Source organism: Aythya fuligula, chromosome 26 (genome assembly GCF_009819795.1).
Source record: "Aythya fuligula isolate bAytFul2 chromosome 26, bAytFul2.pri, whole genome shotgun sequence".
NCBI lineage: Eukaryota > Metazoa > Chordata > Aves > Anseriformes > Anatidae > Aythya > Aythya fuligula.
This window is the reverse complement of record NC_045584.1, coordinates 5,511,812-5,653,759: the sequence shown is the minus strand read 5'-3', so window position 1 is coordinate 5,653,759 and position 141,948 is coordinate 5,511,812. Positions and strand designations below refer to the sequence as shown.

General features: G+C 44.9%; 5 protein-coding genes across 9 annotated transcripts; 2 read left to right on the top strand and 3 right to left on the bottom strand.

The window, feature by feature from the left end:
* The first annotated feature begins 518 nt into the window (after positions 1–518).
* Positions 519–7,660, top strand: DUS3L (dihydrouridine synthase 3 like). 3 transcript variants are annotated; one of them, XM_032203884.1, is made up of 13 exons: positions 519–560; positions 762–1,059; positions 1,490–2,074; positions 2,715–2,756; positions 2,833–2,985; positions 3,082–3,198; positions 3,551–3,616; positions 3,704–3,814; positions 4,436–4,532; positions 5,091–5,166; positions 5,466–5,654; positions 5,750–5,878; positions 7,482–7,660. In XM_032203884.1, exons 1-13 carry the CDS (start codon positions 523–525, stop codon positions 7,552–7,554), a joined length of 1,974 nt encoding a protein of 657 aa, XP_032059775.1. In that variant the 5' UTR covers positions 519–522; the 3' UTR covers positions 7,555–7,660. The 3 variants fall into 3 exon arrangements, with proteins under 3 accessions (XP_032059775.1, XP_032059774.1, XP_032059776.1); XM_032203883.1 differs by lacking the exon at positions 519–560 and having other exon boundaries at positions 685–1,059; XM_032203885.1 differs by lacking the exons at positions 519–560; positions 7,482–7,660 and having other exon boundaries at positions 685–1,059; positions 5,731–5,794.
* A 4,980-nt stretch (positions 7,661–12,640) lies between these two features.
* On the bottom strand, positions 12,641–14,494 carry LOC116498981 (la-related protein 6-like). Its single transcript, XM_032203498.1, has 3 exons — positions 14,328–14,494; positions 13,892–14,102; positions 12,641–13,645 (listed from the first exon to the last, which is right to left on the bottom strand). Exons 1-3 carry the CDS (start codon positions 14,492–14,494, stop codon positions 12,641–12,643), a joined length of 1,383 nt encoding a protein of 460 aa, XP_032059389.1.
* Positions 14,495–17,303: 2,809 nt separating this feature from the next.
* On the bottom strand, positions 17,304–45,133 carry RFX2 (regulatory factor X2). The gene is made up of 16 exons (XM_032203957.1): positions 45,122–45,133; positions 42,209–42,288; positions 41,234–41,498; positions 36,342–36,416; positions 30,927–31,108; positions 28,125–28,244; positions 26,923–27,038; positions 25,902–26,020; positions 25,467–25,579; positions 23,310–23,461; positions 22,339–22,436; positions 21,538–21,687; positions 19,855–20,063; positions 19,357–19,510; positions 17,682–17,724; positions 17,304–17,528 (listed from the first exon to the last, which is right to left on the bottom strand). Exons 1-16 carry the CDS (start codon positions 45,131–45,133, stop codon positions 17,419–17,421), a joined length of 1,998 nt encoding a protein of 665 aa, XP_032059848.1. The 3' UTR covers positions 17,304–17,418.
* A 45,270-nt stretch (positions 45,134–90,403) lies between these two features.
* On the top strand, positions 90,404–108,371 carry ACSBG2 (acyl-CoA synthetase bubblegum family member 2). Of its 3 annotated transcripts, none has more exons than XM_032203765.1 (15): positions 90,404–90,438; positions 94,327–94,456; positions 96,782–96,861; positions 97,332–97,573; positions 99,122–99,210; positions 99,736–99,856; positions 100,309–100,389; positions 100,887–101,036; positions 101,237–101,413; positions 102,087–102,268; positions 102,536–102,769; positions 103,839–104,056; positions 104,996–105,135; positions 106,144–106,390; positions 106,763–108,371. In XM_032203765.1, the coding sequence occupies exons 2-15, from the start codon at positions 94,332–94,334 to the stop codon at positions 106,870–106,872; spliced, it is 2,196 nt and encodes a 731-aa protein (XP_032059656.1). In that variant the 5' UTR covers positions 90,404–90,438; positions 94,327–94,331; the 3' UTR covers positions 106,873–108,371. The 3 variants fall into 3 exon arrangements, with proteins under 3 accessions (XP_032059656.1, XP_032059655.1, XP_032059654.1); XM_032203764.1 differs by lacking the exon at positions 90,404–90,438 and adding an exon at positions 93,862–93,958; XM_032203763.1 differs by lacking the exon at positions 90,404–90,438 and adding an exon at positions 93,862–93,982.
* A 3,043-nt stretch (positions 108,372–111,414) lies between these two features.
* MLLT1 (MLLT1 super elongation complex subunit) lies at positions 111,415–141,573 on the bottom strand. The gene is made up of 12 exons (XM_032203522.1): positions 141,449–141,573; positions 138,094–138,274; positions 134,948–135,030; positions 126,297–126,440; positions 124,571–124,696; positions 122,113–122,658; positions 118,375–118,462; positions 117,450–117,561; positions 116,000–116,099; positions 115,703–115,774; positions 113,859–113,930; positions 111,415–113,372 (listed from the first exon to the last, which is right to left on the bottom strand). Exons 1-12 carry the CDS (start codon positions 141,458–141,460, stop codon positions 113,244–113,246), a joined length of 1,665 nt encoding a protein of 554 aa, XP_032059413.1. The 5' UTR covers positions 141,461–141,573; the 3' UTR covers positions 111,415–113,243.
* Positions 141,574–141,948: the final 375 nt, after the last annotated feature.

Below are 141,948 nucleotides of genomic sequence, written 5' to 3'. Positions count from 1 at the left end.
TCCCCAGGGACAAAGTGGCCTTGTCTCACATTCCACTGTCATTTGCACAGCCCAACTGGTGCAGTATTTTTCACCTCTTCCCTCTGACAGCCACCCACAGGCAGCACACCCAGCACCTCCCCTGTGCCAGCCCCAAGACACGACGAGACCAGGGGCACCTCCTGCTCCTGCTCCGTTGCCATCACCAGCCCCATCCCTCAGGCCACAGCAGGGAGGTCTTACTCGGGGGCTGGGATGCAGAACAGAGAAATCCACAGCAGAGCTGGGAGAGACAGAGCGAGTGCAGAGGCCCTCTCAACACCCAAGGGGCCAGCACAGCGCCAACCTACAAGGCAGGCACAGAAGCCCCAGCAAGCCCAGAGCCTCCCACCAGCCCAAACCTAGCCCCTCGCAGAGAGCCGCAGCGTGCCACCCCGCAGCAACCCGCCCAGCCCACCACAATAAAGGCATCCGGCCCCAGCCCGGCCTTTTATACCGACACCCGGTCACGTGACGTACGTCATCGCCGCGTGCGGCAACAAGATGGCGGCGGCGGCAGGGGTGGCTGCGGTGCAGGCGCGGTGGGTGCAGGGCTGGGGGCAGCGGCCCCGGGACTCCGCGAGGGCCCGGCTCGGGCCCTGGGGTCCTCTCGGTGGGGCGGGTTGGGAGCGGGCTGCGGCCCGAGGGTTCGTCAGGGCTTCCCACCTCTGGTGCTGTTTTATGGAGTGTGGGAGCGGGACCGGGGACGGTTCGGGCTCCTCACGGGCTGTCTGGGGCTGCAGGTTCGTTGCCTCCAGGGAGCGGTTCCACGCCTACCTGAGGGCCAGCGGCGAGCACAGAGACGACGGAGAGGCTGAGGAGGAGGAGGAAGAGGAAGAGGCTGGCAGTGAGCAGAGTGAACCCCCTGCGAAACGAGGGAGGCTGAGCGAGCATGGCCTGGGTGCAGAGAGCCAAGAGGGTGTTGGGGAAGGGGAGAATGTGCCTGCGGAGAGGAAGCGAGCCCGGGGGCAGAACAAGAGCAGGCCGTGCATGAAGCCGAACCACTACGAGAAGAGCAGGCTGTGCCCATCAGTAACACAGGTACGAAGTGGGGTCCTGCTCAGCTTTGCCCATGGGGGTTTGTTTATTTTTGGGTCTTGGAGAATGCATTCTGGAGGATTGAAGGCAGAGATTGAAGCAAACTCCCAGCAGGAAGGCGCTGAGGCAGAACTGCTTCAGTTGACTTGTTGGGAGAACGTGTAACAGGGTGAGGCTGAACAGGACAAGGCAGCTTTTCCAAGGCCATAAAGCTAAAACATCTCCTCAAGTACTCAGTATGCCCCAGCATGTTCTGGAGAGCAGTTCATGGCATTCCCAACATCATCCACGGCCTGACAGATGTTCACTGCAGTTTTGTCCCCTCTCCAGCCTGGGGTGGACCCAGGCTCACGTCAGTGGTGGTAGAAGGTACAGGCATGCATGTGTGCAGGTGGAGGGCAGAGGTTTTAATCTCCCCTTTTACTATTTTCAGGGCTGTGCAGATAAGTGCTACTTTGGTCCACGGTGTCGCTTCCTTCATGACATCAGTGAATACATGGCCACGAAGCCGGCTGACCTAGGGCACAGCTGCGTGCTCTTTGAAACCTTTGGCAAGTGCATTTATGGCATCACCTGCCGCTTTGCCAAGGCCCACCTCGGGGATGGCTACCAAAACATCATCAACACAGACCTGACCAAGCAGTGGGAGGGGAAATCACTGGTGAGAAACAACCTCTCCAAGGACCTCCAGCACCAGCTGCGCAAGAAGAAATTTAGCTTCAAGAAGGCTGATGAGTACCTCCGCAGTCTGGCCAAGCCCCACAAAAACGGTGGGAAGGGAGGCAAAGCCCTGGGGTGCTCTGCAGAGCATCTGGAGGCGTCCAACTGCACAATGCCCCAGGAAGGCCTGGGAGACACCCCAGAATGTCTGGTGCTACCAGAGGAGGGAGGAGATCCCAAACAAGCTGCCTTGCAGAGTCCCATCCCCATAGAGGGTGAGGGGGAATGTCCCATCAAAACAGCTGGCTTGGTGACAGATGAAGATATTGTAAAGCTGCGGCCATGTGAGAAGAAGAAGGTGAGCAGTGAGAGTTTGGTCAAGGGCTGCTGTCTCTCATATCCCTGTCTAGTGGTTGAGATTGTCCTTAGGAAGACAGAAGAGACAGCTGGGTGAGAGGCAGGCAGAGGACAGAGCTGCTGTCCCCATGTTAATGTCATGAGAGGGGAAAGGAGTGGGCAGGTGAGCTGTTGGGACCATGGCAATGTTATTGGAAGGGTGAGAACTGAGATGAGATTCAGCCCCTTGAACGTGAAGGAGAGTAGGAGCTGAGCTCAGTGAGGGTGGAAATGATCTGCAGGGAAAGCTGGGGCTGGTAGATCTGCGTGTACTTCATGGTGCTCTCCAGCCCAGTATCACCTCCTTCCCCTCACCTCTGTCATGGTGTCTGTTAGCCAGTCTAGCATCCTGCTAAATCTCGAACTGCTTTGAGTTTTCTCCAAGCTGAGCAGTGAAAACAATTGAGCAGTTAAAGTTTCTGGTTCTTCTACTGAAATGTCAGGGAACAGTTGAGGTTCTTGAACAAAAACAGTGATTTTCTGGGTTTCCACTGAGTTTTTTTCAAGGCAGGTGATAAAATCACTGATTGGAATCTCCTCTGGTTTAACCACTGCTGGTTCAGCTCTGTTAACATGCTCCTCCATCCCTGGTTATTTTCCAGTTGGAAATCCAAGGCAAGCTCTACTTGGCTCCATTGACTACGGTAGGTAACTAAGTCAAAATTCGACTTCACCACATTTGGAACAGAGCAAATCTCCTGATTAACCTGTCTCTTTCAGTGTGGTAACCTCCCTTTCCGAAGGATATGCAAACGCTTTGGGGCAGACATCACCTGTGGAGAGATGGCTGTGTGCACAAACCTGCTTCAGGGCCAGTCCTCTGAGTGGGCTCTCCTGAAACGGCACCACACTGAAGACGTTTTTGGGGTGCAGGTAACTGCTGTCATCTTGATAGCCTGACAGATGATATTTCAGTTCTGAGGAGAAAAGTTGCTGCTTGAACTCATACAAACTGTCCCCCTTTGGTAGCTGGAGGGAGCGTTTCCAGACACAATGACCAAATGTGCAGAGCTCCTCAACCAGACAATTGATGTGGACTTTGTGGACATCAATGTTGGGTGTCCCATTGACCTGGTCTACAAGAAGGTAAGATGTTCTGCAGCACGTCCTGTTTCTGTCAATAGATACTTGTCTTTTGCCTCATCACCTGCTACCTTATCTGCTCCTGCCAGTTTGATCCAGACCTTCCAATTCACTTATGGACTCCAGTGAGGAGGCCCATAAGCTGTTCAAAGAGCAGAGGAGGATTGGCTGTCTCTTCTGTCTGGCAGCAGGCAGAAGCCAGGAGGGAAAAAGGTATCTTTGTTGTTGAAGCATCCCCTTCATCTGAGTCTGGAGAAGTTACAAGTTTTAGTTACATTTCCTAAGTGGAGGGCTGCTTCTTTGTGCAAGGAGACTCTGGTGCAAAGTCTTCACAGTGCCACCTTTCTTTCTCCAGGGAGGAGGCTGTGCTCTGATGACTCGGACCAACAAGTTTGAACAGATTGTCCGAGGGATGAACTTGGTGAGTCAGAGCACCTGCTATCAGCAGGAGAAAAGCTGGTAAAGCAACCTCCTGCCCCAGCCTGGCCTCACTCTGCCCTCTCTGCAGGTGCTGGATGTCCCACTGACCGTGAAGATACGGACAGGGGTACAAGAAAAGATTAATGTGGCTCATAAAATAATCCCCAAGCTCCGGGAGTGGGGAGCATCCATGGTGACGGTATGGGGTTACTTGCTGTGACATAAAGATTGTTGGCTGGTGTCTGGGAAGCTCTGCTTGCATATCAGCCTAGAGCACAATGTGGGGGTGACCTTACCTCTTCCCCACAGCTGACTAGCTCTTCCAAATACCTTTGATCATCTGTGTACTACCTTTTAGTGATTTCTTCTAGTAAGACAAATTCAAATGCTCATATATCTAGGACATTGTCCTCGATTGTCTTGAACCTTGTATCTATTACAAACGGAGATGGCTGCTGCAGTGCTTTGAAACAGAAACTTCATTCAACTAAGCTACATTGTGGCAGGGCTGGGGACTCGCTTGCATGGGGATGAGTAGTTCCTACCCACAGTGAATATTCCGTTTCACTGCAAATTGTCACTTCTTGCTCTGGCTTGCAAATAGCCCAGTCACTACTCAGAAAGCTTCCAGCGCTTTCTCAGCCCTGCTAACCACTTCTGTAGCCCAGTCTGTTAGCAGCTGGCTGGACTGTACACCTAGAAGAATCCTTTACCCCATCCTGTTGGTGTTGCTTTTGTTGAAGCATATTCCTCCAGTGTTCGCGTCCTACTATACTTCCTTTGTGGCTTTTGGTGAGGTCTCTATAACTTCTTTCCCCAGCTTCATGGCCGGTCCAGGGAACAGCGGTACACAAGGGTTGCTGACTGGGACTACATAGCAGAATGTGCTAAAATAGCAAGCCCCATGCCTCTTTTTGGTAAGTGTTGCTGGTTTATTGGGTCTGAGATGTGCTGCAATATCTGGTTTGAAACATATTATTTTAAAAACACGCACAACAAAACACAGGCCCCCAAGGACATTCAGCCAGGGGGAAAGGTTGGAGTGTCCCTACCACTGCCCATGACTCCACAGAGGGAATGAAGTGTGTGAGTCTTGTGCGTTTCAGTTTTGCGGATGTGCTTGGGGCCAGAAGTGGTGAGGACTGAGCAAAGCAGGAGTGGAAGGGACAGGCAGGACACAAAACAACTTTTTAGCAGGTGCTTTCTCCTGTGGGCACCGTGGCACAGAGAGTCCTGGAGGGTAGGAGTCAGGAAGGAAGAAGAAGAGAGGAGAAGGCTCTGTTCCTCCTTGTAATGGGAACATTAATCAGAAACATTCCTGCAAGTCTCTAAACATGAGTCCTGGAGCCTCTTTGGACAGTGTGGCTCCTGGACACAGTGTCCGTTCTGAATTTTATCCCATGTCTGGATTATCTCATCTTGACTTGCCCTGGTGCATCGCTTTGACCTCTGGCTTCTCTCTCCCTTCTGCACAGGAAACGGTGATATTTTGTCTTTTGAAGATGCTAATCAAGCCATGCAGATGGGTGTTTCAGGAATTATGATTGCAAGGCAAGTGGCTGTACTTCTTCCCCTTTGCTTCTGGGCTCTGTTGATGCAGGAGTAAGAAATCAATTAAAAAATATCTAAACTAACACAAAACACGAGAAAAGTTTCCTCTTTGTGTAATTACTCTTTGAAACTTGGTACAGTCAGTGTATCTGTGGGAACTCATAGCAGCTTCCTGTTGAAATTGAAAGCTTTAAAGTAGCACTGGCTGGCAAATAAGAGCTGGAAAATCTTTTAAGTTGGTTGGCGTCTTCAGAAGCATCAGTCACAGGAATAACGATGCACATTTAATTTTGCTACAGAGGAGCGCTCATCAAACCATGGCTTTTTACTGAAATTAAGGAACAGAGACACTGGGATATTTCCTCCAGTGAGAGATTTGATATCCTTAAAGACTTCACCAACTATGGCCTTGAGCACTGGGGATCAGATACTCAGGGTGTTGAAAAGACCAGGAAGTTCCTGCTGGAATGGCTCTCATTTCTGTGCAGGTAATTGTGCCCAGCTGGGAGAATCTTTTCCACAGCAAGGCCACACCCTTTGAACAGCAGCACACAGTGTCATTAGCATTTATATTTCATTGTAGGTATATTCCAGTTGGATTATTAGAACACCTACCTCAGAAAATCAATGAGCGGCCACCTTACTACATTGGGAGAGACTATCTGGAGACGCTGATGGCAAGCCAAAATGTGGATGATTGGATTAAGATCAGGTAACAAAGCAATGCATTTCACTTAAATTGCTAGGTTGTGACATAGCAGAGCTCCACAAAGTCCCTGTGTCTGCATGCATCTGCCAAAGAGCAGTGATGACTCCTTCCCACAAGCTCAGGAGGCTATAAGAAATCAGCAAGGGTTAACTGGTGCTTTAATTGGAGGTTTTAAGCAAGCTTGGAGTTGCCATAAAGAGTTTTCAATCCCTGTGTCTGCCTCAGCAGCATTCAGTACCTGCTGCAAATCTAGAACAGCTGACCTCTCTCATGACACACTGTTCATCCTGGGACAATCGTAGGAACCAACAAAGGAGAGTGCAGTGATGGGATGGTCAGGCTTTCAGCTCTGTCTCTCTGCACTTTGTGCAGACAGTCCCGCTCGGCCAGGCTGCACAGATGCCAAACAGGAAAGCAGCCCCAATCCCCAGTTCAGAAGAACAGAGCATATCCCCCATTTTTCAGCATCTAATTTCTGAGTTTATGCAACAGAATGCAGGCAACTGCTTTTCCCCACATCTATGAGACCTCAGGTACTGGCTGGGAAGTGACTTAATAAGCTCACAGCCAGCTAAAATGAGAGCTCAGGCAGCACAGCCAGCTGCTATTTCCCATGTCATGGAAACAGATTAACAAAAATAGAGCATGGCTACAAGCTTCTCTATTTTTTGCTAATCCTCATCCATTTTGTTAGTATTGGGAACAGCTGCCTAAATGCAAATTACATTGAGTTTTAATCAGAATTTTAAAATGCCATTTTTCAAGCAGAACCTGCCCACACTAGGCTGTGCAAAACTTTGTAACCTGTGCTCTTTGCAGGGCCATGTAATAAACACAGCCATAAGAACTCACAATTTTGGATCAGATTAGGTTTATTTGTTAAAGCTCGCTTAGGAGCTGCTAAGGAGATTCTAACCCAAATCAGGAGTTCTCCAAGTCCTCTTTTGAGCTGTAGACTCACAGCTTCTCTCTATGCAATTATATGCCATGCTGGGATACTCTCTGCCGACATGTCTTATGGAAAGTTTTAGTGATGCTATGTTGAATGAGCATCCAGGAAATGCATTAAGCCTCCTTGACTATACAGAAAATTACTCTGCACTGAAAACATAATGTGGGTTCCAAAGTGTGAAATAGTTGAAGTCTTAAGCTAGGATAACTCACAATAGCACTGGCTTACATCATTTTAGGATCCAACCTTAATGCTTTTTGGCACTAACAGAGTTTTGGCTCTGCACAAGCACAGCAAGAGGTGGGGAGGAGCTTTCAGAGGCTTGTGTTGATTCTAGGCATGTGGTTGCCAGCAGTGAGGCTGGCATTTGGATCACCAAACTTAGAAACCCATTTTGGCATTGACTCTCAGTGACTCCCCAGCAGCAAGGGCATTGCCAATACATGGAGCTTGCATCCTTCCCGTGCTGTGGTTCAGGTTAAAGCTCAGTGCTAGGGCAGTTGCATACAGCAACACTTCACATTTTCAGGAAGGTAAAAGCTTGATTTGGATACGTGTGGCTGTAGTAACCATTGCTGTAGAGCCAGGGGGCCATGCAGGTGGGTAGCAGTGGCTCTGCTGTACTAACATTACTTTTTTTTTTTTTTCCTTCAGTGAGCTGCTTCTGGGACCTGTTCCTACCAACTTTACCTTCCTGCCTAAACACAAGGCAAATTCCTACAGATAGGACTGATGAGGCTGTTTCCTATGGCATCAAGTCAAGGGAAAGCATTAATACGGTGGGTGCTCAGCTACGCAAAGAAATGAAATAAAGTTTTATGTTTTTAGAAGTGTGGTGGCTTTCTTGCCCTGAGCATCATTGCCTGCCACAAGTTGCACAGCAGATGGCCTTGCACTTGTGTAGTCTTGCAGCCAGAGGTGCCTCACTGACAGAGCAATCTGTTTAATTAACAGGATACAGGCCAGAAGAGATCTTCAGCCTCCAGTTCACAGTGGGAGTTGTCCCAATCACCCCACTCCACATGCTCTTCACATTGTGGGAGCAAGAGGCCTCTGTTCCTACCAGGATATCCTTGGTAGTGCCAAATCCTTGTAGGGGGAAGGGTTGTACTGACACAATCCCTAGGGGTCCTGTAGATAACAAACAGACCCAGTGTCCCAGCATCTGATATTGTGCAGAGTTCTGTCCCTTCCTGGGAGCAGGCACAGGCACTTGCCATTTCTTGGATGTCAAGTGCCATGGGGAAGCATGGCGCCTCCAAGGGCTTTGCTGGGGGAGGGGGATGCAGAGCTGCTGTTTTTTCGTCAAAAACATTTCATCCTTTTTGTACAAAGGATGAATGAAAGCAGGGTGAGTGACACCGCATACATGACCTTCCCTAGCTCCCTCAAGGTCTTTCTCTAGGTTTGGATCACTTGAACGAACACAGCATGTGAAGGCTGCCAAGTAACAGAAAACAGCCACAAATGTACTCACTCTGTGGCATGAGGACTCACTCCATGGATGCAGCGTGTCAATGAGGGGCAGCCACAAGCCAGACAGCTCATGTCCATGACAGCTCAGCTGAAGCAGCTTGTTCCTTTTCCTCCTAAAAAGCCTGCAGCTCATGCAAGGTAGAGCCATGCACCACAACAGTGGGTATTTCTTTCATGCTCAAAGAACATAGCTGTTTGAATGAGCTTCCTGAGCAAGCAGTGCTGAGTGGTTTTCCTGGTGGTGATGAGCAATGTTCACATGCTGCCTGGCATCGTTCTGCCACCAAGGAGCTCTGGCAGAGCTGAGGTTCAGGGCTCACAGGGCAGCGGAGCAGGTGGGAAGGAGCATACAGACCCCATTAGCTTCCCCATGGGTGGGTACAGCCTCACTGGACAGAAGGAAACAGAATGGGACCTCCAAAAAATGTCTTTTGAAAAGCCACAGCTGCAAAATTTAAGCCAGGCAATCCTCACAAGGTGCCTTGAGCTGGGAGCACATGGGGAGCAGACACATTTAGGGGCAGTGGGTTCAAGGGCAGAGACAGGGTGGGAGGACAGGTGGCCTGTGGCAGAGCCCAGTGCTCCTGGGCAGCTTTCCAAGGCAACTCTTGCTCAGCTGACACTCACACACTGATGCCAAGGCTCGCACCAAAAGTCATTAAATTAATGACATCCCTGTCCCAGCCTACATGGGAAACCTGTGCACCCATGTGCCTGGTGGAGGCTCTGGGCACACTGGAGGGTGGAGGCTGGGCAAAGTGGCAACAACAGACTTCTTAACCCAATGTCGCTCTGTGCCAGGCAGCAAACATCCCCACCAGCTCCACAACATCCTGGAACCCTAGATGGGGCTCCACACACAGCCCCAGACACGCACAGCCCTGCAGTGGGTGCAGCACCTGCGGGACCCTCTCGGACGTGTCCCCAGCGCTGCCTGGCTCACCCTCAGCAGCCCACAGCCCCTGGCACAAAGGCTGTGACAACACCTTCGTTTGTCTTAGTTCTGCAGCAAAACTTTTGCAACTCGATAGGGGCTTCATCTGGGGCACACGGGTTCACAAGCACATTGAAAAGAAAAAAAGTGAGGAAAAAAAAAAAAAAAAGGCAGCACACGAAGAGGGAATAAACAGCATCTTCAGAAATATCTTCCAAAAGAAAGAGAGTGGTTTCCATTTCACAGCCAGTTTACCAACAATCTTGAGCACCCGTGGGTTCGCACAGGCAACAACCCCCTCCAGCACACCCAGGCAGGGGAGGACCAAAGCTCTCGGCACCGCAGCCGGGCCGCCGCTGCACAAAAATCAGCAGCAAATGGCAAATGCAGGGAGAGGACACAGCGGCTGCAGGGCGCTGCTGCTGGGGACTTCACCAGCATTCCAGCAGCTGCAGACAGTGCGAGCGCTCCATCTCCCGGCCGCGCCGCGCCTGCACCCGCTGGGGGTGTCCCCAGGTTGAGCTCTGCCGGGCCATGGGTGCCCTCTCCCCCGCTCCGTCCCCACGCCCCGGACCTTACCAGGCTGTTCCTGTCCCCAGCAGCCCCGCGCTGTCCCCACGCATCCCGCTGCAGACCCCAAAGGAGACTCACAGGTTGCTCCGGGCTGTATTTCATGAGGGCAACAAGCCCCAGGCTCTGCCCTATTAGCACCCTACAACTGCCTGCAGGTGTGGGGGCACCACGGCCCCGATTAACCCTTTCTCTCCTTGGGGAAGTTGGGGGGTGGGGTTGGAACACGGCAAGCCCTCACAGTCCTTCCTAGGAGACCCACAAACAGAAGCAGCCAGACCCTGAGTCGTAACCAGCCATGGCGCTGCCAGCCCCATGGCACCCACCCCGCGGCCACCAGCGCCCCCAGGCACCCTGGCCCCTTCAGCCATTCATCCTCACCCAAAACTTCTACCCTGCAGGTAGGGTCCGGCCCTGCAGCCCACAGATGCCCGATGGCAAACTTTGCATCCCTTCCTCCATCGCATCCTGCCCTCCTCCTCTTGCCCCCACCCTGGTTTGGGAGGTGACTGATGGTGGTTCCTTGTCTCTCTCTCTTCCAGGCTTGCCTAACCCCAGACTGGAGCACCCCTTCCAGGCACCCCCAGCTATGGTGGCACCCAGCATGCCCCGGGCCCCCCCTCCAGGTTTGGTGTCCCCGTGTCTCCAACAGTGTATGGGCTCAGCAAGCCCAGGGCAGCCTGGGGAGGGAGGAGAGGGGGATGTCCAAGGAGCATCCCCCCCCCCATTCCCCAAGCTCCTACAGCTCCCACCTGACCCCGCAGGTCTCCAGATGGCTCCATGCGGCTGCTTCTTCGACCCCCGCGTCTTCCACATAGAGTGGACCACCACCAACCTCCCCTCACCAGCAACCTTCACGCTCGTTGGCTCCGCTTCGCTGCCCAGCACTGCCCCACAGGGTCCCCAGAGCTGCGAGGCATCCCCAGCCTGGGTTCCCCCCCTGCAGCTCTTCATGCCCTATGACCCTCAGGGAAAGGTGGCGGTCCCTGCTCCCCCAGTGATGCCACCATCCTTCCCCAGCTTCCAGCACCTGGAGGGTCAGCTCCAGCAGATGAAACTCTCCAGCACAGCTGTCCCCATGGAGGCATCCATGGGTGGGGGCACCCCCCTGGGTAGCAATGACCCTGAGGACAGCAGCATCCCCCTGAATGGTGACAACCCTGCTGATGGTGACGCAGCCCTGGGCAACTCCATCATTCCTCATACCCAAGCAATGGGACATGCCCCAGAGAGCCCCATGTCGCTGCCTGAAGAGGTGCTGCTGGAGGAGGCCATGAGGCTCTTTGACTGTTCTCTGGGGGCAGGGGAGTGCAGCCAGGACAGTCCCAGCAGTGTCCCCATACCTGAGGACCCCAGTGACACCAACAGCTCCAACCCCTGCTATGATATCAGCTCACTCTGGCTGCCCGAGGAGATGCTCTCCTCTGACTACAGCATCCCCGAGGCCTCCAATGCCATCCTGAGCATGGAGCACCTTGAGGAGATCAGGCTGAACCTGGAAGAGCCACAGTGGGACCTGCCACTACTGCTGTCACCACAGGACAACGCATTTCGTCCCAACACCAAGCTGGAAAAGCGAGGGAAAAAGCGGCGGAACAGATCATTGCCAAAAAAAGGCAGCAAGCCCAAAGCCTCCACAGCCAGTGCTGGGGTGGGAGGGCAGCACTAAAGCCATTGTAGGGGTGGGAGGGACTGGGATAAGGAGGAAGGGGATAAGGATGTAGTAGGGTAGCTTTTGTCTCTCCCCCCCCAAAAAAAAAGTTAATTATTCAGAACTTCATAGGACTCCATGCCTGTGGGGGTGGAGGAAATGCAGAGACAGCAGGAAATGGCAGAGGTACAAAATCAACACTGAGCCCCAAATGAGAGCCACCAAACCATCCCCAGGATGAAGCCATAACCACCAAGGCAGACAAATGTAGAAGGTGGACCTCCCAGTCCCTTTGGGAGGGGGGAGCTCTTTGGTGGGACAAGCCAGGACAGACAGGTACATGCAGGACTCACAAACACAGCCCCACATTGGAAGTAGCATCCCCAGTGCTGCACTGAGCCCCTGCAATGAGAACAGGGGGAAAAAATAAATAAATAAATGCTGTACTGCCTTCACATTGAGCACAGCCAGTATCCTCTCTTGTAGGGGCAAGGGTCAATACAAAGCCCTTATAGACCTCAAGGTAATTCCCATTCTTGGGTCCCACCAGACTCAGCTCCAGAGCCTGGCTCATCCTCACTGCTGCAGGAAAATAACCCCAAATGACCCAAAGAATGGCAAGGGATGGAGTTGCTGGCAGGCAACTCCCTTCTTCCCTTGTCTGGCTGCACCTTGGACAGCCACAACACCAGGAAAGTAAGGAAAAAGACATCAAGGAAAAAACATCCTAAATAAATCACTGCCACAACCAGAAATTGCCTGGAAACTTCATCTCACTTTATTGAACATTTCACATCCGAGCTCCACAACCTTACACCAATGCATGCAACAGCACCTTCAGGAGGCAGCACTGTCCTGCCATGCTCATGCAGGAGCTCTCAGTGTCCCCATTGTCACTGGCCCCAGGGACATGGGGGGACCCAACATGACAGAATCCCGGCAGCACCACCCAGAGCTGGCCTGGGCCCTGGCAGGAGTGGTGGCTGCTGGCCTGAGCATGGCACTGGGTTCTTCTGGTGCTCAGTGTCTCAGCTCACACCCTGCTCTGCCCTGAGCATCCTCAGCCCCAAAACAGCTGCACTGCCACCGCCCACGGCTCTCTGGGCCACAAAGTTATTCTTCTTGACACAATAAGGAAAAACAAAACCAAAAATAATCCCCAAACCATAACACAAAGGAGTCTTAGTGCTTGAGGACAAGTTTTCCTCTCCCAATGCTTTTGTAGAAGCCCTTGGTGCCATCAGGCCCATGTGGCAGGCGAAGCACACCAGCACAGAGGCCGAGGGACTCTGATACCTGCTTCACAGCCAGGGGATTGCCAGGAGGTGATTTGGCATCCAGAGAGGGGCCAGGGGTTGTGCTGCCACCCCAGGGTGTCCACGCACCTACCCCGCTCCCCCAGCCAAAATCGAGGCCCTGGGAGCTCTCAGGGCTGGAGCCAAGGCCAAAGCAGCCACCAGTGCTCAGCTCTGTGGTTAGTGGAGGAAAGACCTTGCTGGCGAGGAGCGATCTGGCAAAGGTGTTGCCAAAGGAGCCAGGCTTGAAGCCACTGTGGCCATCAGGCCTGGAGGGCGTTGAGAGGAGAGGCAACGAGGCCTGGGCCGTGTCTGACTCCAGGGAGCTGCATAGCAAGGAGTCCTCAAGGCTGTAAGGGAACATCTCAGCCGCCGCTGCCTGTGCCTTCCATCCCAGCGTCTCCTCCACTGCCACTGCCTCCCTCTCAGTCACACTTTTCTTTGAGCCCTTCCCTGAGAGCCGTACCACCCGTATGCTTGCGGAGCCAGGGCGGCTCAGGTCCTCAAAGGCCCTGCGGGCACTCTCCAAGCTCTCGTACTCCACCAGTGCACAGCAGCGACTCAGCAGCTCGGGGAAGCGCACTGTGTATTTCCGTACATCTGAGGGCAGCTTCCTGCCCGGCCGCAGGATGCGGATGGAGGCGATTGCACCAAAGGGGCTGAACATCCTCGTGATGGTCTCGATGAAGTTCTTCTGGAGTGGCAGCAGCATACCCAGCTCCTGAGGCAGCGGGTCCCAAGCCAGAAGCAATTTGCTGGGGGGGATGCTCAGCAGGGACTCTGGGAGGGGGACCCGCCGCCTCACTTTGGTGCCCTCCTCATTCACTTCCAGCAGCTCCGAGAACTGTAGGGCGTAAAGTGTGAGCCGCCAGTCGCGTGTCAGGTACTTCACCTGTGGTGAAAAGGAGGCTGCTGCATTCCCTGGCAGTCCAGGCAGGCTGCAGCCCCCTCACCCCAAAGTCACAGCAGGGCAATGTCGCCCTTCACCCAACTACTGCTGGGGATTAGAGAAGATTCCCAAGGACCCCAGTAATAAGCCACAGCTCCCCTGTACTCCATGCCACCAGTGCTTCCTCACAGTGCTCTCATCCAACTAAGGCCTCCACGTGGAGGCTGCCTCCTGCCATAACCAGCCTACCTTCTTGAAGGACGTGAGCAACTTGATGCTGACAAAGCCCATCTTGTTCTTCTGGACGTGCTTCAGGAGGAAAGCATCCTTGGCGAGGTTCTCGTCAGAGAGGTAGAACTCTACCTGGGACACAATTCTCCGGACCAGCTGTGGGTCAGGGACAGAGTAGCTGCAGTCGAACAGGTCAGCACCCAAAGCATTGCTCACATCACAGAAGCTCCTGGGGGGGCAACAGGGACACGGGTGTGAATTGGTGGCCTTCAGGATGCACAGCACCGCCCTGTCCCAGCAGCAACAGCACAGGTGGCAAAGGTGCCAGGAAGGCCTAGGCCCATCGGCCTGGGAGCCACAAACCTAAACCCATCCCAGATAAGGGTCTTGGGATAAGCACAAAGCAAGACTAGGGCTCACCCCCCCACACACACACATCCCCATGGCCACACACCCACTGAAGCTCTTGAAGAAGTCATCCTGGCCGAGCAGGGCGAGTGAGCGGCTCCGAGACGGAAGGAGATGCAGCTCAGGGAAGGAATTTCTTTGCGCTGGCAGAGTGGTGCTGCAGCCAGGCTGGGAACCGAGCCCCAGGGCCACCACAGAACTACGCGATGACATGGTCCTTCATCTGGGACACCACACAGAAGGGTGGTGCTGGGGTGGTTTCTGGTCACAGGCAGCCCCAGGGCAGAGCACAGCCCCTGGGCGGCAGACCCAGCCAAGGGATGGGGGAGAGGGGGCAGCCCTGTGCCGTGCCCTTACCCGCTTTACACAGTAGAGGGAAAGAGTGGGAAGTCCTGGCACTACATCCTAGAGAGCTGCAGGCAGCAGACCCCCAGCCCTCCCACCTCCAAACTAAGGCTCCTAAAAGACAGAGGAGGAGGAGGGAGAAGAAAAGAAAAAAGAGAAAGAAAAACCCCTGGGGGGTTCTCAGGCTGCTGGTTTATAAAAGCAACTGACCAGAAGGGGCCCAGCAGTCAGGACCATGACTGGCTGAGCCCCACGAAGTGCCAGCTGAAGCATATCTGAGGGTTAAGCAGCTCCAGCTGAGCCCCATGAGCTCTGCAGGTGCTGGGATGGGGAGGCAGAAGAGGGGCAGGCAGGACCCCACTGCAAGAGGCATCTCAGCTCCAGCCTCAGTTTCCCTGTCTTGTGCAGGGACAGTAACAAACACGCACAAGGAGGGTTCAGCCCTGGGCAGTGCTCAAGCTCCTAGTGCTGCCAGGGTGACAGACAAAGGTCTTCTGCCTTTTACCCCATGCCAATGAGAGGAAGCAGAAAATCCCCTAAAAAGGGTTGAAGCCTGGGCCATGCAATCCCCAGGAGGAGTGACACCTTGGGGCAGGATGGCCCACGGCTTCAGTAAGAGGTGGGGAAGGAGGCTGGGGATGAAACTCATCCCTGTGGCTTAAGCCTTTGATAAGGGCTGCCCACCTCTTGATGGGGCCTGATCCAGCTGCACCTTAGCCCATCTGTCCAGAGGGAGAGGGAAGGGAGCGAGAAGAATGCAGGGAGCCTTCCCCTTCCTGAGGCATTAGAGCAGGAATGATCCCGTCCTTAATCACATCCCTGTTCCCCACCTCCTTTCAGTGATTAAAGAAGAAATGGGACCACCACAACTATTGTACAGGCCTGAGCATTTCATATATGTTTATTGCTATTCAGGTTTAGTTGGGAATTTTGTGCACGTGGAGTTTAGGTGGTTATCCAGACTCCTTGCACGGTGCGGCACTGTTCCAGAGCATCTTGCTTGCATGTCCGTGGTGAGCAGGAGGTGGCTGGCTTCAGTCGGTAGGGGCTGCAAAGAAGAGCCAATGCACCAGCTGGAGTTTTCACACTCTGTGGGAGCAGGGGAGTATAAGACTTGGTTGCTCAGTTGTTTTTTTTGACCATTTGATCTCATCGGCAGGATCTGAAGTGCAGACACTGACCCAGGGAGTATTCATTGTCATTATTTACAAATATATCCAGCTTTCTCATTTGTCTCCTGCTACTTTGATATGAGACATTTACAGACAGACATCACCCTGACAGACAACAGCACAGGACAGTAAGAGGGAAAGATGTGCCACTGTACACACTTTCTTTTTACTTTCCAATAGCATTTTTTTTAAAGTGTCACAAGTACCTTAGTACCACTTTGAATGAGTAAATATTATATTTGGATAGAATATACTCTGATATGCAAATGTACACGAGGCCCCTGGAAAAGCTTACATCAAATGCTGTATAAAACATCATTACAAATAATTATAATAAAAGCTATTTATGACACAGCCTTTATTCAGACAGGTTTGCCCTGGGGCTTTGTTTTTGCAGTTTGGCTTGATGACAGCCCCCCCACCAGCCCCACCATTAGCGACCACATGGACCTCATGGAATCAGAGCCCTGCCTCAGCCCTGCAGGAGCCAGTGCAGCAACAGCGTGGGAGCAGGAGAAGCGAAGCAGCAAGGGAAACGCCACTGTGGTGCTGAGCGTGGTGCTGAGCATGATGCTGGCCAGGGCCCACAGAGAGCCCCTTGCTGCTGCAGGGCCAGGGCTGAGCACTGCAGGAAGCAGGCACACTGCCTGCCCTAAGGCACTGCGGTCGCACACCCCTCGCCCACTCCCTGGACACAGGCCCACTATTTTTGCAAGACTTCAAGCAAGAATTGTACAGAACCTGCTGGGAGCTCAGGGTGTGGGATCATCCCTTCTGCATGGGTACCCTGGTGAGGATGGGGATACCCCCATCTCATGGTCATGGGCATCAGAACCAGCTTTGTGGCCAGCTGCTGCGTCCTCAGAGTTCTTTGGTATCTTGAGTTGGCCTGACAGTGTCCCAGGATCATTCACAGATGGAACACACAGCTGGCAAGACACAGGTGCAGTGGGGAGTGCTCGTCCCATAGTCCCATAGTCCAGAGCATGTCGTGCACTGCTCAGCAGGGACCAGGTCACGGCACAGCCTGGAGTCCCACGGGTGGGTTCATGAGATGCACAGTATGTGTGTGCCCAGCACAAACGATTTGGCAAAGTCAGAGCCAGGACAGCATGTCTTGAAAGTCTGTAGGAGAAGGGTTAGGCATTTTTCCTTCGTCTTGGGCACTGATTGGTTCAATTTTGTATCACAGTGAAGTCTGAGAAGTGGGGAAGGAACCCAAACCACCTTCCCTGAAAGAGAAAGCCTCATGTGCCCCTCCATCATCCCCCCGTTTGGCTGGGCACAGCCTCTCCTCACCAGGCACATCCAATTCATCATGAACCATGTAGGCTTTCCACTCTCTTTAGCAGACTTTTACCTTCACTCTCCACTCAGCAGCCATGCTACTGCTGCTGCTGGCAGAGAGCAGGGGGCAGGCAGGCGTCCATCCCACGCACTCTTCGCACACGGATGAAGCACAGCCCCCTCCCACCGCCCACCCCGGCTCACCACCCACAGCCCTTCCTCAAACAGCAGTAAACATATAGAGAAACTAAGAGGCACTAGTAGCACAGACCCGGGGAGACTCAGGCTTGCAGATCAAACCTCGTCCAGCCAGAGAAAAGCCAAGTCCCCGTGTTAGATCTCCTGTAGCGAGTGGCCAGTGTCGCTGCGTTCTCGCTTCACAAGTGGTTCCCCCATGCTCCGGGAATCCGTGTCCACCTCACTGCCCAGATCACTGATGTCATCTGCAAAGGACAGGGCTCAGATTCAGAGCGGTCCCTAGGGACAAGAGGTCCTTTTTCCCAATGGAGTGGGGTGGAAGAGCAAGCACAAGGTTCCCCCTCCCACAGTGACTCAACCCCGGCCCCACAGGACTTCCCTCAAGGGAGAGGAGGTACCTTTGTCCAGCAGTGTTGGGGACATGGATGTGAGGTCACTGAACTGAAAGAGAAAGGTGTTACAAGTTAAGTGAGGATTATGGACACCCAAGGCACCTGCTGGCATCTGTTTCCAAGCAATTCTAACAAACAATTTAAGCACTCAGGAGAAACCACAAGCAGTGCCAGTGGCAAAAAGCAGAAACAAAAACAACCACTTATTTTGGGGATAAGTCTGCCGCTCTCATTTAAACCTCTGGGCAAATATACAACACAAAAATCCAGGACAGGGTCAAGTTCTTGGAAAAGGGCATAAGGAGAAAGTGTTCTGTCTCCCACGTCATGATCAAGTGCTGCCACAAACCCCTGGCCAGGGCACTGCACAAGGATGTTGCCACTTCTCCAGCTCTCTGCACATCAGGCAGCTGCTCATATGTGCCAGTTTTCACCCGTCCTGGATTCTACCAGCACTCCAACTCCACACAGCTCTATGCAAAGTCCTTTCATTCATTCCAGGAAAGTGCTTTGGCTTGCAAGGCCACGGTACCAACTGATACCAGAGAGCTGGTGACATATTTGGTTCTGGAGATGTGTTGTCTCCCTCTGTGGTAAGGTCTGAAACTAAAGTACTGTAACAATAATGCTGGAAAGTCATGCAGCGTTGAGCAGCAGAAGGAACTGAAGACAGCAGGAATTTCGTGAGTCATGGAAATGGAAGAATGCAATTCAGTGTCTTTTGCTAGGAAGAATCAGCCTCCTCCTGGAGAACAGAAATACTGCAAATGTTTAATGAAGGAGAAGCAAAACCTAAGGGATGAAAGCCTCCCACAGCTAGGTCTTGCTGGAAGCTACTCTCTTGTTTTCATGTTTCTTTAATATCAATGAAGACAGAGGTTTTGCAGGGAATAGTGGGAACAGCAGGGATAGTGGGAATTCACATTCACATTCATTTCTTCTTTCCATGGAAAGAGGAAAACAGGATGAGCTTCAAGGAGCAAATGAGATCAGTTTTAATCTAACAGTAGTTTCTTTATTGCTTTCACGGGTTGACCTTTTAAATCTGGGCATTTCAGAATGAAAAGTTGAAAGCAGCTAGGCAGGACAGGACCTGTTTGCAAACCAGACACCATGCTTACTGTCTGACTTGTAACGAAAAAAATAGAAATAAAAATAAAAAACTGAAAAGCCAAACACCTATCATTTATTCCTCTTCTTCACATCAAAAATTGAGAGAGTGGCTGACTGTGCATGTAGCTCTGGGGTTTGCAGAGAGGTCTGAAGAAGTTACATGCACAGAGCCAATGAAAATTGTAGGGAAGGCAAATTTTGGACATTTTGCTTTTGGTTAGGTTTTGTGTTTGATGCGACTTAGCTATGGCAGGACCCCTAAAATCAGGGTTGGTACCCAAAGATTACAGAGAGAAGTGGGTAGGTCAATTTCCTCCCTCCTCCAGGCCTCTGAATCCCAGCTGATGCTCATCTGCCCCAAAAAGCATCAGCTCAGGTTTTACCAATCCATGAGAAAAGATGCTCAGGTAGCTGGATCCTTCTGCCAAGCACTCAAAATACCTCAGTAAATCCTTCAGCAAAGATGGTTATAAAACATGTTCAGGGCACAGTGCTGTTTGTGAACCAGTTATGCCCCTTTATGCACTGCTTAGTTTGGGTTTGTTACTAGGGAATAAACAATTCTCACCTCTCCCATTACGGCAATTGGCGTCTCCCCTGTTGCCTGGGCAACACGATGCTCTACCAGATAAAACATGTATTCATCATAGAGCAGGCGAATCAGGTGGAAGGAACCAAAGCTGGCAGCACTGCGCAAGGTGAGGTCACGGATCACCATGGAGCTGGAGAATGGACGGGAAACAAAATATTTGGGATGTGCTTTACACTTGCATCATGGCTGATGTGAAGTTTTTGACCCTGAGGGTACTATGGGACATGGTGCTCTATTTCTAAAGAGTATCAAAAGCACTTTAAGAAATAAGTTGATGGAGCATCCTATCCCCATCCCAAAAGGATACAGGTGACAACACTCCTGTCTGCACCAGGGCAGAGCAACAGTCAACCAGAGTTTCATGGGTGTAAAGAACTTGGCTTTGGCTTTTCAAGAAACATATTTACATGTTCTAGGCATGTAAATATGCCCTAGTGCCACAGAAATATCCCCAAAATGAGAAAGAAAATGTACCTATAGAAAGACCATTTCAACAGGAACTGCCTGGCTGCCTTTGGGAAGCTGGGACTGCCCTCATGATGCTTCAGGACTTGAGTAACGACATTATCCAACCAACTAGCCCACTGGTCCAGGGAGCTCTGCTGCTGCAGAGTGAGCTTGAAATCCTGCTCCAGCTTCTGTACCATGCCTTCCTCGCACTGGCATACCCATGAGGCTTGCTCCTGCTCGGGAAGAAGGGCTGACAGTCACTCATGCAAAGACTTCTATTCTACAGTTTTTGGTACTTCCCAGCCCAGGAATTTAACTTCATTTCTAGTAGGCAAGGACTCCAAACCAGCTCTAAAACGCATCTCCTCCAACCTGTCCTGATGTAGTGGGTTTACGTGGCAAGATTTTGGTAGCAGGGGGCCATAGGGGTGGCTGCTGTGAGAAGAATCCAGAAGCTGCCCCATGTTAGATAAGGGCCCTGCTGCTGACCAGAGTCAGGCCAATAAGTGATGTTGTTTGCACCTCTGTGAGAGCATATTTAAGAAAAGGAGGGAAAAAAAAAAACCAACTGCTGGGGAACAGCAGCTGGGAGAGAGAGAGGAGTGATGAACAGCCTTGCAGGCACCAAGGTCAGTGAGGAAGGAAGGAGAGAGGTGTTCCAGGTACCAGAGCAGAAGTCCCTTGCATCCTGTGGTGAGGACCACGGTGAAGCAGGTTGTCCCCCTGCAGCCCATGGAGTACCACAGTGAAGCGGGGTTCCACGCTGTAACCCATGGAGGAGACCATAGTGGAGCAGGTGACCCTGCACAGACAGAGGCTGCAGCCTGTGGAGGACCCCTGGCAGGAACAGATTCCAGGCCAGAACTGCAGCCTGTGGAGAGGAGCCCACGCAAGAGCAGGGGTTTGGGGTGAGCTGCTGCCCGTGGGGGACCCAGGTTGGAGCAGTTTTCTCCTGACGGATGGACCCCGTGGTATGGACCCATATCTAGACCAGTTCTTGAAGAGCTGCAGCCTGTGGGAAGCCCCTGCAGGATCAGTTCGAGAAAGACAGCATTCTGTGGGAGGGACCCCACAGTGCAGGGGAAGAGTGACCAAGAAGGAGCAGTGGAGACGAAGTGCTGTAGACTGACCACAGCTCCCATTCCCCCCCATTCCCCCATGTTGCTCAAGGGGAGAAGGTGAAAAAGGGCGGAGGGGGACAAGGTGTTTTTGTTTTCTTTCCGTTGTTTCTCACTTCTCTAGCTTGTTAGTAATAGACAATAAATCTTACTATCTCCCTACTCTGAGTCTGTTTTGCCCATCACGATAATTGTTGTGTGATCTCCCCATCCTTATCTCAACGCTTGAACCCTTTGTGTGGTATTTAATTCCCTTTCCCTTTGAGGAGGGGGAGTGAGAGAATGGCCATGGTGGAACTCGGCTGCCCACCCAACTAAAACCTCCACACCTGACCACAGTACAATATTATTATTAGAACTATATTATTGTTGGTAGTAACACTTATTACAGAAGTTTCTTAGTACTTTCTGCACTGTCTGCAGTGAGATGGCAGACTTACCTGGACAAGTAACAGCAAAACCTTATGTTAAATTGTTTACCTAATTGCTTTTTTCATATTGGAAATAAGATGCTGTTTAGTAGCAAATGGCCTCATTAGAGAGTCCCAGTTCTTGGAAGCATGGCCTGGGAAAAGATACTGTAAGTTACCTGCACATTGGCAAAGTCAACCCGATTGAGATCACTGAGCATCTGGTTTATCTGGGAAGTGTTCTGCAGCACCGCACGAGCAGCCTGAGCCAGGTGGTTCAGGGATGTGTATCTCCGTAACGTCTGTGCAAAGGCACTAACTACCCCAACCTGCAGCAGAGCAGAGCACACAGGACACCATGACCAGGATGCTGTGGTTCTCAGGGACAAACTTTTCTCAACGCTGAGCTCAAGCATGCAGCACACATCAGCTGGCATAACCTGCACAGTCTCACCCACCCTGCTGTCTAACATGCAGACACGCACTCCCCAACAGCACTTTTGCAGTGTCTACTGCATCTTGAAAAACAGCCTCTGCATTTCTTTTTCTTTAAAACTAGAAGATTTCACATTCTGCGTCCCATATTGGTAAGCTAGGGACAGGCTACCAGAATCCATGGTGTTATGAGAGAGGGAGTAGGAGCCTTATATTCAATCTCTGCAATGCCATTCAGTCTGTGAGGTGTCCTGCACTTTCTAGTAGGAGATTATCATTCCAGTGCAAAGATTTTCTTCCAGAAAGCCTTGTCTGCAATTTCAGGGCATGGGGATGGCTCAATAGACAGAGCATCATTGGCCTCTGTTACAAAAGAATTGCCCCACCTCTCTCCCGCTCCTGGTTCAGAATTATTCATTACACTGTGTTAGTTTGGAGTACACGTAGCCAAACCCCAGTAGTGATTTCCAATCACTGTGGGAAAGCTCAACATGCACACACACTCAGTTCATCTCCCTGACCTGCAACATGCTCCTTCTGCTTACCTTTGTCTGGACAATCTTGGGGGGGAATTCACTCATTGCATTCATCAGCCACCCTTCCAAACTCTTGGCAAAATTACGGATCGCCTGTGTAAGTGTGCCTGCAAAGAAGTCTGCAGAGTTACAAAGGCTGTTCCACATTGTCTTTTATAAACCGCTTTTCTAGCTCAGGACTGCTGTGGAAAGCACAGCCACTGATTTGGTAGCTGCAATCTCAATCCAGCATCCTGGAAATCAGCCAGGTCCCAAAATGCAGTCATACAGTTCCTTTTCTTATTTGTGGCTCAGCTGAGCAGTTTCCAAATGTTGAGACATGCTCTTTAAAGACACGCATGTGCCCCAGCATGCAGACTGACTGCAGCAGCTCAGAGGGACATGGTTCTACAGAACTGCCCAGCCCAGCCTGTGGCCAAGCTGTGGTCTTGGGGAGGCTGACGCACACTCCTCAGTGAGCAGCCAAATCAGATGGAAAACCCTCCATACCCCACCACTAATCTCCCAAATGAAAGATGACCCCAAGTTTCCAGGAGGTGCAGTAGGGGACAACATGGTCCTATGTAAACAACAATACTGTCTCCAAGGAAACATCTCACAAGGATTAGCCACGCTTACAACAGCTTGTGGTGCATTAAGTCTTTGATTTTACCTTGACTCATAGCCAAAGCAGGAGATGTGATATGCAATGAACCAAATGAACCTAGGAATTTCCAGGGGCCACAAAATACTGGCTATACAGAGCAATGCTGCAGAAGGTATAATGCTTTAGCCAAAAAACATTAGCTTGTATTCAAAACAAAAAAGTCTAAATTAGCTTCTACAATGGAAATCTTTGTGGCAAGTGGTAGCCAGCTAGCATGAGTCATGGACTGCTGTTCTCCAGACATCCGGTGACTCAGGAACAATCCAGCAAGGAGCCAGAGCTGAGCAGGAGGCAGGACTACCCATGTCCTCCCAGTCTCACTGCAGATACTCACTGGGCACCGGTCGGAGCACATCTGGGATGAGAATTTCCACCAGGGCCTGGTACAAGATGTGATCGCAGCTTCTCATCCACTTGAGGATATGTTCATATTTACACAGAGTGATCAGCTTATCTTTTGGGAGGGTTCCTTCGTGTTCTTCTTCACTGCATGAAAAAAGGAGGCAACATCAGAAGGCGGTTCTCCATGTGTTCACACTTCACCTGGATTTCTAATGTCAGTTTTCAGCAGGAAAAAAAAATCACATTTCTTTCAAAAGAAGATGTCGGACTGATCTTTGACTCTGCAAGGACCTCTCTGTCTATGCATTCAGACCTCTGACTGCAGTTTTACCTCAAATATGTATCTCCTTGTGCTTGGCCTCCCTTTGCTTCCTCCATCTTCAGTCTCACTTGCCTTTCACAGCACACGCATGTTGATGTGTTTCTGGCAACTGTCCTTCAGCACAGCTTCCTTAGCAATAGCTGCAGCTATTTGCAAACCCTTCACACCTTTTTCCTCTTCCCTCTGCTCTAAACTGCTCTGTGGCAAAGGTGACAAATGTTTGCAGCCAGTGCTGTTTGAGCAGATTAGCCATTGTTGATAGACACTACGAACAGCTTCAAGGTGTTTGGCACCTCTAAATGCAGAATGCTTTCATAAGGAAAAATAGTTGGGGTTGTGATGAGAACTGAGCAAATTGTCTCCAGCTGAATGAAGTCAATCGAGTCAGCATTAATTTCACTTTATAGATGTACAGAAACTTTTTATGCATGATTAAGGCAGAAGATACTTGGTTAAACAACAAGCAGAGGAAACTGAATCCTTAATGCACTGCCAGAGCACCAAGAGCTGCTGGAGCTATTAAGACACAACACTGGGAACTGGGAACTTGCAGGGAACTTTTCCCATGCATGACATCAAAAAAATTAAAGCCATCCTTTGACATGCTATAAGGAGGTACTTATATCCTCTGTCTGAGCAGCTTTAGTAAATGAACTAAACAGGCATATTCCTAGAACACTCACAGCCACCAAGCACCTGAACTTTCTGTTAAGTGGAACCAGGTACTGCATTTTATCATACTCAGCTTGGCACTTTGATAATACTTCATTTTTATGTTTGTATATATATAAAATGGGGGACAGAATGCTTTCTTTACCTATCTTGATTATTACTGGCATGCAGAGCTACTAGAGCACACTGCCCTACCAAGACATGCTAGTTTAGACAGAGCTCTGAAGAAACACTGCCTCCAGTATCCACGTGAATCTACTCGTACCTAGCACAGCTCTCTGCTGTGTTGCCATATGCCTTGCAGATATACCCTTAAGTAAAAAGGTTTTTGAAACCATCAAACAGATAGCATCCGATGCACCAAAATACCCATCAGATAACATCTATTGAGAGCAACAGGGCCATATTCTAGAGATTATTATGGGGTATTGCCTTAATATTCAAACTTTTACCATTTTTCTTCTGAATATAAAACATCAGTATCTGAAATCTTTGTATAATTAGTGTAAGTGGAAAACATAATTTTTCAATACACATTTTAACAAGAAATCTTCACCTTTTCAATTCTACTTCCACTTATTTCCCTTCCCATCTCTTGGCAGCAGACTACCAAAGCATAAAGGAAGAAGAAGGCAGTAACAGTGAGCCAGACAAAAATACAAAGCCAGGATCAGAGTAGCTCAGTTTGTCATTATCTTCCTCAAGACATGAGACACTTAAAGATTTGGACAGCCACCCAAACAAGCAAGCCAGCCTAGTTTTCACTAAAACCTCAGTGTCTGAGATGTCATGCTACACAGATATTTAATGGCACAGAATTATAACTTTCTGTTCCTGTTGAACATTTACAAAAGCAGTATCCCATTCTCATTCATCTAAATTCTCCCTCTATTTTGGATCAGCATTTGTTACAGGAGGCATAAGGAATGTCATAGATGTACATCAACACAGCAGATGCTTTCCTCTGAGGTCTTCACTTTGTATGGACACCACAATGTTAAACTTCTGACACTCTTTATAATGATTCTGCAAGGAAGAAAATATTTTCAAATCCTACAACGCATTCAAAATGTCTAGTGAAGCTGAAAACACTTCATGCATTTTTAAAAGATAAAATATCACAAAAAGTGCATCATTCAGAAATAATCAAAGTACCTGGATGGCAGGGCAGTAGAGCTATCACTAGATGGTGTTTTAGGACTCCAGAAGGATTGCCACAGTTTCTCAATGTAATGAAACTGAAGGTTCATTACAACATCCAAAGTTGCCTAACAACAAAGAACACATCTCATTAGCTGTTCTGTTAGCATCTTGTCACATAGTGTCAGCATAAATTTCATGTGCTGCCATTTAGATTAAATAATTTACAAGAAAAACAACTGGAAGTGCATTGTTTTAATAATCAACGTAACACAAAACAGGTCACAGAATGAAGAAACAACATAAGTGCAATATCTGAGTTGCAATACCTAACAAATCACACATTCCTTGTGATGTTCGAGCTTTTTCTGACAGCAGGATGTGAGAAGAGCACATGAATAATGTCCCATATAATTTAATAAATCAATTAAAAATATTCAAAGTAATCACCTCGCAGTGGCGCCTGTAAAGAAGCTGCAGAGTCTTCACATCATTCATGGTGACCCCTTCTTGTAAGAGGACGTTGCCTAGATCAGGGGCTGGGAACTCAGGAAAGACATGGGTTACATCTGGGGAAAAAGATGGGAAAGATGTCCAAAATGAAGTGCACTCAGTTACGCAGGACTACAGTCAAGTACAAGATACTGCTGTCACTGGTGGCTGTCTTTCATGTTTCATCTGCTGATGAAACTGGTGAAATGAGACTGATATTCTAGTACTTCACTGGTTCATACCATTACAATGGGCAAAAAGTAAACAACTGCAGTCCATATATTCAGCGTGGAAAGGAGAATGGTTTCTTTCTCTTTGTAATAAAAGAAACAAGAATACATTGTCCTAATCTAATGTGCTTCCCATTATATTTTCTCCAAAGCCTGAAAAAGATTCTTTGGAAATTTGGGAGTACAATGGACAATACAACTGGACAGCTGATATATCAGGAGTGCTTTTATTTCAGATAACGCTTAGAACTGGAGATTTTGTATCTCTACTGGAGATTATGGAAACATGTAGATCCATGACCAGCAAAACCACAAGCAGAACCTGTTTTCCAAGCAGAGGCTTGGTATGGATCTTCTGTAGTCAAATGAACATTGCAGCCTGCTCTCCTGGTGGGGAGATCAACAGAATCGTTCTGCTTTCCCTACCTGCCTGCTTTAACAAAGCTCTTCAGGACTCATGGCTTAGATATCTCTACTCCTTCCATCTAATTTATTTAAAATTGCTCTGAATACATTTTTGGAAGGAACTGACAGACCCGATGGCTCAAGGAAGAAGGCTTCCTGTGGGTACAGGAGTTAGCAAACAAACACAGCAAACATGACATTATAAGAGCATATTAGACTACTGTAGATTTTTTAGAAAAAGAAGAAACACAGGGCAGCCAGGGGGTCCTGGGAAAGGCCTTCCTTCCTTTTAGGATTATAACCCCAGACATGAGACACTGAATCCAGCAAAGCAGTCTCCTCACCTATGAACTGCTGATGATGCTGACTTTGAGCAGCAACCGACTGTTCCGGCGTAGTGTGCAGGTTGCTGTTGGATCCAGTTTCTGCCATGCCATCCATCTTCTGCACTGGTCTGTACCTACATTTAGAGCATGCCTTTGTATTTACACAGGCACAAGCAAACACATACACGCTACTTTCACAGTCATACTGTGAAAGACAGGGACACCTACAAAGTCATGATGCTGTAGAGTGCATATTTAAGAAGTTATATGCACTTATCATGTAATACATGAGGTTACAGTCAAGGCCAACATTTTGAGGGCAGATCATTTATATTACCAGCTCAAGACTGAGAATGAGAACCTCCTTTTGCAAAGTTCTCCCTGGGAGAGGATTAAAAGGGTTAAGAAGTTTACCCAAGGTGACAGAAAAAAAAAAAAAGAAAAAAAAAAAAAGAAAAAAAGAAAATGAGAAGCAGAGCTGGAGTGGGTGCCAGAGTACACACTCTGGAGCTGATTTTAGATTTGCTTTCTGTTTAGGAACTGAAGAAATGAATTCTTCTGCTCCTTCTTCACTTCAGCAAGAACCAGAAGTGTCAGCACTTCCAGGAGACGGTTCCAAATTCCTTCGCACGTTGTGTTTTTATTCAAGGTTGCTCAGACACAAGACTACCTGTCTAACTTGCACTGCTACACCAAAAAATAATAAAATAAAATAAAATAAAATAAAATAAAATAAAATAAAATAAAATAAAATAAAATAAAATAAAATAAAATAAAATAAAATAAAATAAAATAAAATAAAATAAAATAAAATAAAATAAAATAAAATAAGATAAAATAAGATAAAATAAGATAAAATAAGATAAAATAAAATAAACCAACACAAGCCACATGTCCTTTCCTCTGATGAGGAACAAATAACTCCAGAGCTGAAGTCTTAAACTACTGAGTCACGGGGATGCAGTGAAAAGCAGTACATACCATAGTAGTCTCTGCAGCAGCAGGCTGAATTCAAGCCACTGGCAAATAGAACAGGCAGATAAATGCAGTTTGGCAAGCCAGAATTTCCCTTTGACCCTTCCAGTACTCAGACTGGCCAGTACCTTTTTAACAACTCAGCTATGGGCTCTGGCACTTCAGCAGCACTCGGATTTTCCCCATCCCAATGTGCTCCCTCTAACACCAAGCACACCCAGCCCCAAGGGGCCAGGAGCTCCTACCTCTGCTTCTGGTGGATGGGCTGCTGCCTCATGGCCATGTACTGTGTGTCCTCCTGCAAGCGGTTCAGTGGAGACTCTGGCTTCAGACGGATCCCATAATAATGATATTTGGAGTTTCCCCTGCAAGTATCAGCGTTGAAATTGCTCAGTGCCAGCAGGTCAATGGGAGCAACACCACAGCCCTGCAATTTACTCTTGGGCTTGTTTTGACAATACACACACTTCTTACAGTGCACGTTTGTTTGCTGCCAAGCGTTGCTTCAATGGCTGAACTAATGAATGCCATCACCCCATGAAATTTAGAAGAACATGTCGCAAAGTTCAGTGACATCCACACTTAAAATCTGGCAAAGTTTGTTCCAAGTAACCAATGGTAACTAGAGAAGGACTGACAAGTGTTACAATACAAAGTATTATTAAACAGAATGACAGAGACCTCAAGGGACACTTTGCCCTTTGATTAGAGTTTAAGAACTTGCTTTCATATAAAAACAAAACTTCCATCTTATCTAGAGTTGGATGAAAAACAAGCCTGACCGAATGGTCAACTATAATAGGAAAGCCATCTCTCTGTTGCATGCACTTTTGCAGCAATGGCAAGAAGCTTTGATCTGCTTTTGTCTTGAGAGTTGCTCGTTTTTGCAGTTTTGTAAAAAAATGGAAGCTTTTTGTAAGCGAAAGTGGCTACACTTCTTTTTCCATTGCTGGTCCTTAAAGCTGCATTCCTCGGGAGAAATTCTTTCCATCCATCACATCAGACAGATGTGTCAAATCAAAGTTTCCCAACAAAATAGAATTTTTCAAGTCCACAATGGTGGACAGCTGTTTCCATATTTATGGAGGTGTATCGTACCTTTTCAAGCATCCACATTTTGAATTTTAAGTGTTTTTGTTGTTGTTGTTTATCAACAACTTTTCAAGGTTAACCAAAACCATTTAGTGATGGACTTCGGGATGCCATGGTCCAAAATTTTACAAAAAGAGTAAAATATAATAAACGCCTAATATTTATGCCACAGGAGATAGATATAAAAATAAGTTTAAAATTCTAAGAACTGGCCATCAGTTGCCTTACAAAAACAAAACAAAATAGGCACTACTAGATAATTTATAACAATATAGAATGATACTAAAGTAAGCAGCATTATCATAAGCTGAACTAAAACGCCCTGCAATTTCCACAGAGTGTTTTTCATTCCAATCTTTTATTCTATCTTTCAGTGAAATAAATTCTGAAATACCAGAATGCTGCTGGTCAGAAACTCCACTTTCTGACTATTTTTGTTTCCAAGTTCAATAATCTTTTAGGTCACAAAACAGAAGTTGCAGGATTCTAGGGCAGCTGTTGGGACTTTTAATTTTTCCTTCCTTGATAGGTCTAAAGAATTTTACTCCTCTGAAGAAATTACTTCAGAGCTCTTATACTTGAACCCATCTACAGAAATTCAAAGTTTCCCCTGCTCTTCCCATGACTGTTACCTCCCCATTCAAGCTGTGGAATGCTCCAGACACATCTGGTTTTGTTCTCCTCCTGAAAGCCTAGTCATTCAGGCTTGAATTTTATTATAAAAAGTTATACAATCAGAGCAATCACTGTTTCTCTAGTGTATTAGCTACTTTGTAAAATTAGAAGCTGGGATAAAATGCAGAGTCAGCTGTACGGGCTGTGCATATACTTTGGATGTTCCCTTGAAGGACACATGCCTTTGCAGCAAGTATACTTTCTTAAGTTTTCCTTTTTTTGTAACGCTATATGGAACTTTGATGTTTAAAACCAACAGTTGTCACAAGATTCAGCCTGCTGCTTTGTGAATTTCAGAAATAAGCTATCTAAATCTGTGCTGGGATGACTGCACACTTTGTCTGCATCATGGTTTTGGACACAGGTTCTCTTCCCACTTGTGACAGAGAACTTTCCTGGGAGGAACCGCTGCCCTGCAGCAGAACACTGGGCTCTGCAGCTGACAGTTGCAATCATGATCAAGAGGGACTTCATCTTTGTGAGACAGTAATGGAATGAGAAGCAGCCTGGGTTCAAATAAAATATTCTTAGACTCCTTTGGAAATGGGGTTAGATCAAATTCAGATGTGTGACTGGACAATGTGTTGTCACCAGAGCCCCAGAACATGTCTGAAATTAACTTTATTGTCAAACTTCTCATGCTGCTGATTCACGTTCAGAAAGTAGCTTTCCTTCACAGGACACAGAAATTACTTCTGTGCTTTAGAATAGCTTTTTTTTTTTTTTTTTTTTTTTCCACAACACAACGCTTGGTAATTTCTATACATCTCAGAAGAAAGACCTGTGCCTGTGAAATTACGCTTGGTAGATTTTCAGTGGATATGAGAGAAATTGCAGATTATGCAAGATCAGTGCAATGATTTTTTTTCTGCAAAATGTGAGGCCACAGGTTCTGTTATTGAAAGCAAACCACAGCTCCTGAAATTAGCAGCTGTATTAAATGTATGCTTTTAATTAACCCCTTCTACAGGGAGCAGTACAGTGCTCTGGCAGCCACATACACGGTAGGGGAAGGCAAGGTGCAGCTGAGTTCAGGAGCTTGCCACTCCTCACTTCTGACAACCCAGCCAGCATCCCTTGCCTGCTTGCACCTTGCTACCAGAAGCACATTGAGAATATCTCCAGCTCATCCACTGGCTGCAGGACAGCGTTTAAAACACTGCAAGATAACAATGGACTTGACTGGGGTCCCTGGAGCTTCCCAGCTCTTTCAGAAGTAATGGCACAAGCAGCAGGAAAGGGGAAGAAAGCTGCTTCCCTGTTCACCACTCCATACCAACCTGGTTCCCAGGCGGCGAGTCCTCAGCCCCATGAACACCGACCGGATGAGTTTTCCGAAGGAAGCGGCATTCACCGGGTCCAGTTTGTGCTCCTGGCAGTGCCGCAGGTAGTGGTTGTACAGAGAGCTCCTGGGAAGGCTAACGCCTTCCGCTGTCTCATAGTTGTCCAACAACCACTGGAGCTTTAGGCATGGAAGACATAAAGAAAGAAAGAATATGAGAAAGTCTAAAGAGGGTCAGAACAGGCTACATAAAACAACATGGATGCTTAATGTCAGGAGCACGTATCTGACATCAGGAGTTCAAGAGAACTTAACACTGTAGTTCATTCATATCAGTGATATTTATGCCAGCTACATTTTTAAAAGAGTAAAAGGACACTGACCAAAGCTAATAACCCAAACGAAATGTTATCAGATTTTGCACTAGCACAAAAATCTGCCTTCCATCACAGTGTCCATCTTGCACTTGGATTAACTCATGTGGGGCAAAAATAAATCTGTAAGAACTCATGTTTTCCAGGAATGAAGATTTTAAAATACTACCTAGGATGAATAAATTTTAGGAGAAACAAATATGCTGCAAAGGTTTTATTAATTTGAAGATTGGCATATTTGCAGCTGTTCCTCTACCAATAAATGGTTAACAAACGAAATTTGACAATCTGAGGGGATCCTACTTATTATTTTTAACAGAATTATGGTCTGAACTTCCTCTGACATTTCTGTTGATTAAAGTTTGCAATTAGATATAAATTATTTATATCCAGACAATCTGAGTGAGCAGGTCAGGCACAAAATGGCAGCACAGGAATTAAAATACAAAAAGACAAAAACCCAATCTCCTTTAATTGGCTAAACAACACTTTCAGTATCAATAACACAAGTGTTAATATTAAGTGAATTTTTGAAGGAACTAGATTTACAAATGGATTAAAATCAATAGCTTTGGTAGGAGTCCTTTCACTGTCAAGGATGTTTGGGATTAACATTTTTAAGACCTCTCTACATGCAGACCTCTACACATGCGTGCATGTACAGGAGGTGTAGCTCCAACGGATGCAGCTGTATTCACACCAGATTAGTGGCAAGATAAAGTCAGATTATGGATGTCAAAATATTGTCTGCATCATCTCCTTTCAACAAATAATTCAAGCATATATTGTAGTTAAGCATAAACTCAGAAATTGGTCTAGAAATCAGTGGCATTTAACCATATACATGGATGTAAAAGTTGGCCTGTGCTTAAATCCTTTCCACTCATACTGCAATATCTGGCTTTGTTCTATTAATTTTCCCTTGGTGAAACTTTAGGGTCCCAATTCACCACTATATACCTTGAGTTTTATATCAATAAATCTGTGAAAATACAACCCGTAACATGCAATGGCATCTCTGACACCTCACTCAGATGAGTTATTTTCAGTTTCTGTAGTTCACATCCAACTTTGCTCTCATACAAATCCTTTTGAGCTCTAAGCTATCAGCACCCACGGACAGACGTTCTGTGTATTTGTCATTCACATACTCAAATTTAAACTTCTGCTATGTCAAAGGAGCTGAATTCAAAGACATACAGTTAAAACTATTTTGTTCATGGTTTGGCTTTGATGCACAGTGTGCTGCAGTTGCAATGACCATGTCCATCATTTGTGGCGGGCCCTGGAGCCCCCAGAGCTGGAGGAAGAAAAACCTCTTGGTTGCTGCCCCCGTCCTGCTTCTCACCGAGCTGCACATCCCCTTCCCACCTTCCTCCAGTCACACATCCCCTAGGGGCTGCAATTCACAGCCGGATAGCTTTCTGAAATCCAAAGGCCATATCTCTAAGAGGTGGCGTTTGCTCGTATGGTGTCCCTTCATGCTCCTGTCTGCAGGAAGAGGCATTGCTGAGTGCCCCTGAAAGGTCACTCCGGAGCTCCACCCTGGGGCTCCAATGGACCCATCCATTAAGCTGCCTCTAACAAAAGCAAACCCCAGTGTTCATTACATAAAAGACCAGCAGGAGCTCTGTTTTTAATTAGTCTACATCCATGCTTGTTTTGGCCCATCTCCTGTGTTTAAAAAATTAATGATTAAGAAGGTTCATTGTTTTTAACCATTTGTTTTACTTTCCTATGGAAGATAATGAATGTGAAACAGTTATTTCTACTCTTCTAAACCTGTTCTAATTCCAAGCCTTAAAAATATATTGCATGTTACTATGGGAAATTCAGATATAGATTAAGCCCTCTCATTTAAATTTGATCCTGGACATTTTTACTCTAATCCTAGAATATTCCCTTCATCTTCCAGCATTCTTTTTTTCTGCAAGTGTCTTTTAAAATTCCTTTAAACATTACAGAGCTTGACAATACCAACTCTTGCTATTGAATTGGAATTTTATTTTGAAATGCACAAAAGGAATTAAAAAAGAAATCTGTCAGACTATAAATAATTTTCAAAACATGATTTTTGCTCTTCCTGCATTAATAATAACATACTGGGCACTTAAAATGAGAACATTAAATATTCTTCCCATTTGTATTCCTTGTTCTGTTTACTTTTTGAATTTTGCTTGGTTGTGACAATGACAAGATACTTGAAAGTTTCTGTTTATATTACGATCAGGTTCCAATAAAATCACTATGCAGCTGTATGCTGCTTTGTTTGTGTTATAAGCACTGCAGGGGAACATTTCCATTTTATTTTTACTTAGTCTTTATTTCTACTGAGTGTCTGTTTTGATTTAAAAAAACAAATCTTTAAAAAAAAACCTTGATCCGAGGAGGGCTCTTGAAGGGTGGAAGAAGGGATACAGAGGGCTGCTGGAGAAAGGAAGAAGGCCCAGGTTTTGAGAGGTTTTGTTACAGATACTTCTGTGAAACCCAACATAGCAATGAAGACACACGCTTGTGGTGCATGTGCGGGGGGCTTCATCTGGGGCTGGGAAGTCCCCCTGCCATCTGGCTTGGTCTGGACCCTGACCCACACCTCCTTTTTGCTCCCTCTCTCCCTTCTGCAACTGAAGTTCCTCAAAACCAATCATTTGTCTGAAATGTCTCTTTTCTAGACCCACCACCACCGGTCACTGCCTTTTGAACAGGTCGCTGAACGCCGAGCCCAAGCCACCCTGGGAGGTGAGCTGGAGCTGCCATGCTCACCTCCTTCCTCCCCCTGCCGAGGGACAATCATTCCCTCTGCAGGCTCTTCCTCCTCTGCTGTCCAGTCTCCTTTCAGGTGTTTCCACCTAGACGCCATTTGGGGATAATATCCTTGCCTCACTAAAGTCAGGGGAGAAACTGCATTGGTAGTACTTGCCCCTTCCTGCCTAAGAGCCCAAAGATGTGTTCATTCATTTATTATTTTCACAAGCAGTGTGGAAAAAAATCATTTTCCTCCTCCTCCTGTGAATGCTAAGGATACCCAGGGCCCCAAGCAGGTACTCCAGTGCATCCACTCACTTCTCTATGTGCCTAGTTTAGGCACTCCTGTGAAAACTGCAGTCACCTTCCTTCAATTTCTTTGCATCATCTGCAAGCTCATAATTGGTGAAGAACCAATCCTCTGACCCAGCGCCTCTGGAGTACACTTGTAAGTAGAGCTTTTTCAGTAACAGTAATAGATTGACATAATTTCATTAAAAACATCGTGTGTCACTAGGGTATTAACAATGGCTTTGGCTTCTAAATCTGATATTTAAGTGCATTTAAATAACCTCTCAGAGTTTTTGAGGCTAAATTATTAAGAGTAGCTCCTTTTACCATGGACTTTGTATAACAGTGTTATGTAAAAAAAATCACTTTTGACTGAAATACCTTTACTTTCCCTTTTTAATTTTTTTAAACTAAGATTCCTGACATGAAACATCTGCTGATGGCAACAAAATAAACTATTATGCTAAGAATTCACAGATTAACAAAATGTGAAGTTTAAAATGAAGGGCAGAACACTTCATGGAAAATTCTGCTCCATAGCCACACACCTGTGAAGTAGCTTCTTTGCTTTAGAATTTGTAAGGGCACTTAGGCCTTACACCAAACTCTAAGCAGTGACCTGGGCAGAGAGACCTTATGTTCTTTACTTCTACCCTGCAGGACAAAGGTGGTGTAGATCTGATAGGAGGCTGGATCTGGCCCCAACTCCAGCCTGCCTAGCCTGTGGTCAGACAAAATCTGTTTTCTGTCTTCATTTTCTTTCCTTTGTCCTTTTCCTTTTTTTTAAACCTCCCTCAATACCATACCGCTACCTGCCCCGTCCTGTTCTGCTCTGCCCTTCTCTGCAATGTGATGAACAAGAAAAATCTGCAAAACGATGCTACCTGTAGCCAAATCTGTGTGGCACTCAGGGGCACAGCACAGGTGCATGAGCACAGCCACAGCCTAGGAAGGGAAGTATGCGCATGTATGCTCAGAACAGGAACTAAAAGCCTGGTGCTGCAGTTTTATATTTCCCCAGCTACAATGAGAAACCTTTGATTTCCAGAACTTGGAAATAAGGATCAAACTCATCCAGGAGCCCAGGCCTGAAGTTTGGCATCAGCTTAAGATAATCAGACCATTAGGTTCAATGTTCCTTTAATTTTCTCAGGTTATTTCTCTAGGGTTATTTCTCTAGGACAAACATACCCCAGAACGATAACATAATTGTTATCATAAGGATATATAGCATAAGGAAATTTGTTAGAATAAGGAAGTACCACTTTGTGCATTGTGAGTTATCGGAGCAGAACATGCTTCAGCCTAATCCAAAACACAATGAAGAAAAGGCAAATCCAATGACTTCAATAGGATTTGAATTAGACCCTTTAAATCTGACACAAGCATGTGCTCACCGTTAAGCATTACTGCGTGGGAGCCATAAACCACGATGCAGAAGTCCCTGATTAGGCCCAGTAGAATAGTGGCAACTTCACACAAAGCAGGGAAATTGTTGGCATAGTAAGAAAAGAGAGGTCTAGCAAATGGGTTTAGAAAGGTCTAGCAAATAGCATTGTAACAGTAATGGTCTTCCTGAGGCACAGAAAGAGGCAATAAAGGCATTCACTGTTTGGTATACAGTATTTAGGGGATATTTGTCATGATTCACTCCAAGTTATTGCTGTAGAATTGCAAGTTATTTTCCAGCCATCTTTAAATTCCACTGAAAGGAAAGAACTTCCTCAGATGTGTTGATCTAATTGCCAGCAATTTCCATTGCAAGGCAGAAGAAACAAATAAACATAGGGTAGAGGCAGTTAACACAATCCAGAGCATCTCATAAACATTAACATCATGGCAGTTTTTGCAAATTCTTGTTTTTTTGGGAATGGGCTGCTTCGGGCAGCACAGCTGAATCGTAGGTTTTTTTGAGTGACTCTTGTTATTGAATACACCAAACGGCTAGAAATAATGCTCCTACCAAAGCAGGAAAGAGGTTGTAAACTCTGTTTGCAACTTACATGGCTGTTGAGCAAACTGCTTTTGTGTGATGTAATCCCTTCATTTTTTTGTAGGTTTTCAATCGCCATTTCAAGCTAAAGAAAATATGCACAGGGGAAAAAAAAAACAAAAAAAAAAAAGGAAAAAAGAAAAAGAAAGGAAATCAGATAGTTAGCAACAGCCAAGATTTTATCTTTATTAATATTTGAATGATTAATGCTTTATATCAACAGGCTTGTGAAAAAGAGGCAAGTAGATGAGGCACAGTCCTTATGGGATGAAGCTGAAAAGGCGTTATTGTACAGCATGCAAACTAACAACACAGCAACAATCCCTGTTAGGGTGAAAGGGTGAGACTAGGGGACTTTTGATCTTCCACTATGTGTGTTGCCCATTATAAACAAGAAGCAGTTTTCCATCTCCTCTCCCCTTCATGCCTGGACCAAAACACCACCATACAGACATGTTGCAGCAGGTCAAAGCAGACTTGCTGCAGAGGAGGTGCATTTTACCCAGATCTTTTATGGAACACTGGGAATTAACTTTGAATTAACTTTGAATTAACTTTGGTTCTTATTACTTCTTAAAAATTTGGCAAAGAACTGAAGGCAACTAAATAAAACAGAGGCACCATGAGGGTTTACACCAGGAATGTGTAAGCTGGAATGGATAGATCTTTGCTACCAAGCAGAACTGCTATTGGGCTCATTTCCACTGATCTCAGAGCTTCTGCAGCTGGAATAACAGCGAGGCATTCTGACCTCTGAAGAGCCCTCTTGCTTTCCTCCAACCTCACTTAGCTTCTAACACAGCTCTTGCTGCTGCCCTGTGTTCAGACCCTCTCTTAGACCCTTCTTGGCTTGTCCTGTCTATTCCTGGGCCTCCCTCAGCAATCTCTGGCAAACTACGGCATAGAAGACTGGCAGTTTCTTGCAAGTTCTTGCTGCTTCCAGTGTATGTTCTCAAAACTGCATTACCTGTGACCTGTTAGCGTAGGCAGGACAAGGTGGCATGCTGTAAAACTTGCAATCAGTATCTATCTCTATCAAGTTTACTATCTGTCATCATTTAACATGCATTGTTGTGCACGTATCTATAGGTGCATGCACAAAACATCACATCTGCATGATCATCTGTCAGTGTATGCCCTCTTTCACATACAAGCTAGCTCCCTATACTCCAGTTTGCACTGACTTACAGCTTGGCAAAGACAAAGACAGAGAAAAAAACAGCCTTTTACAAAACCAAGCTCTATCAGAGAAGTGAGAGAACAGAAAAAATTGGATCTAACTTCTGAAGCAACATTGAACAACCCAACACAGTTTTTGCAATATCCATGTCTGAAGGCAACACCCTGCCCAAGCACCTCCAGCATAAAAAAAATGAGACAAAACTTTTTTATGCTGAGGGTGATGGAGCACTGGAACAGGCTGCCCAAGGGGTTGTGGGGTCTCCTTCTCTGGAGACATTCAAAACCTTCCTGGATGTGTTCCTGTGTGACATGATCTAAGTGTTCCTGCTCCAGCAGGGGAATTGGACTAGATGATCTTTCAAGGTCCCTTCCAATTGCTAATATTCTGTGATTCTGTGAAATCCCTTGGTTCTGCCCCAAAGTGGCATCATTGTGGCACCTATCAGGAATTTATCAGTGAGTCTAAAAAAGGGTCAGTCCAGGACTATGTTTCAGTGGGTTTTGAGAAAACTGTTCAGCATACCATGATGTACCATGAGGAACCAAAAGTCATCAGCACAGCCTGATTGCTGATGCAGCCTTCAGGAAATGAGTCAAGGTGTCAGAGGGAGACACCACTTCCTTCCTCTTCTGAAGGGGCAGAGACAGCTGAGCAGCACAGTGCCCATTGAGCAATGCCTCTTATGCAAGCACAGAAACAATACTTGTGTTTTTGGCATTTTGCTATTGTCCAATACAAATGGACACCTTACACGTGCAGGAACAAATATTAGAGGGGAAAGACTGGAAATTCATAAGCTGTCCTGCATGAAGCTGAGCTTTTTGACAAAGGAATATTTCAATAGCTGCCTGACTAGAAAGAGTGCTAAATTTCTTGACTGTGAAGTTCCTGAGGTATGTATCAGCCAAAATCACTGACAACATTTCACTGTTGAAATGTTGTCCAGCAACACTCAGTAAAGGAGAGCTGCTCTGTTCTCTTCCTACCATCCTAGGACACAGGGACAGACTGAAGTTGTGAGTCTGCCTAGAGGGATCCAGAAGGCGTAAGACAAGATGACTTAAAGCTTGTTCATTCATTTTCCAGCCACAGCTGGACACATTGGCAACAACTCTCAGCTACTGCTCACTATCTGCTGAACAAACAAACAAACAAACAAACTGTCCAAGAAAAGAACTGGAGTGCACTGGGCTAGAGATCAAGTTACTGAGAGTCAAAAGGACCAGAAGGAAGACAGTTCTAAGTACCTACTTATGGGAGTTCTCAAGGATTTCCTCTCTTGGCCTAGCTTAAGCTTAGTTTAAATGAAGATTAATACTGGTCTGTTAGCACAGACCCTGAATGGAGCTGCATGATGTCCTGTTCCAGCCTATTTGATGGAGCAGAACATCGTTATTCCAGCAGATATGGACGATGCTGTTGTGCTGTTTTTTTTTTTTTTTTTAAGATTTATTTTAGTGTGTATACAGTCTTTACCAAACATCCCCCAGCCTCCTGAGGAAGCTCTAGCTCTTACCCCATTGCTAATTCTGAAGTGCTGCCTTGCTCCCACTCTCCTCTGAAGAAACATTCCTTGCTCTCCCCTTTGAGGTCTCAGTGTTGGCTCTGTCACAAGTGCTCAGCACCCTCCAAGACCTCTTGCTTCCCCATTCCTTGCAGCATCTCCATCACTGCTCTCACATTGCTGGTCACTTTGATATCCAACCCCAACATGACATGACTGAGGCCACATGCAAACAGTTCTTCCTTGTTTACATCTGCATGAGCTGTAATCTTCTTTCTCTCCACTGCTAAAGTTCATAATCCTGCCCCAAATACATTTTGCCTTGACTGTAGCCTCTCTGGCCTCTTCAATACCAAGTTTTCCTATTCTCTGTTTAAGCAAGGCACTGCAAATAAAAATAATGTTCCTACCCATTGACTTGATATAATCCTCACTTTCCACTACCGGTCCACCCATTATTATGTGAAATTCAAAGTAGCTATCATGGTTCTGAATGTTCCTGATAGCTCTGCTCTGTCTCCCGTCAGCTCTGGTCTGTGCTGAAAGAACTGAAAGTCACAGATAGACACATCCCTGTACTGTCTTCCAGACAAGCATCCATGCACTACTTAACCCTCTTAAGCCCCTCCACAAGAGCTACTGTCATTTGTAAAGTTCATTCCTACATGCAACAGAGTGAATTTATTTCAGACGCATTTTCTTAAAAGTCAGTTCCTACATTCTTTTTTTCTCGAATGGCTTATTTTATGTGATAGACAGCTACAAAATAAATCTGTTCATGGGACATTTCTACTGACACATATTCTACTTGGGCTTTTTACATCGTGCCTGTCACCATGGAAATAATAATAAAAAAGTTATGTTGTGCAGCTTTGCAAGATGTAGTCCCACACAGGTGAGAAGATCAGCAGCTACTTCCTTCAAAATAACAAGCATGAGCACAATCAGAGGAAGGTCCAATGCTAGTTTTTAACTATGAATAATTAAAACACACACAATTCTCACACAAGAAATGAGCTCCTGCTAATCCAAATGAATCTGACATTTATTCCTATAGCTCCCGCCACACATTTCCTCTTTCACCCAGAGCTAAGGGCTTTACCCATAGACAGCTACTTCTTCCTAAGGCAGAACACATTCACTGCAGGATCAAAGACAACCTTTCCAGACACAAAGATTCAAAAACTTTAAAGTCTGTACTTTAAAACTCCATGGGACAACAAAGTAAGCCTTATTGGCCAGATTTTCAGGAGTAGTCAGTAGCAAACAGCCCCTATTTTTCTCCCTAAGTAGTGCTGTTCCTGTTTTAAAATCTAGCCGCATACACTCAGTCACACCTATATTGTATACAAGCATATACACACACAGGTCAGTCTGGAAAGGAAAGTGAACACTGTCCCAGAAGAACACAAGTTCCAACCCATTCTTGGCAGCAGTTGCTACTCAGACTGTAGATTCTCAGACAGAAGCCCTGATTGTTTCTAACTGCAAAAAGGCTATTTTAGGTTAATATTTTTACCCTTCTGAGTCCCATACAGTTGTGCTTCTAAACCCAGCACCTTGACTGATAGTCAGAAGGACATGATTAAAAAAATAAGAGCTTTAAAACATTTCTGTTTGATAAGTATTATCCATAAAATACATTTTTTATAATATATGGCAAAGACAGAATACACAATGGTGTAGGTGATATATAAAGGCTTTTCAGTCACTGTGCATTTGGAATGATCAGCTTGACATGTCTATAGTAATTATTCACTGGGTTAATAATGGACTTTTCAGGTCTCTTCATAATGAAGAATCTTTTTATATATTTCTTTGCTTTGGATAAGCCAAGCTTCATGTTCAGATGTTATACGTATTAGAAAATGTAAATATTGACAATTCTCTTGAATTGGAAAGCCAAAATATTCTGCTTGGAAAGAAAAGCAAAATCACCATGTTAAAATGTTATCTCCATGCTGCATAATTGCAGCATGTGAATGATCTGCTCAGAAAGTTTGACAAGCCTCTGCCCACTGGTAAGAGACATCCCAAATTCCTCCTGAAAAACATCTGTAGTACACCAGTGTCTATTCTCTTGCTTGCACTTGCATAACATGTTATACAGACATATACACAGTGCTAATGATTGGAGATTTTATTTTCTGAAGGCTTTTCAGTTCCCTTGGAACAATTCCGGGCCCCGAGCTGTGACATCTGCAGAGCTACATACCGTTGCTGGAGAGGAGCGTGAAGTATGTGACAGAGAATGTCTAGTGTTTTCCATCCCCCCATGAATGAGATAGGCTCCCGAGCTGGAGAGGATCGGACTTCCCCCAATGTCCATGGTGATGCCCACCATGTTGTGAGAGGGAATGGCTGTAGGAGAGGATGCCGCTGTAGTCACCTGAGCTCCACCTCCCTGTGGTTCGAAATAGGAAGCTGCACTGCTGGGGGCGTAAATCTGAGCTTCGGTGTTGTAGGAGTAGGCAGCTCGTCTATCAACGGAACAACAGAGTTAGGACGTGGAGCACAAGCTGATGGCGAGGAGCTTACAGATCTAATCTAACGGACAATGGCTTCTGCAATCTGGACCACATTTTAAAAAAGGCCTCGACTCCGCTGTCAGTGGAATTTGCACCACTGAAATTGAACTCTGCCATAAAAGTCAATTCTGACATTAGTCGATCCTGTGACAGCCCTGAAGCAAAGACCCGCAGCCACAGCCTGTCCCAGCAGTGTAAGTGCATGCAGAGCCCTGGAGTCATTTTGCAGCCATCTCACTCGACCTAAATGCAGAGGCTGAGAGCCTCCCAGCAGGCAGCAGAGGCAGCAGGACCCAACCAGGGACACAAAGGGGGGTGAAAGGATGCCTTACAAAGCCCCTTTCTTCCCATAGAAATTCTGCTTTGGTTCTTAAGGCTGCACCACACAGTGGGATGGGGAGGGGAAAGCACAGGACCGTTTCATATTAGGGAGAGCAGAATTCCCTGAAACACCTCTTCCATGAGGACATCACTTCCACCAAGGCTAGAGTCTGGCACCCACACACCCAATTCAGCACATAAAACAGTTCCTTCTCTTCCTCCTTTTAATGGCAGCCAGTGCCAGCAGCAGTGTTGGAGGGGAAGAAGCCAGGAAGGACCAAACTGCTCAGACCCAGCAGGGAGGGGAAATGGGCTCAGAACAGAGAACAAAAGACTCTTACATGGTTCCGTTGGTATAGACAGCTTCTCCTCCTTCCACATACTGGACCTGGGATGGATATACATGCTGCACAGATTGCACCTGAAACAAGCATCATAAGCCTGAGTTACAGATATGGAACAGGGGGAGAAATTACATATTACATCCTTAACTTTGAACCTTACCTTGACACTTAGGCTGTCTCTAAAAAAAAAAAAAAGAAATTAAAAAACCAACAATGAACAAATTTAAAAATAAAACATGTATGTCCCAACGGATGTCCCATAAAAGATCAAATTAAAATAAATAAATAAATAAATAAATAAATAAATAAATAAATAAATAAATAAATAAATAAGAAGTTGCTCCATGAACAGTGGAAACAATGGAGCTGGGTTTCCTCTGCACACATGTCTCAGGGCTGGTTCTCTGTTGACTAACCAGGGTGAGATCATGCTGCAGCCTTTCCTTTAGAGAGGAAGTTGGCAGTGTCCATCTGCATCCCAGCCCCTTCTTTTTGGTCTGGGAGGTATGTGGTTGCCCTTTGTCAAGTTTTTCTGAAACTGAGTACCCAAATAAAAAATTGCTAGAGGAAAAAGTCAAGAGAATTAGACTCACTGTCCACATGAGGCAGCACCACATATGCCTGGTTTCTTAGGAAACAAGGGCTGCAAAAGGCAAAGTTCAGATAAATAAAAACACTTGCATGGCTCTCTGCAACCCAACCTTCCTACAAAGCCACAAGTAGTCAAGTAGTATATTTGCTTATGTAATTAAAAAATAATCCCAAACACTTTGCCTCTAAAAAATTTTTATTGAGGATTATTGCTTTTTAAATGGCAATTAAAAGCATTCATCAAATCTTCAAACATATGCAAGACACCTACTACAGTAAAGGTTCTTTCCAAACCTTAAATATCTTGAGAGTTTCTTTTATTATCAGTCTGAGAAGGAGAGAGAGAGATGGAGAAATCTGCTCTCACAGTGACCTCCAGGTCTCTGGATGCACACAGCTGTTTAATTAACAGTATGGATTTTTCTTAGGAGATATTTGACAGTTTCAAATTCAGTGTGGGACATGGCAGACAGGGAGAGCCAGTCCTGCTGACCCAGAGTGGCTGTGTGGTGTCTCACTGCGGAGACATTACCTGTTGTGGAACCTGCTGAACTCTGGGAACAGAGATTTGCTGCATCTGCGCTCCTTTGGGAGCAGAGCCTGCTGCTTGGACCAAAACCCTCTGAAAGAAGAAAATACATTAACACACGCTTACTTCCAGTTTGTAGTTAGTCTGTAACACAGGTATTCCCTTTCAAACTTTCATGGAAAGCTTGCAGATACTCCAAAGGCAGCAGAACCCCTTCCTTAGTGCCCCTATGGCCCCCTATCCCTCCAACGTAACCTGTATCAACACCAGCATGAACTCAGATACCTGAACTGCGGAAAAGCAGAGAGCTGGATCCACATTTTCTGAATTTCTCCATGGAAAATAATAGAGCAACAGCAAACAGCTGATTGACAGGAGGCATTCAACAGGGGGAATTCAACAGGAGTTCAACAGGAGGTTCAGTCGCAGCCAGAAAAGAACCACTCCTCAAACGTTCACATTTTCCTCCTATGGCTGCAAAGATGCTTCTTTTGTTCCTGCTATACCAAAGCACAGTCTGTCTCCCGTGATATGAAATCACTCTCCAAGGTGCCACAGCCGTTACGGTTTTCACCAGCACCGAAGCCTGGGGGGTTCTGCATCTCCCTTTAGTGCCACCAAGGGCACAGACGTGCTTTGTGCTATCCTTGCCTTACACCTGACTTTCTGTTTGAGGCTGCACACAAGTCTTGAAGAGTGCAAAGCACCTTGCAGATCCAGTAAAACAAATGTGGAGACATAGTGGATGGAAATAAATGATTCAGTGAGGCCCGTGGGAACAGAGCCTAGGATACTGGCATGAAAGTAAGAAAGGAAACATTCAAGCCAAGTATCTGTAGGGCACTTTAAACTGATGAGAACCTTCTCCAAGGAAACAGTCATCCTCTGTGGCTTGAAACTTTAAAAATATCCAGCAGACTGGGCCAACAGAACAAACAGCTGCAAAACAATCCCACATGAATCCTAGAAGAGACCTTGACAATTAGTGGCTACCATATATATACTGATGATTTTTAGACCTCTGACAGCCTCCCAACATGTCCTTTGTAACAAGACAGAAGTTCTGTTCTAGCAGAATTACAAGATTATGACAATTGCCCAGATTTTTAGGCAGCTCCTAAATCACGGTCCCCAGGCTCACTTTCAGAAAGTCTGTATACTTTTGAGATCCTGTAGCTGAGCTAGTGCTAAGGACGCATACAGTTATGCCAGCCATCACTTTGCCTATTTTCTTCCCAAAAGAGGCATTAAAAGCCCTTTTTCAAGTCAGGTCTTGACAATGCCAACTGCATCAAAGTCTCAGTGAAAATTATTCCTTTCTCCTACTTTTCATCCTTTCTCTGTCATTGCTTTTACCAAACGACACATCTCTCTCCTTTGGCACAGCTGCCCAGCTCAGCTACTTTTGTAATTCATCACCACCTGCCTGGTTACTCCTACTAGCTTCTAATCAGAAAAAAAAAAAAATCATCCCCAACCTGTAAGATGAGGCCATCCTGTTCATACAGCCTTCTCTCACACTGAAAGGTGGACCAGTGATCAACAACACCAAAGGCTTCAGCCTCGCACCAGTCACGCTGCCTGTAGCTCATTCCTAGTATTTTCTTTGTTCTGCTGGTGGAATGGAAGGTTCTCTAGATGTTCCTCCTCTTCAGCTCTCTTCCAAGATCCTCTGGATCTTCCTTAATCCACAGAGTTCCATGTGGGACGCTGTGTCATAACAACAGCACCAGGAAAGGCTGGACAGAACTTCGGGAACTTCATAATCCAAAGCTGAAGGGTTTTCTTACCTTCTTGATCATTGTCACAGTCAAATTCACACTAAGACTGACAATCCCTAAGATACTTTATGCTACATATCATCACTACAATATAAACAGGAAACAACACCCAGGGAAATCAACGCTGGGAAGGCTGCTTTAAAGATGATAGCAGGCTGGCCAAACACATGCTGAGTGGCACGATGTGGATGTCCATGTCCCAGTGGACCAAAGGCTCCTACCAATTCACAAGTTTAAGTTGTTGTCTTCCATCGGGATCCAATGACAGCTACTTCTGCTCACTTGGGAGTTGGAGAAGGGTGTAGCTGGGCTACACCCACCCATCCTTTTATCCTTCCAGCTTCCTTAACTGCCACAGAAAGTTCTTTTGATAGTTCCCCAAATGCCATAAAAGGGAACCAGTTATGCTTAACACTTCCTGTTTTGCATTAGGTAGTTTTCATTCATCAGTTGAAGCTATCATTTCTCTCCTACCAGGAGACCTTCCAAGAGCATTGTATTCATGTAAATGAATCATGAATTTTCCCCCTCTCTTGAATTTAAAATGTCAGGATCCACCTATCAAAGGAAGAGGCTAGCATGAAGCTCCTCCACCCACTCTTGCCCCAGCACTCCCCCCCGCTCTCTTCTGTTGAGCTTGATGCCTTTTTGTTAGAGATGCCTTTAAGGACAGTTTTATTTTCTGCTGCTTTTACTGACACAACAAATAAGGACAGCAGGATATTACACTGAAGCAACCACCAAGCTGGCACAAAGACATTTCCTTAGGTAGATAATTTGAAAACACAAATCTCATGTTTTAAAGCTTGCGTGTTTGTAGGGCTAACCCAGGTAAATACCTATGGCCTCGATCAACACAATCTCCAGGCTCTTTCTCACCACTGCCTCAACAAGCGGATTATCAATCCCCTCCTCCCAAATAAAGCCTTTGATTCATATACTTCTACCAGTATAGCAGGGCTCTTCTCCATGGAAACAGCGCTACCAGCTGTGCATACGTTACCTGCTGCGAGGCTGGCACCGGCTGCACAACTGGAGCTTGGGCTGATGCAGAAGTGTGAAGCGCCACAGAAGCTGCTGGGTCTGATCCACCCTCTGAACTCTGCATGCTCACTGCTGGAGAGAGAAGAAGGAACATCAGCCAGGGAAAGCACAGCTCCGCTCGCCCAACGCCGCCGGGAACCCAAGGAACCTGTGTCTAAAAGGAGCAAAATCCCAGTGGAAGATCCAGGGGAAACGCTAGGAAGGAAGGTAGCTACCTTCCTACTCAGAGGGCTCTTTTTAGTATTGGATCTAATTTTATTGCATTATTATATTAAGAAAAAAGAAAGTTGCACAATTGTTCCACAGAAAGGGGACGGAAGGAACAGAAAATGCTCTTCTAAATATAACAAAAAAGTAGCATTGGAAAAATATTGTGTCATAGTAAGGGATAAGTACAAATCTCTAAGAGTAAGAACATATTTTAAAAAACATTTATTCTCCCCCTCTGCTTTATCATGTTTAACTACTGCAGAATTTTTATTGAAACTAAGTACATGCCTGGGGCTTAGCTAATGCTTTTGGTTTGAAAGTGGGGTGGCGGGTTCAGCGGTATAATTGCAACCAGCAATCAAACATGAATAGAAAGAACAGTGGCTGAGTGCCGTTTGAAAGCACCAAACCACCCCCACGAAGAAACACCCACGCCCTCCCCAGCTCCCATTAAGGTGCCAACCCTCCGGTTACCCCATCCCAGTGCCACTCGGCTGCCCCATCCTGGGGACAGGGGGACCGTGCAGGCACAGAGAGGGGCTGAGCCCCCATGGGGCCGCGTCCCAAGGGCAGCCATGGGTGCTTTGGTTTGGGTTTTTGATATGATATGGAAAGGTGGAAAAGTCTTTTTGCACAATTTCTTGGGAAAGTTGCTGTTTAGAACTATTTCAAGAATGTTTCTGCTGTCACTTCCGAACTATAAGATTCTGAAATACCCAGATTTTGAGCAGTGTCATTTCTCCTTTCTCAGACCTGTTGCTGTGTGCAACACAGCCTCACAGCAACAGTGTGAAATCCTTTCAGTTTTATTTTCCCCCTCCTTCCAGTATTTAAACTTCTCCCTCAACTTTGTGCAATTAAGAGGCAAAAGAGAAAATGAGAAACTGTGGGATGCTCTGGACAGTGCTTACCTGATAGCTCTTTGTGGTGCAATTGAACGGAGAGGGGAGGTGAAGGTACAAAAACATTACACATTTACTCTCCTTCAGCCATTGAAAGAAAAAAATCAGATTCTTCACAAAAGAGTTTTTAAGATTTTTTTCCAATTAGTGATGACCCCATATTCCCATGCTGCACATTAGAAATTAAAGCAATTACTTCCCTGACTTCACCCCAAGCCCACAGCTTGCAAGCAATTTTCTCTTCCACATCTTTCTACATCCAGGAGAAAGGGCAGATAAGGAGCTTGAGTGCTCCAGGTACAGCCACCGGATTAACTCCACAGCCCAGAAACAAGGGGAGGAAATGCAGCCCCTGCTCACAGCCCTGCCAAGCCCCAGGCCCCATATATAAGCTGTCCTTCAGGGACTTGCTTGTCTGCTTCGAGTCAGATCTTGGCAGTTCAGGTCTGCAGAAAGGTCTCTTAAAGTGTAGCTGTAAGCATCCCTTCCAAGTGTCCTTTCCTGATATTGTGAAATTACCACCCACCCATCTCTGCTGATAAACTTAGTCTTCTGGTTTCCCTCCATGATCAAAAGAGAGCAGAGAGAGGCAGAAAGGGTAGAATATGAATGGTCTGCTGCAAAAATAAATCACCAACGTTATTGTCAGATTAATTACAAAAGACAGGCTCTGTTACTGCTGACAACAAAGCTAGACACAAAGAACCCAATGAAACCTGCAGCTGGTACTTCCAGACAAGGTAGACAGACACCAAAGTACCGGGCCCCCTGAAGCACACGTACAAGACTTCTTATTATTTTGCTTATTAGTAGAATATCCTGGATAGAGAATAATTCATTTCCCACTAAGCCATCTTGTGCATCCTGAGAGCTGGAGGGACAGAAACGTGTATGTGATCTGCTAGTACTAATTTGTGCTTCTGAATCACTGGTAACATAAACAGGATTCCTGCACTGAGAAACCATGGCTACACAACTGTACCTGTGTCCCGGGCGTGCAGTACCAAGTGAGCCAGCACACCAGCCAGTATTGCTGAGCATGACTCAAGCTCAGCATCAGCTTTCAAGGAGGAAGTCTGGGGCCTTCCACCTTGTTTTTCACCTCCCACAGGTGAGGAAGTTTTACAGTGTTCTGGAAGAGACTCAGTGGCTCAGAAGCAAGCCTCATCCCTTCCCCAAAGCAGCAGCCCCAGGGGCTCAGTCCAGCACTGCATGTGTCCTGCTCCTGGCTGGAGGGTGCCATATCTCTCCCAGCTGCAGGGCTCAACCAGGATACTAAAGGTGTCTCATGGCTTCTGATAGCCGTTGACAGCATAACAGCTTGTCAGCCCCCTCGGTACCAGTGAGTTTGCACAAATGGAGGAACAAATCGGTACTAAACAAAGCCACCAGTGGGTCACAGAGAGGAGGAGCATCCCCAGCCAACTTTCTTAGCATCAGGGCTCCTCACACGGAGCAAGAAGACAACTCAGTAATTTTTACTAGGGGACACAGCAGAAGGGATCTGACCTGGCATAAAAAATACAACTGCAGGGATCGGGGCCTTATTCAGATGCTTGCATTTCAGGTACAGACAAGTTCAAAACTCCAGTTGCTCAACCTGCTTGTGATGTCACGGGCAGCACCAAGTGCACTGCTGCGGAAGGCACTGCAGACATCTGAATTCCAGCTTGCATCATCACTGCATGAATCAGGCCGATAGCAAGGCTGCTGTGCTCTGGAAACCTTTTGTTTACACATAGCTATCTTGGTATCCAAGCAAACAGCAGCGACAGGAAAGGAAATACAGAAAAAGCTAATAACTTCTGGGTGCTATTTCTGGGTCTGCCACCAACTTGCTCTGTGACCTTGAACAGGATGCTTCCCCTTTCCTATGCTTCAATTTTCCCACTCCTAAAAAAGTGATCCTACTCCCCTACGTAAGGTATTTGTCAAGCACTGGTCTCAGAGAGCTGTCAAAGTCTGAACACATTTGAGAAAGACAAGTAGTAATGCTGCAAGGCTTGAGGGTTGATAAAGCTCCAACTGTTACTGTTTCATTCATAAATCTCGCCACCTTCATGTAAATAACCTTGCCTTTTTTAATCTATCCTGCCTAAACCAGCTCCAAAACACTGGAAAAACAGAGATAAGGGGAGCATTTCAAAATGTGTTCCATATTCTAGCTTACACTGAGAAGCGGGGAGCATCCAAAGGCTGCCACATGCCTTCCTCCTGCAGGTCGGCAGGGCCCTGGTGGGGAAGCCACACTCCCAAAAAAAAAGCTGCAGGATAGGGGCCAAGCAGCAGAGCCCACAGCAGCATCCGCAGGGCACTCACAGCCCATGAGCTCCACGAGCCAGGGCTTGGCAAAACGCAGTGATTCAGAGGAACTGCAAGTATTTTTCCACGGAACACTTTAATATAAACTAGCGGCTCCTGAATGCTCAAACAAAAGAATTTCAGCGCTAAATGCTGGGACCTCAAATGCCTACTAACTGCTGCTGATTAGAGCCAGTGCAGGGAGTCTGCCCCAGAGAAAGTATGTGGTTTATTTTTCTGTTGTGCTCTGGTCCTCATTCAGCCGGACCCACAAACACACGGCTATCGTAGCCCTCCCAGGCACTTGGAGACTTAAAAAAAGAAATGATGCAAGTCCATGCTGGCCTGGGCCAGCCTTTGTGCTCAGCGTCTCAGTCTAGAAGCAAATGTCACCATTTGAAGTGCATCGACCCCCTTTATTTTATTTTATTTTATTTTATTTTATTTTATTTTATTTTATTTTATTTTATTTTATTTTATTTTATTTCATTTCATTTCATTTCATTTCATTTCATTTTTCGTAAGAGCAGCCTTACATAAGGCAGGAAGTTCCTGGGGGTGGGACTGGCACACTGCTTTGATTCTCACGGCTGAAAACAGTTTGTGAGAAGATTCATGTATGGTATTTAGGTCTTGTATTTACATATTCTGAAATTTTTAAAGTGAAAATGTAAAACACATGAGATAGCCTACACCAGCAAACAGTGAATGCCTTTTTTGAATCCAGAATAATTGTTCAATCATACTAGTGTTGCTTTCAAAACACTAGAACTGCTTCTGTTTCACCAAATTACTTGCTCATTTGAAGTAAAAAAACATATCATGAACTAATTTTTGGTAGGGAAAAATTGAAGTTGCTTTTCAAAGCATATTTTATCATCCTTTGATCTCATTTAAACTTTTTAAATTCCTTTATTCCATCTTTTTTTTTTTTGACAGAATTTTTGAAACAGAAAGCAATACTGGGAATTACTAAGGAAAAGGAAAATATCTTGGATGAGTTTGTTGTTGTTTTTAATAAAAATAGTTGATAATTCTACCTCCAGGACAAGGTTTCTCAGCCATTTATTTTTAAGCTTTACAGTAAACCTTGGTGGATATTACCTCTGCTGGGCAATTCCACTGACCCTCTATTTGCCATTTGGAAATGGGCTCAACAGCTCTCAAAGGGGATTTCTGGAATTTAAATGTGGGGCACAAAAATACATCAGGAAAATAACTGCGCTGAAGTCCAGGAATCAATGATAAACCAAACATTTGAAGACTGAAGAAAGTACTTCATGCCTTTCATTTCAAATTAAGATAGAAAGGTGGGAAATGTTTATTTTTCCAGGTAAACCTGCTATAATTATGCCTTCCTTTTTTATTTCTGATGGTGTCTATTCTTTAAACAGGAAGCAAATGCCAATACAATTAGCTCTCCAGCTAAAATGAGGCATCCTGAACTTTTAATCATTACCTGCACACGTTGTCAGACACATCCTATAGCATATAAAAACTGAGGCTAGAATACATGCGGCTGTGGGGAAAGAGAGGAGCTTGGTCCCATCGAGCTGCATGGATACAAAGATGGTACGGATGAATGTACCAGAACTGCAGGAAAAAAAAAAGAGCTGTCTGTGATTGCTACCGGCATTTTATAGTAAACTTCACCCTAAATTAATGCAGTAGGTAACCGTTGTGTCTCTTTAACATTACCACAAGTTAATGAGATCCGGTACACCCAACAGCCAGGAGGCTCAACTGTGCACAGTTTGTGCTCCGAGGTTCCTTTTTATTCAGGGGACTTCAGGCTGACCAGGTGGTAAAATAATCAGGGAATCACATACAGTCACATTTCTGTATACAAGGTCATGATACAGCTCTGAGTTTTGTAAAGAGATCTCATGATACTTGCTATTTTACCAAGAACCCCAGTCTTTTGAAAAAAGTGGTAATAGGAAGGTTGTAGTTTAATCTGAAAAAATGAACTATTTCTCATCAATAACACTGAGACTTGCTGGAGCTAAATTCAAATCCAATTTTTGTTTGTTTGTTTGTTTGTTTGTTTGTTTTCTGTTTGCTTGGTTTTGTACATTTTTTGCATATTTGAAAGGAAAGTTTACAATTTAAAATAGTTATTTGGTTTCTGGAACCTTTTTGAAGCCAGCTTGGAGCTTAAATAAATAGGAAAAGCAGAATGACAATAATGGAATTCAGACTAAATAAAAGTGCTATTTAACCACCATGTGCTATACAAGCTCTAAATGCTATTTTGTCCCTTGTGTATTGACAAACTTAGTCAAGTTTAGAAAAAGGAACTAGGGTTTCTACATTTAATATATTGACTACTCAGAACCCTCAATACTCTCAAAAGTGATCAAAAATAATAAAAGGAATGAGAGGAACAGCAGATTTTTACTTTCTTTTCTAACAGATGCACGCAATCCATTGACTTTATCCACCACTCTCTATGCCACATCTATTTTATTCAAGAAGGTTTTCTTTAGTATTTTCCATTTCATTCAACATTTTGGCATAGACTCTATTTAATAATTTGCCCTGAAAAGGATTAATTGTGTTTTAGCTGCAGCACAGAAAGGAAGTGTCTGTATTTGGAAAAAAGTTTTTTTATATTATGTGAATAAAAATGCATTCGCATGAATTATACCACCACGGAACAAATATTTGTATTAAAACCAGCTTACTTCCTGCCTCCACATGCATCTTTAATTCCTGCTGTGCCTGTCTCCAAAGCATGATACCTCCAAGAAATAACAGGTGTTTCCCTGAAATTCCTATCAGTAAAATAGTTGGTTTTTTTTCCCATTGCCCATAAAACCCAGAAGTCAGAGGGGCCTATATGCAGAAACAGAAGGCTGCTGCCATACAGCTCTGAGCTGAGACAAAGGCCAAGCATGCTCCCACGTCTGCGCCCTGTATCCCACCTTGGGAAAAGAGGATTTCAGCGCACCCATCGGTGAAACCAGAAGAAACTCATGACCTTCAGGTAGCTGAACCAGGGAACCTCCTCTAGCAGCACCCACGTTCAGGATTACAGTTACAGTGTCCTTCAGACAATACAGTGGAGTCTTGGAGAGCAAAGCTTCTGCCATGTATCAGGGGCGTCGCACATATCAGGTACGTATGGCTGCTTAGCACCTGAACCTAATCCTTATCCAAAATGTTATATATCTGGCAACCATGATACGCCAGACAGACAGGAGCTGGCACCTGAGCAAGCTCATCTAAAGGGTGTCCTGAACCACGTCATAACCTTTAGCCTTTTAATAAGCAGTGGTAAGTGGAGGGGATAGAAGGGGGGAAGCAAATATGACAAGGAACTTGATAATAAGCTGATTCTGGAGAGACTGCTTATTAAATTGCTTCAAAATGATATAAACAGAGAAGGCACCAGAGCCTTCCAGTGATTAGGTTAAATTAATTTAAAACAGAAGCAAACACTGCTTGTCTAAGAGCTTTAAGTTACCTGGAAACACAGATAAACCCAAAACACGGGTTTCGAGGGCAGCAGGCAGTATAGCTGTTTTTTTCAGAAACATGGTCCTCATGGAAAAACACAAATTTGGAAACAGCTTTTATTAGCAGTAGTTAATAATATACTGAAATACAAATATACACTCAGTCTTTAACTGGATTTAATGGAATCAAGTCATGTAATATATATATATGCACACATACATATGTAACTTGTGTGTAACAGCAGCTCAGTAATCTTTGCTGTTTCTTTAAAAGTAACTTTCATGGAGGCAGGAGAGAGCTAGGAATGTATCTGTGCTGGCTGCCTAATCGGAGCCATCTGAGGCCGAACAGCAGAAGCTGCAATGGTTTAACATAGCTGGCAGCAGCGTGACGACAAATCCCATGTGTGCAGATTGCAGACCTGAACATGGGCACAGTAACTTCGTGAACCTCCCTCCCATACACAAACCAGCCTCGTTTTCTTTTTAGCTTAACAATTCAAACACTCTCCAAGCGCCAAAAGCAGGACTTGATTCCTTCAGACCTGAACACATCCCTTCTGGCGTGTGGTAATACAAGGACCAGCACACTGCCCGTTTACTGCTGTGCTGCTTTGCACCCGTGGCATCCTGATAGCCTTACCTACAAGAGCCCCAGTGGTTTGGTGTCAAGAAAAAGTTCAACAGCTTCCAGATTTTTAGACTGGCACAGCCGGGTCAACAAGTGCTTGAAAATCCTTGTTTGCATCCTATTAGCTAGCTAATTGACTTCAGAAAAGTTTTGTTACAGCCATGGCAAATAACGCTGCCCAGGAAACAACTTCTAGAGATGTGCTGAGCAGTCAGGATGCTTTCACATCTAGAAAGAGGAAAAAACAGTCATACACTACACTCTGTTCCACTTGCAGGCCTTTCGGGCACCACACACATTGGCGCTATGTGGTGAAAGCAAGCCCTGGTTCTGAGCTCAAATGAATCATCTTCCCATATTTTTACGCATACACTGTAGGGTTTCCCAGCACTGTGATTCAACAGGGGAAATGCGATGTGTTAGGCAAAACCCTGGCACAAAAGCACTTGAGAGCTTCCTTACCAGGACAAACCCTCGAGGTGCAGTCATGCACTGAACCAGAGCACCTGGCAGCATGGCCCCAGCAGGCTGCAGCCCCCAGCACTACCCCAGGTACCCGAACACACCTCAGCCTTCCCCAGTGGGATAAGGGGCTGCGCCATGACGCTGGACGCTCAATGGTGCTTTGGCAAGGCCCACTTGCACAGCCTGTCCCATGGCAGGAGACTGGAATATGGAATGTCCCTTATTTTACATTAACTCCTAGGGAACAGCAGAATCTAAAGCCGTATGTTCATCAGGCCTCATTTTTTACTTGTTTAGACTAGCCAATCCTTTCAATGGTCTCAAGGCTAGCTGCCCTTTTGACAATTCCCATGTGAAGCAGGCAAGTTGCTGCAGAATTTCTTTTAGATGTGGGACGGCGGCAGCAGCTGTTTCCACCATGCCCATCTGGTAAACGGCAAATGCAGAAGTAACCACTGCCAGTGCAGCTCCACATGCTGTTATTTATTTATATAGCACCATTTCCAAGTGTTGTGGTGGTTAACAGTTAAGCAGAACAAGCCACAAACATAAACTGTGGCTGGCCATTCAGAAACAAGACAACTTCAAATCAGATTTTAAAGCAGCAGCTAATCGCAGGGGAAAGACTTCATCACGAGGTGCATGAAAATACAGTGCGAGGCAGGGAAAGGAGCAGTCAGGAGCATTACAACTGCTGCAGGTTTGTACCTGGTGGTTTGAGAAGCTAGAAAGGAGTCGGGGCAAGGAACGGAACAAGAAGTGTTCCAGTGTTTTGCTCAAATGCCTGCACAAGCCCTGTCTGCACCATCCTTCCAGCTATGCCTGAGATGCTCCTCCAGGCTGTGCCACCTGCTCGGGGACTGGTGACTGGTGCTACTGGTGCAGGAACACCACAGCACTCTAGGGATCTCAAGGGGGTCTTGCCCTCTGTGCAGTGGCTCACGCCACAGCAAAACCTCCCACGGGGCAAAAAGGACACAAGGCTGTCAAAGAGTCTCTGGGGCCAGCTTTTCTCATGAGTTTGGGATTCGCTTGCCAATGGTACTATGGTACTCCTTTTGAACATAGAGTAAAAAAATTCACATTGCCTGTGTGTGTTCGCAAGTGTGCTCATCCAGGGGTCACAGGCTGGCGACGGGTTGCAAGCTGCAGCTGCCAGCTCTGTCCCTGCACTGCTAGGTGCGTGCTGCAGCAAGCGCTGGGACAGAAGAGGCAGCCTTCCAGAGCAGTGTACTGCTGCCAGTGGAACCAGGAAATGAGCTGTGTTTTCTTCTGTGAAGGTTTAATGTTCACACAGCTATTGGTAACTGGTACTGCAGACTGAACGTGACCCCAGACAAAAGTCACAAAGTGTCTAAAAGCCACACAATTATTCCTGGAAAGGCTAAGAAATGGGAAGGCTGCTTCAGATTCCCTAGAAAAGCAGCTTGGGAACATGCATTTGAACACTGTGCACTTGGAGAAAGGCACAGCTGTATTTTTGGTGCGGACAGGAATAGGACAGATGCATTCTAGATGGATGGGAGAAGATAAAGGCTTCAAACATGTGCCAGTCTGACAGCTCACGCTTTGCAGCAGTTGTGTCCAGATAGAAAAAGAACTGTTACCGAACAAGAATGAACGGATTTATAACTCCTCTCGGGATAAGGAATTCCTGGAGACAGTGCTTTTGGCCAGGAGAGGAGAGCGGGTGGCTTTCCGACAGCCACCTCAGCCCACGGAGCCTTCAGGCTCTGCTCTGGCCAGCAGAGGGGCAGACACAGATGGCCCCGCTCCGTTTCTCCCATCCTCCGAGCAGCAGCGTGAAGCTCGGCTCTAAATGCACGTCCTCAGCGCTGCACTGACAGCCCAAGATCATGCCAAGTCTATCAAGCCGAGTGGGACGACTGGAGTCGTTTCAAATCCCGTAACCACCGGGTGGCAGAGAGGGGTGGGAAGCAAGACAGTCAGCTTTAGCCCTAATTCCGAGCACTTTCAGGTACTACGTGGGGGAAAACGTGGCCTCATCCAGGCTCTGTGCGAGTATCAGCAGGCCCAACGGCGTGGGCCGGCAAGCAAAGGGGCCCGCGGCCGGGCGGAAGGCGCCTGCAGATGTTGGGTGACGAAGCTGGGCCAGGCGCTCTGGCGCGCGCGGCTGCGATGTTTGGGGAGCAACAAGGGTTGCTAGAGGAGACGGAGCCCGCTCCCGCGTCCAGGGTGCGTTGCTGAGCAACGCGGGGAACACTTCCCAAACCAAACAATGCCAGGCCCACAGGTCCCCAGCGCGCAACGCCAGGGCGAAAGCGCACTAAATATGTCAGCGGGTATTTTCAGAAGCCTGGGGAGGATCGACAAATAATGCTCTTTGCTATAGTAACTGAGTGTGGAAGGGGGGGCTCGGGGGCCTCGTGTGCATTAGGTGCTCGATTGTTTTGTTGTTTTTTTTTTTATTTTTTTATTTTTTTTCCAAAGTAAACGGATTTAGAGCTGTTTAAAACAAACATCCAGGAAAGGAACTGAAAGGAACTGAAAATTTTTAAAATTTTATTTCTTCCAAATAACAAATATATTTTTCTTAATTTTATTTTTTTCAAATAACATCTTTTCCAAATGTTATTAACCTCTTTTAGAAAGGGTAACAAGCAGCCCTCCCCGGGGCTCGCTGCCCAGGGAAGCCCGGCACAGGCACCCCATGGACACAGCTACCCAGACAGACAAACCCCAGCAGTTCTCTGGCTTTTTTTTTTTATTTTCCTCCACTTATTTGTAGAGTACTAAAAATTTCCCAGGAGAACTGGTGATCCCTTTCAAGGGGGATGCAGCTGGCTTAGGGCAGGTTTGCTCTTTCTTGTGGTACCTGGGGGTCCTGAGCTCCCTAGGATGTCAGCACTGGGAGTCAGCTCTGGTTTGATGGAAAATAGAAACTCACCTGAAAGATTTTTCTTCTCATTCCATGAGCATGGGGAACTAATTTAAATTAATTACTTCCCATTTTTTAAATTACAATTTGAGGCAACTAATCACAAGCAAAAATTCAAAACCACATGATTTTAAGGGAGAGCTTGCACCCTATAGAAATAGAGACTTTTGTTGGGCTGGTGGAAACGAGTCATTGTCCTGAGCACAGTGGTATGATCTAAAACACAAAAGTTCTGCTGTGCTTGCTAATCACCATTAAGGACATGCGCTGCTGTCATAGTCTCCCAAATTCAATAGGAACAGAATTGAGGCAGAATTTGTCCCTCCTACTTTTAAATTTAAGCCTGGGCACGGGCATCCCATCAGCTCACCTTCACAGTAATTAGTGCTAAACCATATCACTGCAGTAAGTGCAGGGTGCTGTCAGTGTCACTTGTGCCAATTTCTCTGGTCTTTATCTCCTACCAGCACAGTCCAGGGCACTGCAGCAGGCCCACTCACTTCTCAGAGGCTGATGGCACGAAAAGCAGAAATCACCCGTCCATTGGATTTAGTAAGTGTTCTAGTACTGAGGACTTTTTTATAAGGTCTTCTGGAAATTCTGTTCTTTATTGCAGGACTTGATTTTCAAACAATGGCTGATCTCAGCCGCCAAAGCACTCCTCAGTCTTCTAGCAGGTGACTGCATTTATCATTTATCTCCTTCTCAGACGCAGTCACAGGCCTCCTGCTCTCCAGAAGGGAAGGTCCTGGAACATTTTGGAGCATTTTGGAGCAGGGTGGTGATCTTGTGCTCATGATGCTCAGAGTGGCATTCAACAGAGAGCAGCAGCTCATGCAAGAGCCAGGAGCTGAGCACAGCTTGGCACCTTAAAAATGACAACTGAAAACTAAGAAACATCAGTACTTGAAGCATCTCCCCAGCAAAGCAACAGAATGCACATCATTTGCAGCGATTTGAGGTGAAATGGTAGCATTTACACTCATTACAGAAAGATAATTCAAACTCCTTGACACTATCCTCTTCCTTATCTATTGCCTTATGGTAGACTTCAGTCTCCAAACTGCATGAGATATGGTTAAAACATGCCTTAATGTTGTGACCTTTGGCCAAGTAAAGGACTTCCACGGATGATTCTGGCTAAGAGGAACATCTCTGCCACATTAGGGCAAGCAGAGATGACCACAACCAACCTCCTGATTCCTCCAGTCCCATTGAAATGCCAGTGAGGCATGCCAGAATCCGCTGTCTAGACCCTGCTGCCCCTCGGTCTTTCCACCAAAATTACCAGAACGAGCTCTTGGCTGGCGTTAGCCCAGGTCCTATCAAATCAGAGCGCAAGAGGTTCGCTGCCATGAAAGAACCACTGTTCTTACTCCTTATTAAGATGAGCAAACTAAGTCCAAGACTTTCCTCTTTCCACTCATTTCTGCTAAGTGCCCCTGTTCTTGCCTTTAATATGCTAAAAAGTTACTCTGGGATGAGGAAAATACATTAACATTGAAAGCTGACACCTCTCTTATCGTGAGTGGGGGGTGTTACAGCTTCAGTTTCGGGAGTCCTGTTACTCCCACTGAGCTGTACCTGCCAGGAAGAAGCTTCAGGCTTTCTAACTTTTACTTAAAACATCACAAAGAACCCAATTTCACTACTTAAACAGTCAGCCTTCCTAATTTTTATCTCCTAGTGGTTTTTAATACAGCCTTATAGTCCTGGAGATTTCTGGCCTTGTGTAGGAGGGGGGGTTATTCACAACCATGTACTAGCTGAACTTCCTTTCCTATCCCCCAAAGTATCCTACTTTTGCTTTCCAGCAAATACAACCCACATCCACTTCTTGTGATGCTGGAAGAGTAAAGTGTGACTGCAGATGCTATTTCCAGTCTATAGAGCATTTACTGCCTGTGCTGAGCAGTATATTGAGGAGACTATGAAATTCTAACAATCTACAGACTGCTGGAGATACAGTCTTAAATAGAAGGAAAAAGTTGCTTTGAGAGGTTTTTGCCCATTCCATCTCCAGAAACCATACAAAACTTTAACACCTCCCCTTTAGCTAACGCTTTCCAAGTAACACTTGAAAAACTGAAAAGGAAAAACAGATGGGGGTGGGGGAGCAGCCAGTGATGATCTGACAGAGCTAAAATATCCATTAGTGGTAAATTCCACCACCTCCTCCCCCTCCAAAAACCCCAGTGCACGGGTCGGATTCCACCAGCGAGCTGAGAACCCAGCTCCAGCCACCCTCACCCAGAGAGGTCTTTTGATTCTCCTGCTTGTCTTGGCGGCTGCTAGGCAACCTGCGCAGCAGTGCTGCTCATATGCATTAAGTATTAACTATTATTTCACTCCTTCCCGCTTTTCCTACAAAAAGGCAGCAACCTCAGTTCACAGCAGACCATTCTCACCCCGAAGCCGACGCTGGCTGAGCTCAGCTGGAAACTGAGGCAGAGCCATGGGGGGGTTGAGGACACCCAGGTTACTCAGCCCCACAGGACGCTCTCGATGCAGGAGCTTTGGGCTTCACGGGGTTTCCAGCACCCAGCACTAGCCCCCTACCCTGAATGCCCTCGTTTTTGGTGTGCCAGAATATGCAGCTACCCTCTGGGGGTAATGGCCTCTCTGTGCAGGGACTCCCAAACACTTGTTTCAGTTTTGTGCCCAGAGTGAAGGGGGGCAAACATCCCTGCTGCTCCTGCTGCACAGAAGTGCTGTGAAAGAAGAGATTCATGTTAAAACATGGAAAGATGTCCATCCTTCAGGGCTCGTAGCTTTCCATGTGATGAAAAAGCCCTCATTGTACCAAGACAAGGCTGTAAAGCAGGGGAGGCAGAAGCAATGCAGTTGCCCTGTCCAAGTGAAGGCTACGGTAGAACTTGACAGACAACAAGGAGACCTGACCCTGAACCAGTTCTGCTACCATTTGGCAAGCATCATCTCATCTCCACCTCCACAAAAGGCAACTCTTCTGGAGACTTCAGTAGGTATTTTGCTTGGAAAAAAAAAAAAAAAATCAAAACTGTGACAGGACAAAAGAAGGTAGGTAGCAGTTGCCTGTGTTCAGAAGTGGCAGGGGAAGATGCTTCAGGTCAGCAAAAAGCTTGGGAGGCCTACTGCTCAAAGTCAACCATACAGCTTGTCATCATAGCACGGCTTGGGTTGGAAGGGACCTCATTCATCACTCAGTTCTAACCCCCCCCAGGGATACTAACCACAAGATCTGGTTGCCCAGGGCCCCATCTAACCTGGCCTTGAACACCTCCAGGGATGGGACATCCACAACCTCTCTGGGCAACCTGTTCCAGTGCCTCACCACCACCCACACAGCTTCACAGTGAACAGAAAGCATCGATATAACAAAAATAGGGTACCAGCTCCTGGAGGACACGATAACATGAGAGGCACTCTCCAAATTACCTGGCAATTTGGATTTAAGCATCTTGTATCTGAAGAGCAAAAAAGTGTGAACAGTCTTAGGGCAAGAATATTTTATGCCAATAAGTAAGCCATCAAAAACCAAGCAGTAGTAAGATAAAAAGTCTTGTCTAAGTTTCTTTCATCCCTCTCTACTAGGATACCTTCCAAGTCCAAACAGAATCACAAGACCATGCCTCTATCAATAACTAGCCCAGTTCCTCCCTTCCTTCCCCAAAGCACACATGCATGTGCACGCAGGAGAAACAGGGCTGCTAGAAACCAGGGAACTGCAGCTCCTGAACCAACAGCAGTGTTACTTTCACTGAGTTTTCCCCAGCTGTGGTAAATATTTTAAGTGCTCTGTGTGTATGTCCAGCTTGATCAGCAGTGCAGTAAGAGGATCTAGAAGGCTGGCATTTGAAGAGAGCCTCGGCATACACTCTGCCGAGGAATTGTACCCCTCTGGGGGGGCTGCCCCCCACCACGCAACGCCAAGATCAACACATCCTGCTTCTGAGAGCTCAGTCCCAAATTTAGCGATGCTCCTGGATCAGGAGCAGTTGCCAGAACAACCCGTCATAGCAGAGGAAGGTGCTGCTAAGGACAACGACATCTCAGGAAGAGTGAATGCCAACAAATTTTCACCTGCAAGGCGAGGGCATGGCAAGGAGCAGCCTGCACGCTGCTGCTGCTGCCCTGGAACCAGAGCACTCTTCAAGCTCAGTGACATTTCTGAGTGATTACCAAACCTTAAGATCTATTATGATGTTAATTTGCTGGCTAGATTTGCAGGGAAGTGTAATTAGATGTTGTGTAGCTGCGATACAAACTGGGAGGAATGCTAGGAATGCCCGAGTTTACGAACTGGGCAGCAGCCGGATGGAGCAGAGCCCACGCAGGGACGGTGAGGAGCCCATGCACACCTCCAGCACCTCCAGAGCGGAGGAAGGATCCTGGGCGCAGGGTCTGCTCTCCACCCCGCTCCCTGGGTGCGCAAAGGCCCCACTGCAGCCACAACACCAGAGGTGAGCAAGGCGAGGAGGGCATCAGGTGTGCTGAGCTTTACATCCTTGCTCTCCTTCCCACATGGGTACCACCCCATCTCCTACTTCATATTTCCTCATTCCAAACTGTTATAAATGAAGTCTCAACTCACTTTGAATTTAGTAATATAAAAGAATATTTATAAAAAGTATAAAAGCTGTAAAAGGCAAGTAAACAGCGCTGGGTGTGTGGAGAGTCTACACTCCACCAACAAACACGCACACATGAACATCAAACATTCTAAACATATAGAACATTGCTTTTACATACTAAACCCGCGTATGCCTATACATACGTACAATCAGGAAAGGTAACAAACAATCCTTTAAGTTCCATGACTTAAAAGTCTCCATTTTCCATTCCTTTTGAACAATATGTCTCGCTTTAAGTTGTAAAGCAACTCGGTCTTCGGGCCTTACGTATCCTATGCTTCCTGGATCGAAGGAAAACACATCCATCTCCTTTTCAAGGCCAATGAGGCCTTGGTCAAAAGGCATGTTCAGGCCAACAGGGGGCGAAACAGCAAAAGCCTTCGATGGCTGTAGCAGCAGAGGGGCCCATGGCGTAGCAGTCGGATCAGTAAAGGAGCCCGCAGCTCCCTCACTACCTGGCAAGCCACACGTGTCTGACTGTGGCCCCACATGGCTCTTTAAGGCCTCAGATATTGCTCGCCAGGTGCCAAACAATCCCACCGCAAACTTGTCGTTTTTAGTAGCAGAATCCCACACCTTGACCTCCGTTTGGTCCCATATTTCAGGATCATAAACTGATTGTTAATAAAGGGAATATGCTGTAAGGTTAACCAGGGCAGTCTTTGTTCCTCAGGACGTATGATTCCCCATAATGCGCAACTGCTTACCAGCAAGGGGCAGTTGTGTGCGCGGCTCCGCTTCTCTCAGCTTGAGCTTCTCTCCAGCTCCGGTGCGCCCATTTCCAGTGACTTTCTGTACGAGCTTCTTTGGGTGGCTTGCTGAGTTTGGCCAAACCTATCTTCATGAGGAGATCAATGTGCCTGTTCCCGTCCTGGTCTCCGTTCTGCTAGCCGGTCCCTATTCATTCCTTTTTCATTCCTGCTTTCATTCATTCCTGCTTCTTTATTGATGACGTGACTTCATCACATCGTGTTGCTTTTTTTTTTTTTTTTTTTAATCTTGAGGGCAGGCTCCCCTCTTATACCCTTCTCTCCACAGCAGTTCTTTTCAAAACAACTTTTAATTGGTCAAACAACTTTGAATGTAACAACAGCAAACACCCAGAAACATCCATGCCTTAATGGCTGGAGAACAGCAACTGGAGACTGCATGGTGTCTCCTGAATCACCCTTCTTTGTTCCCTCTAAACTCTTTACAGTCCTGATGGCCTCATCGTTAAGAGTATGATGTTATTATCAACCACGGGGCTTGCCGACCCCCATGGCCACAGTCCAACATCTCACCCTTCTTTATTAATATCAACCATCTTCTTGACACAAATTACCACTCCATATATAACAAAACCAAGAAAGTAGGATCTGCCTTAACCGAGAGCATCCTACCGATTTATGTCACTAGCCTCATTCAGGTTTTCAGGCTAGATGTTTTAATAGAAGCCAGACAGAAAATGTTTGTTTTTCAAATTATGAGACATTTTCAGGGCTGGGGTGGCACTTGTAAGCAACAACAGTGGCCTGCAGCAGAGGATGACAAAACCTTTTAAAGCTAAAACAAATTTCTTTACATACAATGACTGCCCATTTCACAATTAAGAGACGCAATAATGGCTTTTTTTAAAGAAAAAATTCTAATGTCACAGCACATTTGGAACCACAAGCAGCCGTTATTTCATTTCTGAAACATACCTATTAAAAGGGCTGCCAGATTTGATATAAATTTTCCTCCATAAAATGAACTGATTAAATGAAAATTAAATTGGAGTCCCTATAGCTCTGTAACAGTAAACTTCATGTAACAGTTTTGCAATTTGCAGATGGAAGCATGGAATAGTTTATTCATTTGGAGTCTAATGCAAGTAACTAATTACTCTGCAAAATAATATTCTTTAAACTATCAATAGCATCTAAATTAGGCAAGGGTGGAAAAACACATCTATCTCCTCTAGAAAGGAAAGCTGTCAGCTCTGAGAGCAGAGTAACTACCCTCCTAAGGCCAAAGAATCAGCATAGCAAAAAAAAAAAAAAAAAGTTTTCTAGGAATACTTTTTCAGTCAAAAATACTAACAGCACTGTACAAAGGAGAAAAAAAAAAAAAAAAAAAAAAAAAAAAAAAGGTAAAAAAGCAGAGTGAGAAACAATACCATAAGCATCACCATCTTCTCCTGGAAGAATGCATGGTGCGTTGGATCGACCTGACAAAGGCAAGTTACTGCCCGCAAGACACAGTGGTTGGGACATCTCCTTGTTCTTATTTAATGGATGTTTCAAATGGTGACAGCCTGCTGTGCTTGTTTGCTCAGGCTCAGTTTAAGTGGTGAGAGATGCCCAGAGTTGGCTGAGGGTCCCTCCTGTGCCACCAAACGTCCACGTGCACCTCACCAGCAGCCACCTAACCAAGCGCCAGAATGTTCTTGGTCCCCTGTCAGGAAGCCCCCCAAATTTTTATTCGTAAAACAAAGGAATGAGATGGCCATTGTGGGGGAGGAATCAGGGCTCCTGAAGGAAGGTGGAGCTCCCTTGGCTAGCCAGATGTTTACAAATTCACACAAAGAGCCTAGTTAACAGTTCAAGGATTAATGAAACTTGTTATTGTTGTAAGCAAGGTCATCCTCCCTTGCAGACATCACAGTTTAGGAGACTTGTGTATCAAAACTTGATAAAGCAGGAGTAGCTCCTTTCCTCCTGAAACAATACGGGAGGTGCAAAGATGCTGTCTGAGCTGTAGCACCTGGAAACCAAAGCCTACAGAAGCACAAGCTGAACAGTGAGGTCTGAAGCATCTTCCAGAGCTGCCTGAAGTGAGTGACCCATGCTGTTTTTGCTCTTGTTTTTTGCTTAAAAAAAAAAAAAAAAAATAGTGGCAGAAAATAGTGAATTGCTCTGAGTACTCAGTGGCAAATCTCCCCCTGTTCTACTGCAAGGAACAATGAAGATTTGTCATTAAATGGAGAAGGAGATCAGTTTGAGACATTAGGAGTCAAGATCCTGCTCCTCTGTGGGGGCTGGTAAGCTTTCAATGGATTTTTTCAGTAGGAGAGATTGCACAGGTGGCTTGATTAAATCACCTCAGACTGATTCTCCTGTCTAAGCTGTGCAGCTTAAAAAGCATCAGAGGGATCAGTCAGCATTCACATCTTCCAGTGGTATTGAGCATTTACTTTTTTTCTTTTTAAATTATGAATCGTTTAGCTATTGACCCATTACTGCTCTCCACCATTTTTTCTATCATTAACTGAATTGCATAAAACCAGTCTTTAAAAAAGCAAACCAGAAGGTATGTGATAACACTAATCTCCCCATATTCTTCCTATTTGCAGCTTTCATCCCCAACAAGACAAAGATGGAAAAAAAAAAAAAAAAAAAAAAGAAAGAAAAAAAAAACACACTTAGAAACACTTAGAAAAGGCAGAGAGGACAGGTTGAGGAGCATTAACTGTGGATGGTTTTTAGCACTGACAGATGAAACTAATTTATTCTGTTACTCAAAGCATGGGGCTGGGGTTTCTACAACATCCATACTTGACCCTTTCATACTCCCTGACTCGTAGGTCTCTCATGAGCTATGATACCACGGTATTTACAAGACAAACGTGCTTCAAACAACTTGAAACATTTTCAAAAAGCTTGCAATACCTCTTGGAGAGCCTCGGTGAGGCAGGTAGCCAGTAAGGACCATTGCACTGCCAATTTCAAAAGCAGGATGATTTGCGCCCTTAAAAAGGCAATTAACCTGTTGTGGTTCATTTATTTATTGAGAAGAGATTCGGGTGGTGAAGAGAGGGAAGAGTTTCTTTGCTGCAGCCAGATGGAATTCCAAATCTAGACAGTTTAGTCAGTGAGCTAAGGGGAAGATGTCAAAACATGCTTTCCATTAATGCAATAGCAGAAAACACCACTGGTTTCAGATACCATACACAAACAATTACTGTTCTGCTAACAGAATCCATGCCAATACGAGGGATTTTATACCCATAGTTAGTTTAAACTAACAGCAACAGAGTTGTAAGTCAGCAATATGGTATTTTATTCTGAAATATTTGCTCGGGATCCTACTTGACATCAGACTTCAGTCAAAATAAACTTTAGTAAGTGTTATGTTACATGATCCCATCTGCCTATTTCAAAGGCAAAAAAAAAAAAAAGTAGATTTTGTTAATTCTGAATTTCCAGGTTCAGCCTTCTGAAACAGGAAGCCCAGCTTCTGTTCTTGTTTAGCATGATTAAATCAGAACTGAATGGATTTATTAGTTCAGTGCTATAGGTCAGAGAAATACATCCAATAAAGATATTAACAGCATATATATATTTAAATCAAGTATGACGATTTTCTTTGTGGAGTTCTACTTACTGTAGCTGGAGGGAAAAAAAGACACCAATGTCTCTCTACATCTGCACTTAAACTGCTGAAGCAAAAAGCACTCCAGTAGAACTAATGCAAACTGTAATGCACATTGATTTACTTTTTTTCCTCCAACAATAGCTACACACCAAATAAGTTAGCTAACTGAACGGCCAACATTGACATGAAGCTTTTGAGGGCTCTTTCAAAGGCACAATTCAAATAACTCAAAAGAATACCACAAGCAGTTTGTCTGAAGTTCACAAAAGACGTTGTTGTGTCTGTCTTAGATACAATTGCAGCAATGATGCTTGAAGCCATTTGCAAAGAACAACAAAATCATGTCTGCAGCCTTGATCTCCAGTTCTGCGAGAGCACAGACACATGTGTCCCAGCAAGAGCTTTGTTTGTGCTTCTGCAGTAAGAAAACACTCACTGTTGTTGCAAACTCATGAAAAGGCACCAACACAGAGATTAGTTCAATTTCCAAAGGAGGTTTTCAACACACTGTTTTCTCAGAGGAATAGCACAGTCAGTGCATTGTACCCAGCCGACTAAGATTTCTGCGGGGCAGAAAGTAGGGCAGACTTTAAACTAAAATCCTTTGTTATTACATTGTTAGACCCACCTATTACTGCGTACCTTCTGTAACTGATCCTGAATTTTCCATTCATCAGCACATGCTACTGCTGATTTGGGAGAAGATGATGCTTCCAGGAAAAGACAGTAGGCTCAACTCTTTTCTGAATTTTCTGGTACAAGCTACTAATTTTAATAGACCTAAGAAAAAAGGTATGAAAATTATTTCATAAAGGCAACAGGCTACCAGTTCTTACCATCTCTCAATTCACTATGAGCCTAGGATGGCTACAAGCCAGTAGTGTAAAGTAGAAATACATCCATACACAATTTACTTTTCTCCAGCAGAAGCATCACGTAACGTTCAGGCTAATCACACAATTCAATCCTCATATATGAAGAAAACAGTTAGAAACTGGGAAGATGCATTCACACCACAAAACATTTTGTCATCCAACATCAGAATGTAAGTTCACCAAGTAGCTGCCAAAATTAAAGCTATGACAAAAATTCCTTAATAATAGACTAATAAGAGACTCATCACCAAAGTATTAGGTAATTCTTCAGGGAACATGAATAAGAATTGCAATGTATGATGTATTGATTTAGTTATTTCGTGGTACTTAGGAAAAGAGCTTGAGTTTTAAGGACAAAAGGTTAGAGTACAGCTGTAAAAATTCAATCCCCAACATAAATCATCTCTTGAAATGTGCAAAGAGAGGGAGTTTCACAGAAACTCTCATGTTTCGCATCAGATACTGCAAACTGAGCAGCATATACCAGAGTTTTAGCTTTTCTGTAGATCATGCTCACAAATATTTCTAAGTTTACTTTTTGAATGCACTCTACAAAATATGCTCACTTGGATTATAAAACAAACTGGAGAATCATAATACTAGAGTCACTTGAGGAAAAACTTGCCCAATCACTCTGCTCTCCAGAAACACCTCTCAAATTAAGGAATTTCTAAGTTCTCTCCTGTCCTGCCCTCTGAGTTTTCAAGACTGAAACATGGCTCTAAGTGTGGTTTCAGCATCTTTACCAGATAGAACCCTGCAACATCTCCAGCCCTCTGACAAGGGAAGAACAAAGTGGGGAGTTGCAGCTTCCAAGCAGGTGCTTCTTGTGGACAGCAGCTCCCATGCAGACAAGGGGAGACAAAAAGGCAGCAATGGCACCAAGCACTTCTCGAAGGAGGACACGGAGCAGCCACAGCCGGGTGAGGTCACTCCTCTGTTCTCAGTGTCCTCATGGCAAAGGCAAGGGTTTCTGCACAAAATATCCTGAAAGGGCATGAAGCAAAGCAATAATGGCACCATCGAAACAATGCATGTTTGTTTGATTTTGATCAGCAACTAAAGCAGCTATCATTTGAGGATTTCAAAGCACTCAACAAATAAATATTAATTCTTCCAAGACAATTCATCTCAACTTTCTGGCTCCCAGAAAAACACAGGTGTTGAATTTTTTCCCTAATGCAAAATGGAAATGAAAGCAGAGCAATTGAAGCAGAGTTTCCCACACAGACTCAGCAGCCGCAGTAGATGAAGAGCTGGTAGCAGCAGCCGGGAGCTGCTTGATCAGAGATGAAATTCATGCCCCACAGCACAGGAAGCCCCAGGGGGCACAGGGCTCCCGTGGAAAGCCATCGAGGACCAAGTCTCGAGGCAAGGAGATGCATCAGAAACATGGAAGCAGCACCCTTCAGTGTAGCTTATTTTGGAGCTATGCTATATTATAATTTATACATGTTTGTATACATATTTTTAAATAGATCTCCACACATAGACATACAAATATAGCTCGCTCCAGTGTCTGAATGAACACATGGAGAGATTTTGTTAACAGACATGCCCTCAGTTTGATATTAAAGTGTTTCCTTTCAGTCCTCATTAAGGTAGAGACGATTAGCACTTTTTACACACGAGCTATGAAGACCTGTGGAACTAAAGTCAAAGCACACTTCCCTGCAGGGCAACAGTAGCGGATTTAAAAACTCCTAAACATTATAGTAAGGTACAGAGTGTTTTTCCAGGTGTTTGCAGCCAGGAAACATGCAGAGAACTAACGGGTCCTCAGCTTGCATTTGAGAGACTTGCCCCACTGCCCTGTAACCTGGGGCAGCAGACGATGGAACGAGCAGAAGGGCATTGCCTGGCCCTCACTCTAGTGTCCCCAGGGGAGCATTAAGAACCAGAAATACCGGCTCCCAAAAAATCAACTCCAAAACCAGGGTCTGCAGTTTATTAAGCACCGACACCACAGCTCCTTTGTCTGTGTTTCCACCCCATGGGTAAGGGAGGGCATTTGCTCTTGGCGGAGCAGATATCTGGCAGGGTTCTGTGTCTCAGCGACCCTAAAGATCCTCCACATTCTGCAGGCCAGCACTTGAAGACACATTGGGCTTTTCCCTGGTAACCAAAAGCTATGGCTACAGCCGTTCCCCCAACAAGCAGAAGGATTACGCAGCAGGCAGCAGATGAGGCACAGCACTGGAATGTCTTGGACAGGGGCTGCAGCAGGAGGTTGCTGCGACCAGAGCATGCTGCCAGCACGAAATCCTTAACCCCCATCTTTTCATAAAACAATCATTCTTCTGCTTGTATCAGCACTTAGGAGCAGAGACCAACCCCGCTGCACCTCTTGCAGCACTCCAGACAATGTATTCGCAGTTTATACTGGGGTTCCTGGCACTATAGCAGCTCAAACACTAATGATTTTTAATTGATATTAGAGAAGAAATCTGAAAGAAGCTACATTTCTTTAGTGCCTCTACCTTGAGCCAGATTACGTTGTAGGCCAACTCTGAGGTTTACCTGGATACTGAAATTCTGAGAACACAGTTTATTAGACGCTACAGAAATGTTGAATCCACTTTTTTATTATTATTTAGAAAAAAAAAAAAAAAAGTGTTTTCTTTAAGTTCTATGCAACAGCTAGATTGGGAAGAATGAAAATGTCAAAACCAGCAGTGGCAATAATCAAAAAGCACTTTTGGTGACCCTGTATAACTTGAAAGAGAAATTATCTGTCTTTGAACTCCTTACCTTACACAATTGTCTCGTGTTTGCAGCATACCAGACAATACTCCAAAATGTCAATGCGCGTGTGTCAGTGCTGCAAGCAGAAGCCCCGACCACCCAGCGGCTCCTATCTGATAAATGTTATCTGGTCAAGGTGTTGGGCGCAATCTCATGGAAGATATAGGAGACGTTTTCCCTCGAGGAGGAACATTACTCCAAAAGACCTCTGGGCTAAGCCACAAGCAGGAACAACCTCTACTTATACGATGCCCAGCTGCAGTCATGGTGCTGCAAGTTGTTAGCCTCAGCAAGTGAAGGTAACAGAAGTGGCGCCTAGAACATGGAGGGCAAATTTTGCACTTACAGTTTTATGGAAGGTTATTAATAGAGAGAAAGCTGCATTCTGAGTTCAAACAACCATGGAGGACAGGTCACTCTTTCTTCAAGAGTTTTAAGGCCTGGGTGAAAGATTTCACTTCTCTGGTGAGTGCAAGTCTTCTGAACAATGCCAAGCATCTACCACATTAAAAGGAATAAATACTTGCTAGGAAGAGGTAAGCTCTGAAGATCAACTGGGTGACCAGAAGCCAATATTTCCCTTATGATCTGTATTATGAAAGAAAGATTTCTTCCCATGATTGGTCATTTAGGGTCATGACTATTTGAAAAGATCCACATTTCATGTTCTTCTGGGGGATGAGGGCAGAAGGTTAAACATCACATAAAATATTTTGTTTAAATGCAAAGACTGAAGATAAATTAGAGGGAACTGGTCCATTTGCACTTACCCACATCTGCCCCAGTGTTTCACATCCCAAAGCTGGATTTCATATTGAGTTTTGGCTGTACCTTCCAGACCACTCAGGGTGGGAGAGAAAAGAAGAGAAAGAAGAAAGATATCCTAGCACAGAGCAGGGAGGTTACACTCAGAATGTTACTAAACTCTTGCCTTCTCTTTTACAGTTGGGCTATTACCTGTCTCCATGAGGTTCCTTTTTCTAAAGCATGTTGCACTCCCAGCATCCAAGATACCCTCCAAAAGGGATTAGAAGAAATAAAATAACTAATGCAATTCCTCAAACAAGTTGGATGCTTGACCAGCTGTATGTGTTTAGTCAGAAACTATGCTGAATAATTGCAGAGTTGTCATGGCAGCAATGGGATCTTAAGCTAATACTAAAGAACAACCTAAAAATGACTAACCAGAGGGAAGATGGAGGAAATCGCTCGTTACTCTTTGGTTGCTTGCTTATAATCATTCCACCTGCACTTTTTCCTTTTTCCCCTCTTTTCTGGATGTTTATTGTCAGTCTTCGCTAATGACATCTCCAAAAGAAGGAGCACCCTTAATTACGTGCTCAGTTCACAGGGGGCCTCCACTTGCATTAACCTCGAAGACCCACCAGCCACATGATCCGAGTGCTTCACAGGCAATACTCCTGAACAACGGATGCATCACCACATAGGATTGGTGTTGATTTCACCCTAGCACTTCCAGACAAGCTGGGCACTTAAAAAAACACAGCTCTGGAGAGCCAGCCGAGGAGACATGGATTTGCAGCACGCCTGCCAGTGCACAGACACATGTTCAGCTCAAACAGAAAGGGAAAAACACTCACTCCAAAGGTGCACAGGAGAAACTGTAACCGTGAATCTCTAAAAGAGAAGAGGAAAATACAGTTTCCCTCAGCAAACACCGCTGTTTGTGACGCCAGGAGCCACCGCTGCTGTTGCCTCGCAGAAGATGGGAAAAAAAAAAAAAAAAAAAAAAAAAAAACACTCTCAGCATGGATGCAGCAAGCAACAGAAAGCTGTGCAGCAGCCGGGCCAGCAGGTCAGCCCCCGGGCAGGGGCGCCTACAGAAGCATCCCTGTCTCCTGGTTTTGCTTTGCTTCTGCTCATGACTGGCAGGGAGTCTCTCCGCTTCCCCTGAAAGCATGGGGAAGGTGTCAGGCATTGGCCCTTCCTCCCCTCTGATGATTCCTACCTGTCTTCCAGTATTTTCTGTGTAAGGACTAGAAGCTTTGTAAAGAACAGGTAGCCCAAAGAAGTTGGGCTAAGTTATCGCTGAGCCACAGAAGGCAGGGACATACTGATCTTCATGGCGTGCTGTCATTTGTCCTCATGCAGGCCAGCAGCCCTGCATACGAAGGAAGAGAAGAACCACCTCGAACAGAAGGAACGATTCGTGGAGACTGGACACTTACAACACCAACCACCAAAACGACATGTTGGTGCAGGGTATGGCCAGTTGGTACAATTTTTCCTCCCATGCTGAGGATTTCCTTCAGCAAAGTATTGATTTGGGACAAGGAAAGAAATAAGCTGATTCTTTTTTGTATTTGCTTATATAACGTCCTCGCTGGCACAGCATCCTGTAACACCTGTTTCTTTGAAAGCAACTGCAACCTTCAGTTGCTAATCTCATTCAAAGCCCTGTCACTATGACACTTTCATACTATGCTGAGACTTCTAAGCCATTTGTTAAACTCAGAAAAAGAAATTCTTAATTTCTTAGTAGAAATCTCATTTTGAAAAAATATAACCAGCAATTGCCTTTAAATTACTTTTGAAATGCCTTCATTTGGCACTTCTACAGCTCTTAAATCCTGTAGAACACCAGATTAACAAAAACAAAACCAGTCATAAAGTTTGGGAAGAGGCTCGCTCCTCTTGCACTTCAGAATTCTTGTAAACGTAGTGCTGGACAGAAGCTGCCGTACCCCTTGGGTCATAAGCAAGCACGAAGGTTATTGGAAGAAGAAGACTTTCAGTCATTGACATGAAACCACATGTCTACACGCAGCCAAATGTTATTCTAAAAAGTTGGCTGAAATATGCAAATTTTAACTTTTCTAGTCCTTGCTTTAGCTGGGTGAATCACAAAGACAGCAATCTTTCATAAAAAGATGACCCAAAGCTGAAGGTGTCGGTTCTTCTCCCTTGATTCCCTGACTGGAAGTGGTTTGTGTACAATGTGCATTGAGTAACTGCCTCTATGCTTTCTGCAATGCAAAAAGTGATTAACTGCAGGTAGTGCCCTGTACAAGAGGATTCCTCTTTGTTCAGTGTATTAAGAAGTACGTGGCTTGTGCTGAAGATTGTTCTTGTTGTCCATTTGCATATAGTTGGCATAATTCACATGCTAGTTAGGCAGAGATGGCCTGACAGAAGGAAGCCAGCACATTCTTAGATAATAAGGCGGGTTTGTGAACATTTGAACGCAGGGATAGAGATCAGCCAGCACAAACAAACCAAGGCACCTCCTCTCAGGGCACAGCTCACAGGAAGAAGCCCCATGTGTGCTCCAAGTCCCAGCAGCACAGCCCCGGAGTTGGGGGCTGCATGCCTGTGCTCTTCTCCCAGGGCACACAGTCAGGATGCGGCGTTGCTCCAGCTGGCTGCCGGCCCAGCCATAACCGTGCTGGTGTTTGTTGCATGGGATAGACTGGGAGGGGGGGGGGGGGACAGATGATGGTTTAAATAGAAGCTCTGGCCCAGAAGGTGGGTGTTAAGATAAGCCTGTTGAATCAGCACTGCCCTCCCCGTTCTGTGACTCTGCACACCACGAATGCGCTTCAATTTCAAGTGCTAAAACCGAACAAGGGAAACAGGCAAGGATGCAATACATGGGCTTTGGTTATAGGCTCATATTAAAAGCAAAACCATGTTCTGATTAAACTTAACAGCTGTCTATGCTCCGAGGTGTTACAAGAACGAGACTATTTAAAGACAATGACTGGCGCCATCTATTTTACTTTGACAGAGCTAGGAAAAGCAACGCTTATTAACCGTTGACTGAAGCTCTAAATTGATGTCATCTCTGAAGACATTTTTGTCACAAAAAGGTAGAGAAATAACAAGTGCAGAAGTAACTTTTAGTGGCAATGAATACACTTAACTGAAAAAGCATAAGAGCTGGACCTGTTGGAGCAGGTCCAGAGGAGGCCATGGGGATGCTTAGGGGCTGGATCACCCCTGCTGTGAGGACAGGATGAAGAGAGAAGGCTCTGGGGGAGACCTCACAGCAGCCTGCCAGCACCTAAAGGGGCTGCAGGAGAGATGGGGAGGGACTCTGTGTCATGGGGTATAGGGATAGAACAAGGGAGGGTGCCTTGAAATGAAAAGAGGGGAGATTTAGATGAGATAGAAGGAAGAAATTCTTCCCCCTGAGGGCGGTGAGGCCCTGGCTGAGGCTGCCCCGAGGAGCTGTGGGTGCCCCATCCCTGGCAGTGCCCAAGGCCAGGCTGGATGGGGCTGGGGGCAGCGTGGGCTGCTGGGGAGGTCATGTCCATGGCAGGGGTGGGACAGGGTGGGCTTTGAGGTCCCTTCCAACCATTCTGTCATTCCTAATTTACCAACAGAGACAAAGGATACACAACAGCTGTTGACGTCATTGGAGGCAATACCTGTTCATGTCTTCATGAATTACAGCCCAAAATTACAATTTCCTATTTACACAGGCAAAAGGATAGAGTAAGTGTATTTCAGATGTACGCACAGATACACATGTAACACGTGATTTAATACTGACTCTGAGGACCTTGCTAAGCCTCAGGCCTTGGCACAGGAGCCCCTTTCCCTTCCTTCCCCTCTGCAGGCGACTCAACAGGGCATGTTGTGCCAAGCCACCTCACAACGATAAGCCTCAATCTACACACCTGACATACAAATTTAAGTGACAAACACACAAAATACTCTTTGAGAAGGCAGATCACAGGGTAAGGCTGCAGCCCAGCCTTGGGATTTTGCGCTCCATATTGGGCCTTTCCACAGGGAACAGAGCTGGAAGGCAGGGCCCCAGCACAGGGACATGGTACTATGAGAGGAATTCATGAGATGCAAATGGCACAGCAGGGAAATGCAAAGCAGGGACTGCCTGTGGGAGTCCCATATGAAATTTGACAGACCTGGCTCTTGCATTCCTCTGTAGCACTGGATGCTCTTTATCACCACCTCTGAATTCATTGGTATTGTTCCCATTTTGCAGAAAGCAAGTAGGGACAAAGAAATTCCAGCTGTCAACCCTCACTTGCTTTTGCGTGTTTTCAGCCGTCAGGCCAAGATCTTGCAAATACACGAGAATTCCAGCTTCCCTTTGAAAAGATGAGCATTTTTAAACACTGCTGCTACAGGTACAGCTTTGAGAACCTGAGCTCTAAAGACTTAAACCAAAAAACAGAGCACACCCACAACATTATACACCAAAAGGCAAACGCAAAATGCCCCCACAGAATTCAAACAAATCTCAGGTCCCTTGGTACAGCAATACCGAGATGGCAAGAACCAGCTTTTTCTTTTTCTTCTTTTTAGATACGATTTCCAAAATGAAATAGGGGGTACCACTGTGGGATCCACCACACGCCAGCCCTGCTGTCAGGCATCCACCACCACAATTTGGTCCCATGAGCACGGTTTTTCCTCACCTGCCTTTGGCCATCTGGAGGTCAGACATCTCACTTTGCCTATCCTAGGCTTCCTCAAAGAGAGGGACAGGTGCCTTGGCCTTGGCCAACCCAAGCCATCTTCAAGCAGACAACCATGAGAAAAGCCTTCTGAGATGCCTCCCCCACACACCAGCAGCCTTTCACTAGGCAAAGAACTTGAAAATAGTTCTTGAAAACCCAAGACCGGAGCAAATTCAACTTAAACCAACTGAAGCAAAGCCCATCAGAAAGTCTGAGTGGAGGCACAGAATGAACCCCAGTTTCAGAGGAGACAAAGTTTTATGTTTTGGCTGAAGTTGTTTCCCCTCCCAGACCAGGGATTGCGAATTCTCAAATGATTTGTAGCAGATAGAAAGTTGGAAAGCTTGGGCAGAAACAGATGAGAAAAGCCTTGACTAACATCTCTGAAACTGGTTCAAAAGCAACCCCCCTCCAAAAAAAAAAAAAAAAAAAAAAAAAAAAAAAAAAAAAGATTAGTTTTGTATCTAAGTCAAAGAACGGAAAGATTTGGTCAAACTGCAGGAACTCCTTGCTTGAGACAGGCACCAGCCCAGCGCAACAGGGGAAGCGGCCGGGGTGGCAGCGTGCTTGTCTCCCGGGAACCGAGGCCCCGCGTCCGGAGGAGGGCAGGAGCCGGAGGTCGGGCTCGGTTCTCTCCCGGCCGAACACCGGGGCTGGCACCAGGGGGATTTTTTGGGGGGAAGAAAAGCGGTGAAACGGCTGCGAGTTGGGACCGCCCGAGCGCAGCGAAGGCTCCGCGCCGACTCCTCCGAGGCAGCCGGGACCGGGGAGAGACAGCGGGACACCGGGGGGGGAGCACCGGGGGGAGACCGGGGGGAGACCGGAGAGCACCGGAGGGAACAGGGGGGAGCCCGGGGAGAGACCGGAGGGAACCGGGGAGCACCGTGGGGAGACCGGGGGGCACCGGGGTGTGCTGGGGAGGCACCGGGAGCCACAGCGGGGCCTCCTCCCGGAACTTCCCCGAGCCGCCCTGCCTGTTCCCTGCTCCTCCCTGGGGACCCTCTGGGGACCGACCCCCGCGGCCCCGCGGGTCGCTGCCAGCGTGCGGACCGGGGATCCCCACAGCCGCCCCCCAGCCCCCGCAGCGATGCCCTAGCCCCCCACCGCCCCCCCCATCACACCCTAACCCGCTCCGCTCCCCCCTTACCGGCGGGACACCCCCACTCGGGGCCTGTCCGGCCCGGTCCTCCCCGCGGCCCCGCTCACCTCGTGCCCTCCCCGCCGGGCTCCGCCGCCCTCGGGCCGCCGGGGCTGCGCGGCGCTGCCGTTGGCAGGGAACAGTCGCCAGGGCTACGGTCACTATGGCGCCTCGCGCCGGGTCTCGAGGCAACTGTTGCTACCCTCCTCCCCCCCCACCCCCCCCAGCACGTCACAGCCCAACCCCGCCCGCGGAGGGAGGGGGGGGGGCAGGGAGGGGTACACAGAACGGTACCGCCCATTGGTTGGCGGAGAGGCCTGTCGGTCAAAGGAAAGGCGGGGATTTTATGGGGATTGGCCAATGGGAAGGGGGAGGGGGAGGGGTAGAGAGTTGGCGCGCGCTTTAGGTCTGCGGGGGGGAGGGGAGGACAGGGGAGGACGAGATGGGGGTGCTGGGGTGATGGAGACAAAGTGGGGGCACTGGGGACGAGATGGGGGTACTGGGGACAGGATGAGGGCAGTGGGGTGCTGGGGACGAGATGGGGGTGCTGGGGACGAGATGAGGGGAGGAGTGAGGCTTGTGCAGGGTTGAGGCAAGTGGGTGAGAGTGGACAAAAGGGGGGACACAGGTGACTGAGGACAACTGGTGCGAAGAGATGCCAGTGGAGTGACAGGGCTGAGGTGGCAGGGAGAAGGAGGTGCGCGGGGGTGACAGGGAGAAGTTGGGGGCATTGGGGTGGTGGGGACAAGATGGGAATGAGGCAATGGGGACAAGCTGGAGGAGGAGGTAGTGAGGATGATGTGAGTTTAAGGCGAGTGGGGGCAAATGGATTGAGATGGTGGGGAGAAGAGTGGAGACAAAGAGGGGACACTGACGTGACGGGGACAAAATGAGGCTGAGGTGATAGGCAAGATGGGCACTGAAGTGATTGCGGACAGTGGTTGTGAAGGAGGTTGGTGGGTGACAGGGACAAGATGGGGCTGAGATGACTGGTTGTCCTAACCAGGGCTAAGAGAGGCCAGTGGAGTGACAGGACTGAGGTGGCAGGGACAAGATGGGGGCGAGGTGGTGGGGACACATAGGGCACTGAGGTGACTGAGGACAGAGGAGGTGGGATGAGGCAGCGAGGGGCTGAGAGCAGCGAGGACGCCTTGGATGGGGACAGTGAGAGGTGGGTGATGGAGAAGGGAGGTGCAGGGGGAGGAAAGGGACCCTGAGAGGGGCTGGTGGAGCAGGGGTGAGGTGTGACAGGGACCAGTGGGCACAAGAGGAGGTGAGAGCTCAGGTTGGAGGCAGTGGGCAGTGAAGGGCTCTTCTGGAGGAAGGGGCCTGTTGAAGAGGGTCTGGGGGTGGGCACAGGCCCGTCTCTGTCATGTCAGGGCAGTAGCAAAGGTCCTCTGCCTCATGCATGGCCGTGGGGACATGTGAGAAAGGTGAGTGGCGAGGACAGCATGAGGACTTGTGTGGCATGAAGTACGGATAGCTCATGGTTTGAATCGTGGTTGTGTCTGGACGCCTCACACAAATCAGTGAGCCTGTGAGCTCCACATTCTTTATTAAATAACAACAACAACAAAGTTATTTTTCCTATATTAAATATTAAAAAGTTCCTGTTGGCTCATGGGTAACTGGCAAAAATCTCTGGAAGCAGACTCCTCTACTAGCTGCATTTCTGTTTCCTTGCCCCTTTCCACCCAGCGACATTTGCATGTAAACAGGTTCTTTGTTTCCGAAGAGTTCGTTAGCTTCTGCTGCTTGTTTCTCCAACTAATAATTCTCCATGACATCAAAACCGTTCCCATAGAGACCGATCATGAAGTCACAAACAACAAACAGAGGATTAGAGACTGGAGTGGTGTACAGGCAGCTGATGTAGACAGGGATCAGGAATCCTGTTTTAATGCAAATTCTTTATGAATAAAAGCAAATTGTTGTGCAGCATCACTGCATGCAGTAACACAGCTTCCACTTCTCACTCCAGAACCAGCTGCACTTCTGCTGAGGGTGGAATAACAGACGGAGTGTTTGAACTTACGCTTGGAGGATGTAGTGGATAAGAGTAGGAGCAGTATAAATTGTCACACAACACTGAGTTATCTGATTTAACAACAAATGTTTCTTGATGGAGTGTTAGTCACTGGTTTTAGGGAACCAGCTAAGAAACAGTCTACAAAATGCTTGGCTCTAACTCTTTCCTGCTGTAGCAGGAATTTTCTGGTGAGCCAAGTCAGCGCATGGAGCCAGAGAGGGTATTGAGGAGACATCTACTGGCTGAAGTGAACTGAGGAACAGCTAATTGGGTCTGTGTTGAGTAGGTAAATTTATAGAATCCTGAGTGCTCGGATATATATTTGCATGTGACTGGCATTGCAGGGCTTTGGGATACTACACTAGGGGAAAACACCTACCACACCAGTAGCTGTGCAAGGTTGGAAGATGAAACTGATATTTTTACATTGTTGGTGGTGAGGGAAACAAAACCTTAACTACAGTCTGTGGATGCAGAGAATTGCAAAAGCCGCAGCTACCTCACTTCTACTCTATCTTCCGATGAATGAATGTCTCCTCTACATTAATAGGTGTTATCAGCAAGAATAACTGCTTTGTATTCCTGGAAACAATTCAGCCTGGAAATGCAGCAGAATTTATCAGGTGGGGTTTTGATAAAATCCCTTCCTAGCGTGAAGCACAGAGGAGAAAAATGAGAGAGACTCAAAAGAGTTTGCTATATGAAGAAGGGTATGTGTAGCCTTAGGCTTATATTTTAATCTTGACATGAAGTTCTTGCCTCTGGCACAGTGGCAGGTGTCCTGAATGCATAGACTAAAATCTGTCCATGATGGTGAGCTTTATTCCTTCATCTTGGGGGAGGAAAAAGACTGTTTGGTAGTGCACATCACAAATTCTGTCCCTCCTGGGTGGTAGTGGTCCTCTGGATAGAGATTCCTATAAAAGCTAATCATTGTGTGCAAACTTTTCCAGGTAGTTAAACCAACTCCCTAGGAAACAAATATTGACTAGTTGTAAGAACCCCAGCTCCCACTAACCCATCTCGTCCCAGTCAATTTGCAAAGAGAGCCAAATTCTCTGGTTTTCTGTCATTTCATGCAGGCTGAGTTTTGTGTCTGTCCCTGAGAAAGAGGTCGAAGGAAACACTGATATCACTACTAATGTGAAGCTTTTAATCATTGTCACCTTGCATTGTAATAAGCAACAACTTTAATTGTATTTGAAAATTTAAATGGTTCCATTTTTCAAAACCTAAAAGGTTTCTCTTGGCAACAAAAGGAGGATGATGAGGATGATGATACTGGCTATGACTTTGTTGTTAAGTATAGTTTTGCTCCTAAAGAATAAATTATTAACGAAGGCAGAGATTTAAAAAGAAGTAGGGATGTTTCCTGCCACTTGTTGAAGGTAACTGCAGCTGGAGCACACGTCAACCTAACTGCTTCAGAGCTGGCCCGGTCCACACAGCGTTCACTCAGTTCTGCATCCCAGGCACTTTTTCCAGTCTAAAAGTCCAAGGGGTCTGGTACAGACCTGAGGTGGCCATAAGTCTTATTTTATTCACAGGAGCTTTTAAGAGGAGAGGGAGGCACTCTGCTCCCCACTTCCTATCCTGTTTATTTTAATTCTGGCAGTAAGTCCTGCATAATGAAAAGTGATATGTGTAAAGTTGGTCAGTCTCTGTTCTCTGAATGGTTCTGGAAAGCAGGTGCTGCCAAGGAAAGCAGCATTTTTAATAAAGCTTTATGGAAAACGTTTGTTTTTTTTTGTTTGTTTGTTTGTTTTTTTTTTTCCTTAGCAAAACCCAGCAGAATCTCATTTTCAATGCATTTTTCAATGGCTTAGAAAAATCCCCAGCAGGTATTTCAACAGGAATGAAGAGAATCACCATATTGACATGGAACAAAGAGGTTTTATGAAGAAGTTTGCTGTAACGTTTTTTGAAAAGTATGTCACAACCTAAGCCAAGGAAGTGTGTGGAATTTGTACCCATGGAGATTCCAATAACACAGTCAGCTTCAAACCCACAGGATTATTTGTTTTCTTACCTAACTTACCAGGAAAAGGGTTACTGGAAAAGGGTGAGAGAGAAAGAGAGAGTGAGGTAATGTAAATCAGAGACTAGATATTGGAGGAACAAGCAAGGCTTGCTGATTAAAATTTGATCTGTCCACAGATTTGGGGTTAGTTTTGAGGAGGTTGCCATGAGTTATACAGGAAAAATTCCCAGAACTGAGTCGTATGTGTGAGCTCCAGAGACATGCTGGATAAAATGTTCAGAAATTCCAAAGAAAAATTAGTCTTTTAATGGATTGTAGTCCTTAAGCCAAGGTTATTTAAAAATAGAAAAGTTCACATGAAGGTGTCATTGGTTAATAACAGTGAAATAGAAAATAGAGATGGGAATAGTTTATGAGAAGTCATTTAATACACATAAACATCACCAAAGGCAGGACATACTTTACTCTTGTTTTACCTGACAGGTTTTTTAACCTTACCTACTCTTAAGGTTTCTTAATGGTGGTGAGCCCAATCTTTCCTTAGCCATGGTATTTAAACTTTAACTGTCTTTACAGCTGGGCAGGTTCCCCTCCCGATGTCTAGTCTAAATCTCACTTGTTGTAGTTCAAGTTCCTCCCCATTGTTCTGTTCACACTGGAAATGGGAACCATTTATATCTTTTTCTTTATAGCACCTTCCAATGTGTCTGAAGATTGCTCTCTTTTCTCCCCCAAATCTCTTGTTTTCTAAATTAAAAAAAATATATATATATTTTCTGTAAGAAAAATCCAGCTCTCTCCTACAGAAGTGCTATGTAAGTAGATGTTTTTCATCCTGCAGTTATGTGGTCACTTATTCCAGCATAAGCACAGTGCTATGCATTTGGTCGTGTTGAATTGAATCAGGCTTATTTCAGATCATTGCTCAAATTTATTAAGAGCTTAATGAAATCCTTCACAAGCGCACACAGTCCTTCACAGTCCAGCACTGCCTGCAACATGGTGTCACTGATCTGTTATTGCTTTAGTTTTAGGGCAGGATTGTTCTCTGCTTTGCCTCTTGCGTGGCATCTGTGCCTCCGCAAAACAAACGTAAACCATGTTCTGAAATACTCTTACGGTTTTAGAAGTGTCAATTATTATATGAACTCCTGCCAGAAATATCCTGAAATGCTTTCTAATGTCCAGACTACAACCTTTGATAAAGTACCTGAAACCCTGGAAGTCATCCAGCTCCCATCTGGGAACCTGGGTGGTAATCACAGGGTTGTTATTTTTAATTAGGACCTGTCTGTCATTTGTTGTGTCGAGCTGGTCACTGGAATTAATTTTTCCTCATTTCTTGCACCTGCTGCATAAGCCAAATCTCCAAGCTTTCAGTTCAGCCTGTGTAGCACCAGGGTGGATCTGGTAGAAGCAGTCTGCTTTTAAGGAAGCTGTTGGGAAAGAAAGCAAAAAAAATGAGGCCGGTTTGCGAGGTGCTGTGCTTGCTGCAGTTATAATAGCTCCTACCCACAGGAGGGCAGCTGTAACACAGTTAAATCCCGTTTCATAATCACTGCTCAGAGGACCTGTCTGAATTGGTTTGACTAAAAAGAAAGTTTAACAAAAAAATAGACTTACTGTCGTGGTTTAACCCGACCGGCAGCTAAACACCACGCAGCCGTTCGCTCACCCTCCCCCCTCCCTCTCTGGGACGGGGGAGAGAAATGGAAAGTGAAGCCCGTGAGTTGAGATAAAGACAGTTTAATAAGACAGGAAAAAAAAAAATAACAAAATAATAATAACAATAATAATAATGATGATACAATGGTGATAATACGAAAGTAATAATAGTATGTACAAACAAGTGATGCACAATGCAATTGCTCACCACCCGCTGACCGATGCCCAGCCTAACCCCGAGCAGTCCGGCCCCCTCCCCCCGGCTAGCCACCCCTATATATTGTTTAGCATGACGTCAGATGGTATGGAATACCCCTTTGGCTAGTTTGGGTCACCTGTCCTGGGTCTGTCCCCTCCCAGCTCTTACTGCACCCCCCCAGCCTGCCCGTTGGCAGGACAGAGCAAAGGCTGAGATGTCCTTGGCTTAGTATAAGCACTGCTCTGCAACAATTAAAGCATCGGGGTGTTATCAGCACTCTTCTCATTCTAAGCCAAAACACAGCATTCCACCAGCTACTAGGAAGAAAATTAATTCTGTGCTAACTGAAACCAGGACACTTACCTGCAAGGGGAATGGGATCCTTTGAAATTTCATGCTTATATGTGAAAAAAATGTAGTTTTGGTGGCTGATAATGAAACTTTAAATTAAATTATTGCCTTGAATTGTTTTGCCGATAAAATGAAAACTTTCTCAGAAGACTAAAAACAAAGCAAAAAAATTTTTTTTGCCTTTTTCTTTTTTTTTTTTTCCCCCTTAAAAAATGTTTGCCTGTGTTCAGCCGGTTCTCATGAAGAGAATCCTTGTTTTTATATAGGCACCAACCCACACAGCACCTTACTGTCTGAAAGCTTTCTGTGTCAAGTTCACCCCTGTCAATGTCAGATTTTACTGCTGAGTGATCTCAGTGCATCTGATGTTAAATACAAGGTGTCTTGAACTGGTGGCTCCTTCTGTCCGTTTTATCAAAGCATAAACAGCATCATCCAATGCAAACTAAGAATCATAGAATATCCCAAGTTGGAAGGGACCCATAAGGATCATCGAGTCCAACTCCTGACACTGCACAGGTCTACCCAAAACTTTAGACCACATGACTTAAGTGCACAGTCCAAACACTTCTTAAATTCAGACAGGCTTGGTGCAGTGACTACTTCCCTGGGGACTGTCTGAACAGAGATAATAGATTTATTTATTTTTTTTTAATACATTAGTGATTTAGTGATAAAATTTAAACTAACAATGATTTTCAATTGTTATGCAGATGGGATATGTTCTATTTTTGTAGGCAGGTTGCTGCTCAGAAGGGACACTTGAGAACAGAGTATATCTGTATACCAGCTACTCCCAAGAAAACCCCTTGTAACAACTAACAGCAAACTGAAACAGTGGCTTTTCCTGCACGGAGCTGCCACATCTGTCAAGCACTGCAGCACATTGGATGAGTGCCCGCTAAAATCATAGCCCTAGGAATGTTGTCTTCTACCTCATACATTTCTAAATGTGCTGCTGGTCTGATCACAACTTTCTTCAGTGCCTTTGGCTGGATTTAAAAGGAGCAATCTGTTGACCGTTGCTGTTCCAAGGCCATACTGGAATTTCCCAATGGCACCATAGAGTACGTCCTCTTCTGCTAACACACTCTGCCTTCACATTTCTGCAGCAGTAAAATGAATTCAGGGCTGCAATTATTCTAACGTTACAGGCACAGTCCCGTCATGTAAGCACAGCAGAGCATTGCTGCTTTCCTTTCAGCCTCATCTAAATTTAGAGAGAACAGGCAGGTCCTGGAGATGAAACAAAGGGCATTCAGCCCTTCTCTTGCCCTTCTTGCGTCTCCTTTGGGTGGCAGCAAGTGTCACAACAGCCTGCAGCAAAATGCATAGTGCAGCAAAGCAGGAGGCAGTGCGAAGTGCCTGGTATACCTGTTCGCATTGTGATCTGCTTGGAGTGAGGACGTCGTTCTGAATGACTGCAAGCCTCAAGAAATGCAGGCTTCATGTCTCACTGCTTGAGCCTGTGGACTTGGGCTGTACTCTTTGAGTAGGTTACTAGTCTCAACTTTGTGTCTTCACCCTAATAGTTGCTTTTTTTCAGCACAGCTAGAAAACCAAGTGCTCTCTGACTACATAAATTTCCTTTTTGTACAATTAAAGGACTAAGCATTTATCCAGGGTTTATCTGCTTAGTTTTATCTGGGGTTTTATCTGCTTGGTTTGGCCATAGCTGTCTAGAAATTTTGGGGGAAAAAAACCACTGTGTACTGTCATGGAAAAAGCAGCGCATACAGCCATGGCAAATGTGGGTGTATGTGCAACATCCAGCAGGGAGCAGCGCCTCCTCGGCTTGCAGGAACTAGGAGAGGATGTGTCCACAACTTCGATGTTACCAAAGACTGTCATATTGATATAAGTAAATCAATATAGCTTGTGTCAACACAGCTTCTCTATGGAGGCAATGTTTGTGTAATAACTCAATGCCTGAGCAGTCCTGGCACAAGATTTCAATGGAACAGAGAAGTTCCCTTCTGTAAAATACAGAAATTCCTTTCTGTTGCATTGAGTTTAAATTACTCTCCCTGCTTCTCACATAATCACAGGCAGATCAGGAGGGAGAAACCAGCAGCCCTGGGAAGGAATGGCGTACAGGGTCGCTGAGCAAAGGGCATGGGGTGATATGACAGGGATGGAACATAAAATCAACAAAACAGGGCATAGGTATGGTTACCTCCAGCACCTGCAGGTAAGGAAGGAAGTGCCTAAAAGGCACTTACATAGAGAAATTCCCCAAATTCCTTCTAGAAAGTCAACATGCTGGGGTGCCTGTACAGAAATGCAGGAAACATGGGAAATAATTGAGGTGAGTTAGAGATGTGTGTGGTTGCAAGGCCACAGCCTTGCTGGGATCACAGAGGTGTGTGGGATGGCTCCCATGGCTGCAGTGGTGCAATGGAGAGCTACAGGCTTTGTAGGAGGGATAGGCTGGGAAGCAGGGCATAAGCAGTCCAGGTAGTTTCTGGAGTGTGTTGGCAACTTCCTCACCCAGGAGACAGAGGAATCAACAAGGAAAGGTGCTCTGTTAGAGGCTGAGGCCTATGAGGATATAGTTTATATTTCCGTGTTTAGTCAGTGCAGCAGTGTTCACTGTGACTGTAGAAAAAGAAACCCCAAGAACAAAACAGAAAAATTCCTACCCCCAAGCTGTTACTACTGTTGTTTCTAAAAATGCCTTGCTTTAATGCAGCTATGCTGGCAAAATAATTAATAATAATAATAATAATAAATGTCTGGGCTTTTACTTTTTTCTTTTTTTTTTTTTTTAACTTTTTTTTTTTCTTTTTTTTTTTTTTCCTAGCTTAATATTAGTAATGGACAACTTCTGGTTGAAGATGTTATACCTGCATCAGTTTGTTGTATCCTAACAGGCAGGGTTATTTTTCCCACCTCTCTCCTGGCAGAATAACGTGTGATTGCTGCCCAGTCTACAGCTGTGCAAAACCAGTCATTAATCCAAACCACCTCCTTCTGTGTTTTACACTAAGTTTATATGCTTTCCCGAAACAGATGCGCTGCTGGAAAGATTACTGCCATAAATTTGCATTGCCTTCTCATGTATTTTGGAGATGAATGTTACCAGTTGTGAAGTTGAGAAATGATCACCAAAACTATTATCAGACAAAATCAGCTGCCTTAATTTAGACAAGCTAGTTAAACTATTTAAACCATATCAGTTGCTTTTGTATGGAATGATATAACAAACATTTATGCACCAGCAAATCAACAGGACTAAGAGCCAGCAGCTGTGCAACAGTGGGTAGTGGCCTGGTCTGAGCTCTTTGCTCCTTGACCTGATGGGTCCCAAAGAGGTGTGATCTGCTCTCGTGTAAGTGGGAAGGGTTGTTGAGTTTCTGTGGTGGTGGCCTGCTGAAAGGATAGCAGCAAGTGACTTCAGTTGTACATAAATCAGGTGTAGCTGACTCTTTAAGGCTTTGGCAAACAAGCTGTAGTGAACTTTGTTGTATCCATCCTCCTCATTTTTCTATTCCACCTCTCCAAAAGCTCTCATCTGTGCAGCAGTGCCAATAGAAAGGTATGGCTGCTTTTTTGCACTGCTACTCCATGTGCAGCCTGGATTTGTAGCCCAGACTGGCAGCAAAGTGAGTCTGAGCTATGATGCTGTGAACTGCAGCACCTCAGATAAAAGGGGGCAATGAGAAGTAAGAACTGTTCCAGCTGCTATAGAATGATTTCGTGGATTAGACCACTGAGGGGGAGTTTTCTTCAATTAAAAAAAAAAAAAAATGTTGTTGGGAATTGTGCTGCTGTAGCTTTTTAGGCCCAGCTAGCTACCCTTTAAGGAGGACCAACATTAGGGCAGAGAATGAAAGGCTGTTCTCACTTGATGTAGTGTAACTTGCTTGTTGGGGTTGAATTATTCTGAAAACCAAGCCATGGTAGGACAACTGTTTCCCATCTGCTTATCCTGTGAATATTTCGGGTCACTTCTTCCCTCCTGAGTTGTGAAAAAGTTGAAATTTAGAAACTAAATATTAACCAGAAAGATTCAACTTGTTTATATGGGTAAGTTAGGGTTTTTTGTTTGTTTGTTTTACTAGAGGGAGTTTGTTTTTTAAAAAATAAATTTAAAAAATTACTAAGTAGCCCTATGGATTATTAACATTTAAGACTATTATAGAGGCATAGGTCTTGCATTATACTCCAAGTAAGGTCAATTCATCATCAGCAGTTTTTCTTGTTCATGTTGCCTCAAAGCACACAGTATGATATCTGGTCTCTGCTGTAATCAAGTGAGAGAGCGTGTTTCTGTGTCTTACAGTAATCACGCTTTAATCCTTTTTCTTGGTTACAACACTGTTTAAATGGTAACGACAGATGAGGTGCAGCCTTGTTCTGCTTTGGACTAGACATGCCTGGTAAACATTGTGATACCATTGCAACAAAGTCCCTTGACTGGGTAATCATGAAGCAAGCCTGCTGTTTTTATCCTACAGTAGTGAGAAAGAAGATGTAATTCTTTACTGAAGTTCCTGAAACGCAGCTGCTTTTTTTTTTTTTTTTTTTTTTTTTTTTTCTTCACTCCCCTGAAATGCTGGAAACATCTCCACTCTTCTGCACTTAACTTCTGATGCATTTACTTTTGCATTAAATCCTCTTGAAAAAGTGGAATCACCAGTGGTGGGCACAAATAACATCCTAATATTAATTTTGAGTGTTCAGTGGACATAGACAAGATTTCTAGAGAGAAGTGATGTCAAGCATCAAATGAAATGACTATATAGGCTAGAAATTCTAATCTTGCGCTGCCTTTCACACTTCATAAATGTGTATGCAATATGCTATTGTTTATGTGTTGTATAAAACAGTGGACAGCTTTAACCTATACTGTATTGCTTCATAGGCCCACTAGAGTGAGGGTTTTAATTAGTATTAAATAACAAAAAGGTATTTGAGGTATACTGTTTGCTACAGTTTTATTTATGAGAACAGAACTGTAGAAGGGTCACCTTGCAGACTGGCTTTACTGAATCAGCTAAAGAAAGGACATATCACCTGGTGTCCTGCTGAAGACTCTGTGACTCTGTTGAAGCTATGTTGATTGGTGACAGTTTTGGGTATGGATCCACACCTTATTTTGGGATTTTAGTGAGTTTTATTTTATTTTTTCCTCCAGAGAGGCCTACGTCTATTTGCTGTAGACCCTTTTCAAATGACCAGGAAGATGCTACAAGTCGTTGGTGGGAAAGATGACATGAGTTGTTGAGTTCAGAAATGCTGGTGCTATAAACAAACTCTTCTGGCTCCCTCACTTCCTTGTGACTGCTTATTTACTGCCTTATTTTCTCAGTGCATTCATTTTTCCCACGTCGCCCTTCTTGTGGAAATTGATGAAATGGTGCATTGGCTGCTCACCACTCCCCCCCCATCCCCCGTGTTATCTTTGAAGTCATTAACCTGAGGTGCAACTAGACTTTGGGTTAAGTCACTTGCTACAAGTTACCCTGGAGTTGGAAATTACTGAACTTTATTGGAGGAATGCTAGCCCAGAATAGTTTACAGATCCAATGCCAGGGATGAACTGGGAGGGTGATGAAAATGATAAGTTGTGTAAACTGTCTTAGGTCATGTAAGTGGGCAGATACGACTTATTCCTTATGGGGAATGATTTAGCTAAGTAAGGAGCTTATTTCCACCCTTTCTCTCTGTGTTTACAGCTGTATTAAGAGATGTTTCTTTGGTTAGAATAGGAAAGAATCTGCAAACTGAATTTATTGCATTCTTCCAGGAAGCAGAATGACTTTCTGTAGGTCACAGGAAACAGGTTTGTAACCAAAGCTGGGTGACCTGACATGCACGAACGTGAAGTACCGGTGGCCTGGTCTGCGTTTATCCTGGACTTCGTTAAGGCTTTTATCTTACCTCTCTCATCTTGTGAGAGACACCTCTGTCCTTGTTGGCGTCACACTCCATCTTAGTTGATCCTGTATTATTAACAGAACTTGAGGCTTCTTAACTTGCAGCCATCTCCTCTCCTCCCACAATCTTCTGGTGTCACTTTTAAGAGCAACACAGTAATGGAAAGACTAGTTCAAAGGGAAACAGTTTGCTGTGTTGTGTTTGTTTTATTATTATTATTATTTTTTATTTATTTATTTTTTTTTTAATATTTCCTGAATACCCTGTATTTACCTGGTGTCTTCTAGAAGCTTGTTCCACAGTCAGACTGCAGCCAAGAACTCCTCCTCTTTCCCTCATGATCTCTCATGCTTTGGGATCTGTTTTGGGCAGGACACCAGATGTGATACTGCTTCAATCTGTGTCAAACTAAAATTAGAACTCCTTGCTAGCATTTCACAGCTTCATTAATTTGGAAAAATCTGTATATGCTCTAATGTGGACAGATCATTTAAACAATTAATTTAAATTGTTAGGTCTGCTTTACTTATAATTCATATACAATTCATCCTGAATTTTCATGGCGTGAAAACTCAGTGAGATCAGGCTTGTGCTGGTGATCTAATGAAGTGCTGCCTGCAAAAAGCTTCCAGCCTGGCCTAGCCAGCCAGTGCAGAAGTTCGCCTTGGGTGAGTGATTCTGCACTGCTCAGGCTTCCTTCCAGCATTCCTTGGGCCAACCTGCTTTGGTTGCCTGGGAAAATGAGAACCCTGGGACTTGCTTGAGTTAATGAATTGTATATAGAGAGCCAGCAAAGGTGATACTTGACAAAGGGTGCAGTTGCTCTGGTGAGTTCACTACCCCAGGAGTTCAAGCTCAACTACTTCATCTTTATTTAGAAAAGGCTAGGGCAGTCAGCACTAACAGTTCGTGTACACAAGAGCTTGATCCTGTGTACAAGGGAGGAGCTGACCCTCAACAAGCAGCCAGGATGGTCACTCTCCTCCTCATGACAGATGCGTGAGCACCACCTGTGTTTCTGCATCATGTGCTTTGCTCTCCCCTGGTCCTTTGCCAGCAAGCAGCGTGGTCCCCTTTGGCCCCGGGACTGATGAGGGTTTTGCAGACACACTGACATCTACCTCGGTAGTGTTGCAACCTTGCTCTGATAAACAAGAAAAAAAAAAAAACACTTGCCTAAGGTCACTTGTTGGCTCAGGGCATTACCAAAAATAGAACTGGCTGCTCCTGCCCCATCAGTTAACTGTGCCAGTTCAGTGGCTGTGCCACTGAATCTTTTTTTGGGTCTTTGAGAACAATCTGCCCCTCGTGGGCACAGAAGGTGCTACCTAATGACTGGGGCATGACTGGGGTGAGAGGGTTAGCGGTCCTCTAAGCTCACTGATCATGCCAACTCCCCAGATACCATCTGTGTCCTTGCTTTCCAGAGTAAATCCACGTGTGGATTGAAACACGGCCATGTGAGGGCTTGGCCAGGCCACGCGTGGAGCAGATGAGTTTGCAGGGACAGGGAGAGGAACAGCCCCTGGGCCTTGTGATGTGGGGCTCCAGGCCTGGCTTGGCAGCAGCAGCACCACTCCCCGGTTGCAGCCCCAGCTGTGTCCCTGCTCTGCTGGCAGGAGCCCAGCCGCATCCTCCCCACCCTGTAGTAGTGGGAATGGCTTTGCAGGGAAGGAAAGGGGGTAGGAGAAAAAAAAAAAAAAGGCAGTTTAGAGGAATTTGGGGCTCCGCAGGCCAGCAGCAGCAGCGATTAACGCGGGGGTGCAGCCCGGCCGCAATGAAACTCCGGGCGTTAGCATCTGCCAAACGACCCGGCCGCTGATTTTTTAGTGACCAAAAAAAAAAAAAAAAAAAGGATACAAAGCTGGGCCCGGGAGGGAGCCCCCGCTTCGCCCCACTCTCCTTTTCCAGCTCCGGGGGACACGGAGCCCTGGGTGCTCCCCCCCCCCCCCCCCGTTTTTCACCCGCCCCCCGGCTCTGAGCCCCGGGGGCTCGATGACCGCAGGTGACCCCGGGAGGAAGGGGGCGTGGCCTCGTCGCTCTTGGCCACGCCCCCTCCAGTCCCGCGCGCTCTTAAAGGGCCCCGCGTGGCGGCGCGCGGAAGCCGTGGCGGGGGGAGTCTCGCGCACGCGCTCCCGCTCCTGAGGTAACGGCGCGTGCGCGGGGCGGGCCGGGGGAGCGCGCGTGGCGTGCGTGAGGGGAGCGGGGGGTGGGGGAGGGGCGGGCGGCTGCCACCAGGGGGCTCTTGAGGAGGCTCTGGGGGCTCTCGCTGTGGAGACGCCCAGAACCCGCTTGGGTGCCCCTGCTGGCCGCGGAGGCTGGCTCCGTCTCCAGAGGTTCCTCCAGCCTCAGCCGTGACCTGGTGCCGTGTCGGTAGCAGCGGTGCCGTCAGGTCCGGGTCTGGCTAGCCCTGAACAGCAGTGAAATAAAGCCCTGGATGTGGTGGGGGCTGGCAGGGGCGCGCCTGCCGCGTCTCTGAACGCGTTCCTGTGCCTCATTTCTATGCTTCTTGTGTGTGTGTGAGGGAATTTCCCTTCACAGCCTGCTGCGTGCAGATCACGCAGGAAAATTAATAGCAGTTTAGGAAAGAGGAACTCAGAAAGCGGCCCTCTGGTGAGTCACACTGGGGAATTCACCGATAATAACCCGGCATTCTGGAGGAGCAAGCTGCGTAAAACTCAGAGCCACCAGTTATGTGCTGGCTCATGTGGCAGATGGTTCATGCGCCCTGGGCTCTGCCCTGCGCCAAGCCCTCTGGCCATGTGGTGCTGGCACATGCCGGCCCTCTTCTGCGGGCAGGAAAGCCTTGGGTCCAGCTGCCAGAAGGATTTTCCATAGCTAAACCTATTTACTGAAGGTCTTGCTATGGACAGCTTTATTAACCTGAAATTCAGCTCTCTGAAGGCACTGCAGTAGAGTCGTTGAGAGTCTGCATTGTGTGCTCACCCTGCAGGGGCTGGGGTTTATTTCCCCTGTGTTCTTCTTGCAGCACTTCACCATGCTGGCCTGTGGTCAGCAGGGTTGTCCTGGAGAAAACTTACTGTGCTTAGAAGTTTATAATGCAGCCTTTTTAAAAACAAAATTTATCTAGGAGAGGAAAAGCAGGTTGCTCAGCTGCTATTTCCTCACTTAATAAATCTTCAGGGAAAACAAAAAGTTCAAGTTTCAGTTTGGGTGGAAATCTGGAGAGGGAGGGAGATAATGCAGCTGTCTCCTCAAGCTGATCTGCGCAACAAAAACTGGACAGGATCAGAAGTGCTGCCAGTATGAGCACAAGGAAAATAAAACAGTAACCGGGAGCAAAGGGGGCCTGTGCTAGCAAATGTTAGGGTGACTGATGAACACATGCATGTACTGGGCAATCTTAACTTGAACTGCTGGTTTTGAGGCTCTGTGTGTGTTTTGAGTGAAGGCACGTTCAGACTGTTATAAACAAAATGTTCACCTCTGTAGCTTTGGCTGTCACAAGTGTGCCTGCAGTCCAGCTCTGCAGCGCTTTCATATCCTTAGATAGTTCATATCCTTCCAGCCCTTGTAGGATACAGCTCGCCCTCCAAGCAGAAGGTGGTTTGCAGTCAGACGACTTAAGCTTTCACACAGCTGTAATTACAAGGGCGGTTTCTTTCACCAGGCTTTTGTTTGGGTGTGTGTTCCTCATGTTTCTACCAACTGTGGCATGTTAGGGCGCTATTTCCCTTAGGAATAGCGTGTGGCAAGAGAGGATCGTTCCTGATCCCACTCACCCGCCTATCGAGCTACCATGAAAGTCAAGTCAGGCTCTTGTGAGCGCCTGTGTGTCTTCCCTGTCTTCCAGCAGCTTGTGTAATGCAGCTGGGGAGGTGACAAAGCATTGCGAGATGAAGGGCTGTTGCTACATTGCTTAACAGAGCTGATCAGAGTCTATGTAGTGGCAATTGGTTTGTTTCTAACCGAAATTTGTTACAGAAAATGAACTGCTGTCTTGGGATCCCTGTGACCTGCGTTCACAAAGAAAACTTGCACAGCTAGGTTGGACTTCAGCTTTCTGCTTTGTGTTCTTATGTTTCATGGCACAAGTGTCCTTGGGACAAGTGTCCAAAAATTCCGCTACTGCTTGTACGTGCTGGTGCAACTGTTCTCTCAGTGTCGGGGGCCACATGTCAATGACATGTGGATTCTCCTTGAAAAACCCCGTCTGCTGGGCATGGTGGAGGCAATGATACCCTCGTGCATCTCCCAGGACCTGCTGGCTGTGCAGCCTCATGTCTGTACTGTGTGTGCCATATCCAGCTTGCTTGTGGATCCAGCAGGGACACCCTGTCCTTGGGGTCACCCCTGGGATGTGCACTGCAGTGGGGTCAGGCCCCGTGGCTGCTGGTTCCAGTAAGGTCTTTCTCCTCTCAGGACTCCCCAAGAGATGGAGGGGTGGTGATGCTGCCACTGGCTGGCTCCACACCATCTGCAAAACGACATGCTCTTCTAGATGTGGGTTTGAGCTCCTCCAGGCTAGGGAGGGGACAAAACCCACTCTACCATGGCCTAGGTGACTGCTGCTAGCAGTAGGCTACTCCGTATAGATAATGCAGATAATGCACCTTTTCTCGTGGCTGTCTTATCAAAAGAACAAAATTAACTGCTCTGGTGTTGTAGTCTAGTATGGGGGCATTGGGCAACGTCTGCCACGAACCTCAGAGATTTAGAGATGGGTTTTGAAGATGTGCTTCTCTCAGCTGCGTGTGAATTGAACTATTTTTGCATTCTGAATCGTAGCCTGTAGCAAGCAGAGCACAAATCGAGCACCATCGCGTCCTTGCATAGATGAGGAATCGGGAGGAGGGGATGTGCTTTTTTGGGATAGAAGGAGGCTTGTGTGCTGGGAATTGTGGCTGGCCATGCCTTCACCCACTGCTGTCGGGGGCAGGACGCTGCACAGGCACATCCTCCTCCAGCCCCAGCTTAGCTAATGTCAGATTCATCAGATAAAGGGCTCTTTCCTTTTGTTAATATCTGTCATCATTCAGCCAGATGTGCTTCTCACATTGCCTGCTTTAAATTGCTCTGTCTAACGTCGGTATGAAATAGTGTGCTAAAACCCTCTTTTTAAAAAGATGAAGGATAATAGGATTCATCTCCAGTCAGTTAGAAATTCATTGAAGCAATTAAAGCTCTGCCTATCAAGTGACGAGCATCAAAGGCTGTTGAATATAAACCTTACATAAAATCAGCGTTGCTTTCAGGGTTAGAAAATGCTTCGTTTGGGTGACGAAACCCTGTAGCAACAAAGTGCAGAAACCCCCGCTGAAAGCAGCGTAGGAGCTGCTGAGAGCACAGCGGCTGCTGAGTGCTGATTTTTACCAGAACAGTTTTTTAGGTCCCCAGGGAGTGGGCGTGCAGCGGGGGCTGTACCCCAACAGCTGCTCTGGGGATGCCGTGGAGAGCCAAAGGAACCCCAATGCTCCCGCACCCCAAGAGCCGAGCATGGCAGGCAGGCGCAGAGAAAGAGCTTCCGCATTAGGCGGCAGTGTGGGGTGACTGGCTGCTTCCAATTGCGAGGCAGAGAGCACATGACATAAGATGCTCCAGATCTGCCTCGTGGGCGCTAGTTTAAAAATAAAGGATATTACACGTCGTTGCTCGTCCGGAGAGGCTGCGGGAGGAGAGGCTGCACAAAGGCGAGGCAATGCATTGTAAGGCTACACCGGAGCCCTGCGGTGGGTGGTTTGGGGGAGGTCTGAAAGCTAAGCCTTAACGTTTGGGGCAAAAGAGTGCAAATATAAACGTTAATCTCGTGGTGCTTTTTCAAAACTGTAATTGTCAAGCGCATTTTCAGGTGTGAGAATGGATGAATAATCTTAATTCTGATCAGGCTTTTCATACAAGCCAAGCTTAATGTGAAGGGTACTTCATCCACTTACAGAATTTACTGTATTTCACACAAATACATCAGTCTTGAGTTATATCTGCTTTGGAATTGTCTTTGTCAGATAGCTGCATCAATGAAAGCTGATTTCACTGTAGTATTTGATTCTATTTTAATTTTAAACTGTCTTTACAGGGACAATGCTGTGTGAATCAGATGTACGTATGGCACTTACAGAACCTGTCCCCACAGCTTATCTTAATGTGGATGCTCAAGAAAACTGCAAGGTGTCATTGGATGATGCACCGGTCAACTCTTCAGCTAGGTTTGTCTAATTTAAGATTTTATTTTTTTCTGTGGTGACCTGCATACATAGGATATAGCTCATATTCTAGCATGTTTACTTAGATTAATTGGGACATTAAGATTTTTAGAAGAAATTTTGAACATTTTTTTTTCTAATTCCAAAATCCAAAAGCTGAATCTATAATCTCACTGATCAAATATGTGAAATACCTAGCAAGTACTACATGTGTTGGGAAGCATCACTGCACTGTAAACAGGAGGTGTGCCTCATTAGGGGACTGCTTGTGTGCAGTACCTGTGCTGATTTTTATCAATCTAGGCAACCTGATTGGCTGTAAATCTAAATAACCTCATAATAAATAGTAGGTTGGTAGCTAAGGGTCTAAATCTCACCACAGTGTAATGGGATATAGCTGTCAGACTTCCAAGACACTCTTTACCTAATTTTTGGGGACTAAGTTGGAATTATATGTAGTAAGAAGAAGAAAAAAAATATGACTCGATTCCCTGTAACGGAAATAGCTGCATGGGTTTTTGCTCATATTACTGAGTCACTTCCACACTTTGTCCACAAAAGCAGTTGGAGAAATGATGCAGAACTACTGCAACTGGGGGTTAATTTGTGTAGGAAAATGCTCTCAGTAACAGTGAGGAAATACATAGTAGAGAAGATCTTGTAATCCTTTTTGGAGAAAAGAAGAAAGCTGATTTACATACCTCTGGTTTGTAGTTTGCAGGTTAGATAGAAGTGATTCTGCTTTTGGACAGTACACAGGAGTAGCCAAGTCAAAGCTCCCTGCCTTAAATCCTATCCTATGTGCAAAGCCATGAGTTGATTACCCCCTAAGAAGTTCAGAGGAAATGTAAAAGGGAGGGAAGCAACTTACCTCTTAGACAGAAATTCACAAGGTGCTGTGTGTCTTGCCTTTGATCCAGTAGAATGGGAAGAAAGTATGAGGCTTGGGTGGCACTATGCTGGCGATAGGCTGAAGGGTTTGTGTGGGACCAGGTGGGTCCTGCTTAGTGACAGCAGAGTTGGCAGGCCATCTTTCTGTGAGGGAGCTGCACCATTAGACAGGACTTGGCCACCCAGTCCATGATGTCTGTGATGTCACGGGCACGCAGCCCCTTCTAGAAGACCACTGAGGAATCAGACCTTGGAAGAAACTTCACACCAGAAGCTGCAGTGAAGGAAGAGTGAATACCTAGTGCTGACATGAAGAAACAAATGCTTCCATGACGGCCTTGAGCAGAGGACCCATCTCAGGGCTGTTTGGCAAGGCAAGATGGAGCTTTAGTTTCTCTGGAGTATGATCTTGGGTAGCGTAATGCTTGGGCCGTGGTGCTAAGATGATGGTACAAGTGCAGTTTGCCCAGGGTGGAGGAACAAATGTCTGCTTGTAGCATGGAGGTATGATACGTCATTCTGTGGGCAGAGCACAGAGACTCGAATACGAAATCTCACAAGGTCTGGCTTCCAACTCATGGCCTGAAGTGGGATGTGTGACTTAATTATTCCATATCCTCATCACTTATGGCTTTGAGAAAGTCTGTTTTGGAAAAGGACAGAGGAAGAGCACTGTTCTACAAATGCAGGCGGGAAGTGTTTTAATGGCTCTTGCAAGACTGAAAGTAAAAAGGGCAACCACAGATACCACAGTGCAAACTCCTTGTGAGGAGCACAGCTGAGGTAGATAGAGGGATGTGTCTGAAGAGTGCCTGTTCAATTTCTGCACAAACATCTGGCGCAAGCCTGATGTACTAACTTCATTAGGAATACCTAAAAACAGGATTTCCTGTTAAATCAATTTCCTGCTCTTAGTTGGCCTTGCTTTCTGCAGGAAATCTCTATGGGTTTTTCCCCAGGGTCACTGTGGTGATGCCTGTGCTGCACGGGAACACGGCCTTGGGGCGTTGCCGCCTTTCTTAGGCTCGCACAGCACAGATCAGAGAAAAGCACCAGATCTGCGTGCCCCTATCTGTCCCCACCTCTCTGACTGCTGTAGTCTGTTTCAGGCACGCAGAGCAGACCTGTGGCATTAAATTATCACTGCATCGTGGATGTTATGTTCATAGATTTTTCTGCAGCTAGTCTTACAGTTAGAGCGACGTACACATGTTCAAAAGCAGTGCAGGCAAAGACCACACACTTGCCAAGGTGGGCGTGTTTCATTGGTGTCTGAGCTAGTAAAATTAATAAAGCCGGCTAGTAAACATCAGAAACCACTCATCTTTGCTTGACTTGCAAGGCTTAATGTAATTAAGTGATGGGGTGAGTATGGCTAAGACATTCTTCATCCAGTGTGCTAAAGTCTATCCAGTGCTAATTACTTCTGCCTTGCAGAGTTGTTGAGGTCTACAACACTGAGACAGTTGAAGATACTAAGACAGAGGGATCTCAAATGGACAAGCTTGGTTTCAAATGTAAGTAGAGAGAATGTTTAGTTACTGTTATGTGCATAAAACTATTATTTAAATGAGAGTAATTTACAAAACCATAACATTGGAAGAGGGAATTCAAATGGCAGGGTAGTCTGTCCAGAAGTCTCTAGAACATAGGCTTTAAAGCACTGGTGTGCTCCAAGGAGTAAAATAGTTAGTATCACTGATTAATGCATATCTACCAGGTAATCATGTACTACTTATTTTAATAATAAATAAATAAGTGGCAGGAAGATTTAGGTCAGAAGGGGAGGTAAACAGAAAACATTAACGAAAACTTTGAATGTGCTTTAGAGGCTTCATCTCTTAGTCTTGTTCTAAAATAGTGGGGGAAAAGGGTGGGGAGGGAGCTGTTGGCATTTGCTTTTACTTCAATACTTGTATTTATATTTCTGTTATGGCAGAAAGCAATTTCTAAACATGAGATGTTGAATATTTTTCTTTCAATCTAGCCTCTTCACCTCCTCCCTTGAGTGTGTGGACAACACAACGAGATGGAGAAGTCAGACTGAGGATGGATGAGCAGGGCATAGGCAGCGAGGCACCAAAGACTGTTCATGATCTATTCCAGGAAGCTACTAGTAAATATGGTGACTATTATGCTCTTGCATCCAAGAAAGGTGGCCAGTGGATAAAGCTAACTTACAATATGTACTATGATGAGTGCTGTAAAGCAGCCAAAAGCTTTCTGAAGGTGAGCTTTTGTTGAATTATACTACATGTTCATGGTCAGCAGTTTAACTGCTGAAATGGCTGGAGTCAGCTGTATCTTATACTTACAAATGATATGTTGATGAGTCGTAAAGTGTCAGGGAAAGTGGCTAACCTACCAGAACGCTGCACCGCCATCCAGTGGGACCTCGACAGGCTGGAGAATTGGGCGGGGAGGAACTTAATGATGTATAATGTAGAGTCCTGCATCTGCACAAGAGCAACCCCAAACACCAGGATAAGTTGGGCACTGCCCTGCTGGAGAGCAGTGAAGGGGAGAGGCACCTGAGGGTCATGGTGGACAGCTGGATGACCATGAGCCAGCACTATGCCCTTGTGGCCAAGAAAGCCGATGGCATCCTGGGGTGTATCAGAAGGGGGGTGGTTAGTAGGTCAAGAGAGGTTCTCCTTTCCCTCTACTCTGCCCTGGTGAGACCACATCTAGAATATTGTGTCCAGTTCTGGGTCCCTCAGATCCAGAAGGACAGGGAACTGCTTGAGAGAGTCCAACACAAAGCCATGAGGATGATGAAGGGAGTGGAGCATCTCCCTTATGGAGAAGGGCTGAGGGAGCTGGGGCTCTTTAGCTTGGAGAAGAGGAGACTGAGGGGTGACCTTATTAATGTTTATAAATACGTAAAGGGCGATTGTCAGGAGGATGGAGCCAGGCTCTTCTCAGTGACATCCAATGGTAGAACAAGGGGGGAACAGGTGCAAGCTGAAACACAGGAGGTTCTGCTTAATTTAAGCAGAGACATGAGACAACTTTTTCATGGTGAGGGTGACAGAGCACTGGAACAGGCTGCCCAGGGGGGTTGTGGAGTCTCTTTCTCCAGAGACTTTCAAAACCCACCTGGATGCGTTCCTGTGTGACCTGATCCAGGTGTTCCTGCTCCGGCAAGGGGATTGGACTAAATGATCTTTCAAGGTCCGTTCCAATCCCTAATATTCTGTGATTCTGTGAATTACTTGAACATGCCATGAACATCTTGTTAATTACTACAGTATTTTTGTTTGAATTTCATACAAATTGCTTCCACATTCAAGTAAACAAAAAATATTTAGGAAAACCTTTAAGGAGGTGTATTTGAGACATGGCAAACCTGGACAAAACCCCTCATAAGGCTTGTAAATTTTCATCTTTCCAGGAAAAACCTCAAAAGAACGCTTATGAATCCAACTTAAATGACCAAACTGGCTGAGCCATGTACTTGTACAGCTGGGTGTTAAGACGGATTGAGAGAAAGAAAACATTACGTGTTCTTCCTGTTATCATCAGAATTAGATTATCATCTTATTTCCTATAGTTAAGGACACTCTTTTGTTTGTTTTTCCCTTCCACTCATACTGTGGGATCTTCCAGTATACATACTTCCATTGTCTCTGGTGCAAAACCAGAGAACAGCTGAAGCAGATTGAAAGGCTTGGACTTCAGCAGCTGGATTTTCATAGCCTCTGTTAACTCTAAGTTAACTCTAAGCATTCTTCAAAGGACAAACAAGATTGCTGTAATCTCATCTCTTGTTTACAGCTGGGACTAGAGCGTTTCCATGGAGTGTGCCTCTTGGGATTTAATTCTCCAGAGTGGTTTATTGCTGATATTGGAGCTATCTTTGCAGGGTAAGAGTGTTGTCTCTTGACATGCATTTTGCTCTAGCCTTCAGATAGTAATTTCATTATTCATGTGAGAGGGTGTTTTTGGTTTAAAACAAAACAAGTGCTGCTTATATTTGAATGTAATGAGGGTAGCTAGAACCTAAACTCTCTTTACTTAATAATGAATAAGACAAAAAAAAACATAGCTAGAAAAAGCACATTCTCTCTTAAAATGAACAGCAGGTTAAACCAAAAACATGCTTATTTGCATTTTGGTTAAAATATTATGTTGGAAAAGGTTAGAGTATCAAAATCCAGTGCTGTGATAGCTGTCTTCCATCTGACCCACTTTGGCCCGTTACACTGTTCTGACATTACCTATGACCAGAAATGAGCCTTTGCTCTTGGAACTAAGCTTTCCACTTACTGTTGTTGCTTTATGGGATGTTCTGCCTATGGTTTTTCCTCTGTTAAAGTTTGCAATGGTATGACTTTTTTTCCTGCCAGCAGCTAATTCTGTGTTTTTCTTTTTGTTTTCTTCTTTTGTAGTGGTCTTGCCGTTGGTATCTACACTACAAACTCTCCTGAGGCCTGTCATTATGTAGCAGAGAACAGCAGTGCTAACATTGTGGTTGTGGAAAACCATAAACAGATGCAGAAAATCTTAGAAGTAAATACACTTGTTAAATGACTGGAAGCTTTGTGTCCTGTTGATAGATACGGGAGGGTAAAGCTACCTGAGGGAAATGCTGGATCTGAAAGCAGAGGTGAACCGATCGAGCCTGCTTGGTGTGTTTGCTGTTCAAACCCAATGAGTGATCACTTGTGCTAAATCTCATTAAAGTTGAAAGGTGGTTCCGCAGAGTAGCAAAGCCTTGAGCTTGAAGTATGACAAGCCAAAATGAAAAAATAATAATCCCCTAGGTCAGCAGGCAACATCCCAGTCCAAATGATTACTGTCTCTTTTGAGGCTTCCCTCTTCTCTTTCAGTAAGCCAGATGAAATTCTCTTAGCTTTACTTCAAATGGCAAGTAGCAGTTGCATGTTAAGTGGTGGGTAATTTAGGCTTAAAAAGAAAATGTGGGATTTGCTCCTTCTCATGGATCTCTCTTCTTAACACAGGTTCAGCATAAACTACCTCATTTGAAAGCTATTGTCCAATATGGGGAAGAACTAAGAGAGAAGAGACCAAATCTGTATTCTGTAAGTAATGGGCATCTTACTGGCTTTATGAATAACAGCTGTGTTTAGCTGACGGCTTCAAGCAACCATCACCTTCTACACGACTGTCATAAATAGCGCAAGTTTATGTTGATTACAGTGAAGGAACAGTTTCCTATCTGAAGTGGTAGATGTACACTGTTGTTCAAACCTTGATAAATCCATATTGTAAGGGAAGGTTGCTAGCATGCTGACCTCTCTTAGGCAGCTTCAGGTCCCATAGTTACTCCTGCTTGGCACTCCCAGTGAATGCCAGGGTCGCCTACAGAGCTGGGAAGCTTCTTCAAGGTAGATCTGTCTCCTTTTCTGTTCCTTGCCGTGCCTTTTGTGACAGACAGAAAATACGGTGGGACTGTCAGTTTCTGTTGCAGGTTTGGACATTGAAAACAGTTCCCTTCTCTTCATGTATAGTGAAGGGTTTAATTTAATTTGTCACCAATGGTGTGTAAAGTGGTCAAGTTCTTCTCTTTTTTATACAGTGGAGAGAGTTCATGGACCTTGGCAAAGATGTTTCAGATGCTCAGCTCCATGAAATCATTGACTCACTGAAGCCTAACCAGTGCTGTACGCTAATATATACCTCAGGGACAACTGGACAGCCAAAGGGAGTAATGCTCAGTCATGACAACGTAAGTATCTCTTTGTGTAGATGCCCATTCCAAGAACTGTGACCTTAGGTAGGTGCTGGGGGACTGCAGAGATCAGCTGAAGAACATGCCTGATCTGAAGATCACAGGAAGCTGTTGGCTCTTTTCATGAGCTGCACGTTCTGTGTTGTATCTGCTCAGAAGGGCTGCCACTTAATACAGAGCTGTGTTCTTGTTAACAGTTGACGTGGACATCATTAGCAGCAGGACGTTCCATAAAGCTGGCAGAAGCTACAGAAAAGCAAGAACTGGTGGTCAGCTATCTGCCTCTCAGTCATGTTGCTGCGCAGATGACGGATATTTGGTTATCAATTACGTTTGGAGCACAAGTTTTCTTTGCTCAGCCAGATGCATTAAAGGTAAAAACATAAGACAATAAAAAACTTATGCTTGTCCACCTGCTTGTGGCTAGGGGTGTGCACTTTAAAACAAACCTTGCTGACTTAACACAGCCTTCAGAATCATGAGATAACTTAGTTTATTTGTCCAGTGACAGACTTCTATTTAAGGGTCTGTTGGCTTGAAGAATGTGGCCAGTCTGACCTTTGCCTTTTGACTCTGTGTTACAAGCCAGGATGATGAGCTGACCAAGCACTGCACAACTAGGAGCTTCTTGGTGACTCACCTGACACCAGTTCTCTGCCCTGATAGCTTGGTTGAGCAACAGCTTTGTATTTGCTCTGTCCATATTGCAAAATGCCACCACCATTAAGTCTGTGTCCTGGAAAGAGAATGACTCGTCCTGATGCTGTGTCAGCATGGACACTGAGAGTATCGACCCTTGCTGTCTTGTCAAAACCACTGTTGAGCGTGAATGCTTCTGGGGCTCTTTTTTCTTGTGGAACATGGCAGGAAGAAAACTGGTATTGCCCAGTGCTGCTTTGTTTGCACTCAGCAGCAGCAACACTTCAGTTGAAAATGAGCAATTCCTCAAAATTAAGAGCAGTTGTAGGTCTTAGCTAGTGACCAGTGCTGACCTGGTATCTGTACAAAATCTCTTTTGAATGCCTTATAAAATTCTGTTCCACGCAGGGCACCTTAGTAGACACCCTGCGGGAGGTGAGGCCAACTGCGTTTTTGGGAGTTCCTCGCGTCTGGGAAAAAATGGAAGAAAGAATGAAATCTGTTGGTGCAAAATCATCAATGCTCAAAAGAAAAGTGGCATCATGGGCCAAGGAAGTTGGGTTACAGACAAACCTGAAGTGGATGAATGGGTAATTAAAAGCTACACTTAAGGGGTGTTATGAATGTTAGAGCTTTAGCATTGGATCAGTAATTATATTGCACATGAAAGTCCTGACTTGTGGACATTAAAAGCCAAAAGTAGTGCTGGGGCCAGAGGATGGGCAGCAAGGGCTGGAGGCAGGAGTCATTTGTATTTATCAATTTTGCTGAATAAGCCAAAATAGGAGATGGATGAAAGAGGATGGGAAGGAGTTTTACTTTCTGACTGAGGTCTTGTAACAACGTTTCTTCCACAGGTATTCTGAAGTCCCAGTGAACTTCCGCTTAGCCAGGCACCTGGTATACAAGAAGGTTCGAAAGGCCATTGGGCTGGATCGCTGCACAAAGTGCTACTCAGGAGCCGCTCCAATTACCAGAGAGACACTGGAATTCTTTTTAAGTCTGAACATTCCTGTGTATGAACTGTATGGCATGAGCGAAAGCTCTGGGCCTCACACAGTCTCTCTACCTCACGCGTTCAAGTTTACCAGGTAAATAATTATCTGTGAGTGGAGCACAGCTGACTGGGAGGAACAGAGTTGCTTTAAGGTTTCAGGTGCATCTGGCTTGCTTGGCTTACCTGATGCAACTCAGCCCCAGTCTTGCAGCCAGTAAGAAGTTGCTAGGGAGCCAGTTCCTCTGGCCCAAGTATTGCAGATGATGAGATCTGCCAAGGGCACCAGCAGTGTTACTTAAATTTAACTTGGCCTGGATTCTCTATGAACAGAGGAGGAAACAAGGGATTTATCATAGAATCATAGAATATCCCGAGTTGGAAGGGACCCATAAGGATCATCAAGTCCAACTCCTGGCACCGCACAGGTCTGCCCAAAAGTTTGGACCACGTGACTAAGTGCACAGTCCAATCACTTCTTAAATTCAGACAGGCTTGGTGCAGTGACTACGTCCCTGGGGAGACTGTTCCAATGTGCAACTACCTCTCAGTGAAGAACCTCTTCCTGATGTCCAGCCTAAACTTGCTCTGCCTCAGCTTAACACCATTCCTGTGGGTCCTATCACTGGTGTTTACAGGGAATAGGTCACCTATCTCTCCACTTCCCCTCACGAGAAAGTTGTAGACTGCGATGGGGTCCCCCCTCAGCCTCCTCTTTCCATTTATGGGAAGAAATAATCAGTAACTAATGTAGGTTAGAGTTTACCTTACTGCATTTATTCATTTGACATTAAGACTACTCTGTTACTTTGAACAGCTTGTTCAGTCTTCATCAGTATTCAAGGTGAATACTACCATCAGTAAAAGTTAGCTACCAAGAACATAAATCTTCTAACTCAAAGCTCAGGAGCTTGAGAGCAATAGATGGAAAGCATGGGTGTGAACACTGATTTCTGCAGTAACAATTTCCTGTAGTTTCTTACATGTAAGCAGATGTCTTAAGTTTTAAAGTTCCCTGCTGAAGCAGTTGTAATGAAAGCCTGCCTGGCTTGGTTCAGACACTTCAGATTGAGTGTGTATTGCTACAATCTCACTCTTAAATTCAGTACCTGAGCAGCAAAAATAATTTTAAAAAATACCTTGGGTTTGTGTTGTCTTTGTTTAAGCTGTGGAAAGGAAATGACAGGCTGCCGGACACTGATCCATAAGCCAGATGAAGATGGCAATGGGGAGATCTGTTTCTCAGGAAGGCACATCTTCATGGGCTACTTGAACATGGAAGAGAAAACCAAAGAGGCAATTGATGAAGATGGGTGGCTGCATTCAGGTGACCTTGGCAAGTGTGATAAAGATGGATTCCTTTACATCACTGGCAGAATTAAAGGTAATGCAGCCTATCGCTTGCTTATTTTGAGGTTGCACAGTACTAGGATATGATACGTCAGACCTTGGTAGTTGTGTGGTTGTGGCTTGCACAGAAGATACTACTTCTAGATACTACTTCTGAAGTTTTTCATATGAATATGGCTACAATGTGTGCTGCCACTAAGCATGTGACAAGGCACGTGATGGGAGAAGGCGGCTGACCACTGAAACCAGTGTGTGTTTGCAGAGTGAGGAAGAAATCCTCTGATTTCAGAGGCAGTTGTTAGTGCTTCGTTGACTTGTGCTGGACCTGCCTGGGTCCAGCTGTGTGTACTACCAGCTCCCTCTGGTTTCAGCTAGCTTTGCTAGTTAACCTGTATGGGAAAACAATAGCTTATTGCTGTTGTGAAAATGGCTTGCAGCAACGCAGCTCTTGGGACACTGCTCTGACCAACACCAAACAAATCTAATTTCATGCAAGACTCCAATCATTAAAAAGAGATAAATGGTCATGCAAAGGGTCTGCTTTAAGAAATCTGTAAGATTTCAGCTTATCTCTACTCTATAACATGCTGTGTGTGGCTTTAAAAACTCTGCTTTGCCTCAGCAAATTTTTAACTCAAATTTCTGAACAATGTGGTTAACAACTTGAATTCCCTAGAGCCTAAGATGGCTGTGGTATGGTACTGAGGTGCTCATACTCCAAACCCCATATTCTCCAGCTGCAAACATTTGTGGAGGATCAAAGCAACTTTTGTAATGCTGTGTACTTGCACACCTTAGTTTCATCTCTCCTCACCTGGCTGGAGTCTTTCTGGTTTGCTTTCTTCCCTGGATATTGGGATACAGACTCATTATTTGATCTGTGTAGCCACAAAGGTGCTATAAAATCATTTCAGATTGTGAAGGAAGGAAGGGGGGAGCTGTAAGCATTAATCAAGATTTGACTCTTTTCCAGAGCTCATCATCACAGCAGGAGGTGAGAACATTCCTCCCGTTCCAATTGAGGATGCTGTAAAAGAGGCCATTCCCATCATTAGCAATGCAATGTTGGTTGGAGACAAAGCAAAATTCCTCGCTATGCTTCTAACACTAAAGGTGGGTTTGATTCTGCCTATTTAATGGACAAAAGGGTGGGCATCTACCAGGGTTGGGGCTGAGAAGACATAGAGACTATTTTGCATGCATCTAATACCGTGAGGAAGATGATTGTTATGTGTTCTACGATGATTGCTGGAGCCTAGAGGCATCTTGCAGCATGACTTGTAGCTGAGCTGCAAACACCACTTGTAACTGTACAAAAAAATGAGCACTTGCCATCTGATCAGACAGTAAGGTTCTGTTGTTTGGAGCAACTGCTTATCTCTGTATGGTATCGGACAGAAAGCAGAAAGAAATGGTACTAAAAGACACAGAAGTCAGACTGAAACAAGAAACCTTCTGCTTTTCTTACCCATATTTCAGTATCTCCCAGAGATGTCTGGACAGTAATGAGGTGTCCATGACTTCTTTTTAAGATGCTGGCTTTAAACTCCACAGTGACACATGTTGGCCTTTACTGACTCTTCTGCCTAGGACCAGAGAGCCCTTGCAGGCCAGTGGCTTCTCAGGTCAGTGGTAATTGCTCATTAGTGAGACTCTGACAGCCACCCTCCTTGCCTTTGTGCACGAAATGCTGTGACAGGCTCTGGAGCTGGTGCTGCATGAATCAGGTGCTGCCTCTGTCATCTTCCAGCAGCCAGTGGTGCTGCTGTGGAGTGTAGAGAAGTAAAGCTCTGGCCTCAGAGGCAGGATCCTGCCATATCCTCTCCTAATTTGGGAGAGCACAGGAAGAATTTGGATGAGGAGTTCTATACCCTGCTTGCACTTTGATATTGATGTGGCTATTGAGTATGTGGAGCTCTGGAGGTGTTTCATCTGCACATTGCCTTAAATTTTCATTTGAAGCAGTGGTTTGCATAAAGCATGTAAGAAGTGGTTGATCTAATTGGACAGCTGGTACTGGATGTGGGTGGGGAAAGTGACATGGCAGCTTCCTATGGCCATAAGGTTTAGTACTGCGAAGGGAATCAAGTGTTTAGTAATATAAAATGACTTTTCTTGCAGTGCAACATAGATGTAGAAAGTGGGGAGCCAGGAGATGACCTCACTCCAGAAGCTATTGAATTCTGCCAAAAACTGGGCAGCAAGGCTACAAAAGTCTCTGAAATCATAAGCAGCAAAGACAAGGCTATCTATGCAGCTATCCAGAAGGGAATTTCAGCAGTCAACGAGAGAGCTGTCTCAAATGCTCAGAAAGTCCAGAAGTGGGTCATTCTGGAGAAGGACTTCTCTCTCTTTGGTGGAGAGCTTGGTGAGTAGTGTGCAGGGCACTGGGGCTTACCCTGTGAACCTCCAGCCCTTGCTTGCTGTGGCTGGAACACATCGGAGTGCCAGGGAAGGTAGAATGGGTTATTCGGGACTTCCTGACCCTGCCTGGTGGTACTTAGCTCAGCAGTCCTTACTCTTGGGATTGTATTGCCGGTTGCAGGGTGGTTGTGCTGTTTCTGTTCATGGGGGAAAGGGAGGTGTTTTTAATCACAAAGAGCAATTTAGGAGTCGATGTGTGTGCACATGCTCTGAATCCTCCTCCAGGCTTGCTTCAATCTAATATCGATTTATGCTCAAAATGACGCCTGCTGTAGCACTGCCACCATTGCAGCCCCATGTTGTGTCTTTTCCACAGGCCCAACAATGAAACTGAAGAGACCAGTGGTGGCACAGAAGTATAAAGACCAAATCGATCAGTTTTATATGGATACACCGACCACAACAGAGAACGATCTTAGGCGGTAACATGACAGCTTTGTGACGTGGTAGAAACTTTCCCTGTTGTGTGAGTGTGCTGTCAGCCTGGGCTTCCCATGAAGGAATCAGTGGGTTCACTTGAAATAAATGAGGTTTGGCTATCATGCAGACTCCCTAAATTGCTTAGCTGTACATTTTTTGGCCTCCTTACTGCAGTAAGTATGATTGTGCCCAGTTTCCTATGTGTATATTCAAATGCTGAGATATTCTTGAATATCTGCTTTGCATTTGTCTTTTCCTTTTTTTATAAGGGCAGTGCATTTACCTTATAAGTTCATAGTGTGTTGTCTTAACCAAAGTTTTCTTTTCCTGAGCTGAATGTAAAACAATCAGGAACTGCATTTTTCCAGCTACGTGGGGAAGGCAAATTCTTTTTATAGTGATATACTTCTTTTTTTCCCTTGATGCATGTTTAATTGCATGCTGGTGACATCTGAATTATTTTAAATCTCTTTACCAACAAACTATCTTCTGTCAAACAAGGCAAATTCTGTGCGACTACACACCCTGGCTAAGTCTGTATGTGGAACCTGGGATTTACTGGGTTTGTCTGTGCAATATTTTGAATGTTTCAGTGTCTTGAGTTATTATGAAACCATAAATGATAATGCAAGAGTAGTATACATGGACTGTATTCTGAAAGCATTCCACAAAGGGATTATTTGAAAAGCTGTGTGTGTGTGTAACCTAACTGTAAGCTTACAATCATAGAGATGTTGTTTAGCGCATCCTGAAACATACGCAACTCCAGAGCTGTCAGGCTGGGTTGCAGAAGCAGGATCTGTACACATGTGGAGTGGAGCCTGCAGAGGGCGCTGAATTGCTAGAGGGCCGATCAGTCCTCCAGACGGATCTGCCATTCCAGCCACTGTAAAGGCCCACCACAGCGAGGTCATTAGAAGCCTCCATCAAAGCTGTGCAGAAGCATACATTAACAATAGCTCCTGAAGGCCATGGGTGGTTCTGCAAAGCGTATTGCTGTCTACCCCCTGCCTGGATGGACTTCAGTCACCTTAGCAAATGGAGGATAGCTTGTAAAATCGCTTATTTCAAACTAGAAATCATTACAAGTGGAACAGTTGTACTCTGGTTCTGGATATTGTTTCCCTGGACAAAGGAGGACTAGCCAGAGATGTCAGGTGCTTTGATTGGAAGTGGCATGCAGGGGAGAAGCAACTACACTATTAAATAATGCAAACAGCTCAAGCAAGCTGCAAGGCCCTGGCTCTGTACCTGCAGCACCGGTATCAAAACCTTGCTGTGGGGGGCAGTAACAGATGGCAGAGCAGGGAGATTTTTTAGGGCTTGATCTGGAATCGCTACCCCAGCAAGCAGCTCAGTGAACTTGTGCATTGAGCCCATACCTCCATGCAAGTGCACAATTGGCCCTACAGTCCCTCTTGTGCAACTGTAGTCTCAGCTGTGTGAGTCTGCAATGTCTTGACTTTCAGAGAAATGCCTAATAAATAAACGCTGCAGGTTGTGTCTCAATGCTTCAGTGTTTTTTGCAAAACAATGCTCAGAGATCAAGGTCTATGGTGTCGGGGGGGGAGCAACAAAAGGCAACTCTCGCTTATCACAGCTACAAAAGGCAACTCTCGCTTATCACAGCTGGCTTTATAAGAACCCTTCTCTGTAAGTACTGAGCTCAAAGACACTGCCCTCAGCAGGAGAGAGAGGAGAGCAACAAAATACAGAGGCTGCAGAAGGGGAATTTGTCACAGCAAGACAGCAGAGGAAGGTCCAAGCTGGAACTCTGCCTCGCTGAGCTGTTTGTGACAGACTGAAGGCACCACAGCGCTCTGGCTGCTGCCAGGTGGGGGATGACATCAAGGTGTACAGTTGCCCGCTGCACCCAGGAGCTGCTGCCCTGCAGCAGAGCCTCCACACTGCACAGCCCTCATTTGTGCCCAGGAGGGCCCCATGCCTGCACTGCTGCTTTCAGCCCCCAGCAAGAACAGCTTCTGTTTTGACAGACAACATTTAGGTAATAAGATGCTAGGGGGAAGCCTTCTGTCCACAGAGAAGCAAAACAATGAATAAAACAACAAAAAAAATGAAGTTTTACTTTTCCATCTTACTTTATTTCACTTTTTCTAGAAAATTCCTCCATAGTTCCACAAATTTAACAAAAAGGTTTAAAATTCAGGACAAACAATCCTGTAATGTATTACAAACATGATTTTTTTTTTTTAATCTTGAAGTTAGTCTTGGGCCAGCTGAATTTCTTACAGCCAAGTGAAGAATTCATTTCCCAACACAACTTTTAAAATCCTCAAGTGACAAGGTATTTAATACCTTGATTCTAGGCAGAAATACAATTAAAAATTATCTAGAAGTTGAAGTACTTATATTTTATTCAGGAGTGCAAACTCATCTCTTCAGTTTTTGATGGCTATTTCATGCCCCCATGTAAGCAACACCAATCATTTCTCATCTTTTTAGAAGTAATACTCATACCAGGTGTACAAGGGCTGTCTCTAGTATCAGCATGCCAAGCAGCGTGTGGCAGGCAGCTGGGCTAGTGCAGAGACAGTCCAAGTACACTGACCGTGCTCTAGTGCATTCGAGAATGTGACAGCTGAGGCTTGCAGAACCTGAGTGACTTGGGTCTCTGCTCACAGGGAATGGGATGGGGCAAGCTCCAGAGGGGACGTTTAAACCTCTCACCATCAAATACTCTCAAGATCTGACAAAAACTTGTTTCTGGATTGTTGCATCAATTTCTTTGCTAGTTCTGATGCTTCCACCACACACAGCAGTATAAGAACTGGTGGCAAAAATCATTGCACTTCCATGTATTCAGCCTGACCACAGCATAGCCAGTCTCATCACCAACATATCCAATATTCCTTAGCTGGTGTTCTGGGAGCCAGCCAGCCTTACTATCCTTTTTTTTTTTTTTTTTCCTCATCTTAATACTAAATGTCAGTAATCAAAGCCTCAAGGCTTAATACATACCAGACCAAGACAACAGAAAAACACTTCTGACCCCTCTTTTGCCCTTTAATACAAAGGCCAAGGACAAAGGAAAAGCTGCGTCCTGATCTTACCTCCAACACGATTCAATTCAAAGCAACTCTGAACAACTCTGAAAGCCTTCAGACTAGTCAGCACTTGTTCATGCCTTCAGTAACAAGATGAAGGACACAGAAAAGTAACAGAGTTCTGCCCATTTTCCTTGGAAAAATCATTGTGGCTAGAAGTCAATTTTGGATTTTTTTTTTCCTTTTTTAAATAATGCAAGCTACTACACATCCTCGAAGACCTGAAGCAATGCTGACAGCAGCACTGCCCCCTCCTTCCTATTGTACAATAATCCATCCATGCTCTCAAGAGTGACACAAGAACAAACACTTTATCCACAAATACCTGTACACGGCATGTTCAGAACAGCATTCAGCCAGCCTATAGAGAATCTACACAGGAAACTCGTTCATATGTAACTAGAAGGGGACACAAGATGAGGCCCAAATTTGACAAATCTTGGTTTGCAGTCATTCCTCCTGTGGTCCCCAATGCTACCACACACCCCAAAAAACAACAACTCTGTAGAACAACTATGTACTTGCAAGAAACCTTTTAGTAACAAATCAGCATGTGCACACAATGGAGAACTATTGCTGGGGAACAATCCTATTTCGGGTTTTCAAGGAGATTATAAACAGTCTAAAAAAATCCATGTGTAAAATACTTCTTATAAAAACAAAATTCCCATCAATGCTCATTAGACTTCACGAATAAAGTCGGTTCCAGGACAGGACGATGCCACAGCCTTGGGCAGGAGCCCCATGCGCTTCCAGCCAAGTTCAGGAACACTTGCCCACGTGTGTTCTTGGACTAGCTGGCAGCGGTGACGACTCAGATTTTAACATGTGAAGGGGGCAGAAGGGTGGTGGCACCTCCAGTCCCTTGTGGTTACTCTGGAGGCTACTGATAGTCCCAGGAGAAAAGCTGCCAGGGTGGGCAACACGGACACAACAGCTGTGGGAGTTAATTACCCCAGTGAAGAGAGGACCAAAGACCTAGGGAGATCTCATGCTTGGGCTAGCCACCAGCACTGTTATGCAGCTTCGGAGACAGGGAGTGTCACCAACCCTTTGCGGCAGGAGGCACCACGTGCCAGGGGCTTTGCCACGTGCCTAGGGAGCCCAGCGTGGGGCTGTGGCAGCTGAGCAAGACTCACTTCCTCCATGCCACAGACCCAGCAGGGACCACGAGCAGTTCACGCATACCCACCACACCTGGCACCACAAACAGGCGAATCCATGAATGCTCATGGACTGCAGCTGCTGTCCTCCTGCACACGGCATTCGATGCCAACCAACGCCATCACAGCTCCTCCTCTTCCTGCCATCCTCCACCTTCTCAATGTACGTTTGTACACAGGGTTTCTATCCAGGCTTGGCATTGTTCATCAGGAAAAAAACAGCTGAGATCACTGTTGTGACAGGGCACGCACCTGGCATGAGCTTGATTATTTATATATATATATATACACACACACACATATATATATGCATATATATGTATATACACACACACACGAGACACATGAAAGATGGTACAAAGAAAATTAATGGGAATCGGGTCAACATGACCCAACTCAAACAAGCTTATCATCATATTGCCACTTAAGTTGATTAGTTGCAACATTTCCATGATAAAGAAAGGGGTAACCCAAAACAAGGGATTGCAATTTCATGATGGAGAAGGGACAGCAAACCCGGGAACAATGCAACTCCCCAGTTCCTACACAGGGCTTTTACAGACACAGGAGATGCGTTCATGAGCAGAGGGCTCCTCAGAACTGCTGCTCTCCTCCTCACTGCCAGCAGCCACTTAACATTTGGCAAAAGCTTACACACTGATTGGAAGAAAGAAGCAATTCTTCAAAAATAAAAAATACTGGATTTAGGGAACAGGAGTGTAATACCGTTTTGATAAGAGCTACATGACTTTCCCCACACCCAACCAGCATACAGACAACACCTGAAGCCCATGCTAGTTTGACTAGAAATTGATGAAAGATTCTGGATTAGTGTTTACTGTTTCCTGCCATTTCTTGAGCAGGTGCGAGGTGGGGGGAGAGGGAGGAGGAAACAAACCTGATTTCACTTGGTTGTTACATCAGTGTTTTCCAGGTGCGTCCCAAAATAAAATTCTCCCTTGTTTTGGTTTTCCCAAAGTACAGCCACTACTATAGGGGCCACTGTAGGAGATTCCTCTTTGAGAACATAGAACAAAACCAATCACATATTTTGGCAAAGTTATTAAACACTGACAAATGAAAAAGACAACAGGTGAGTCCCTTCCAGAGCACAAAATGCTTTGAAGATCGCTGTTCAGCTTTCATACACTAAAAATTGTCCACAAGAGGCATTTTAACAAACAAGTCAAATCTTATTAAGCGCCCTTCCCCTGCCATAGCCATTAAAAAACATAACAGAAAAACACACCCTTAAAATCGTAAGACCCAACTAGGCCCTTCTTATACATACAGTACATACATATATATAATATATATATAAAATATACAGCTTACAGTTTTGTAGTCCTATTAGAGTTAAAGCAGACTGAAAGGAGTGAGACTTTGTTTAGGAGCTCAGATCAACAAACAAGATGTCTCAAAACCTCAGCGGGAGACAGCAGATTCAAGAGGCCTCTTCAAAGAGCACAAACAGTCTCTCCAGGAAGCTGAAACAGAGTAAGGTCCTGTGTGTGGAGCGATGCCCTGCAGGAGCTGGGAACCAAATTACAGCAGTGCTCTGTACCAAACTGCAGCAGAACTTGCAAGTGATCAAAGCTGGAATCTGTCCACTTTTCCCCACAACAGACCAACAATACCCCTAGGAAGCCTCCTCCGCCATCAGCCTCTCGGTTAGCTTTGTAAAAGCCAATCCTGCTTACACATCATGAATGCTTCATCACAGAGCTGGAGGAAATCGGACTTGCTAGAGCTCCGCAGGCAGGCTGGTCCCAAGATTTAGTGAAGAAAACATCATCCACACTTCTTAAGCTCTCAGAGACGCCTGAAAATCTGTTCTTAAAACACAGTTTCTTGAAGTAAAACCAGAAGTGTTGCGCTGCAGCTAGGTGCAGCGTGTCTTTTGCTCTACTCAGGACCTGTGCCCAAGTGGACTTATGAAGCTATGGAGGACAGACTCAGCAATATGGGTGCTTGTTTGAAGCCTACAAGAAAGTGCAGCTGGCTGTGCATTCATAGAGCATGGCTGTTCTCTAAGGCAGTGCTTCGGGTGAATCAAGAGAATAAGAAGGCCTAGTTCCATGGGTTCGTTTCCTGGTACCAATAAACGGGATTTCTGGTTTCAAAAGCAGCCTGCTTCTAAGGCCAAGCGTCATGTTGCTACTGCTTCCAAGTAGCTCTGCAGCTTACGGACGGTTGTCTCATCCAAGGAGAAGAGGTCAAAGTCAAAGGTTGTGTTGGTAACATTAAAATGCCCGGTTTCCTCAATAAGATTTACAATCTGTACAGAAAGGAGACAAGCAACGACATAGAGAGAGAGCCCATCAGATTAAGTACACTGGAAGGGCCAGCAGATACAAAGCAACCCATCCAGTCCTTCTCTTATCCCTTTAGAAAAGCCTCAGGGACATGTCTCTCTTGCAAGAAGAAAATCTCCCAGAAAAGCAAACCAGCTCCTCCTGCACTCCTGACTAGCTCCGTCTGGAAGGTGACCTGGGAACATGCTTCCTTTTCAATTACACTGAGATTGCCCAGCTTTGAGACAGCTAGCAGGATGACAAGAGGAAAAGATGGACTCTTCTGTACCTTTTCCAATAAAAACATTGCATGCACACCTGATTTTTTTCTATGTATCTGCTTTCGAAGTAAACCAGACCCTCTCATGAGGAGAGGCAAGTGAAAGGTCACAGGGGTCTGCCTGAGACCCTTGGACACCAAGTTTACCAGAGTACAACGGCCTGCCAGAAAGCTGACAAATGATCTCTACCTGCTGTAGCACATTGCGCTCTCGTAGTGCCATTAGTCGCCTGTGAAGCTCCACTAATTCATCAGTGTAGGCCTGTAAGGGAGGCATGAACAGAAACAGTGACATACATGGCATGTTTGTATGGCTGCCAGTGACTTTCCTAGCAAGGATCAGAGGAACACAAGGCCCTTTCACAGATGTTCTTATTCTCAATTTTACCTCCCCCCCACCTTTTTTTTATTTTATTGCCTCCTCTCTGAAGTATTGGGAGACTACAGATTTCATGGAAATACAGATGGCCTGAATACCAACAACTAGGCTATTAAATGACACCAATAAATAAGCATCTGCCTCCAGCTTTAAGACATGATCAAAACCTTTGAGCTCACCTGTAACCAGCTTTAAGACACTGCCAAAAACTTTGAGCTTAGAGGACCTCAACAAGGTGAAATCCTTCAGCTAGGTCAACTTCAGAGCAAGTTCTTCATCAGCAGGCTGTACTAATAACTACCCATTACCTGAAGACACCTGCACCAATGCTCCGTGATCAACACCCTAGCAATCTGAGCACCTATTTGTGTTTAGGTAAAAAAAAAAAATTATTTGAGAGCGCTCTGTTCCCAGTTAGTTTTACACACACACCCCACAGTGGGAAATGCAGGATTATTTACAAGCTCAGTATCATTTTAATTGTTCATATACACGGGGTTGTTTGGTTGTTTTTGTGTCAGTGGTTTTGTTTTTTAATTTAAGCAGCCAACAAGGCAAGTTCCTGGCACACTATTGCTCACAGGGGATAGACTCTTAATCTCTAAAGCTGTCCCAGAGTTGTTCATGTTCGTATCAGCAAAGCTGAACTCATTTATGTAATTGTACCAAGGCAAAAAAAATATAGCGAAACATACTCCTCCTTAGCACACAGAAAAAAGCATTTTTCCCCAAACACCTAAATAGTATTGAATGCTATACATTCTGGCAAAGCTAATATCTTTTATAAAAACACTGACAGTTGTAAAAACTGGTGATAATTTCAGGCATTCTCTCTCTTCAATGGCTCTCAAGTGTCCCATTCTATCTGTATTAAGAAGTCTAATAAAAGGTACCATTTCCTACAAACCTCTTCTCAGATAAGCCATCTCAGCTATGTTTAACAGTATTCAGTGGCAGAAAATTTTGTAGCCAGCAGGAAACTCAGATGCAAGTATCTCCAAGATCACACTTAAACCTAACATTAAGCAATTAACCTGTGATCTGTTATCCTGTTGAAAATGTCTTAAAACAGGAAAGGATGAGAGCTACAGATTGATTCTGTGATTAGAAAGAAGTATTAAGCTCCCACTTAATTGCTTGATGAGAAAAATCAAAGGGGGGGAAACTTTCTGGACAACTTGGGATTTGACTATTTGCTTGCAAGTCAGACATTCTTTAGGAGAACATACGCTGCTTGACTCTCCCTGGAGGCAAGAAAAGAAGGGAGTTTCACTGAACAAAGGTTTCAACTATAGGCAAAATAGAGCCTTGAAAAAATCCTTAATTTGTAAGATCAAAGACAGATTAAAACTGCCTTTTAATGAAGAAGCACTCACCACTGCAGCAGTGGCCACATCAATGGTTCAAAGGGCAAGCATAAAACAATTTTAATATTTTGCACATGGAAAAGACCTGGGGGTCTATCTAATATACACAATTTCTTTAGCGTTACTCTCCAAAGTCTATCCTTTCAGCATCTGTTTTTCATTATACTCAAGCCATTAACCTGCCAAGGCAGAATAATCTGAACATGCTAGGCTGGCTCAAATTATTTTATACACAGAAATGTTAGTGAACATCCAACAGTTCCATGATATGCAAATTCTCAAACATACCTTGTCGTACGTTCCCTTCTTCAGGATCTTTTCTGGCTTGTTACAAGACTCTGGGCTTTTTCTTCCAGATGCCTGAGGGTAAAACGAATCAACATCAGGGACCAAAAGTAGTTCAGACAAAATGATGGCTTAATGGTTTGGATACACAGCACTGAATCAGGAGAAATTACCTCTCTGATGAAGAAAGTGAAATAGAGAAGCATCAGTGCAAGCCAGAACTAGCATCATGGATTGAACATGATGCAGGAACCAGCACTGGTGGAAAGCAATTTTGCACGGGCACATAGGATTCAATACCTTATTATTTGCTGCAGGCAGTTTCTGACCAGGAGGCGGCTCTCGACTTGGCAGGCAAGAGTCCGCACTGTTATCACTGTCGCTGTCACTAAGGCTCAGTCTGGAAAACAAGGAGCACAGAATTAGCGTCAACAAGCAATGGGAAAAGTATCTAACTGTGTACGGTTCGGTTGACAGCTAAGTGAAGCAGAAATGATGCCCGCTCTTTCTGTTCTTTATTACAGTCTACCAAATTGTCGGTGAGACAAAGTCTATCTGTAATTCCCAAGAATTTTCTTTTTCCACACCTGACATCACCTTTGCCATCTTCCATTTCCCGGGCAGGCAAAAGAGACAGCTTTAGTTTACACGTTACAGCTAGCAGTTCAGCTCTCCCATACTCACACTCCCTTTGAATAACCAAGTACCACCTGATTTTTGCAAATGGCAACTGCATTTTGTGGGTTCAAAAACATTCAAAACAGAGTATTTGCTCAAGAGAGGCTTGTTAACATCTCCATGGAGCACCCAAGCAACAAAAAACGTATCTATTTAGTGTTTCTGCTATGTCGTGACATTTGAGATTTCAAAGAATCGCAGAACAGCTGAGGCTGGAAGGGACCTCTCAAGATTATCTAGACCAACCCCCCTGCCGAGTAGGATCACCTAGAGCATTACGTAGATCACCTAGATTTCCTCTTTATTCTCATGCCATACAGATGAAAGTATCCTACTTTTGATGAGTTTGAAAAAAATATTTATTACCTATCCCCTTAAAGGTTAAAATAAATAAATAAAATTACTCTTTAAAATCTCTCGGTTCCTGTTTAGCTGATAATGACAGAGTGCAACAGATTTTTTTGGTGAACACAAGCACTACGTAAAATTTGCAGCTGCTATCTAGGCCAAGCATTTGGTTTCAAATACTCAGCCTAAGACTCCAGATTTTGGCTGCATCAGTGTTTCCTGAGGGGAGAAGGATGAAATTCAACTATTTCCATTGACTAAAGCAGGAAACAGCTGTTAACCAAGTCCCATAGGAGTCAAGTAACCAACTGCCTGCATGCACCATCAGTGAAGACACAGCAAGAAGAGCACACATGCCGACAGCTTCCACAACGCATCTCTAATCTCTGCAGATCAAAGCTGTCACACACCATTCAGCCCACCAGAGATCTAAAGATGACAATTAGGTGATTATTTTAAGGGGTTCAGTCACCAACACCTGCAAGCTCAACACACACCACTTTCCAGTAGCTCCCTCTCTTTCAGCTCCAGTGATTTCTCCTTATCCAATTCTGTTCTCACCCTGCTGCTTTCATTGACACATCTGCTCATTCGCTTCTTCTCTCCCGCCTTCCTCTCATGCACAGCCCTGTTACTTTGATTCCTCCAAACAGAGGGCATGCAAAAATACCAAACATGGAGGGCAAAGAGACAGCAAACATCTTTCTTCGTGATTTGGTACCACCTGGAATCCCGGCTGACTGGGTTTGCTTTGACTGCTGCCTCTTCTCCAGAGGAGCTGTCATCATCATCCGACTCCTCTGACTGCAGATCTTCCACCATGGAGCGCAGCGGGCCTAGGATCAGAGGGGAGAAAGCAGATCAGTACTGGTCTAGGACACATGGCAGAACTCCATCTGAACTCCCTGATCTACACTGGATTAGTTATCCTTAAGATCAATCAAGATTTCTTGGGAAGAATACCCTGGTATTTTTGCTTTGCACAGAGAAGTTGCCAAAAGAACACGTTCTAATCTCAAAACTCAAGCAGAATTGACAAACATCCCTATTTCTGTAAAGCACTCTGTTCCACCATAACCCTCCCACTCTTCTGCAATGAAAAAAAAAGGACATGTTCTTCATGTATTTGGGGACTATTTTAAATGTCACTCAATAGACCGTATCTGTAGTAATACTGCACTTGTTAGGGTTAGAACACTTATTATTGCTACAGTATCTCTCTTTGGATTATCAGTGGAGAAATCAGAGAAAGACAACCTGTTATGTACTAGCCAAATGATGAATGCCACATTTCTAATTTTTAGTAAAACATATATGGCATTGGAGGAAAAATTCTGATGATGCTATAAGATTAGGCAGCAACACACATTTATAAGCTGCGATAGAAACCAAAGTCAACAGGGAGAAATCCAAATCCAGAGAGATACCCTAGTCATAAACTAATTGCCCAAACCAGAAACGTACTTGTTCATAACTACGCTATGACATTATTGCCTTTTCTTGCTGAAACATCACAGCTTCAACACACAGTTCCATAAAAGAAAGTGTATTAGCCTTGTATATGGCACTGCGGAAACAGATCTAATTCTCATGAGCCTTTTAATATTATGCAAGGAAGACTTTAACAAATTTTATTTCTCGCAACACACCTTGACTGTGGTTCTGAGATGGCTCGAAATCAGAGTCAGAGCTGGAGTCGGAGCTGGAGCTGGAGTTGGAAGGGCTGGACTGGACAGACTTAACCCCCCATAAAAGGGAAAAAAAAAAAAAGAAAAAAAAAAAGAAAAAATCTTAACCCTTCTAATCCGGAGAATCAGCACAGAGCACAAAGCACAGCAAGACAGAAACATTTGAGCACTCTAAAACACCATACATCACTGAATGCAATTCTCAGAGTTGCATCAAATACACAAAGGCAAGGTAAATAAAAACATTTGTGAAAACTTCAGTGCACCGTAGCCCAGCACATTTGGGTAGCAGCATCAAAAGGTCCCAACAAAATCCTTCATGCCAGTAGTTTCAAATAATCTCAGTGACAAAAAAACAGCACCTGAAAAATGCCAAAGTGAAAAAAAAACACCTTACTGTGAGATGCAAAAGATGACTGGCATGCAACCCAGCACAATTGTCAATGCTTTCTTTTAAAAAAAGTTAGCTTTTTCCAGACCTGTACATATTTTAACCCACCGACATTCTCTGATCATTTCTTACTCATCATTAGATGTGGAAAAGATACCTGTCCTACTGAACTCATCTAACTCCAAAACTTAAAGATATCCCAACTTTTGAGTATGCCCTCAAAACAGTTATTTCTACTGTGATGTTAGTGATCCACTGGACTGTTTCCAGTTTCTTCTGAAAACCTAACAAAAACCAGCTAAACTCTTGTGAAACCAGCTCCACTGGCAGTAGTGTGCAGTAAATGTTTGATTAAAAAAAAAAAAAGTTAGAAACTACTGCTCCTAATGACATCCAGAAGCCAAGATTTAGTGCTCTGTAAGTTTTTGAGCACAAGATCAGCTGTTGCACAGCTTTGGCATGCTTTAGCGCACTGCCACGAGGTGGCAGTGAAAGCAAATCAACTATTTCCTCCCTGACAGCAGGAGTGACTTACAATCATCTCCCAGGTTTTTACTCTCTCAGTGGAACCTAGTTTAAAGATTCTTGATGTACTGTAACAGCACAGTTTTGTTTGCTTGTTTTTAAGTAATTCCCTGGAAATGTAGCATTTCAATTCCACTCCTGAGAATGCACCTACTATTTCTGCTATCGAATCCTGATGCTAGAAAACAAAAAAAAACACCTCACATTGCCACTGATCAACAAGCTTTGTTACAGAAGATGTTAATACTGCAAGAGCAATACTGTCAACAGGTAAAGAGGCATGTCTGCAGCTTTGGGCATTAATTGGTGAAAGCTGTAGGATTTTCATCTCAATACTGCCCTCCTCCCCTATAGTTTATCACTAAAGATTAGAGTTGCATTTATTCAACTCCTACAAAAGGAAAAGGGGTGGACGCAGGATGTCAAAAATAGGTATTATTACCCTTGCAAATTATTCAGTAGCAAAGCAGAATAATTTAGCAACGCCAATATCCATGTGCTGCACTCTGCAGCATATGTGTTTGTCTAGTAAAATTACAGCAAAGTAAAGGGCAATGTTTTCAAGATGAGAGAGCACAGCTCCTGTTTCTTTCTCAGATTCCATCTTACCATCATTCATTCCTGATAATCTAGCAGGTGTTCCCTAAAAAACTTAACAGGGCTTGAGAAGCAGAAGCCAGAAGTTGTAAAGTCCCCCCCTCTTCTCTTTTTGCCATTGACTGTATTGGCTATTTCAACCAGCTAGCAGGCATCCCGCCAGACGGGCTCCGCATGCTTGGGCTGCCGTTACTGTCACCGTGATATGACAAAGGCATACGCTAACAAAGGAAAAAAGAGATCCAACCCTCACATCTCAGCCTCTCCCTTTTGTCAGCACTAGCATTTAGGCAGCCAAGCATGAGGCCAGATCAGGGAACTGGTCTTGATGGAAAAAAGAATACACAAAAAGGAACAACTAACTTTCAGCATTGGAGCTGAAATGGAAGGAGGAACTCCTCCAGCCCACTGCAAAGTCACACGAGCTCTCATGCCAGCAGCACAAATGAGAGCAAGACCGTTCCTTTCAACAGCAGCCTGCAAAGATGTCAACTCAAAGCAATCGTGGCGCTGCAGCCTCAGAGCATGTTGCACAATACGTTGGCTTCAGCAGGAAAGCTGATTTAAGAGTTTCCGGGCCCCGGTCCACCTCCAGCTGCTCATTCACTTTAGTGATGTGGCTTACCACACAGAGCCTTACAAACAGCTGTACCAATACAAACGATGGAGTAGCAAACTGCAGTGTTGGGAGCAGAAAGACCCTCCCAGGATGGAAAAGGAACTCGGTCTTCTCTGCTGACGCCAATGCATTATGCAGTTATATCCCTAAGCTTCAAATTCCACAGAAACCTAAGCTGAGCTGACAGAAAGCTGCCACAGTTCCCCCTCCGTCACACTGAGTATTCCCATCCTCCTCCTGGGCAGGCACTCAAATAGCTCTGTAAGGCATCCAACAGACACCAGAGCTGGTGCAAGAGAGGACACAGAAGCATACAAAGCTTGGTGGGGGCAAGACAGGCCTGCAGCAGACACCGTGGAACCACAACCACAGTTGGTGGTTTCACAGCACAGTCTTAACAATGCTATCAGCTTACAGCTGCATGGCAAGTCCCAAGGGACAGACACCTAAGAAATAAGGAGCTACAAGCCATTCAGGCCTTAGAGAGCAGCAGAAAAGAGAAGCTTGTAGCGAGGTGTACAGAGATGAGGGGCTGATGCACTTCAGGTACAAGGTTTAAAGTGGAGAGGAGCTGGTTCTTTTTAATCTACAAGCTTCACGCTCAATCAGTCTGGAAAAATCTTTGCAGAGTAACTTAAATTAGCATCTCCCTAATAAACTCTTCTATTAGGAATCTTCTGCAAAAGCCCTTTCTGAAATAAACACATCAATACTTACTGTATTGTGGTGCTGATTAAATCGCTGTCCCTAGGAAATTCACTCTAGTAAAACAAATCATTCTAAAAGCAGACAGTAGTACGCAGTTCAAAAACTCATGTGACCTTATCCTGTGAAACCTATTAGAAGACATATAGCTTCTTTAGAGTAAACAAAATATGCAAGAAAAGTAGTCAGTTTGGGTTGGGTTGTGCCTTTCAACTCCTTTTTTTGCCTTCTTTGGGTAAACAATTTTCAGAAGATAGAGGGTGAGAAATGTTCTTACTTGTAAAGAGGAAAAAGATATTTAGACAGCTTTTAAAAATAGTAGTAGAATAACAATTTGGTTTGTTTTACAACACAATTTAGATTTAATGGCACGTGGTTGTATTTTGAGCCTTAGCCAATAACATTTCTCACAGGCTGTCAGGCATAGAGTTATTTACATTTATATATTTCTGAAAAAAAAAATCCCTAAAGTTATTCACTCAATTTCTGAATTAAGACCAGGTTCAAAAACATTATATTATAAGTAGGTAGAAAGTCTGTATACACTTACTATACTCTTGCTCTATCAATGTTGTTGTAGGGAATGAATGAGATACCATAACCTTAAACTCCAACATTTAGATAACCGTGCTTGCAGATAAACCTGCACAGCACTGCATATCTGAACCAGGTAAGCCAGGCAGCTGCAGTGATTAATAATGACCAAATTTTCAAACAGTAGTTTGTCTGAGATACAGCCCAGACAAGCGTGTGCCAATCTGATTCTTGGTCTTGTCTGAGGGAATAATTCTGACTGTCTTTTCATGCAAGGATTTAAGCATCGTGATTTTAAAAATCTGGTAAAGGACCAATCCCTACTCACCTCTGACTTGAAAGAAGTTTCGTCTTCTGAATTTGACTCCTCCATTTCCACAGGCTTTTTGATCTCCTTGGCCTCACTCTCAGATTTTACCTTTTCCACTTTGGCATTCATCTTCTCCTTAGTTGGTTTCTTCTCTGGATATGAGGAAGATGAGGTTCTGGGAGATGTCCCCAGAATATTTTTTACCCCTTTGGAGCTACTCTTTTTTTGTTTTTTGGCACTAGGCTTTGGTGACTCCACATTGGAGGGCCTTTTGCTGGAAGACTTTAATTCCGGCTGCGGCCCACCCTTTGGAGAAGTATTCTCCAGTTTGGTCTCCTTCACGGCCAGTTTTGGTTCCTTGAAAGCAGCTTTTGGAGGTGCTTTCTCCTCCTTAGGCAGTTTGTTCTCAGTGGGTTTTCTGGAGGAGTCCTTCAAAGGCTTGTTTTGTTCTCTTTCAAGGTCTTTGGAGGAGTTTTTGCTCTCAGAGTCTTTTCTTGGCCTCTCTCTGTGCTCCTTGGTTACTTTGTGTGGCTTGGATGCCTTGCTGCTTTCTTTGTTTGCATCCTAAGTATTAGTAACAGAAACATGCGAGCTAGGTATGAAATTGAAACTCTACACAGAATTGAGAAAAAAAAAAAAACTCATATCACACTGAAGCACCTTGTTTCTTGTAGACTTACACCCACCATTGCAAAATGTACTCATCTACCTCCAAGGCAGACATCTAGATTTCCCTACAGTTGATGGACAGAAATTGACAGTACACACTTCAACATCTACCATAGGACAGGAAGAAACACGTTTCACAAACACCTGTTCCTTCCCATGGCTTATAAAGGGAGGCTACGTATTTAATTCAGATTAAATCTGCAGGGTTAACATCTGAAGCCAGATAAGAAGAAACCCATTCATGTAGTGTTTGTTATACAAAGTCATACTTCACACCAAGTTTGAGGAAAAAACAGTCAAATTTCTTTGATATCCTTTTTACATTAAACACATCCACAGCAAATACAAGCTATGGTCACAGCCTAACTTTAAACTCACCACGTCAATTACATGGCAACTTAAAAATACTCAATCCCCCCACAACTGCAAGAGAGCCAGAGCCTCTGATACTTGCAGGCATTTCATCAACTTTAATCACAGATTTAAACAGCAGACACTGGAGTATGAACTGGACATGCTGAGATGCAAACACACACACACCTCTGAGGGCAATCTGGGGGACGAGATGCAGGTGACTTACTGTCTCTTTAGCTACCAGCAATTTTCACCAGAGCTTGTGTCAGAGCCCTTTATTCCTCTTTTGTCTTCTGTTTTCTAATGCTTAATTCCTGACCAAAATTAAATCAGCCACTAATAGTTATGGCATCCTTATTCCGTTTCATGTCAACATCAGAAGACATGACTGAAGTGCCTGAAGTGTTTAGAGCCTTGAAGAAAATGAGTATTGGAATTGTATTACACCATAAAATGTATTGCTATTAATATTTGTGACTGTTCAGACTGATAAAGAATATGTAATCTGCTTCAAAGCGCATTGCCCATGGATTGCTTCTCCTATGTAAAATTACAGAAAAGTAGCTTTATTACACAAGTAAAAAAGAAAACTTAAGCTTCTTCTGAAGTCTCAAGAACTAGATACTGCTGAGGCAAACATCAAATCTTGAAATCACTAGCTTGACCAAATGCAGCATATTTTATGCTTTTTCCACCACTATGCCAAGTAGTCCTAAAGACAGAGGAAGTGCTGACTCTCTACTTAGCCTTGCTGCTAAGAAACTGAAATCCCACAGGAATTAGAGCACAGCTTTACATAACAGTGAAAGATCCACACAATTCATCTTCAGCATTAAGGACAAGTCAAAACAATCAGAGAGGACTCGATACAACTTTATCTGCTAATACAGATAAATCTTCATGTTCAGCAGGAAGATACGGTTCACCAATAATTCTCAGTCTTGGGCATTTAATTTTCTTTCAAAAGATCTTTGTAGATAAGCTTACCAAATCATGAAAATGCTTCCTAAATTTAGAGGGCAAGTAAATTATTGATGCAGTTAACATTATAAGTTCCACAACATCAGCTGGTTTGGAACTGTGGGTGCATATTTAGGTACATATTTCCAAAGCAGTCTTCACTGCATTACTCTGGTATAAAATAAGATTAAAAAGAAAAAAAAAAAAAAAAAGAACAACTAATTCTTACCCTGACAATTCTTATTTCAAGCTTAAACAGGATGACAATTTCTGTCTCTGATGACTCCACCTCCTTGTATTTACTAGGAAATGGACAGTCTTACTTAGGAAAAAATGGCACAGGAAAGGAGGCCAATGTAGACTTCCTAAAGACTGAACTACAGAGTAGAAGGACAAAGTTTTCAGAATTAGAAGTAGCCAGAACAAGCTCTTATTCATAGAGTTGTAAGAGACTTCTTCACCTCAAAATGATGAAAAAGCAGGTTACACTGACCTTTGACCCGTGGGATGGTTTGTTCTTCTTAGGATCAGAGAAGGCAGAGAGTGGTATTGTGGGTAACATAGGATAATCGGGACTTGGCCTTGAAACTGTTTCTGCTCCTTCTGGCATTACCATCACCTAGTAACAGAGAGGGAAAAAACTATGTATGAGAAAAGGTGAACATACTATTAACACATGATTATACTAAGTCACTTGCCCAGTTAACACACTAATTCATCTTTTAGATTATTTTTTCCCCACCTTAAAGGCCATAAAAATTATTGTCTAGACAATTCCAGTTAAGATGCTCAGTCTCAAGGCAACTCCTGAAATACTGAACATGAAAACCACAACAATTCAAAGGAATGTGCAGCATTAAGTACCTTTCCTAAAGGGACCTCCAATATTCTGAGTAAAAGCAGGCAACAGAGCTCTGGACAAAAACCCGTGTTCTGCTGCAAATGCTCTTACTTTGCAAACAGATACCAAGGGAAATCTGGAAGGAATGAGCAAGACTTCACTTGTTCAGGAGAAAAAAAAAAAAAAAAAGAAAAAAGTAGACCTTGGGTATCTCCCTTGACAAGATCTTAAGAAGTGCTGACTTCTATGAAACAGCTTTCCTTCTTACCTCCCGTATATTCTGTCAGAGTAACCCTATGGAAAAGTTCCACCAAATGTGATTCACCATTGAAACAATTTAATACTTAAGGAACACAATAATGAGATATTAAAATCCTAGAGTGTAAATGATTTTCCAGCCATCCTATGGCTGAAAATAAGCACCACCTTCTTCATACCCAACACAGAAAAGCACTGGCATTCTGAGGAAAATCTGGACAAATCTGCTTGGAATACTTACTACACTTGAGATTTATTATTGACAAACTTCACTGTTTTTTTTTTGTTTGTTTTTTAATAAATTGTTCAGGTTAGAAATGTTTTTCGGAAGAAAGTTTTGCCAGCAGTCAAGACCATTTTGAATAAAGTCCTTAAAGAAAACAGAATTATGCATTACTATATATGGGGTGTCTCAGAGTCATGACAACCTCTGGTTAAAAACTTTATGCACTACACGGCCCTTACTAATTGACCTACATCTTGTAGTTACTTAAGGATAATTTCTTTAGTCTATCACTGCGTATTAATTTCCCAGAAGTAACAGTTTATCCAACAACTATGTGTAGTAACCCATAACCTTATCATGGCTTCAAGAATACAGCTTTTTCCTCCCACACCCATTTTTACTCTGAATTCTATAACACTTTTCCTTACTTTTTAATTAGCTAGGCCACAAGGATCCAAACCCAGGTTTAGAGGACATTTACTGACCAACAAATGCTATCTGCTGATCTTTCCTGTGACAAAGATTAGTAAGGAATACACTGGAAGCCTCTCCCTTTTCTACACAGATAGAGCTCATGACACTAGGAACGTCAACAATAACTGAGTGCCTGATGGACATCATCTAACACCCATAGACCTCCATTTCCAGAGTGGCTTTACTGCTTGGATGTTAGAAGTGATATTCAAATTGAAAATAAAGTACCACCAATCACAAATGATTCATTCTGCTTCTAGTGCTGCTCCATAACCAGAAATAAAACCTGGTAGAGGTCTTTAAGTGAACATAGAAAACTATAGCTTACTTGGTTGCAGGTAAAAAGAAACCTCAGAACAAACCTAAATCACACAATTTTTAACAGAAAGTCTTCAGATCTCCAGTTCCTCTGGCACTTACCCCTCCAGCCCTAATAAGTTTGCGTCTGAATTCCTTCGTCGGGTTGTTGAAAGTCAGCTTCTCACAACGAAGGTGGTTCACTGGTGGATTTCCCTCCAAATTCAAAAACAGGTCATATGTGAAACAAACCTTTTTCGGCTCCTCCTAAAAACAAGACAGACTTTGGGAAAAAGGAAGAAGTTTGGCAAGCACCCTAAGTCAGAGAATGCAGAGAGTCGCTCCTGAGAATCCCAAATAAACCATCAAATAAGTGTTGCATTCACAGTTTTTAATCAAGAGATCAAAGAGCTTTCCAAAGCTGGAAAATAAGCTATTTGTCCCTAAAACACACACAGTTAACATACCTCTCACCAGAAACTCAGGCATGTCTTTTTACTGCAAAAGAAATGCACAGAGAAGAATACTGACTGACAATTATCTGTTTAAAAGCATTCACATAATCCCTGGAAAGCAAATTCACAATCTTTATCCACTATTTTGCTTTCACTAAAATTCAGATCTCACCTTCTCTGGGAAGCAACTGAACTAATCAATGTTATGAAAAACAAAATCCTTTATTTAGGGAGGACAACTTCTGAACTCACAGGATCTCTGTGGGTACTGAGAAAAGATTAACCACAATTATAAAAGGATGACTCATTTTGTAAAATCCTTTTCAATATGCATATTGCAGGAGTTGAATGGGAAGATATCCTAAGCTTTTGAACTTTCCAAGGACGCTTTCACTGAAGAAATCCAGAGTTTGTATGCATGTTGGGGATCGTTCGCGCCTCACTGGTTCTGTTCCACCTGCTGCAGAAGCACAGCAAACACTAAGCATTTGCTGTACAGAAGACTGGAAATCCCTTCCTTCCCACCACTGCCCCCAAATTGCAAGTATTTCATAATATTTCTGTATTGCAAAATATTGACACTCCATTTCCTAGTGCTTTCTTGCATTCTGCATTTCAGTATGAAAACTCCAAAGTGGCAAAACAGACTCCCCTGTTACAGTACCTTCAGTGTTTACATGAATGCATCCCATATGCCTCATTCAATGCGCAACATCAAGCAGCTGCACAGCAGTCTTTTCCACAATTCATATCCATCAGCTCGATTTCCTGGTGTAGTTGCATTGTTGTATGGGAACAGATGCCGCAGGCTTCCAGCCCAAGCCATTAGATTTGCTGAAAATAGGTTGAAGCGTCAAACAGCTTCAGACCACACCAATTCCTGCTGTTTGCTTGGGGGATGCCAGCATCACTAAATAAGCCATTGCTTGTACCAGCTATACTCCTAATAATAAAGTGTTGTAAGCACACCTGGTTTACATCAAAATCAGTACCATAAGCCCACCTGGGAGTTAAGGTCTTGCATCCTAACTTTCCAAACAGGGGAAGGCAGACATCTAAGCAGCCACATACAATAGAGAAGTCTCATATTAACAAATAAGAGCATGCTACCAACACAAGGGTCTTCAGAATGTCTCTTGGAAAAGTCCTGAAGAATCCACTTGTACTTGAAAGTGTTCAGTGTCTGCTAAAACATATGAATGGGAAGAAGAAAATATACTTGCCAAATACATTGCCTTGTCATTTTCTTCTTTGCTACAAGGACTGTTCTCATTAACTGAATCATTAGAGAGCTCTGCATGTGCATGCTTACACTGGAGTCAAAACAGCAGCTGTAGAGGGTCCCTCAAAGTCTAATAAACTTAAATGAAGGATGACTAGAAATTCAAATGTTGCCTAAGAATTGTTTCTAAAACATGTTCCTAGTTTACGACATGGAATTGATCTTGGATACATTAGCAAAAGCAGGCTTTAGTCAAAGGCTGTTATGGCACATTATTAGAACTCCACTGTGTCATTTGCCTGTTTGCTTTCAGAGCAATAGGAATAGAAGATTAATTCCCCTTTTGTCTTAGGTATTCCATTTTTTATACAGGCTCTAAAGTATCAGAGAACTTCCCAAATACATATCAGACCTCTATGATGAATTTCCACTTATTGCAAAATTAAGACACTTTTTAAATGTGACTTTCTCCAACTCTGAGATCTCGACCCTTCTGGGAAGCAAGCCCTAGCCAAGTACCATGATCATTAAAATATCCTTTGTATCGTCTCAGGACATCAGAAGCCCCCCATCCAAGTGAATAGTTAAGATTACAGCACTCCTAGAAGTACAAAAGTCTCAAAGCTAGAAGCTGCAAATAAACATTCTTTACTGCCTTCGCTGACTGCTAATGATTACAGGTCAAGGCACTCCAAAGCTTAACCCATCCGGACTTCCGTCAAAGGTTCTCCCCTTTAAACAACCATTAAGAGTGGAGGAGGAAAAAAAAAAAAGAAAAAGAAGAAAGCCAAAGAAAATATCCCTCAATTGACTTGGGCCCACACATCCTCTAACTCTAAACAGAATGCCACAATCAATCTGCAGTGTCACACTTCAAAATCTTTTTGAGTAAGATGCTGGGATCCACAAATACTCCAGGCAGTTTGTTTTCCTGCTGCAGCAACACTTTCTATGCTCCTGCTTGAGCATTATCTGAATAGGAGAGCCAAGCTTTTTACCCTTACACAATTCTACATTCTCATGTTCAATCCTTGTTGTTAAGTAAAACTAAGAAGAGGAGAAACATAGTTACTGTGGATATTTCGCTGCCTTCTGAGACCATAAGCTTTTCTAAAGAGCCTTACTTCCAAGAAAGGCTTTAGAAAGGACGTGAATTTATAATTAGCAGATACTACTGCCTTTCAGATTAAAATTCAATGGTCATTTTTGTCAAATGGTTAACCTGGCATGGAATGTCTGAGTAAGGACACCCTGAACCTCAGTCCATATCTGCTCGTTAAATCTCAGATGCAAGGGAAGAAAAGAGAAGCGTGTAGTGCTGAGTGAGGGCCCAGCCATATTTGCAGCCGCTGTAAGTTTCCCTCCATCCACTGAATTCCGCCTGCTGCAGCGCCGATCTCCAAACCTGAGCACATTGTCCTTTATTTTTACTGTTTTCCAGCTTCCTGTCTGCACTGACTGCCGGTGCGGTTATGAATACTGGAGCAGCTTTAGTTTTCTTCCGAGTTCTGAAGTAAAGGGTTAAAGTTCTTTTGGCACTTTTCGTAAGAGCAGGAATTTTTCAAAGTCTTTTGTTAAAATTTCCTTGTCCTGTTTTTAAGGCAGGGTGTGCCCTTTGCCACTTCACACAAATCAAAAGAATTTCACTGGTAGCGTGCACATAAAGCTCATAAATCACTTTTAGAAAGCCATAAAACAAAATTATCTACAAAAATCTAGCACACCAAGGAAGCAGCCTCATGGTTATTCAATAACCATAACATCTAACAGGACTTCCCTTTTGCCACAGATCCAGCCTGACAGAGTCATTTATCTGTATCCAGTTCATAACGTCTGTATAAATGAACCCCCAGCCTGCACAACCCGTCTGACTAGTCTTCCCTCCCACTTTAGGGCAGGACATTTAAAAGTGAATAGAGCAATATACATTTTTAAAGCAAGTCCCCAGCCTTACCTTGCGCTCTGCTGGCAAGGCCATCCTTATTTTATTAAGCCCTGTAAAACCTCACAAAAGATAAGAGGTCAGCTTTTTGGAACTGTCCCCCATTCGAAGCCAATTGCTTTCTTTGAAAATCAGAAAATGTACTCACTGCTCAAATACAAGTATTCAATAATCTACCAGCTCTTACAAATCCAAGATATGATGCTGGCACAGCTAGGAAGGCTGCTGGGTTTGACAATGCCTCCTTGCCAGGCACTACAACCTCTCCAGCGCAGGAAGAGCCATGTCGATGTGCCAAACACTGGCTACAGACACAGCACGGGTGCTTTCGCCAGGACGGGTGGAAGAATGGATGAACTGATAACACCCATCATTTTAGGATGGAATATTTAAAAAGATGCATCACTCAGCTGCACAGAAGGAAGTGCTTCAGGTTTGGTACGTAAGGTGATATGGACCTAAAAGATGGTAGCAAACAAATGCTTGCGCTCAAAGCGCTGACAGTGACCAGTTTTACTCCTTCCACAACTTACAGCAATCACAAACAGCAACAGGCGAAATTGACTCCTCTTTTCCTCAAACCTGCACAGACCCTGCCCCCATAACACAGGGATTTGAAGAAAATCAAGCCCTTTGCCTAAATACAGCCACTTCGGCAGCCTTCCTCAGGAGAACCGGACCAGCTAACACCTTTCTGATGGCACAGCCCTGATCCTCATTTGTCTGGCCATATCTGAGCTCATACACAACATCTCCACTGAGCTCCTACTCTGAAAAACAGAATCAAGTAATTTTTCCCTTCCATATTTTACGTGCATTTTACATAGCACTTCTCTGAATATTGCAGAATGGGGGAAGCATACATGTTTTTATTCTGAATGAAACTGGAAGAAACAGATTTCTCTGCCGTCCTCACGTGCCTCCCTTTTCACTACTAAAAAAACCCTAAGTTACATGTATTCCATTAGGTAAATGTTGGAAGCATCCTGCAATGGGAAGGTAGTCTGTAACAGGCTTTAACACATCTCATCCACATTGCATTAGAATAGTCTGCCTTACATTAGAACAACATGAAAGCACAGAGAAGACCTAATTTAATTAGGATGCAAAAACGTAACAGTGACTGAGTACCAAAGTCGTGCCTATGCTACAGCCTCCTGATTAGAATGTACACTACTATGAGAGATGTATTTGGAGACAACAACGCCGTGAAAAAAATCTCAAGATCGTTGAAATTGGGTGGGGAAAAGAAAAGGAGAAGAGTATCAGAAAAACAGCAACGTGTTTATTGTACCCAGCTTGTATTGATTCAAGCACCAGAAGCCACTAACAGCAGCCCTCACTACACAAAGAAACACACGGATTTAAAAATAGGAATAACATACTAACATTTCAGTCCAAAAATTCGCAAGTGATCTAGTATCACTAGTCAACCCTGCTTTCAAAAATAACATTTAACCTGCTACGGTCCTGCCATTTATTTTCCACGTTGAGCTGCAGAGGCTCGAGCTGGCAACCAACACCAGAGCAGATAGAAGACTGGACAGCCTCTAGAAGCAACTGGGACTCTCTAAAAGAGCCAAATACACACACACTCAAGGTTCAGAGCAATATTTAAGTATTTTCTGCAATTCAGATGGCAAGACTGAGAAAACACCTACTTAATAAGGAACTAAAATACAGCACAGAAAGGACAAACACATATCAACAAGGCCTAACCATATTTGTACAGGAGGAGAACAGGCTCTTGCACCTTTTCTAATCCTCTGCTGACACTTCCCTGTCTGACAGAAAGGCATCAAAAAGCTCCAGCAGGGCCAAGAGCACTGACTCTCCTACTCCTAACAGGCAAAGTAGTATTCTAGCACAGAGGAGAGTTAATGGGCAATTTTATGCAAACTTGCCTAAAGAAAATCCCTGATGAAGTTCGCTAAAAACATTCTTAATCCAATCTTAGTAAAAGTTTCTTAGCAGTGAGTATGCCCCTGTTTCTTTAGCCAAAGCAAAGAGTACACTGGCTCTGACAATTACTATTTATCATCCCAGTAACAAATTAGAATGGTGAAAGGAAACAGATAAGAAAGGCGGCTTAAACTGCAGAAAAAAAGTTTCAGCCAACCATGACAAAGATCAACCTTCAAAGATTACTTCATTCCCTTTTTAAATCCTTTTTCTTCTCACCTTTACAAAGCTAAACGTGCATCGATAAACAAATCCCAAAACCTTTACAGCTCTTGTTTCAGCTGAGAAGACACACTTCACTCATCAACAAAAACGTGCTAGAATGTAGGGAGCATATGGCCCGTGAGAACCACCTGACTCGTCCTGTCTGGTCACCGATAAAACACTGCATCTTCTATCTAATCCCAGAACCAATCCATAATATCTACTTGAAAAGACTTAGTCAAGGATAAGTCCCAAATGCTGTGATCAATTCAGAACAATATATGCTCTCCACACAACAGCTGATCCCCACCAGTATCAACAGGTTTACAGAGATCAGAGTGAACATATGGCCTTTAAGTAGTAAGTACTTATTTATATGGTGCTTTAATGTCACTTTCTTCAATGAAGGAGAAAATGAACTGTATTCCAAGTCTTTGCCATTTCTCCTTCTCTTTCCCAAACATTTTAATTCCTACTTCATCCCAGTCTTTGCAGCAGTATTTACCGCGTAGTTTCCTTCAACCCCGCTCAATGAAAATAATCACACAACTCTTTGTATTTCAGGTCAGTAGCAGCACTGTGCAGTAGCTGTTGGATGAAACCAATTCTTCACATTGGGCAGCTTCTGAACATCCAGTAATTACAAGTACTGAGCTTAACTTCCAAATGGGCAGAGAATATAACATTTGCTGACATAGCGATGGAAAAATTACTATAAAGAAGTAACAGCAAACTTCAAGTAACTTCAGTATAGCTTCCATATTTCAACCTCCTGGCTGAACCCAGAAACATTTCTCTGGACAAACGATGTGCTGGGAGACCAAAGCTATCACATTCTCCCTCAGCCACTGCCTGCCCCTGTCTAATACTGGGACTACTGACAAAATTAATTAGATGATTGATTAATTAAAAGCGGAAGATAAATTCTCCACAATACTTGCATGTGAGAAATAGGGCAAAGATTTGTAGTTTCAAGGATAAATTTACAACTAAAACTATTTTCCTACCTACTTTTCACATTTCTGAAGACCAAAATGCCAAAAGCAAACTGCCTTCCCTCAAATTAACTGCTGCTTCCATTGTTTCCACTACAACAGAGGCCACCTATTTCCCTTATTTATAAAAGCCACCATATCCCTATTGCTAGAAAGAACAACTATGCCATCACGTGTTTATAGAAACAATGAGAAGTGATGACCCCAGCATGTGTGAAACCAAGTTATACTCAGAAAAGCTGCCAGTTCCATATTCTATGAGGAGTGTATGAATACAGGGAACAGAGAGAAAAAAGCACACAAATGCAGACAGTCAATACAAACAAGTGCACCTACAGGAAGATGCAGGAGAGGCAGAAATGAGAGAGAAGGATCTGAGGACATGTGAAAGGCAAAGCCACGGGAGACCCACAGGAAAAGGGCAAGTGTGAGAAAAGGCTGGGTGAAAAAAGGAAGGGGAAAAAGGTAAGAGTAGAAACAAAGCATATCTCACCCATCGCAATCATTAGAGGTTCCCACTGCAAACAGCACGGAAATGCTCATGGTTTTTGGTCAAGAATGGAAAGGTAGTTTTTGAACCTGAATTGAGCCAATGTACAAACTACTTTTAAGCTTTCAAGATGTGTTTTTGTTCTTCTTGTTCTGCTGTGGGTTTTGTTGTTGTTGTTGTTTTTGCTTTTTTTTTTTTTTTTTTTTTATTCACGTCAGTTTTCAGTACTTGCCAGAAAAGCTGCTTCTATCAAAAACTTCCATCCCCTTCCATGCCTTTAACTGCCATTTCTCTTCACATCCTTTTGGCTTACCCCACCCACCCAAAAGAAAGTAGCAGGCAAAAGATTCTTGTAGTAGGTGCTCAGTCTCATCATTTAGCTTGTTACAAACTCAGACTCGAAGTGGGGCAAAAGCAACATAGTAGACTAAAAAAAACCCTCTTGATTATTCACAAATAACACCACCAGAGAGTGTACTGTGCTAGATTAGGGCAAGAAGAAAATAATAGAAACATCTGCAGGAGTAACACTGGGAAAGATACTGAAGCTAAATAGAATTATTATAAATATCTGCTGTATGCATAACCCAGGGCTTGTTCTAGAGGGTTGAGGGGATGGGAGTACATTAAGCCACTGGAAGGTGGCTTAATATTCACATTTTAGTTTATCGAGATTCCCTTGCAGGAATAATAACCAGAACAGGTTTTTTTTTTGTTGTCGTTTTTGTTTTTTTGGAATGTAGTAATCAAAACCAGAAAGATAAAGTATCTATGCTTAACAAAACAATTTAACTGAAACTGAGTTAATACAAATGCAAGTGGCCAAATCCCTGTTTTCATAACCTTCTTCAAGTCATGTAGCGTGTGACCTCTGTGGTAAGACTTAAAGCAAGTAATAAATCCCAAATTTTAACTTTCAAACATGTGTTGGCAATACATCATAAGATTTAAAATATTTAATGTTTTCTTTTTTTTTGGAAGAGTACTGAAGCAGGACAACAATATTTTTAACAGAGCTGTAAATAACTCTTCTCTATATGCAAATCGTTGTCTTGGGCCAATAAGTTTTATACCTGTACAGTTATTTTAATAAAAATTGCAAAGAAAAAAAATCCAGTTTTAAATATATTGCCAGTCAACAACATTTAAAAGTGTTTATAAAATCAGCGTTTTACATTGATTTACTTCCATATTTGCATGAAACACTTTAAACTGTTTTACTGTTATCTATGCTGGAGAAGCTTGCCACAAGTGGTACAATCTCTGTTCAGAATCTCTAGGACCATTGCGTTGTCCTGGTATTACCTTTCTATACAATTCCATTTCTGCCAAAAGCTTTCTTTTGAAGTCTGGCAAGAGCTTCCAACTCCCAGTTAAATTCTATTTATTAGAGTAATAAAAAACACACACATAAAACAGTCACATAATTTAGAGTCTTTCTGTCAGGCAGTTTCAGTCTCTGGCACATCTCAAAACAATTAGAAGACCAGAAATCAGATTCTACCTTATTTTTGAAGTACACTTCAATAGGCATAATGAACCCTGCGTAGCCAGACTCCTCCACTTTGTATGGGGGCTCCTTGCACACTGAAAAGAGAATATACAAATGTTAATTTTGAATATAATGCAATTTAACCTGAGCTGAAAATGAGTTGCAAGATAAGAAGTGTGTCTCCGACAACTCAAGACTCATTTAAAGCATTGACCTTTATGAGGAAAAAAAAAAAAAAAAAAAAGCAAAACAAGATGGTGGTCATGGACTTAGTTAGGAAAACGAAAATCTGTTCTTAGCTCCTCCCATAGAAAGGAAACATAAAACACACTCTGTGCCAGAGTCTCTGTGAGATTCTTCCCCCTCTCCTTTTTGTGGTGATACAATTAGAGTTCTGTGCTGTTCCACAACAATGCCAGTTAAAGCTGTCTTGCAAAAAAACGCAAGAACTCAAAAGGGGAGAACTTGCACAGCGTACAGAGGTAAAACTGACTTTGATGCCAACGTTTATTCATCAAAACCCCACAATGTGCAAGCACATGTTTTTTTTTTCCCCCTTGAAAAGTTCTCCTGCAATGCTTAATCTTCATAATTACATAATACCCATACTATATGCTGCTTCACCCAAACCTCATAACAAACCTGAAGGGCAAGGAAAGGCAGCTATTTGCTTCACATGTAAGTAAACGGAGAACGGTGAAACACTTTGCCGCTAGGGTCACAGTGCTGCCTGCTGCAGATATGTCGACTGCAAAAGTTAATCACTTCTAAGAAATTAACCTATGTGCTTCCTGTCCCAGTTCCTCCTGTTCTACTACCTGTTGTATCGGTGTGTTACTGAATCCTTCCTGTCCTCTATCACTGTGTTTCAGCACCGTGATAGCCAGCTCAAAGGATTCTCGGAGCATTTGGCCGTGGCACAGATATACAGAACAGCTGCCAGGAGAAACACGAGACCGGCACAGATATTCTCCCTCTCAGGAACCGGATGCACTTGCATACAATTCATGTGCTACAATGTATGTAAATGAAGTCAATAAATCAGTTAGGGGAATTCAGTGCAAGTGTTTTTACTTTCTCAAAAAAATTCCAAGTAATCAATATGATTAAGAAACAGTACCTTAAACCTAAAAAACACAAATTCTTTTTCTTTAATGTTAATGTTCTCTTAATTTTTCTTTAATATTAACCCTGGCTCTAAGCACTTTTATCATCATACAGGTTCTAGTAAGCCACACTGAAAATTCAACTGTGAAAAAAAGAGTGGATCTGAAAATAATCAAAATCCCTAGACTTGCTTTAATTTGAATTTCATATAAACTCCCTACAGTCGGGGGGGGGGAAGCACAAAACCCAAGAACTGTGCCAATATGGCACCAGGAATCTTAAGTTTATTTGCCAAGCAGTCTTTGTTCCTTTGCTGCCCTTTTCTAACAAATTCAAATTACTATACAAGCAACCAGCCAGCAGCACAAGCCTACCAGTAGATTTTGCTTCAAGTAAGAGAGAATCATTTGAAGAAGCCCTTCAAACAGATCTAGAAATAGTATGCATATGCCCCACAATTTATGTACAATCCACCATTTGGTCAAAAGCATACTAGCTTTATAAGAAAGCTTAAGAAAGCATTTAAAATCTAGGAAAGCTTCCAGTTCAGTACGGCACTGCCTTATCATACATCAGTTTTACAGCATCAGTTTGAAGAAGATATTAACATCCACACCAGATTCACATCCTTGTGAGCTGAATACCACTCAGGTGTTTTCCACCGTGGACACTCACAAATAACCAACACAGTAAGTAGTGCTAAGACATCCTGCATAACCAGCAGTCTTCCAAAAAAGTACTTCAGAGAACGCCCATTCCCAAGTAATTTATAGTGGTACTCCTAGGCAGTCAGCACTCCTGGTAACACTACGTAACAACACTGCAGATGCAGTTAACACAATCTTAAATAGATTTAAGTCCCTGCTGCTGCCAAGAAGGGCAATTCCTGCTCCTCCACCTCAACCACACGTTCCAGCCGCCCCAAGCAAACAATAAGGTTCACGGTGCTGCACAGTCAGGAAGAGCAAAGAATTGATCCAGCACAAAGACATTAAAATTCTGATGTTCTCCCCAGCTGGATCAGCCCCCCAGCCTTGCTGATTGCACAGCACTTACCACAAATACATTACAGAACGTCCTGAGTTGGAAGGGACCCCCAAGGTTCATCAAGTCCAACTCCTGGCTCTACACAGGACCACCCCAAAATCAGACCATGTCTGCAAGAGGTATCCAAACGCTTCTTGAATTCTGACAGCCCAGTGCTATGCCCACTGCCCTGGACAGCCTGTCCCAATGCCCAACCACCCTCTGGGTGCAGAACCTTTTCCTAACACCCAGCCTGACCCCCCCCCCGTCCCAGCTCCATGCCGTTCCCTCGGGTCCTGTCACTGTCCCCAGAGAGCAGAGCTCAGTGCCTACTCCTCCACTCCCCTCGTGAGAAAGCTGCAGTCTGTCGTGAGGCCTCCCCTCAGCCTCCTCTTCCTTGGGCTGAACAAACCAAGGGACATCAGCTACCCCTCACACATCTTCCCCTCCAGACACTTCACCATCTTTGTTGCCCTCCCCTGGGCACAAAGTGTGCACACACACCCGTGCAGCTGGAGTGTCCTGAGGCAGAGACCCCCCTTTGGCTGCAGTGAATTCCATTGCCTTAAATACCCATGCCGGAACCCTGCAGAAAACCTCACAGCTACTTAGGGACCGATGCAGAAGTTTACTTACTTCTAATACACTAGCCCTGTAAATACACTAGCCCTGTAGGAAGGCCACTCATCCATTGTATTCTTCCAGCTTTTGTTGGCCAGTATTAACAAACCACTCCCCCTTCGTCTTTTATACCATGAATCACCTGTCACTGTCTGGAGGACCTGCATATACTAATGCTTACAGAAGAGAAAGCATCTCACCTCCAAGCCTTTCATCAGAAGAAAGGTCCCGTTCTCCCTGCCCTTCCTCAAACAAAGATGGAAAGGTTAAGACAAATGCACGCAATGTACATTTTGTTCTTCAAGAGGAGATTTTACAAAAACCTGATGGAACAAGACAACCCACACTGCACAGTGCTGTTTCACACAGAAGACCCAATAACCCATCTTCAAACCTTGACTCACCTCGCTTGGGTTTTGGGAAGCTCTCATGTAGGCGGAAGACCACCCTTTCCACAAAGTGCTGGATGTCACACTGCTCCGGGCCACGGACAAACACCATCCAGTCATGAGTGAACCCTTCGGTGGTGGGCTTTTTCCGCAGTTGGGCTCTGTGCCCCAGCTCCAATTTGACTTGAACCGTGCACTGTTTGAGGACAGAGGTAAGACCATAAGCAAAATGGAACAGATTATGTGGGATGGCTAATGCTGAGCCCCACAGAGAGAAGACACTAGATAAGCACAGGGGAAGAATACAACAACCTCCACCAAGAGATTAGTCTCATTCTGAAGACTGGTGTTGGCAACCAGAAAAGGTACCAAAAATAGTTCCTAGCACCACTTCATACCTATTTATCCCCTAATATTAACACTGCAGAGAAAGCAGCTGTAGAAGAGGAATAGGTTTATCTACCTCATTTATCAAATACATTGTCGGCAAAGTCTAATTGCAGAATTTTTATTCCTAGAAAGTGTCAGAGAGAGAACTTGATGTTCGCAGCTTACAGAATTCACAGTGCTAACAGAAAACTAATCTTAAAACAGGAAAAATCAAGTCACAAATTGGTGGCTTTTGATATTGTCAGGAATGTGTAATTCAGTAGAACACAGCTACAATCCTTCATTCTTCTAAATACATTTTATTAACACACTTTCACAAAGTCAATGTATATTATGTCTGCACAATATCCGATACTAAAATGACCTAATTCTGATTTGCATGCTCAAATCGTACTCTAATCAGAGAAGAACAGAAGCAGGAAAGGTGTATTCAGTGTCTAAGAATTTTGTTTTGTTTTTTTAAATCCTATTAAATGTCTTAAAAAACAGATTAAATTAAATTGTGATTATGCACACATTTTTGGTGACTTCACAGTCAGAAAAAAGCAAATGAATTAAAAAGATGTAACAGAGGAAAAAGCAAGTAAGATTCAGACACAAGTTACAGCAAACAAATCTTAGGGCACGATTTCTAGATGATGGAATCACACCTAACGTATCTGACTCCTTACTGGGTTAATTTTGTGCACACACATTATACAAACTAGACCAGCAGCACAGCCATCTCAAACTAAACAACCAAATTCAGCTTCAGTAACTGGAAGTTTATTAAAAATGGGGGAGCGGAGAGGGCTGGTTTTTAATCCTTACATCCTTCTTCACCTCAGACTTGAAAATAATGCCTTGTTCTTTCTGGCAGTTCCCAATTAGGAGAGGCAACATTATTTGTCATTATCCGTAACACAAGTGGACACAGACCCAACCTGAGGGCATGACGTTAAACAATGAATAAAAACCGAAAGCTTCCCAAGCTCCAGCCAAATGCTTAGGAAAAGTATTACCCTTATTTCCTCACTGAGAAACTGCAAGAGAAAACACAACCATGATTAATGCTCAAAAACCATTTTCCATGTCCAGCCTGACATTTTATCAGAGTATGATTTTCAGAGTATGGTTAATACTTTCTGAAAAAGCTCAAGTCACTTAATCGCTGTATGCTTTTTTCTTGGTAGAAGGATCACAGAGTACCAGGCATCAAAGCCTGATCTCCCAAATTATAGTCCAGTGCTAATTTCAACTATAAACCTTAGCACGGCCTTTCAAGCAATTATCTTTACAGTAAAATAGCCCCAGCCACCGTCCAACACATCAACACTAACACTTAGGGACAAACTCATCTAATCAATTGCTTCACCTGTTTTAGTGAAACATTCCTTTAGATTTCCTTCCTCTGCAAGTCCTCGTGGCAGGCCATTTTCCCTCTTTTGTGCGTTAGGGTTCATCTACACTGGCTCCATCTCACTCCTGCACTAAAACCAACGCTGCATGGCCGCCTGTTCTTCCATACCACGTTACGGACTAAGAAAAAGGCAAGGTGTTTGGCTCAAAGTGCCACAATCTTTCCCAGGGTGTAAGTGCAGAGACAGTCTGCCAGCAGTCTGGGCTCACCTTGGAGGGTGCTCATGGGCACGCTTTTTTTGGGAATATCCCACTGCTCAGGTAGGCATTTGCATCAACTGATCCAGTCTGTTCTGCAGCCTCACGTTATCAATTACATCATTACCCTTTAAATTTTGCTACTGTTGCCAGTTACTAGCCCTCTCCGGAGAAGTGCAAATGGCTGTCACTCTACAGAATTTGCCTTTCTAGTTGAAACGGCTGAGAAATTTTAGCTGAGAAACAGATGGGACTATGTGGAAGAGAACAAAATTAAACATTAAAAAAAAAAAAAAAAAAAAAAAGAACTGTTTAGCTGAGAGTGAAAGTTGTACTTGCTATACTTCTCACATATCGGTCCAATTAACAATCTCTACGAATTAAGCCAGAAGTTGAAACACATTTGAAAATAAGATCTCCCAACATAACAAACATCTGAAGTTGCTCCACTGAAAATGGAGTGTTTCTTTTTCTTTCCCTCAAGCATGTCTCTCAACAAAGGGAAACCAGGATCCTAGTCAAACGATTTGTAATAATACAAAGGAGGCTGCTTTTCAACTTAATAAACGCTCTGTAGCGCGCTCTGGTATTTGTTTGATGCGCTAATTGCCTGAAAGCCATGACCAGTCTCCATTCGGTCTCCTTCGGGTTATTATTCACGGGATAGCGGGCCTTACCTCGCCAGCCCGGGGGTGACCTACTAGCAGCCCGCACGCCAGCTTCGCACACAAAAGGCCTGCACCAGCCTGCCGTGGCGAGCCCAGGTGAACTTCCAGCATTCCTCCTCCTCTTGCTGAGGCACCGCAGCGGCGCTGCCGGGGGCTGCCCGCCGCCACCACCCCCCCGGGAAGGAACCCGGGGCAGGAACGTGCGGGAAGCGCGGGGCCACCCCCCGCCGGGGTGAGGCTGCAGCGCGGCCACCCATGAAGGGGCGAGGGCTCAGCAACCCCCCACCCCCCCCCAAAAAAAAAAAAAAAAAAAAAGAGTGGAAGGGGGTGAGGCAAAGGGAGGGGGAGGCTGCCCGAAATGGGGGGGGGGGTCCCGAAAAGGGAGGGGGGGGGGGCGGAATGGGGGGAGGACGCAAGGAAAGGGGGAGGTGCCCTAAAGGTGGGGGGACAAAAAGGGAGGGGGGGGAGAAAGAGGGGAGGATGCCCGAAATAGGGGGGAGGGGACGAAAAAGGGGGGGGCTTACCCGAAAAGGGGGGGAGGGGGGCTATCCGAAAAGGGGGAAGGGCACGATGCTGCCAGCTCCTGCAGGGGCGATTCAGCCCCCTCCTCTCCCTGTGCTGGGGTCCCATCCCCCTGTGTGTCTGTTGGTGGGGGAGGCGCCCAGGACCCCCCCCTTTCCCCCCCCCAAGCAGCACGGCCCCGCCGCCCCCCTCACCTGATTGTCCATGGCTGGGCGCAGCGCTGCGGGCCCCGCTCGCTCGCTCGCTGCCCGCCGCGGCGGTTCGGCTGCCGGTCTGCGGGGGGGGCCCTCGGATCCCCCCCCTTTTTTTTCCTTCGTCTTCTCCCCCCACCCCCCCTCCCCTCCCCTCCCCACAGCCTCGCTGCTGATTCCTCTCCTCCTCCTCCTCGGCCGCAGCCCCTCACGGCCCCGCCGCCCGCCTCATTGTGTGTCACTCACAGGCACCAGCCCCGCCGCCACCACCCGCCCCCCCCCCACCCCGCCGCCCGCCCCGCGGAAGCGGAAACCGCCGCCGCCAGACGGACACCGCCCTCCGCCAACGGCAGCGCCGCTTCCCGCCTCTGGGCGGGGCTTCCGCCCGGGAGCTCTCGGACTCCCCCGCCTCCTCTTGACGGGCGTAAGGAGCATCCAATGGAAGGCGGGCAGAATGCTGAGAGGGAGGGGAAAAGGGCGGGGCTCCCGATGGGTCAAGCGGG

What these genes read in the sequence shown, in the direction of transcription:
- DUS3L (XM_032203883.1), top strand. Translation starts at nt 700, where the DNA reads ATGGAGTGTGGGAGCGGGACCGGGGACGGTTCGGGCTCCTCACGGGCT. An exon ending in TGGCTCTCATTTCTGTGCAG is followed by an intron (nt 5,655 to 5,749) that starts GTAATTGTGCCC and finishes ATTTCATTGTAG; the next exon opens with GTATATTCCAGTTGGATTAT. An exon ending in GATGATTGGATTAAGATCAG is followed by an intron (nt 5,879 to 7,481) that starts GTAACAAAGCAA and finishes TTTTTCCTTCAG; the next exon opens with TGAGCTGCTTCTGGGACCTG.
- LOC116498981 (XM_032203498.1), bottom strand. Translation starts at nt 14,494, where the DNA reads ATGTCATCGCGTAGTTCTGTGGTGGCCCTGGGGCTCGGTTCCCAGCCT. An exon ending in TTCTTCAAGAGCTTCAGTGG is followed by an intron (nt 14,103 to 14,327) that starts GTGTGTGGCCAT and finishes TTGCCCCCCCAG; the next exon opens with GAGCTTCTGTGATGTGAGCA. An exon ending in TGCTCACGTCCTTCAAGAAG is followed by an intron (nt 13,646 to 13,891) that starts GTAGGCTGGTTA and finishes TTTTCACCACAG; the next exon opens with GTGAAGTACCTGACACGCGA.
- RFX2 (XM_032203957.1), bottom strand. An exon ending in CCAAGATTGTCCAGACAAAG is followed by an intron (nt 21,688 to 22,338) that starts GTAAGCAGAAGG and finishes GCTCTGCTGCAG; the next exon opens with GTTGGGGTAGTTAGTGCCTT. An exon ending in CAATTGCCGTAATGGGAGAG is followed by an intron (nt 17,725 to 19,356) that starts GTGAGAATTGTT and finishes TTTCTCTTTCAG; the next exon opens with TTCAGTGACCTCACATCCAT.
- ACSBG2 (XM_032203763.1), top strand. Translation starts at nt 93,952, where the DNA reads ATGCATTGTAAGGCTACACCGGAGCCCTGCG. An exon ending in AGAGACCAAATCTGTATTCT is followed by an intron (nt 100,390 to 100,886) that starts GTAAGTAATGGG and finishes TTTTTTATACAG; the next exon opens with TGGAGAGAGTTCATGGACCT. An exon ending in CTCAGCCAGATGCATTAAAG is followed by an intron (nt 101,414 to 102,086) that starts GTAAAAACATAA and finishes TGTTCCACGCAG; the next exon opens with GGCACCTTAGTAGACACCCT.
- MLLT1 (XM_032203522.1), bottom strand. An exon ending in AACTTATTAGGGCTGGAGGG is followed by an intron (nt 124,697 to 126,296) that starts GTAAGTGCCAGA and finishes CTCTGTTACTAG; the next exon opens with GTGATGGTAATGCCAGAAGG. An exon ending in AGCGCAATGTGCTACAGCAG is followed by an intron (nt 113,373 to 113,858) that starts GTAGAGATCATT and finishes CTTTCTGTACAG; the next exon opens with ATTGTAAATCTTATTGAGGA.